The 144,179-nt window shown below is 28.1% G+C and overlaps 7 protein-coding genes and 2 long non-coding RNA genes across 26 annotated transcripts in view; 7 read left to right on the forward strand and 2 right to left on the reverse strand.

Annotated features, from left to right (window-relative positions):
- Nucleotides 1-1,667, forward strand: part of LOC136988991 (enolase-phosphatase E1-like) — a 1,950-nt gene extending 283 nt beyond the window's left edge. Inside the window, exon 1 of the mRNA XM_067287009.1 lies at nt 1-1,667. This exon is cut by the window's left edge and continues 283 nt beyond it. Within this exon, the coding sequence (XP_067143110.1) occupies nt 1-1,667 (1,667 nt within the window).
- Nucleotides 1,668-7,736: 6,069 nt separating this feature from the next.
- LOC136989115 (uncharacterized) lies at nt 7,737-8,543 on the reverse strand. Of its 2 annotated transcripts, none has more exons than XR_010882862.1 (3): nt 8,509-8,543; nt 8,327-8,365; nt 7,737-7,822 (listed from the first exon to the last, which is right to left on the reverse strand). It is a non-coding gene; the product is annotated as an uncharacterized lncRNA (long non-coding RNA). The 2 variants fall into 2 exon arrangements; XR_010882861.1 differs by lacking the exon at nt 8,509-8,543 and adding an exon at nt 8,438-8,508.
- A 40-nt stretch (nt 8,544-8,583) lies between these two features.
- LOC136989025 (uncharacterized) lies at nt 8,584-30,475 on the forward strand. 14 transcript variants are annotated; one of them, XM_067287066.1, is made up of 11 exons: nt 8,584-8,763; nt 18,260-23,331; nt 23,401-23,481; nt 23,563-24,579; nt 25,012-25,040; nt 25,118-25,244; nt 25,319-25,437; nt 26,627-26,764; nt 27,157-27,186; nt 27,864-27,938; nt 29,359-30,475. In XM_067287066.1, exons 2-11 carry the CDS (start codon nt 18,276-18,278, stop codon nt 29,455-29,457), a joined length of 6,771 nt encoding a protein of 2,256 aa, XP_067143167.1. In that variant the 5' UTR covers nt 8,584-8,763; nt 18,260-18,275; the 3' UTR covers nt 29,458-30,475. The 14 variants fall into 14 exon arrangements, with proteins under 14 accessions (XP_067143167.1, XP_067143168.1, XP_067143158.1 ...); XM_067287067.1 differs by having other exon boundaries at nt 18,260-23,184; nt 23,299-23,331; nt 23,401-24,579; XM_067287057.1 differs by having other exon boundaries at nt 18,260-23,796; nt 23,833-24,579.
- A 23,174-nt stretch (nt 30,476-53,649) lies between these two features.
- Nucleotides 53,650-69,233, reverse strand: LOC136989126 (homeobox protein rough-like). 2 transcript variants are annotated; one of them, XM_067287227.1, is made up of 3 exons: nt 68,309-69,233; nt 57,097-57,331; nt 53,650-53,922 (listed from the first exon to the last, which is right to left on the reverse strand). In XM_067287227.1, the coding sequence occupies exons 1-3, from the start codon at nt 68,796-68,798 to the stop codon at nt 53,739-53,741; spliced, it is 909 nt and encodes a 302-aa protein (XP_067143328.1). In that variant the 5' UTR covers nt 68,799-69,233; the 3' UTR covers nt 53,650-53,738. The 2 variants fall into 2 exon arrangements, with proteins under 2 accessions (XP_067143328.1, XP_067143329.1); XM_067287228.1 differs by having other exon boundaries at nt 53,829-53,922; nt 57,087-57,331.
- A 19,859-nt stretch (nt 69,234-89,092) lies between these two features.
- On the forward strand, nt 89,093-99,508 carry LOC136989125 (macrophage mannose receptor 1-like). Of its 2 annotated transcripts, XM_067287225.1 has the most exons (23): nt 89,093-89,223; nt 89,439-89,612; nt 89,688-89,779; nt 89,848-89,943; nt 90,019-90,125; nt 90,299-90,438; nt 90,527-90,708; nt 90,876-90,985; nt 91,062-91,117; nt 91,594-91,773; nt 91,864-92,024; nt 92,198-92,348; nt 92,433-92,570; nt 92,836-92,955; nt 93,034-93,182; nt 93,255-93,366; nt 93,595-93,848; nt 98,166-98,331; nt 98,423-98,569; nt 98,642-98,749; nt 98,827-98,997; nt 99,059-99,115; nt 99,186-99,508. In XM_067287225.1, the coding sequence occupies exons 1-23, from the start codon at nt 89,175-89,177 to the stop codon at nt 99,416-99,418; spliced, it is 3,153 nt and encodes a 1,050-aa protein (XP_067143326.1). In that variant the 5' UTR covers nt 89,093-89,174; the 3' UTR covers nt 99,419-99,508. The 2 variants fall into 2 exon arrangements, with proteins under 2 accessions (XP_067143326.1, XP_067143327.1); XM_067287226.1 differs by lacking the exons at nt 99,059-99,115; nt 99,186-99,508 and having other exon boundaries at nt 98,831-98,997.
- Nucleotides 99,509-99,583: 75 nt separating this feature from the next.
- LOC136989124 (fibrillin-2-like) lies at nt 99,584-111,316 on the forward strand. 2 transcript variants are annotated; one of them, XM_067287224.1, is made up of 31 exons: nt 99,584-99,817; nt 99,895-99,963; nt 100,021-100,235; nt 100,578-100,635; nt 100,728-100,760; nt 100,910-100,993; nt 101,151-101,416; nt 101,531-101,588; nt 101,675-101,710; nt 101,823-101,909; nt 101,981-102,063; nt 102,135-102,293; nt 102,616-102,676; nt 104,274-104,540; nt 104,618-104,734; nt 105,294-105,419; nt 105,497-105,613; nt 105,695-105,826; nt 105,936-106,073; nt 106,142-106,279; nt 106,365-106,496; nt 106,582-106,676; nt 106,748-106,818; nt 106,898-107,055; nt 107,139-107,321; nt 109,726-109,863; nt 109,943-110,009; nt 110,117-110,172; nt 110,263-110,350; nt 110,596-110,650; nt 110,706-111,316. In XM_067287224.1, exons 1-30 carry the CDS (start codon nt 99,742-99,744, stop codon nt 110,648-110,650), a joined length of 3,363 nt encoding a protein of 1,120 aa, XP_067143325.1. In that variant the 5' UTR covers nt 99,584-99,741; the 3' UTR covers nt 110,706-111,316. The 2 variants fall into 2 exon arrangements, with proteins under 2 accessions (XP_067143325.1, XP_067143324.1); XM_067287223.1 differs by having other exon boundaries at nt 110,596-110,641.
- Nucleotides 111,317-111,426: 110 nt separating this feature from the next.
- LOC136989018 (uncharacterized) lies at nt 111,427-123,978 on the forward strand. Its single transcript, XR_010882849.1, has 3 exons — nt 111,427-111,686; nt 123,479-123,666; nt 123,863-123,978. It is a non-coding gene; the product is annotated as an uncharacterized lncRNA (long non-coding RNA).
- A 190-nt stretch (nt 123,979-124,168) lies between these two features.
- Nucleotides 124,169-125,271, forward strand: LOC136988992 (C-type lectin BJcuL-like). The gene is made up of 5 exons (XM_067287010.1): nt 124,169-124,303; nt 124,393-124,509; nt 124,596-124,738; nt 124,810-124,912; nt 124,991-125,271. Exons 1-5 carry the CDS (start codon nt 124,213-124,215, stop codon nt 125,269-125,271), a joined length of 735 nt encoding a protein of 244 aa, XP_067143111.1. The 5' UTR covers nt 124,169-124,212.
- A 46-nt stretch (nt 125,272-125,317) lies between these two features.
- LOC136989014 (C-type lectin BpLec-like) lies at nt 125,318-132,707 on the forward strand. Its single transcript, XM_067287030.1, has 6 exons — nt 125,318-125,486; nt 125,559-125,705; nt 131,934-132,038; nt 132,139-132,297; nt 132,377-132,412; nt 132,495-132,707. Exons 1-6 carry the CDS (start codon nt 125,363-125,365, stop codon nt 132,623-132,625), a joined length of 702 nt encoding a protein of 233 aa, XP_067143131.1. The 5' UTR covers nt 125,318-125,362; the 3' UTR covers nt 132,626-132,707.
- Nucleotides 132,708-144,179: the final 11,472 nt, after the last annotated feature.

Here is a 144,179-nt window from a genome sequence, read left to right on the forward strand (position 1 = left end):
ATGGAAACGGACGACAGAGCAGATCCAGTCGCGCTTCAAGCTCTACTAGTAGAAAATCTGTTGATGGTAGAAGTAGAGAAAACCGTGTTTCTAGTTCTCATAGCCATAGAAGCGAAATAGGAGAGCGACCAGCCAGCAACACTAGCAGAAAATCTATTCAAAATGGAACGGATAGACGGACATCTATCGCTGATGATGATGGAAAAGAAAATCGCATTCCCAGTCGGGAATCTATTCATCGTGACATGCAAGAAATGACTGTGGATGAATCTAAAGAAAATAGGCCTCCGAGTTCTAGTAGTCAGAAAAATATCAGGCTATCATCGGAACAAGAAACAGCGAAAGACATTGAAGATAATAGGCCTTTAAGTTCTGCTAGCAAACATTCTGCTGAGTTAGCTTCTGAAACACAAATCAATGGCGATTCTAACGACCAACGGCCAAGTTCTGGCAGGAAGTCGACAGATTCATCTGCAAAACAAGAAATTGCTGAAAACTCCGAAGATACTACACCTTTGAGCATTGACAATAAACAACCTGATGAGACAGCTTCTGATGGACAAGTAAATGAAGATTCTAATGATCAACGCCCAACAAGTGCTAAAAGCAACAACACTATAGATTTATCTACAAAACAAGATGATTTTGAAAATGCTGAAGAAATGCAATCTCAAAGTTCTTCATGTAGAAAAACGCCTGATAATCTTGCTGAAAATCAAGATACTGAAAAGAATTCTGAAACTCGTCCAGCAAGTTCTACGAGTAGAAAATCACGAGACAATCCATCCGAAAGTAGACCTGCGAGTTCTACGAGTAGAAAATCACTAGATGAACCATCCGAAACTCGACCTGCAAGTTCTAAGAGTAGAAAATCACAAGCAGATCCATCCGAAACGCGACCTGCGAGTTCTACAAGTAAAAAGTCACTAGAAGACCAATACGAAAGTCAAACTAACGAAAATTTATCAGAAGTTCGAACTTCTAGTTCAAAAAGTAGAACTTCTGTAAAATGTGAAGCTTCAGACAATAAAGAACAATCACAAGTAGAGATTTTATCTAGTGATGATAAAGCTGATGAAAATGTCAAAGAACAATCTGATATAGAGTCTACTGAAAATGCACAAGAAACTGAAGTAGAATTAAACAAAACCGAAACAAACGCCAACGAAGATCAAACAAATTGTGATGAAATTGCTCAAGATGAGGAGCTTAATAAAAGTTCCGAAAATACTGAAGATGCACAAAAATCTGAAGAACAAGAAACAAAATTGATCGATAGTGTTAACAATGAAGTGGCTAATTCTGCTGAAGAAATAAATCAACAAGATGAAACACCGATAGTAGAAAATGATGAAGTAAATGAACAAGAAGATAAAGAAGTGAAAGAAACAGAAATAGAACAGTCAAACGAAAAGGAGATAGAACAAATGACAGAAGAGCCCACTCAACAAGATCAGGAAGATAATAAAGAACAAGATATAATTGAAACAAATGAACAAGAATCTGATCAATCGCGTGAAGAAGTAGAACAGCAAGAAATCGAGAAGAGAGATGAACAAGAGGGGGAATCAAACGAACAAGCACCAGAACAATTAAATGAAAACGAAGAGAAAATAGAAGAAAACGAAGACGACAAAAAATGCGACGAAGACGAAGGTAAGTCATAAAATTATTCATGTAATAGAATAAACTTTTTAATGTAATCATTTACATTTATAAAATACGATGTACCAAAAAGTCAATGCCTCATTCATGTACCGAAACGCATATAAAATAAACGTTAAAAGTCAACGATCTGTTATCGTTGACATTGCTGACATTGAACTCTTAAAACGTTCAAACTGGGTGTGGTTGATTGTGTAATGACTTACTTTGTTGAAGATTTTATAGTGCAGTTGATATATTATCCCCGTCCAATATATTAGATAAAAGATTATGAAACATTAATTTTTAATGTTAATTATCTTATATCTAAACTACTTTTATACGGAAGCATCTCTTGATTTGGTGAAAATTAGTATTAGATTATAAGAGGATTTCTACAAAAGATTTAATGAAAATAATGTAAAGCCATATAAAGAGAGATATTCCAAATAAATGATATCACCCATTTTTATCGATATTTGTTCACAATGGAGAAAATTTAAAAGACCATTTCCTAGAAAAGGATCGAAATATCGATACCGCGACTATTAATTATCTTAACTATAAATGCTTAAAACAGGGTGTTAAAAAGGCGAAAATAAGAACTGGAAAGAGATCGAAGTAAACACATTTTTCTATACTTTATTTATTTATTTTTTTAAATTCATTGATTACTTTTAATATTCTAAATAACGTTTCAAACGAAAATTATTATTTATAATCATTTCATTATCAATTGATTTTTTTAAATATCATTTTCATATGACCTTCTAATACATTAACATTTTATTTATAGAATGTTTTTAAAAAATTTTATATGAACACTAAGAATTTGTTTGCGTTTGAATATAAATGCGCTTTATATTAACAATGCAATATTTTGATTTTAAAAAATGTTTCGAGTATGTTTACACAAAGAAATAAATTTAAATAAATAGATCTATTTATAAGTTTGACTTTTACATTGTCGTTGTGTTTTACTGTCTCAATAAAATGCTTACATATAATTACTGTACTGTACATATATACAGTATATATAAATGTAGATACATACATTCAATGTATACGATTATTATTTATAAACGTTAATTATATAAATACATTTTAAATATTAGTCTCGTTCGTTTAGAAATATTTAGAAATATTTTAATGATTAACGAGCAATTATACGTTTCTTCATCTCAAATTTGTAGTATCTAGCTCCTGTATATCATACTTTCCCTGAAAACAACAGAGTCATGCAGGTCATCTATGTAACTCCATTAAGGGGAAATATTTGAATTGAATTCACGTGTCTTTCGATCTATACTGGAAGTTCGTATATAGTTATTGGGGCCTCCTGTTCCTAATGTTTCTCATTTTGGTCTTAACATTCATCTATCTAATAGCACTCTCGAGATTAAGGAATGACGGTCAGTCAGACGGACGACAGTGGGAATTTATCGGTCTACATTTTTTTTCAAATTGCAGCCCAATTATTAAATATTTTTCTACCAGTGATATATTCTTTTAAAAATAATAAAATAATCTAAACTGTTTTAAAATTTAATAATACTTCTCTCTTCTGATTGGTAATTAAATGTTGATACTCGAATTTGAATGCTAAATAAATTATAATTTATTAAAGAAATTTACATTAAAAAAATTATATTTAATTTATTAAAATACATTAAATGAAAACTTCTTATCGATCCTGCGTACATTTACTTCTAAAATCGATAAGAAGTTTATTTAACAAATCCAAAGAAAATGGTGTTCTTTAGATTTTCACAGAGTGAGATTAGGAATTTGCCCCGAAACTGATATAAAAGTTGAGATAAAAGCATCTGTTACGAGATTCTCAAACAAGTACAGTACATAAGCATATAAATATATTGGAATAATGAATTGATTTTGTTTAATTTAAATAACTCGTCGCATCATTTTAGCTAGATCAACGCGATGTGCTATGGTTTCTGTCACGACACATTGCGACGAATCATTTAATTTATTAGTTTATACTTGGCATAGTTAATGTTTCTCTACTTGTTTCGCTCGTTTACATTTTAATTTATATAAATAGTATATGAATCGAAAGATGTATTATGCATTATCGGGACTATCCGGTTTCAAAGAATGAAATCCAGGTAAATATATGCAGTAATAACGATACGAAGAAATATTGTGACATTGTTAAGATATATCAACCAAATTATATAAGGCTCGGATTATTTAATGGAACAAAGATCTATTTTTATTTTCTTTATTTAAAAATATAAATTATCTATTAGCATCTTGTTTCAATCTTCATTAAAGAGTTTTCTAAAGTAGTTTCTTCTGGGCTGTATAACGGGCTTCATAGATTAGGCGCTTCAGGCTTTAGCAGACTGTAGGAGTGGAAAGGGGCTATCTTAAATAAGTAGAAATAAGCTTAAAATATTAAAATAATTGTTTTTACAGTTAAGGCAATGTATAACGTGTATATATATTTTAATCATTAAATCGAAGTTTCATTAGTTTTTGATAACTTAAAATATTTACTTTCTAAAAAATTGTTTCACTTTCTACGCAAGAATCAATATATAAAATATTATATTTAATATATAAATATATTAAATTTTATTTTTATTTTAATAGTTTAATTTATATTACAAAAATAAAATTTATATATTAATATTTTCATATATTTAAAAATATAAATTTTTGTGATACATAATTGCAAAATTTTATTGATTTATTTTATGACGAAAATGTCAAAAGCAGAAAATATGTTTAATATAAATTCAGATTTGTTTCAAAAGATGGCGCCAACGGTTATTGTTTGTCTGTCTGTCTTTTGTTACCTGTACAAAAAACTTCGTTCCTTGAATATAATGTGGAAATTTTTATACATTTTTATAACAAAATGGGAATTTTCAAAAATTATTTAAAAATAGTAATTTATCGTATTATTTATATTATAAATTTCTTTATTTTTTCATCCTCAAGCATTAAATATTTCCGTGAAATATATTTTAAAAAGTTGTAATATAAATTTTTTTTATTCGTGTTATAATACTTTAATCGTTTTGATGTATTTTATTTCAAAAATTAGCCACTAGATGTCATTAAAAACGTAGGAAAGAAAATATATATATACGTATCGATTAGTAGTTATTATTATAATAATTAAATAAATTTAAGGAAACAATTGGTTATTGATCAGAAATTAAGGTTGATGACACTACAAATCTGGACCACACCTTGACTGGCGCCTTGCGTCTGGACAAAAGATGATTGAGAGAAGATAATCATTCAAATCGATAATTCAAATTTGTATCATAGTTCTTTTGGTTTAAAAATCTTAATAAGTAACTAATTACTTGTAAGTAACATGTAATTACATTATTTCGTAGATACGTATTAATAAATCTTTGACATTGTTAACAAAAATAGATTTGTTCTACTTCTATGCATTTATTACTGTTATGAAGTATCTGCTTGTATGCTTGATATAGGTCACTTGCCTTGATCATTTTGATATATACATGTAACTATATAGGTTATCCTACTTCTTATTTATTCAGAAAAGATCTTTAACTTATATAAATGTAAATCTATCTTTGTTTTTGGCAGGTTTTTTTAAATCATTTTTCTTGCATAAATTTCTAATGTGTGTGTCATTTAGCTTAATAAAAACAGCAAAATTTAATTTGTATACTGAATTAAATTTATTTGAACAATTTAACGAACGTAACATTAAATTACATGCTAGTTTAGATACTGTAGCGTGAATGTCACTTCACGACATAACATATCTGTCAAAGGAGAAGAGACATTTACAGGGGTAACGTTATCGTAATTGGTTACGAAACCGGAGGTTTTGACTTATTGCCATTGATTTATTGGTATGTTCATTGCTGCATAATTACATAATATATTATTTCACCACACCGTTTAAATTGTTTCTATAAAACAGTTTAATTAACATCCAAATCTCATAAGTGAAACCGCAAAAAATATATTACAATGAAACATTTATATTCATAGAAATTAGTAGTAAGTGAAAAATAGTTCCTTTTATAATTATTTATATGTAGAAAAGGAAAAATAAAAAATTCGTGTCAATCAATATACTTCTTCAATTACATAACAGTAATATTTGTTTACTAACAAATTTAAAATTTAATATTATCTAAATAAATATTGCATAAGTGATGTTTAAGATAAGGAATATTTTTGAAGGTGGTGATAAAAACTTCAGAAAGTTAATTATTTGTAGAAATGACGATTAACTTTTAGCCTAAATTAAAATAATTATACGTCATTTATAACTTATCTAAATTTGAAAATACATTTATTCTACATTTAAAAAATAATAATAATAAATCGAATTAAGAAAATGATTCTAGTTCTGTTTACTTACTAAAATAGAAAATAAAATGTTTTAAACTTTTCGATAAAATGAAGCTTTATTGGATATAATCCTAATTTGCTAAATGAATTAAATTAATTATCATGATTAAATGTCGCGCCGAATACGTAATATCTTAAACTAAAAGCTATTGTAGATGCTATTATTATTAAATTTATCATCATTAATTTCTAAATGTGATATTATAAGAAAGATTACTTCAGAATTAAATATATTTAAAATGACATTTATTCATTAAGAGCTATTAAATCATCTGAAAATAAAAGCTGAAATTTTTTCTGAATTTATATTCTATGCTCGAAGAAATCATAGTGAAAAAATAATCATTTCATTTCTTTATTTATGTAAAAAAAAAAATTTAAAAATCAATGTTAAATTCAACATTAAATATTCTATTAGTTAAAAATTACATTAAAATTTATTTAAATTCAATAAGTGACATTATTTATATATAATTTAACTAAAAAATTGAAGATTTTTTTAAAAAATAATTTTACTTTTGAACATATATTTGAATCATTCATCTTGCATTTAATAACAATAAATCTATTTCAGAATGTCCATAAATTTATTTCCGAGATTTTTTTAATGATTTTTTTATGATATTTTTTTTATGATAAAGTATTTAAATCAGTCTTCTTATCTCGGCAATAAACAACGCAACTACATCCAATATCACGTGATTATAATTTAAATTGCAAATATTTCAAATAGTGGTTGGCAGCAATATATATTTTTATTTGAACTTATGAAGAGACATTTCTAAAAGAAAAAAAAAAAATCTTTAAGAAAAGTGTTTGTCAAACATCCACTTGAAAAACTTTCAAAGAAAATATTTATATGTATATATATACTTAATATTCAGTAAGTCATAATAGCTACAAAAATAGCATTTACACACTATAAGTCAATAATTCATTTATAGTTTTTTAAATGTCTTGATCCCTTTTTTTCCATGCCAGATTCTATAGTCTCTACATCATGTTTCACCTTTTCACGTGGCTATTATCGATCCAGTTACTATGGTGACAAGCACCGTACTGGACGGAATGACCTGAACCACCTATTAATGTCAGACTTTGTGTCTGTGGGACGAACGTTCGTTTAAAACAGGTGGACGGGATGGTGTCTTAAAATAATTTCGTATTAATAAAACTTTTTATAATATAATAATATATTTACAAGATGATCTACTGTCTCAGGATTTAATGTTTTTATCTCATTTTTCATATTTGTAGTCATTTATTAATTATTTTTGAAATATAATACACTCCATTTGGATTAAATCTTATTAAATGTATTGTTTCCTATAGAAACCTCTTGATACATCGAAGAGTTTGCTTTACTGGATTCAATAGTGATAATATACGAATGTATTAAAAATAGTTTTAATATGTAATAATTCAATAATTTTAAAGTTAATAACGATAGAATCTATCTTAGTACAGGGTGGAAATACAGTAATAAGCAAGTTTACAACGAATTAAATGGCTCTTTTATTGTTTCCTCGTATAAATTGTTTGATATTTTATTCAGTAAAAAGCGACCACTTCAAAAATAAGAACACTTAAAAGGAAAATTGCTGCGCTGTCGATTTTTCATCTGTAATAACAAATTATTTACCTTTTCGAAAAAAATCAATTTTCATTTTTTATTGAGGACAACCTTTTTTGGTCCTAGATTTATAAAATATTCATCAAATTTGGATTGTTAAATGAATAAATTGTTTTTGATTTATTTATAATTTCATTGCTTTCAATTATGGGATTCAATTATTCGAATGATCTGAGAAAAAAAAAAATTCGCATAAATTTAATTTACAATACGTCTTGCACTCATTATAAATATATTTATAGGAAACGTAATTGATAATATAGTATTAATTTCAATTAAATAATGAAATACATTTAATCAATTTAATTAGTAAATCATTTGAATTGGATTTTAATTTAGTTCTATATATTAAAGGCATTCTTAATAGAATTTCTCTCTCTTCTTTGAAGTTGAATTTTAATTCATTTATTCGACTTCATTTTACAAAATACTTCCTTTCTACATTTAAAATGAAATTTTATTTAGGCTATTTAAAATCCAATATAAATTTATTTAAATTAGCTTGTTAGCTTATTCGTTCGTATTCTCATCAATATAAATCTTATTTAAAATAGTTAAAAATAAATCAAATAGATTAAAAGAACGAAAAAAAATAAAATTAAAACAAGACATTCAATTTTTATTTATTTTACAAGAAATTTAAAAATAACACAGACGAAATTCCTAAAGCATTACCTTTCCCTAATTAAATTTATTGACGAAAATACGTCCAAGCTATAAGAAAAAAATAAATAAAAATATATGATTATAAATTCACAGGTTAATTTACACGATTAACCGCTAAACCTTTTATCTATAAATAATCTTAAATTGTGTTTTACTACATTTAATACGTATTATAAGCTTGTAGCTTGTACCTGTTTCTCTCTTCCTTAACACGACTCCATATTGATCAATAACGACGAGTAATTCTAATCTGTGCCGCTAGATGGCGAGAGAAAGTGAAGACCACACCATCACCTGATTGGACATCCACAATTTTATCCACTGCAGTATTTCTATCAGGACGATTGTCTACTAGCTGTTCAGGATAGATTAGTTTTTGTATATGCGTGTGCATCATGTTTAAGATTGAAAATTTGATCTTAAAAGTATAAAAATCCTCTTCTCAGGTAAGACAATCGTCTTTGAATCTCTCACTAAAATCACCCTCCTACTTATTTATTCTTGTAATAAATGATTAAACATATGGTGAATAAAAGTAATAAAATTTATCTGTTATTTTGATCCTTATCTAATTAATATTTGTTAATTTTGATATTTTAAACATGTCTGTAGCCACATAAAGGGAAAGCTATATATAGTTTGTATAGGAGGTGCTGTATATGTATAGATTTAGGTGCTTTTAGTAGTTTACAGTCGCCACTAGAAGTCATTTTCATCTCTAGTTTGAAGGACTCGCCTGTGATTAGTTATTGCGTCATATGTTTGTTAACTGAATAGGCTTTTAGTAATAGTAATTAGCACGTATTGATCGCTTTAGAGCTTGGAATTGTATAATTTTAAGCTCTGATCCTATTCAGAATCGGATATTATCAAGAAAATCTTATTTGCTTATTCTTTCGTCTTAGCTAAATCAACAAAATTAATTATTGTAAATGATTAGAAGGAAAATGTTCAGGCAGTTCCATGATATATAAAGTTTTCTATTTAATTAATGTAATTACTGCAATTTCATCGTATTAATTAAATCCAAATAACTTGATGATCGTCGATATTATCCCTAAACCTATGCTAATTTAAGCAACTGATGATATATTTCGTTGTAGCTAGGAGATTGTTTGTAAACATAAATTTCTTTAAATATTAATAATATCTTACAAAAGAGAAAAAACTGCTTTGATAATTTACACATTAGATCTCAATATTAGAATGTTGCTATGGCGACTGATGATAGGTAAAAGAATCAAAACATGCCGGAATAGTTTTTAGAACACTCATCAGATCAATCAATATGGATTTATAGTTAAATAACAGCATATATATTTTAAAAAATCATAAATTTTAACTATGAAAATCTTTCTTGTTTTTTGATGTATGTCACATAAATCATTAAGATAGAATTTCCTTAAAGCTTCTTATTTTTGCTTGTTTTTAATAAAGATTTAAAAAAATAATATAAAATAAACATCTATCTGTCTTTATTCTTTGAAACTACATCAAAATTGTGGTCCGGATTTATTGTCTGCACTCAAAATAATATTTCCTTAATCTCTCCAGGCAATTTCCGAGTTGTTTAATAGCAAACAAGTATCCAACTCGTTTCTACAATCACAATTGTAACAAATTTCTCGCAACCGCAAAAGAGAATAAAAGGAGACTTTCTATATTCTACAATTCAGTAATTATTTCCTTTTAATTTTACTTTGCTTTTTACAATGATGATAAATTATTTTTTATAAAATTTCAACATACTTCTAATTATTGTAAATTTTTTTTCTAGGAAGCTCATTCCTTTAAAATACAGCAAGAAATAATTACTTAATCTTAGTTTTTATTTCTTGAAAGTGAAATTTCATTCCACATTTTTCGACTAGTTTCTTCCTTGTTGGGTACGTTAATCACTTTCTATCGATTCAATCGATTACAGTTTTACTAGTTAAATGAATAAAAGATTTTTATTTGTGCCATTAGTAAACATTCATTATTGAGTTAATTATTAATTGACAATCAAATTTTCTAGAAGAGAAAGCCAGGAATACGTCGCAATATTAACCTGATTAGTGATTTGAGCTGGCAGGTATTGACTTTATCTTTCACTTTTGGCTTTAACTAATTGTGATTCATTATTCGTTAAAGGTGACAAACATTCGAACCTGTTTGTCACCTTTAACTTTATTTAAAGCTAAAAAATGTGGGAAAATATTTAATTATTCTTATCACGCGAGTAAATTTACGAGTTAAAATATAATATTTAACACGTGGTTGGATCTTCGTCATCTCTGTTTTCGATTATACAACGTCGTCTGATTGTCACAAACGTCTGATCAGGTTACGTAACAATGTAAACTGAAGTGGGAAGGCTGTCAAAAAATTCAATTAATCGATGGACACTTTGTCAACATTGCAGATCATTTCTTTAATTTAAAATCTACATTTATTTTGAAGATTGCTTTATTTTAGAATTGATTTTAAATTTATTTTGGGGCGTTTTATTTGCTTATGGATAATAAAATTACAGAAAGGATTAGTTTAAAATCCAGAATTTCGATTGACACGAGAATCTCTTAGAGATTAAATTATAATTTTAAATAAACCCATTTATTCTTCTCTATTTGCTTAAAATTATCGTTTAAACATCATACATTAAGAGCTTAATCTATAATATTTCGAAGTCGTATTTCGTTAATTTTTATTTAAATTATCAAATACAATAAACAGTTTACACATATTTCGCTAAAAGAATTCTCGATTTTATTATTCCTTTTTATTTATGCAAGAGTCAATATTTATATTTTGTATACTGATACTTTGCTTTAAGTATAATTTAACAAGTGAGAGATTCTTTTCACAAAAAAAAGACAGAAATTCATAGTGAAAGAGAATTTTATTCCTTTTATATTGCTTTTAAATTAACATTATTCATATTCTCTAATGCCTGAAAATGAGTTTAAATTATTTAAATCTATTCAATTAAATATTTGTTATGTATATTATTTCAGTTGTATTATAAATTATTCTCTGTTGTCTATCGAATTGGAAACAGAAATACTGTATATTTTAACAAGAGAATCTATTCGCAATTCTGCAATTTTTCTTATCTCTATTCTTTTTGTCAGGAATTTCTGTCTAAATTATTTTATATATTCACAAATTACTTCGAACGGCAGAAAAATCTTTTCCAATTAATGACTAGACATAACTCGAAAATTAAACAGAAGGGAAATATTGTCGCCTAATTAGTTTTAGTTGTTTGTTTGTGAAATTTTAAATGCTGTGTGTAATCTACAAAAACTAATATTGTTTTTTTTTTTTAATTTTAAACCTGTAAAGAAAATTTTCTACCGGAATTAAATGTTAATTTTCCTTTTTTTAATTGTTTTTACCGGAATGATTTTTAATTAAATTAATTGATAATTCCAGTGGAGTTTGGTTTTTGACCGTTTCCTCGATTTAATTTTAGTTCGGCGCCGTGTATACGGTTATGTAGGACTAAAAAGATTTGGATAAATCTCACAAGTAGATGCGTGACATCGTAAACAAGAGGGTAAAGTTACGAAATTGTCATTGACTATGGATATTGATAAATCAATAAGACTTCTATGGGGAAGCCAATACATGTGGAACTTCTGAACTACCTTTCAAATAAAATGGACTGATGCTTAGATTCTCTCGTATAAAAATTCGTGTTTTCTATCATTTTAAATTCGTGCGAAATCTTTTAAGGTAAAGAATTCGAGAAAATATTCACTAAATGTTCTATTTATCAATGGATAAATGGATTCGGAAATATCCTTTTTGACCTTCTTGATCGATTTATAGAATAGGGATCGAAAATAGAATGATGGAATGTTTAAATAAATAGAAATTAATGATCTCTCTTCTATATTATGTTATAAAATATGTGCCACGATTTATTCTGATATCACGTTGTACATCCGTAAAATAATACCTTCTGTGCTCTATAAAATAATTTTTCTTAAGAATATATTGTTTATATTCGCTGTTACGAAATGTTTGAGTTTAAATAAAATAAAATACAGATTTTTGAATTACTTTTGAGTGCAAATTTTAATTTTTTCTCCCTTCTATTTCTTTTTCCTAGAATTTCGAAATGCCAAATCAATATTATATGCGTATACATTATTTTCTTTTCGAAATATTTTCAAAAATTATTATACATTTCTTTCGGATAAATATTTAAAATTTAGTCAATATTTTTAATAAAATCTACGAATATTATTTAATAACGAATTAGAAGAAAAATTTTTGCTTGTGACTAGAAACTAGGATTAGGAATAACATTGTTTTATACGTTTTTAGAAATTATATTATTGTCTAGGCTCTGATATTTTAAACATATTTTCTGAAAAAATAAAACCATTTATTGGCAATCTTTAACTCAAATCCAAATTTTTCAAGTGCAAAGGCCACAATCCTTGATGAAGACACTTTTTTTTAATCTTAAACGTCATTTTTACATTATAATAATTTAATTTGATAGACATATTTTTGGTTTTAAAAGTGGCTTCGTGCCAAATATTGCTTTTACATGCTGCTAAATCGCGTGCAAATCCAAAAGAATTTTCATTATTACGACGAAGGTTTATTTTTGTATATAAAATATTAATTTTTTAACGAAATTTTCATGAAATATGCATGGTTAAGGGCGTATAATATATAACTATGTAATGTTTTAATTTTTAGTTTTTTTCTATTTAAAAAAAAATAATAATAAATATATGGAAATTTTAAGAATTTATATTAGAAAAGTTTATAAATTTAAAGTTAGAAATGATTAAAATTAATAGAAGATTATGCACTATTACATTTCACAATTAGCATTGCTATTTATAATATGTAACGTAATTTATTTTGAAAACTTTATTTAAAATTACTTTTATATAATGAAAAATGAGTTAAATATTATAATTCATTTTAAAGATAGGAATTTACTTTTAATTTATTAAAAATACTTTTTGTTTATATTAAATATACACATTTAAAACATTTGTAGGTTGATATATTATTATAAATGAAACTTTCATATAAAATATAATAAGGGACATAAATTGTCTTTATAAATTAATGCTGTTAGTCTTGCCTAATTTGAAGTAATAATTAAATCTTTGATTAAATTGTTAGAGTTTTAATAGCATATTTAATGAAACAAGCAAATTTGTGATAAACATGGAAATTTATTTTTTTCTTGTTTTCATTTGGTGATTTTTTATTACATAAATTTGATATATTAAATCTAAGAAATGCTTAAATTTTAATAATTTTTAATAAAAAAAATATATTTAAAAAAATCTAATGAATAAAATAGAAATTTCTCAAATATTTAAACTAATTAAATAAAATATGTAAATTTTTTGCATATTAATAAACGTTAAACAAAGCATATTGCAATTAAATCTTGATGGAAATTCGTTAAACTTTTATCTCGATATTTTCTGGGTGGAGATTCTTCGTCGCTACAAAATTCTATTTTGAAAAAAATTTGGGTGTGCCTTTTTTATTGTCATCTCGATTATTAAATAAATTGCTTGCTATATTTTTAATAAATTTATTTATAAAATTATAAATAGAAAATTAATACATTCCATTGAAAATCTCGTCTAGACAACGTTCCTTTCTGATGCCGAAATTCCATTCGAAGGTCACAGAAATATTCCGGATTTCGTTAGATAATTAATTTGTTTTATAATATGTGTCCTGACAGAATTGTCAATAGTAAATCACTCCATTACTTTAGCAATTATATGACTTACAACAGCAGTAATATCAAAATGAATCATCGTATCCTGAGTAAAATTAGGGAATGCGTAGCCCAGCAGGACATTTCTATCAACGTTCGACGGGAAATGGAAAAAAAAAAAACTTCATATCACGCTATCGTTGGCTAGGTAATGCTGAATATATTTCATCAAAACTTCAGAAAATATGTTAAAGTATTGTTAAAGAAACAGGATACGATACCGTGTTAATTAACAAAAACTTAAGTACTGTATAATCAACCAGAAACTTGCCTCTAGAGATAAGAGTTAATTAGAATTGTATCGGTTCAGTTCAATTTTAGATAGAAGATAATGATGGCGTCGGGTGTATCCAGTCTGTCGGCGTCACTGTTGCATCGATTGTTTTCCTACTTCTATATTTATGTACTGTACATGTTCGCATATAAATGTATAAATTTGCAAGGATTTTTCTAATTCCATGCTTTTGTTACTCTCTTTGGGAATAATTATTTGCAGTTATCATCAAGCTTATATCTTTTAATAATAATTTCTACATGTTTTTTATAAGCATATTTACAAAATTATATTTTCATCTAAGAATTAAGAATTTTTTTTTACAAGGGAGAAATGCCATACCGAAAGACAATAATAAAATGTATTTTAATTTAAATCGTTGATGTACAGTACGTACTCTATTTCTCAATATCTTATATTATTGTATATTGCTTTCGAACTAGCAAGTTATATACATACCGATCTAACTTAAAATATTAAAATTCCTCGAAATTCTTGTTGTTTTCAGCCTTAATGGTCATAAAAATTCTTCAAATGTTAATAAGTATAGTAACGTATGATAAGAATGTTTGAAATGCACTAATACAATATGAAATTAAATGAGAGGAAAGATTTATGTCAAAGATAACTTGTGGTCTCTGTCTACTAGTCTAACAAATTTATCTGGTTTGATATAATTGTTTTTCAGAGGAGCTTTGATAAAAATATTTTAATAATAACACAGAAAATACATTTAAAAATTGAATATATTAAAGAAGTGTAGAAAATGAAATAATAAAATATTGATTTGCGAAACTCTATTCATTGATATTTCGAAGTAATTATTTATCATTTTCTCGAATTTGCTGGGAACTTCTGAAAATAAACGACAGTATTCAGGAAGTAATTACAAACGGCTCATTTATATTTAGGTCATTTCTTTTATTTTAAATGAGTTTCTTTGTATGAAGTCAGCAAAAATTGCAAAATAGGACTTGAAGATATTTCCCCGTAGGCCTTTTATAGTTTCGTTGTATCCTTTCTAAAATTGAAAGAGTTGGAATTTTCGCAAAAAGAGAGTTTCCTAATCCTAAGGGAAATATTCTTTAGCGTGAAGAAACGGAAACCGAAAAAATATCTGATTTTGTTCGGATCTTTTACTTTAATCAAATCATTTTAACCTTATTGTATAAACTTTATTTATTCTTTTGTATTTCTTTTAAAATATAATAGAAATTTGGACATTTTTCATAAGACACTTTACAGATGCTTGGAGTACTTTATCAATTTATTATTTTTATGTATATTTAACCGTAAGAGCAAGCCTATAAATATTTTACAAGACATTTTATAATTTATTATTTATGTCTATTGTAAAGAAAGATATATCCTTCTACATTATTCTTCAGAAGTATCTTTAATCTTAATATTTCTAGCATAATAAATGGCAGATATCCGTAACACTTTAATCCAACCCAAATATCATTTCAAACCTCCTTATAACTATTTAAAATAAATTTCATCTTTCTATGAAATGGCTTTTTTCTGAATTTTTCAGAAAACGAAACAAAAAATAAAAAATACATTCAAAATCGCCAAGGAATCGTTTTAATTCTTGATGATTCTTTAGTCTATTTTTTGTATGTTGAATAAAATAACTATTGTGTTGGTCGAGTGTTATTTCATATCAAAATTAGGAAGATTCGAATATATTCTATTGCAATAAATAAAATTTAACTTTCAGTTTCGTGCCTTTAAAATTCGCCTGGATATTCGTGTAAGGTATTATACGACCCCATTATTTATGAAACTTTTATGTTCTGTTTTAAATTTATGGTTTACTTTATTTATACATTTATTAACATGATGTATTTTATACGCCTTATAACAATTTCCTGAATAATAATTTATTTTTTAATACGTGAACGTACTAAAAAATCATTGAAATTCTTTGTGTTTATGTAAAAATTAATTATTTATCATTAAATACGAATAAAGATTATGCGAGAAAAGTATAAAATGTAATTTAAGAGCTTTGATTCATTAACAATATATTTTGTTAATTGATCTCTACATTATAATTATAGGTCTACTCAAAGGCAAATAATGAAATGAATTCCATCTATTAAAACACAATTGAGATTTTAATTAACGTGTGTAAAATTACTCGTCAATTACATCATTATCTTTCGTATAATTTGAAATGGCGAAATGTATATAAAAAGTAAATTGAATAGAATATTCTCTAAGGAAAATTATTTATATTTCTGAAGATTTCACATTATAATTTTCATTTAAATGAAAAAAATAATCAACAATTACATAATAAAATACATTTTAAAACGCTGCAATTAATGTCTGAAGTTGTGAAGTGTGAAATTTGCTGTGCTTGCTATTATCATTGTTGTTATCTTTATGGTATTCTTACTAGCTTTAAAGCATTATATTATAGCATTGCTAACAATATATTATACGTCGCTATTCATTGAAGTAAATTCGTATTGAAGTTTTGAAATATGTTTGTTAGAAAACCGATTGTAAAGGATGGAATTTTATTTTCCCTGAAAAAAGAAAGTTAAGATTGTTAAAATATTTATATTTTCAGTTATAATTCCTCAAAATGTAATACCTGAAAGGGATTTACCATGATATTCTATTTTCTAAACTGAACAAATTCATTTCCGAATTTGGCATTATTAATAATTTACATAGAAAAATCATTATTGGTTTATATGTAATATATTTAGTGGTTGTAATTAAATATTGATATAGGAAATACTAATATATTATATATATTTTTTACTTACGGTAAAAAATGTATATAATATATTAGTAAAGGATTCTTTCTATATGAATTAATCTGACTTCGATTTTTTCTTAAATATAAAATTTTATTTTTAAACGAGAATTTTTACCTAATTAATTTTAATTTTAAATTCTTCATTTATTGGTTTTCTGATGTTATTATTTTCTTTCATAATTGATTCGCTGCATTTTGCATTGCTTGCGCTTCTCTTATAATCAACAAAAACATAAATTTAATAAAACCAAAAGTAAAAAAATCACATTAGTGAACGATTGTTCAATCAAACTTTTTCATTCACGTCTCTTAGGACAGCAATAATGAGATTTCAAATAACAATATCATTAAATACTCAGAAACATTAATTTCATTTTTTCTAAGAATCCTGACAACTACTTGAGGAAAATTAAGAAAGGAAAGATTTTTTATTTGTAGAAGTATACGCCAAGAAAGATATATGATTCGTGTATGAATTTTAGGATATTTACTCTCTTATATACTTTCATATCCGTTTTATTTTATTGCTTTTAATATTCTTTAAATATTGTTATTATACAAAAATATTTTTTAAAAAATAAGTTAAATTGGAGTAAAATACTGTATATATTTTAATGTAAAATATGTTAAATATGTGTAAAATTATAACAACTATACATGCTTATATCGCTAAAATAATAACTGCGTGCACATTGCTGGTAATTTGAATTGTAAAGATTAAGACATTTTCATAATGTGCATTATATTATATAGGCTATTATAATATATAGGCTTGTGTGCAAGTGTTATTTTTAGTTTAATGCTGAACTTTTGACAGAGATGTATTGATTTCGATTTGTTCCTATCCAAGATGGATGCGCCTGTAGTAGCTTTTCTATTTAGATAAATTGTTACGTGGTTGTGTATTAACGTTGTCATTTTTATTTATGATAACCTGATTATGAGCAATAAAAATCGTTAACAATTTCACGTTGACTAAAGAGTTATAGATCATTTTCCTATTGAAAAATAAATTGGTTAATTATAATTTGGATATTAATTCTCAAAAACAAGAATCGTAAATTTTCCCTTTGTGTTGGCTGCAATAACAATTTGTAATAGAATTTGTAATAATTTATTTTTAAAATGTTTCAGATATTTTTGTCTAAACATGGATAAGAAACTTCCCTCAACCTCTGAAATACCGAAACAGATACCCAGTGCCGAAAAGACTTCAGATAAGATTATTTTCGTAAAAACTAAGGAAACTGAAAGTTCTTCCTCTTTAATTACGCAGCTTCAAGGTTCAACATCTTTAAGTAGAAATGGGGGTAAAAATGGGGACAGTGACATTACAGATAGTAAGGTTAAAGAAGATCAACCCAAGTTATCCAATAAAATAGTAACTGAAACAGAAATACGTTCAAAGGATTCACCTAAAGAGAAAACTGTACCTATTTTAAAAAGTTCTAATGATTTTAGTGAAGATTTAACTAAACAAAAATCTCATACAACTACGATACAGTTCGCGGAAATTCCAATGGATGCTGCTGCATCGGCTCAAAGAATTGCTAGAGAAACGAATGAAATCAAAACAGATTTACAAAGATCTAGTACTGTTCCAGAAATTAGTTTAAGAAAAGAGCCTGTAGAGGAAACGGAAACTGTTTCTACTACGTATGTAGATTTAACACAATTACCTTTAGACGAAACAAGTCAACCGTCTTCGTTATTAGACTGGAATTCGGATAAGCATTCGTTATATCGTAATAAAACCGAAGTTAGAAGTGTAGGAAATCTTTCTTTCCATACGGAAGAAAAAACAAATTCAGAAAAAGAACAATCTTCTTCCAAAACATCCTTAATTCGTGAAAGTGATCAGGATAAAGTCAATGTCTTAAGGACTGAAGACACTTTAATATCTAAAAATTTGCAGTCTTTGTTAGATAACGAAACAACAGAATTTCAAACTGATAAATTGGTTAGTGAACAAGTGCCGTCCAAGACTGTGATTTCTGATTCTTCACCTTCTCACGTTTGTATTTCGTTAAAAAAAGATTCGGATTTGGGGAAATCGAAGAATATTATTGGAGAAACTATTTGTACTTTTGATAAATCGAAACCATTGCCTTCTAAAGATATTGAAAAATTATTAACCCACAAAGAAAGTGATAAATTAAGTGATGCCAAAAAATCTATATCAGACAGTAATCAGATAAATTCATTTATTTCACAGCAAAAGCATGATTTAATAAAAGATCAAAAACAGTATGAATTAGGAGTTTCTCACATGCAAGCTAAAGAAGATACTTTTGATAAAACAGTACCAAAAGCCGATTCTGTAATTACAAAAACAGTTAAAACAGTTTCGAAAACAATTTCGAGTACGCCTATCCCTGGAAAAGATATTACTGAAAAAAAAACAAACGCTTTGGAGGAATCCATATCGGATTCTTTCGCTGTAAAAGATTTTAAAATAGAATCAAAATCGTCAATCAATTTACCCGAAACCATTCCGCAACCAAAAGAATCTGAAGTAAAATCTGAAGATAAGCCGAAAAAATCAATAGAAACAGATAAAAAAGAAGTGGTTTCAATAGAAAAAGAATGTTTTGCTTCACTCGAGACACAAAAAGAAATTCAATCAAGTTCTTTGCCTTGCAAAGAGGAAGTTATTGAAGGGTCACCGTCAATTCGTAAAGATAAACAGCCGTCGGATAAAGAAGTGGCTGCATTTCAATTACAGAAAGATAAGGATAAAGTATCAGATGTAATTAAAAAAAATGAGCTGCTTGTTACAAATGTAGAAGGCAAAAAAGAAAAATCTGCAGCCGTTAAAGAAGACAAAGAGAATTTTATACAGAAACAAATGCCATCGAAGAAAGAAATTGGAATCGCACAAGCAGAATCGTCAATCTCGAAAGAAAATGAAACTTTCTCAACAGAGGTTTCAATTTCCAAAACAAAAGAAATATTACAAAACATGAAAGATATAGGAAAAGATAGAATAAACGAAGAAAAGTCTGTTTATGACAAAGAAAATATTTATCCATCTACTGTTTCGGAGAAAGAAAAAGAAGATAAATCGAAGCAAGGATATAAAGAGCATACAAATATTTTACAGGATAAAGTGGATGCTGCCGCTACATCTTTCGAAAAAAGGATCGAATGCCCTTCGTCAGAAAAAACTGAAAAACATGATAAAAAATTAGAAATTAAATCCGAGATATGTTCTCAAAATCAAGAACAACAACAATCAGAAAAATCAAAAGTACCTCAGTTTGAATATCAAGAAATGTCGACAGATAAATATTCTAAATCCGTTACAGAAGAAACAAAAGCTCAGTCATTTTTAAAAGATGATGCCAAGGCAATAATAGAAACGGATATCAAAACGAAGCAAAATTTAGATACATGTATGGTTTCAGACTCGACATCATTACCAAAAGAAGAATTCTTAATAGGTCAAACTGCCATTCTTGGTACAGAAGAACATTTATCAGAGTTAAGCAAAGAAAATCAAAAAGTTCTATCAAAACCTTCCACCTATCAAACCACAGCAGAAAAAATTACTTCTCAAAAAGAATCAAAACAACCATTTGAAATAGTTAAAGATGAGAAAGATTTAACACTTTCAAAGATAGATCAATTTTTGAAGGATGAGAAAACTGAAAAAGAAAAAGTAATTAGTGAAAAACAGATTGAAACTAAGAAAATATTACCTGAATCAGAAACCATTATCCAAGAACAATTAGATTATATAAAAGATTTTTTCGTTTCTGAAGAACAACATGTAATTCCTAGTACAGGCGTAAAATTAGATAATGAGAAAGAAACGAAAGTTGCAGATAAAAATAACAAAAATTTATTGCAAGAAATTTATTCTGCTGAGATGGAAACAAAAGTTACTGATATACCCTTTAGTATTTCTCAAGAAAAGAAACAATATACTAAAGATGAATCGCCAAAAGAAATGTCAAAAAAACTTGAAACGTTTCCTGCTGTTTCTGACCATAAAGAAATAGAATCATTAAAACCTACAGTCGATAAAGACGATCAGACTGAAAATAAAATCGTTCCTAATAAGCTCGCAGAGACCAAAACTTTTGTCATGAATGAAATGAAAGAAAATAAATATGAATTTCCTGAAGAAAAGGGAAAATTGGTGCTGCTTTCGTCCGATTCAAAGGAGAGAGAACTACCTACATCCGATGATAAACATAGTAAATCGGAATTTACAAAAGAAGTGCCATTAATAGCGTCTGCTATGAAGACTGACGTAAACTTGACCAAAGAAACAGTTATAGTTAAAGAGAATCAAATGCCTGAATCAAAAGAAAAGCAAGTATCAAAAGAAATAGAATCTCAAAGCTTGCCTTCAAAGTCAATTCCGGAGAAAGAAATAGTCTTGCCATGTTTTCGGGAATCATCTTTATTAAAACATGATGATGGAACTGAAGAAAAACAAGTTCCTCCCACAAAAGAATATTCCGAAATATCCAAAGAACCGCCAACGGATACAAAAAGAAATGATTTAGAAACCTCCTTACAGAAAGATAGTTCAAAAGCAATACCTGTTATTGATTCCAATAAACAAAAAGAAATTAAAGATTTGTCAAAACAGAAAGATACGTTAATATCTACGTCAAATGAAAATGAAAAAATTTCTCCAAAACTAATCGATGAAAAAGAAGTTTCGAAAAAACCTGAAAAGGAATTGCCTCAAAAAACAGAATCTAAAGAAGAGAGAGAATCTCCATCCAATATTTCAAAAGAAGTGCCATTAGAAATAATTGAGAAATCGAAAGAGGTGAAACCGCTTAAAGATATGCTTTCTGAGATTTCCGAACCTACAAAACATTCAACTATATCACTAGATGTGTTGCAGACAAAGCCGGCTGAATCTAAACAAGAAATTGTAGATACTTCAAAAAAGTTAGAAACGTCTTCTGAATCTGAAAAGATAGCAGAGACTTTAATTGAAGACTCCGCCGAAAGTTTAATATCCTCACAAAAATTAGAAACTGTAGATAAATCGGGTAGTATAAAAGATACAAAAGAAACGGTAGAAAAACTAAATGAAAAAGACACGTCTAGTTTCAAAAAAGAAACAATTTCTGATGAATTAAGAACTTTAAAGCCGTTAGCAGATTCTATGAAAGATAAGTTAGATAACGAAATCGAAAGTAAAGATAAAGAAACTTTACAAACACAGCCACATATTTTAAATGAAATTAATCTTAAACAAACATCACTTAAAACCGAAAAAGAAACATTAGACTCTCAAATCTCTCTCCCCAAAGATAAACCCGCATCTCCAATTCTTTCTCCTAAAGAAATGACAGTAACAGATAAACAATCACTACCTTTTACAACAGAAGAACCACATATACATACCATTGATAAAACGAAAGCAGAATCAACAACACAAATGAAAAGTCAATCATCGAAACAGAAACAGAGGCCTCTTCCAACTGTGGGCGTGTCACCATCCCATACTATTTCCAATATAAAATCTGAAAAAATAAAAGAAACTAATAAATCCGTTACAAATGAAGATGCGCCCGCAGAAATCTCGCCAACACAGTCCATTGTAAATAAACAATCCATTTCTGAATCGATTATAATTGGACCTAAAGATGTAAAATCTGTTCCCGATTCGAAAACGGATGCCGCTTTAGATAAAATGCCTTCGGAGAAACAAAAAGACAAGGAAGTTTTTGTAAAAAGTGCTGCTTATTTAGAACAAAGTGAAGAAAAGACGGACAGTTCTAAAATGTCTTCGATTAATGGATTTGTTTCTTCTCTAGTGCCTGATGATAAAGAACTTCAAAAAGCCGTCCTTACTAAAACGGGGGATGCATTAAACCAAGCCGCGCAACACGATGTAAAACCCGATATTGCTGACGTAAAACCAGAATTGGAAAGCGATGTAAAAACAGAAGTGAAATCCAGGGTAGAAATAGATACAAAAGTTGATGTAAAATCTAAGAAAGATGACGTGAAACTTGATCTAAAACCTGAAATAAAAACTGACCTCAAATCCGAAGTGAAAATAGTAGTAAAGCCCGATGTAAAGCCTGACGCAAAGGCAGAAGTGAAAGAAGAGAAACCTGTTGTCAAAGCAGAAGCTAAGCCTGACGAGAAAACCGACCTGAAAGTAATGAAACCTGACGCTAAAGCAGAAGTGAAACCTGACGGGAAACCCGATGTGAAAGAAGTAAAACCTGATTTGAAGCTTGACGCGAAGGAGGTGAAACCTGATGTAAAACCTGATGCAAAGGAAGAAGTAAAACCTGATGTAAAACCTGACGCAAAGGAAGAAGTGCAACCTGATGTAAAATCTGACGCGAAACCCGATGTGAAAGAAGTAAAACCTGATTTGAAGCTTGACGCGAAGGAGGTGAAACCTGATGTAAAACCTGATGCAAAGGAAGAAGTAAAACCTGATGTAAAACCTGACGCAAAGGAAGAAGTGCAACCTGATGTAAAATCTGACGCGAAACCCGATGTGAAAGAAATGAAACCTGATATGAAGCCTGATGTAAAGGCAGAAATGAAACATGACACGAAACCCGATGTGAAAGAAGAGAAACCTGACGTGAAAGCAGAAGTAAAACCTGATGTGAAATCCGACGTGAAAAAAGAGGTTAAACCTGATGCGGAGCTTGACGTGAAAACAGAAGTAAAGCCTGATGTGAAACCCGACGTGGAAGCAGAAGTGAAACCCGACGTAAAAGAAATGAAACCGGATATAAAAGCAGAAGTTAAGCCCGATGTCAAACCCGAAACGAAGCAGGAACCTCTCGACGTGAAGCCAGAGATGAAATATGATATAAGTAAACCTGTTGCCAAAGCTGATGTAAAACCCGATATTGACGATGTAGAAAGTGATTTAAAAGAAGAAAAATCTGAAGCGCTAGTCATCGTACAACCCGATGTAAAAAGTGATACGAAACTCGATGAAACCGATACTATATCCGATATGAAATCTGATTTAGAAAGAAAAGTTCTTGATGAAGAAGTTCTATTAGACAGAGAGGAGGAACAAGTTCAAGAAAACGAAGTTCATCTGAAAGTTGAAGTAGAAACTAAGGAAATGGATGAAATAGTCTCAGAGAAAGAAGAAATTATAGTGACAAATATCTCAATAGAGAGCGAGAGAGAAGATAAAGATACGAGTCAAGATGAATCAGCTCCGTCGAGTAGGACAGACGAAAAATTTGAAACTACAGAAAAAGACAAAGTTCATCCTTCTAAGAAATCAAAAAAGTCCGAAATTTCAATAAACAAAGACGAGAAACGTAGAAGGAGAAGACTTAGAAAGAAAGAAGAGAAGGTGTTTAGTCCCGAAAGAACGGAGATTTCCAAAGAAATTGAGAAACCGGCAGAAGAGCAAGAAACGGTTGACAAAACTCCGAAATCGCCAGTCAAGAAACAAGTCGGAAGATCACAGAAAAGTTTAACCAGAAAAGGTGCGATAGAATTAATATTAATTAATTAATATAGCTTTATCTAAAATACGCAAAATCGTTGAATCTGAAGTATCGAGTGATGGTGATCCGAGCATAAATCATAGTAAAAATTACGTTACTATAATTATCATACATAATTTTTGAAGCTAAAAGAAATTTTCTTATATAAAATTCTGAAAAATTCATGAAAATCAACCCATTATTCATATTAAGTGTCTTCTTTTATCATTATTCACTTTATTATAACCACAAGAACGAATTTAAAGGGTGTTTCTGTAGAACTTTCATTACGTTTCGAACTCTTTCCAGTAGTTTTTAAATATATAATTATTATTATTATTAATAGTTAAGAAAATAATCATAATATGCTATATAATAATAATTTGAAATGTTTTTAAATTAATATCAAATTCTACATTTTTTTAAATGCAGAAACTGATTCTACTCCCGACACCAGTAAGGTAAAGTAGGAATTTAGTTATTGTTTAAATGTTATATATTAAAAATATTAAATATTTTTTACTAATAAAATATTTAGTCTCCACCTTCTCCGAGTAAACAACCTCTTGGTGGAAGTCAAAAGATAACTTCTTCTCCTAAAAAGACTCCTTATTCCAGAAACGGTCTACTTTCTCCTTCCAAGTCTCTCAAAGGAGATCAGAGAAGTATATTGTTAAATTCTTTAAAAAGTTATATAGTTACTAAAATAAAAATTAATGATCGAATTTTTTTTTTGAAGAAATTCCTCCTATTAAAGCGCCTGTGGGATTTGCTCCTAATCCAAATCTTAAAAACGTCAAGTCAAAAATTGGTTCCTTCGATAATATTCACTACAAACCAAAAGGAGGGGATAAAAAAGTAAGTTAATGCATATTTAAACAGATGATCGGTTCTCCAATTAATAAAACTAATTTATTGGAAAAAAAACTGATTTCTGTGTACATGAGGCACCATAAAATTAAAGCCTATATTATATCCACGAAAATATTCAGAGAACAATTTACTATATTTCGGTAATGATAATTCCTGGTATTTAATGTTTACCGTATGTGACGATTTTAAAATTACCATAGATGCAAATACAGTTGTCCCTTGATAATCCGACAGGTATAGGACCAAAGGGGTGTCGGATTACCGAAAGTGATTACATATTTGGCATTGTTTTGCTAGCAGTAGCCTATAATATTCCTACATGTTGTGAGTAAAATGCTGCCTAGGTGAATATGGAAATGAAACACCCATTTCGGTTAACTAAAACATGTTTATTAAAAGAAATATGGAAGCCAATAAATGTACTGTACATACAGTATGTATAGGCATAAATAATACAGTACGTACAATAATTTATAAACATTATAACTAAATGCTACAACGTAGGTAGATTAATTATGTACAGTACATATGTAAATATGTACAGTACATACTGTGCTCACACTTTGAAGACGGGGATACGGTGACCTTGACGGGAGGTGCGTTGGACTACTGAGCATGTCGGATTACAAAACGTCGGACTATCAAGGGACAACTGTAGTGTAATCGCCGTTTCCATTAAACAGAAAATGAAATGGCAAAATAGTATCTTTTATGGAAGGACAGGACATCGTGTAACATTTACAAACATAATGAAAAGCAGTCAACTGTGCAGGAATGTGTCAGTTGAAAGTAACGATCTGACTTTTTTTCTAATTATAACACTTATCAAAATCATTTGGCCAGCATTTTTTCTTTCGTAGCGTCATATATTCCCCTGGTGTTTATTTTCAAAACCAATTTTTTTTTCCATGTATTCTGAGAACGTAATTTTCCCCAAATAGTTATTTTTACTTTTACGTTTTTCTGTAGATAAGGATTAAATTATTTCTATTTCCCCCCCATAAACTGAAATTTAAATTAAACCTTTAATTATATATATATATATTAAATTCTTAAATTCTACGGCATTTTACTTAGTTATTGATCTAACCGTTTTTATGTAAAATCGAATTTAATAGTATGAAATTTATAAAAACATTTCGTATAAATTTACTTTTGTTTCCTTTTATTTCAGGTAATTACAGTGAAAAAGTTGGAGTGGCACGCAACTTCTAAGATAGGATCATTAGAGAATGCTAATTATAAACCAGGAGGAGGAGATAAGAAAATAATAAGCCAGAAATTGGAATTTAAGGATAAGGCACAGCCTAAGGTTGGGACTCGTACTTTAAAATATCTGGCACCTATTGGGGGTGTTAAAGTTAATTAAGATTATATGACTACTGAAGATGGTTGATTTGATGATAATTCCTGAGAAATGCACCATCAACAGTCTAAACAAATTGATATATTGTATTTATAGACACTGTAAATATGTTGCGAATCAAGAAAATAAGTCAAAATTAAGTTTACAAATTGATTTATAAATATTATATATATAATACTGTATACCTATAATATATTTTTCCGAATAATTAAGTTCTTAATGTCATATCTGATAACTTAAGCTGCGGTTAATAATAATTTAATATAAAGTTATATTATCATTATTTATTTATTGCACAAAGCACTATATTTACTGTTTATGTTTATTTTTTCACACAGCAAGGTGACAGTGAAAGTGATACAGACACAGTATGTATTTATTAATTGTTGTTTGTATTTTGTTTACTTGCACTCCATTGTTATTCCTTTGTCTATCCTATTCATTTCAAAATATCATTACTTATTACAAAAAGACTTTATAAAGTGAGAAAAAAATTAATTATATATTTATAAAAATTAAATATATATATATATTTTGAAATGAAAGAAAATCCATCCTACTTTTTTAGTTGAAAAACACGTCACCACACCTTCCCATAACACTATTCCATAGTTCTGTAAATTCGAACTACGGAAATAAGTATTAGCGCATAAAATATGATGTTTTCTATATTATTAAATAAAAATTTTGCTGTTTGGAAACATATAAAAGTATGCGGATATGCATACTTTTAATAAAGTTTCAATTTAAAAAAAAAAAAAAAAAAAAAAGTTTATTTCTGGAAAATGATAATGAATATTATAATAATAAATACTACTTGTAAATCTATTAAGTTTTTTATTTGACTTTATCATAAAAATAACACAACAGACATACAAACGTTCTCAGAACAGACATCTTTCTCTTTGTGTGTGTTTGATCCCCGATCCTGCATGATTGATTAGAAATTGTGTCAACCCGAATACAATGCGTCCTCCCGTATTGTGTTGGTCTCAATTGCCTATAATCCGCTAAATATTAAATCATAAATTGGATTTCTCTTCAGATTGAGACTCTGAAGGGAGACAAGAAGTCTTTCCTCAAGAGTTTACAATATGACGACGAGACATCCGAGGATCAGGTAAAGAAAAAAATTAAAAAAACACTACCAGAATTTTTATTAATTTAATTTTAAAAATCCTATTCTGTCTTTTAATTTATCAAAATATAATAGAAATTTCGTGAGAATTACAAATCAGCGAATCAGCGCGGTAATTAAATTCTGGCTTTAGTCATCTAAAATCGCGTGTGTTGATAATTATGTACTTAAATTGCCTTTATAGCGCCGTTTTATCGAGTATCGTTGTAACGAGGTATCAGTTTATAAGACGTAAAATTTGAATGAATAGGCCAAAAATTCATTTAAAAAATCTTTAAGAATAAATTTTTTCGTACGTAAACATAATAAATTTTCGAAATTTATTATTATTATTATTATTATTTAATTTCGAAAATAAATTATGGGGAATTTTCTGAAAATTCTCCACAAAAACACATTCAAAAAAAGTTTGAAAACAGTAAAGCAGTGCCATCTAGTGTAAAATAAAGTAACTTATCGTGTCCAACTAAACTTTGTAATCAATAAATTCTTTTTCTAACATCCACCGTTATTAAGCCGTAAATATAAATCGAATATCATTTTTAAATGTTTAAAATACATCAACACAATGGTATTGACAAATACATTCGACATTAATCTGAATTTTGCAAGTTATGATTACGTATTAAAAATGTTCAGGTCATACTTAATGAAGATATTTAATGTCGGTTAGACGAAAATGAGGAAATTTTCGGTAAAATTAGATTTTTTTTTCTAAAATTTTAAATCGCTTCCGAATAAAAATATTAAGCCAATTCATTATTTTTAATATAAAATTTTCTTAATAAATTTCTCTTATTTATTCAGTATAATAATAACCTATATTTTAAATTTTATAAAATTATATCTTACGCAATAAAAATTTGAATATCTTTTAAAACATTTAAAAATCATCACAAGTATCAATTTTCTAACGTGGCACAGAAACCACAACACAAAATCATTTCTATTTTTCATTTCTTCCTTTTAATTATTTATCATTTTTAAAAAAATATTCTCATTTTTTATTGATTTATTTCTCATCTCTGCATTATTTCGTCTCGTATTAGTTTAAAAAAATTATAATTAATTTCGTAATTTTAATTGTGTTAATTTAAAATATTTTAAAGTAATTAATAATTAGTTTATATTATTAAATTCCTCAACATTAACTTAACTTTTTTAATTACGAAGGTGATTTAAAGATTCGAAAAATAGAATAGATTTCAATGAAGTTTATTATTATTATATTATATAACATAAGTCATTTTGGGCCGTCGTTTGAAGTCATTCAACAATAACAAAGTTTATTTAATTAATAAGATAACTTGTCTCGTACATGTTAAAGCTTAAATATATATACATAAATAGTAATAAGAATGCTCTAAATTATATAATTAGTGATATTATTATTTGTTTTCAGCAACCTATAGAATCAGGTTCGACTGAGACTCCCGCCGCTCAGGAAGATACAACTACAACAACACAGGAAACTACCCAGAGTCAAGATGTTACTGCATAGAATATAGACGATCCATATCCCGAAATTAATTTATTTCCATTACAGTAACTAAAGGATACGTATTCTAGCTGTCGTCTTGCATATTTTAATCAATGCTACACATTAGAAAAACTGAAAATATAGTTCCTTCATTTAATATATGTTAATGTATTTCTTGGGGAAAGAACGAATATTTATTCACACATTAAATGGGTTTCTTTTAGAAATGCTCAAGTTGATGATTTATTAAATTTAATTTTCAATTTTTCTTGGCTTAAAGTGCCACTTTCGTCGATGAGATATGGCAGAGATTTGTAACTGACACAAATTTTACAGTATCTTAATATACAATCACCTATTCATATACATTATATATATATATATATATTTTACTGACACAATCTAAAAGAAAAGCCTTAAAACTTTATATAATACAATACGTCTTTATACGGGATTTAAAAAAAAAAATTATATGGGGGATTGGTAAATACAATCATACCGAACTTTATATTATCTTAAAAGTATTATGAAACACATATCTATTGCATCACTTTCACTTTCTGTCATATCTGCAACTAAATTTTTAATAAAAAAAATAAGAAAAAAATGAAATTTCGTTCTTTCCACAAGTGGGTTTGCTTTCATTTGTCAGATTGAAATGTATCGTGTAAACCTGCAAAAGCCCCATTTCGCTGTAATAATATCCAATTAGCAAAATATGTTCGTGTGTATGTTTCATATTCTAGAGAGGCTGAGAGTGTATGGTTTATCGAAACAGAAATTATATTCTAAGTTACTATAAAAGGGTGGGATTGGGATAAGTTTTGTATATTGCGGGCCTAAAACGGATAAAGTTAGATAATAAAAACCTTGTGAGCTAAGATATAAAAATAGATATATATATATTAATAAATTAAATATATATAAATATATATAAAAATATAAATATGGCCTTGATTCCTGGCATAGCCTTGTGATAATGATCTCAGAGGTGTGTATTTTGTAGATGGCTAATAAACTTAGCTACTGACCCGCCTTATATTTGCTTCTTCTTATTAACAGATTACTAACAACATTAAGGAAACTTCTGACTTCTAAATTTCATTTAAAAGATGCATTCTATCAATAATGTCATTAATATAATTGATGCACAAATACACAATAATATAAAATTTACAATAAATCTTAAATAACAATTTTTTTATTGTGACTAATTACAAAAATATTTAATTATCTGAAATGAATATATAAAATTTTTATGTAAATTTATTAAGAAATAATTCTGATTCTTTCCATATTTTGTAATATCATGAGTAATAGAAATTTTAAATCATAGACACGTACAGTATTTTTCACAGATTTATTAAGGAATTTTTATTGACAAAATTTATTTATAATATATATATAAATAAGTTATATATATTATAGTTTATATAACTTATATGATTATTTAAAATAAATAAATGAAATATAAATTAATTATCATAACAGTTTGCCTATAACCACTGTAGGACAAAATTTAAATTACTTATACAAACAAAATCGCAATTATTCATTCAATTAATATTGTTTCTTACAATTTTTTTCGCCTAATTGTAAAATATGCCAAGTTAATTTTAATATTGATTTAATCTTAATTTTATTTTTGTTTTTTCCCTCCAAAGTCTATAATCAAATATAATCTATTTGTGTATATCCAATGGAAAAAAAATTCTGAAACGGTTTCGATTATTTCGTGTTTTTTAAATAAGTAACATAATGCTGCCATCTGTTATCGAACATTATAACTACTGGATTGTTTTGAAAATTAAATAAACCTACCTGTTATACATTTTTATATACAATACTTAAAATCGCTCTTTAAAATTAACTCTAAATAATTAAACAAATCTTTATATTAAATAATTTAACAATTACTATTTCCAGATGCCATTTTTTAAATATAAAAAAATTAAATAATTAAAATTAAAATAAATTACTATATTAAAAAAATTCATAAAAATGTGGAGAATTAGTGAAAACATTAAAATTTAAATAAATTACTAAAAAAATAAAGCATTAGAAATAAAAATGGAAAAAAACATTATGTATTCGCTCACCAGATGTCGCGAGCACCTATAGAAAAAGTTGAGTACGTTCTTTGAATTCATAAATATTCTTTGTATTCAACACATTAATGCTTTAGAAATTTTAAACCCGAAATAATATAATTTGGAGAAAATAAATTAGCGTAATCCCGCCACAAGACCATTAACAGATGTTAGAGTAAATTCTATTATCAATTTTTCCTCAATAAATCTAATTATTACCATAAATAGTTGTATTTTATTTCTTTGTAAGAACTCAAAAATTTAAATACATTAGGGGATATTAGCTAGTAACACGAAAGAAGCGAATCTTTGTATGGTAATGGTCTAAGCCGGTATATATCTGTTAAGCCAAATAAGACTAATAAAACCATCATTTTAATTCAAGTCCAGGCAATAAGCGGGGAAAATAGCAGACATTTCTAATTAGCAGTCATGTCCGAACCTCGGTAGATACTAATGGGAAGCAGGCACGGTTCCTCTTGCTATGGTCATCAAAGGGTGATGGTAATTTGTCGTCGACTGCAATTTGCTACGAGAATCACGCAACACTTAGCAGAAATTTGACGTCCGAATAATAGCCAAAAATAACTCTACGGATGGATTAAGTAGCCTCATTTTTCTATTCCAGACAGCATCCGTATTGTTAGAAATATTTTAGCCATTTAATAAAGACGTATTAAGTAGGCAAAACGCTCAAAACTTTCCATCCATTGCTCAAAGTTCCCATTTCAATTTCACTATAAATGAAGCCATTACATGTTCTGACATGTCCTTAATGCAAATATGCGCCGGCAATTATAAGCAGATAACAAATAGTTTCGGTGTTATTGGCTACAAAAGACCGCCAAATTCATTAAAAAACTCCAATAAAAACTAATTATTTTTTCTGTAATTATCAATTTTTGATAGATTAATTTCGGAGGAATTCCTTTAACCATTAAGGGAAATTAATTACGAGAAAGTTAATAATTTTTAAATATTTTCGAAAATGATTTTTCGTTAAATAGTTTATATACGTCTTAACTGTTACTTCAATTATTTTATAAATCATGCAAAACATTACTGTAAAAAGAGAAATAAATATAAGTTAGGATATTCGGAGGAGCAACATCCCGGGGTGGAAGTAAGGGGGGAATTAGGAGAAAAAAATGAAGAGAACACACCAATTTTTCCCACAAAATATATGCCCGGAACGAAAAACTTTTTAACCACCGCCAATAAATTCCGTTAATCTTTTTTCTAAAGAGGAAAATTGAATGATGCACTTTATTATGCTTTAATTCACGCCATTAAAAGTGGAAGCAGCAAGAATTGTTACTAGCGTGAAAAACGGCCATTCTCCCATCCGAGCTTGCGTGACGCACAAGTAGTGGAGACAGATGAAGCGTCGATTCATCCCAATTACTGCAGCACCAAAAAAGCAACTTTAGCGGCCTCTTTTAATGGGTACGTCTTAACGAGCCAATCTATCGGGCGAAAGAGAAAATGAGAGGCAGAAGGCCGAAGAGAAATTATGCGCGTTTTTCCTCCGCCCTAAATTATCGCTGTTTTTCAGTTTCATAAAAGCTACTCCAGTTAAGAATAAAATACGACGCATTTGCTACAGTCTTTAAGTGGAAATAAATATTCGTTGTTTAAGAACCATTAAAAACCTTCTTAATGCGTTTACCCATTATTTCTCTGCAAACATTCCCATTTCGTGTAACAGTAGAGAAATATAAATCTGCAAATGGAAGCTGCGATCCCTTCCTCTAACCAAATTGTTTTGGAACTTCTTTCCATTGCCGAAGACAAATGCCCCCAGTCAGGGTCTCTTGGCCGATTTCAATCCTGAATTAGGTCTAATTCTCATTTCGTGTCATTGCTAATACAGAAAAGAGTAAATTATCTTCGGGCCGCCACCTGTGGTTAATCCTTTAAAACATCATCTCCGTCTTTTCCTAATGGGCCAACAAGGAAATTGAAATGAAAAAAAATAAAATAAGAGAAAATTCTTTTATTTCATTTCATTTTTTCTTGCTTTCTTATCATCATAAACGTAATTAACTGCAATAAATTTTTGTGCAACAAGTTTTCTTAATGGAGCTCAAAATATTGTTTTCAATTTTAAAGTAAATTGAAATTTTTCCAATAAACTCTGTTCAAATATTGCTCGAAAATCAATACGCACCGGTTGCGTTATTAAATATAATGAGTCCCGTTATTAAAATAGAATAAATCTTAAAATAGTATAAAGATACACTTAAAATATTTCATTAAAATTAATTCCTAAACCTTATTTTAATCGATTTTTCCGTAAAAAAAAAACAATATAGATAGGGAAGCTTTAAAAAATGGAACAGCTTATCAATTTTTTATTATCCCTGCCTTATATATTAACATTGTTCTATTAAGTACAACCTGTTATTTGGTATCCGTTCGAGCGTGCATCTCGTCCTATAATGCGCTATTGCTTTATCATAACGATAAGTTTATTTTTAAGAATGAAATGTTTGAGGATGAACGAAACAACAATTTCGTCCGGTTTTATACAACTTCATTTACTTCCATCAAGAAACCAATATGGTCCACTTGACCGTAAACTATCTCCTCAGCCACGCTGTAATGGTTTGACTGCACGATATGATCAGAGGAAGAAGAGGAAAAAAAAAGAAAAAAACATTTATTTTTAGCTATAAACGTTGTGTTTCGATTATTTTATCCGTTTTTAAAAAATACAAATGATTAATTTGTTACTTTTTCTTCTTTTAAAACATTCGTTTGACGCTCCTCGCGTTAGACTCGCGTTGATATAACACCAAAAAACTGCTATTTTGTAAAGTTTAAACGATTAAAAGATATATATTACTCTCACTTTATAAATTTAAATTAAAAAAGAATTATATTTTTATTATTAAAATAACACATTTTATCAGAAAATAATTATGGACACGCGATAAACGTATGGTATAAACATTCCTGAAGCGTGTATGCTGTTATTTAAGAGTTTTAAAGTTAGAATACTTCTGACAGTTTTTGTCGGGCATGTTTTAAGTTATATAAAATAGTTTTATTGAATAAGGTTGTCTTATGGCTTGTATATTCTACATAATCAATTGTTTCGTCCAGGAAAAAATTGAATGTTTTCGAATAGGAAAATAGATCGATCAAATTTTAAATGGGCCTAAAGAAAAGCATTTTCAATTTAATTTATATAAATTTTATTCAATTTTATCAAAATGTTGAAGATATAAAATAAGCAAAAATATAAAAAAAAAAATGTTTTGTGATAAAGAAAATTTGCCTACTTTATGCAATTGCGAAATTTCTGAGGGTCCGAAATGCTACTGATTGAAATTTCTATCATTACCGATTGGAATTTCTGTTTATCAGTAATGTGTTGTTTCTATTATTAAGCCAGTTACTTCGGCTAAGTTGTAAACAAGAATTTAAAATAAATCGATGTAAAGAAGAGCAAATCTACAAAACTTAGGTTTATATACTTACAGAGGCCTATATATTTACAATAATGATAGCAGATAAATTATGATATGATGTTAGAAGTAAAATATAAAAAATAGTAAAGCTTCTTGGACCATTATTTGCAATTCTTCTAACATGGAGACATCAGACGTGTGAAGGTGTAATCATCTACAAAACCCTCCATATTATCTGATAGAAGTTTGTGCCGTGTTATTTGCTACTTGCTGGGTGACAGGTCAGCATGCACGCTATTTCCATCCTTTTTATGTAGTGTACTGTACATCAACTATCGCATCATTCACTCTTTGGACAAGTAAATAACGTTATACCGAGAAATATTCAGCTAAAAGTAGCGATATTTTGTAAGAAATATGCAAATTCTTTTCCTCTGCCAGATTTTTTTATTTCTTTCTTCTCTTTTTATAGCTAAAGTCTCCCGTTTTGCCTTGTTAATCGATTAAAATCGATTCGTAGATCAATGCTAATTACCACTAACAGGATCTTATTAGAGCGCGTATTCGTGCAGAATGTTTGTGTATTTATTGGATTGCAGAAATGATTATTGTTCATAATGCCATCATCAGCGCCTATTCAACTCTTTTCTTCTTCTTCTCGGTAGTATAATAATTAATTTTTACAAATTCTCACCACAACTCGCTAGAAATTTAATTTAATTAACATTACACAGATCGGCGTTGATTAATGGGCGAGATGTCACGTGTTTCCAATGCACGCGCGATGATGTCAAAAGTTCCATTTTTTTTTTTTTTGTTTCTTTTTTTTCTCCTTTCGAAATATCGCTTCCGATTGGCTCTTTAATTTGTCTAATTAATTTGAATCTGACCAATGGCTTTATTGTTTTATAAATCTAACAAATTTGAGTTATAATTTGATTTTAGACTTAAGCATATTACTTTTATGATTATTTTAATCGTTTATTGGATAATTTTCTTTGATTCTTCGGTTAGTTTATGAGCTTAGATTCAAATGCCGACATTTAAATGAGTTTTCCCTCTTCGGTTATTTGTAGAATGACGATGAATATACGAATTGAATTGAATTTGACTTGCTTTGTATTAACAGTTGTTGGAATAGCGTCGTCCATAAATAACGTCAGACAAATGGATGCTATTTAAATTCAAAATCCAAACAGAAAATTTTTTATAAAATTTATCGTTTAGTAATTTGAATTTTTATGTAAATACAATTCAAATTTTTACACAAATTGTTTAAAATAATTAAGAAATCTATTTAAAAACATACATAAAGAAATAAAATAATTCTATTTTTATTTATTTAATAATTTATCTTCATTTTAATTCATTCGAAAATTTGATTAAATTGCAGCATAGAAGCCATTTGGGTTAGGTCCGTATCTAAATAAAATTTTATTTAGAAAATTTATAACAAAATTAGGAGAATCTTAAATAAATAGTAAAAGAATGTTTTGAAAATGCTTTTAAAGTAATTTTTATATGATATATGCAATGAAATATCGTTATATTCGCTTTCGAATTTAAAATTTATCGTAGAAATAAACTAAACTGATTTTTTTTTAATTAAAATATATGATAAATATGTTTTTGTTTTATATTTTACGCAAAATAACGTTTATAATTGAAGAAAATCACGTTTAATCTTTGGAATTTCGTGCGGATCGTTTACGATTAATAAAGAACAGCGCAAAACTATAATTTGTAGGGAATAAAAAATTATATTTATCTTTTTTTATTTAAAGTTTCGATAATATAATGCTTCCTTCCGATTACAGGGGGAAAAAAGTGTTTTTCAGCATATTATGCATCTTTCTCAATCCGTGATAAATTTAAAATTTAACATCTTTTTTTAACTTTTTTTCTTTCGTTCCCTTCGTTGATGGTTGAACAAAAACCAATCAAACATAAGACTACGAACGGATTTGAAAGCAAATTAAGTACAAAAAGACCACGCATACGAAGTAAAGATAGGGAAGACTCCATGGAAATTACTCGAAGACCAGATTAAAACAGATTTTTTTTTTCTAAATTCACTTTGATAGCTGGCAAAAGTGTTTTTCACGCACCTCACTAATATCTCGCTTCCGTGATCTGCTATCCAAAATCTACCTGGTGGGAATTAACAGTACAGAAACAGAGATAACAACATGAGCATTTTAACAGAATTAATCCAAAGCAAATAAAAGAAAAAAAAGGCGTTTCGAAAAGAGAAAAAAAGAACTCAGATGCTGTCTTTGGGCGGAGCATTCTGCTGGCTTCTCACCACTGGTGAATTATCTTTCGTGAATCACACTCATCTGTACGGATCTCTTCCATTATTTTAATCGTATATCTCGGCACTAAGTAATTAAGTAAAATAATTCGTTTCTTTTTCTGCTTGGTTTCTACTTTGAAAAATATTTAACTTTTTCTTCGAACATAGTCTAAAATAGGTTAAAGTTGTATGCTCCGGTCCGTATGCTCCAAAAGTTTCTGTTGAATTTTGCTTTGTTTACTCTGTTAATTGTAAGTTACACGCTGACTATATCTTTTAATTTAAAAGAGAAAAGTCATTTCGATGTAATTCGTGGCAATTGTTTTAAAACTTAATGGCTACTAGTTAATTATTCGAAAAAACTATTAAATACATGTAGAAAGTTCTTAATTATAAGCAGAATTCGTAGAGAGCGTTGTGGAATGTTTTTCCTATCATCAGCGTGTAAAGTTATTACTTAGATTTTCTGCCTTGTTAATTTTAGAAGTTAATGGAAAGTTTTTCAATCTTTTATTTCAAAATTAAAAGAACGACACCCATTGGAGGCTAAGAATTCCGAAATGAATAAGAAATTATAAATGTTAAAAGTTTATTCTCTATTTTTTAATAATTTTTAAAATATAATATTTATTTTTGAAATTTATTCTGCATTTAAATTTAAACACAAACAGCTTCTACAAATAACACAAATATCCCAAAATGCTATTTCTTGTCAATAAATTAATCATTTTCTTTCGTTATTAGTCTAATAAAAGTGTCTTATTGTTAAATCTTATAGTTTTAGTTTGCTCTATATTTAATTAGTTGTTATATTTTCTATTGATTATAATTAATAGATAATTTTGTAATTCGATTTCTTAACAAAAATTTTGACGTTCGGAAAAATCATTATTTTTTAAATTATGATTAAACTGAACCCTTTAAAATAAAGTATTAAGATGTATTTGCTTAAACAGAAGGATTTTACTTTTTTCAAGTTTTGATTATCTACAACATCCTTACTTCACGATTAATGTTTTAAATCGTATCTACTGCTTAACAATTAAATACAAATACACAGTTTTTTTCCTCTAGTTATGAGACATTGTCATATAATTTATAACATTATCCAAATATTACAAGAGATGCATTCGTTTCGTCAAAATAGTGAGTATTTTCACGTCAATTTGGCTTCATTTGTCACTTATAAAAAGGTAAAAACAATGTCACACTAACGTAAAAGTGTGCATCATTCTGAAAAAATGATTGTACCTAAGGTAATTCTTTTTTATTCTTTCAATGTTTGTTATCTATTCAACATACATTGTCATATCTTAACTCCTCGTCTGTAGTCACTTCTTGCAAGCTTATACATAAATAAATGCACCAAAATATATATAATTGTGAAAACTTTAACGTAGTTAATTCATAACATGATTATTTTTGTAATTATATTTTCACTTAATAAATTTAGCTAAATTTATCTTTAGCGAATGCAAATAATAAATTAGTTACTTAATCATTATTGGTGTTAGCTAATAAACAATATTTTGCTATTCCTATCAGTTAAACATTTATGTAAATATTATACATTTATTTGACTAATTTAAACATATGATTCAATACAGAAGACTTGTTAAATATTTATGTAATTTCTAGTATCTTATTATAATAATATCTTAATTAAATTATTTTAAAATCAATTTTATGTTACTTTTAACATCTTACTTAAATCACCTATCAATGTTTAGAAATATTATAATAAAATATTTTTATAATTTACTTATTTTTATGAAGCATAAAAGAAAGTAAACTTTGATACTTACCAAAAACTGTGAGTTTTATATAAAAATAATTAGTATAAGATAATAAAATTATATATAAAACATAAAAATACTAATATATTTTCAAAATCTTAAATATATAAAATAAGCAAAAGTAAAACATAAAATATATTTTGAGATAAAGAAAATTTGCATATTTAAGCAATTAAAGCATTCAAAATCTTTTATAAACGGAACAGATTAAAAAAAAAAAAAAAATATGTATAAAATGGCCTGTAATAAACTTTGAAACAGAAAAATTATGTTTATTTATAAATGAAAAGGGTATTTAACGGTAGACGAATCGAGAATATTGCAGTTTTTACTCTTCAATTACAACCCTTCTTGCTGTATTTCTAATAAAGTTTTATAACACTTTTAAAAAAGCCTAAATTGATTCGGATTTTTATTCAATTTTATTTCTTAACATTTCAAAACTGATTTATTGTCCGATTTTACTCTGAATATGATATTAAAGCTCTCAAATTAAGCTTAAAGTTCTCAAAGCTTTAAGATCTTTAAGCATGATATTAAAAGTGAAATAGCCTATAGTGAATCTTTTCGTATCCGTCAAAATTTCCAATATTTTGAAATAAATTCGTTTCAATTCATAAAATTCTTAACATTTTATTAAATAAAACAAATTAAAAACGGATTTCTAACTATTTTTATACTCTATAAAACATTCGAAAATATTTTGATAGTAAAAATTATTCGAATAGATAAAAGATTGTCCAATTTCATTATAAAATAATTTAATATTTCAATTAAATTATTATTTTTTTTATTTTTGCACGCTATAATTTAAAGGATATCGAGCAAATGTATAGTTGAAAAACATAGAGGCAAAGATTATGCTTGTATTTTGTTAATGAAAAATTTTTTTATTAGGTTTAAATATAATTTATTTAATAAAAATGTTTGCACTTTATAAAATGATATACAGTATTTATATATGTCATTCATTATTGTCAAATGAGAGGCGAGACAGACAGACAGACAGAGGAATAAACATTAATAAAAAGATTTGCTAAAAATTGAATATAATTAATGAATATTTGAATAATGATAAGTTAGAGCTATCTTAAAAACGATTAGTTGACGAATTTATTAGAAGTATGATTATTCTTATTTGTTAATATTTCTACAAACAATATCAGTTTAAACATGGCGTATGTTGGTTTAAAACATATTAAATATATTCAAATACTTCTAATATAATTGAATTATTAATAGAAGGAATCCGAATCTTAATTTTATGGTCTTCTTTGCTAATTATTGAACAGTTAATTAAATAGAAAAAAATCATACATAAAGCTTTGTTATCATCATTAAAGTAGCTAAATTACAATTAAAATTAGTGTAATTTTGTTAATGGATTATTTAATTTACAATCTTAAGAAAATTTTCCTAATAAACTTTTATTAATTAAATTACGATATATGTAAGATGTTAAAGAAATTTTGTCTCTAGCAATTTATTAAAGGCCCATTACTGAAATTTACATTTTGTAAATTAAATTAATTAATAATTATAAATAATACATTTTCGTATAAAATATGCTATTTCACAAAAAAATTACTATTTATAAACGCATTTATTTTCTTAACTAAATAGTTTATATACCTCGACATTCTTTCTTGTGTGTTGTTCATAAAAATTAAATTTGATTAAATTATTATTAAACTAACAAATAATTTTGATTTATATTAAAAATTTATGCTTAATTATCATTGAAATTAATCCACAGGAAAGTGATTTGATAACTTAAAAGCAAATGAAACATATATTTTCAATTTTCGGTTTTATTTTATGATAAAATCTAGTAAAATTTCAAATAATAACTGCGTTATATACATAATATATACTATATTTTAATATAAATTTGTTAAATAATTAAAAATAATAACAAAAAGTAAAGTTTTTAAATACGCAAAAATCCTATGAAAGTATTACAAACTGTAAAGCTGTGTAATAAAAATTGAAAAATAAACTAATTGTTTCTACGATTTATGTTTTATAATAATTGTCAAACCCTTCTAAATAAAAATCTATAATAGGCTTATATATTGGTATAAGTATATTATCTATACATATAACTATGTATATTGATATAAATAGATTTTAGAAGTAATATTGTTTTCATTTCTTAGAACGAAATAAAAAATTCTAAGAGCATTTACTGTATTATTGTTTAGTGACTATGTTATATAAAATATTTTATTATAATTATAATTTTTAGTTTTTAACGAAGATATATTAGCCTAAAGTGCATGTAATAATGAGCATTAGATTATTATTATAGTTTTTGTAAACAAAAAAAAAACATTATAGACAAGAAAAACTACTTTAACTTAGCCATTATTTGCTTTATAAAATTATTTAAAATCGTGTTTTAAACGTTGTGAATGCATATTATTTATTTATAAACTTTATAAACATATTCAAATAATTAACAAATTTACATTTTGTTATGACTTGTTATCTTTTAAATCTGATTTATTCAACAGCATAATTAAGCTTATGCACTAAATGTATATAAATATTTTCAAAATAAATATATCTTTTTGTATAAAATTACAATTTTAGAAGTCCTTATTTTACTAAATGTATACATTTTGTTTGCAATGTTGACATACATATCAAGGCGGAGACTGATTATGTCATCAGTTATAAACAAAATAATTAGCCTATTTTAAAATTTATTAAATAAGGACAGTAAAAAAAAATGTGTAATTTTGATTTAATAAAAAAAAAGGTAAAGATGAAAAGAGTTTTTATCCAAGATTCTTGTCTGAACATGTCATATCCTTAAAAAACATGGAGTTGATTTCGAAATCTTTAGCATTAACTGCTTTAAAGAGTTGATAATAGTAACATCAATCTATGTCTTTTAAAATTTGTAGCGCCTGACTGCCGTAACTTTTATGAATTTAACCTATAATAATATGGACGAGGAACTATAAATATCATTAATTCTTTCAGCGGAGGGAGTCAGCGTCAACAGGAATAGTCCAGTTTGGAAAGATAGCAGCAGTAGAATCTCTGGTGAGATTGCAGAGAGCAGCGGACAACGAGAAAGAGAGAAAGAAAATTTCTTATTCCATCGAGAGGTCACGCAAGTCCTGAGAAACCACAGATGTTTTTTATCCTTAATGCAGGCTCATCTGCTCTTTGATTAGGACTACGGAACACACGCATGAGACAATGCAATAATAGGTAGAGTTGAGGTAGCGTGCGGGATCCAGTAAACACGTGTAACTCTGTGATGGTTATATGTGAGTGTGGCGTTCTGCTGTGCAGCCAAGTGGGTGCTAGTGAGACGTGCTGACCAGACTCGCTACGACATGCAAAAGCCATACTCACTCTTTTCAAATCCAACATAAGATGGCCGAAAAGAAAACTGAAATTATAAGAAATTGTATGCTAAATATTTCATAATATTAAAATCATTTTTAAGTTTATAATTTATGCTTTTGTTTTTTTATAATGTATGGTCTTCTTTCATTTTTGTAAATATTAATATGTAGGAAGAGGAAAAACTAGCTTTCGAGAAATTAAAAAAAAAATTCAATTTATTCTAAAAATCAACTTAAATACAAAGAAAAATTATACTTTATTTTATATAATATAAATCAACGTGCTTCATTTATTTCATGTTAAAAAACTATCTAAAAATATATAAATAGACAATCGTAACCTAAGTTATAAGTTTATAGATTACTTGTTTTATAATTAATACTATTTAAAATATTTTTAAAATTATTATGGATAGCATAATTTTATATATAAAAATTCATTTAAAATATTTAATCAAAATAAACACTTATTACTACAGAAATTCTTCAAAAAATTGGAAAAAAAACTTATTTTGAAAGTACTTGTTCTGCACTTTAATAAAACAGATGCTGCAAATAATATATTTTCATTTGAACCTCTAATTATCTATAATTATACACGATACCTTAAAATTAGAATATAATAACTGTGTTTATTTTCTACGAGATTTCTGACAGAAAAAATTAAAATATTATCATCTGAAGATTCCTTGACACTCCGTAAGATCTTTAGGTAGCGCGCAGAAGAAAAAGGCAAGTAAAAAACTGACGAACTATTTCATTCAATGAAGAAAAAATTGCTAGTAAAACAAAATCGCTAACTTCTCCTTAATAATAATCCTAACTGTAAAATTACAATATGCAAATAACGTGAAGAAACAATTATAAAAAATAAAGTCTTTATGTTATTTTCTGTATCAGCCTATTGTTTTAATTAATATCCGAATACAGGAAAAAAACTATGATACATATTTATAAACAAGTGTAAATAAACATATAACAGGCAGTTAATTAATTTTTTTGACACAGAAGTTTATTAAAGTAAACTGTATCAGGCATGAAATAAATATATTATCATTAGAAAACGTTCTCCCGCTTCAAATTTCAGTTTACGTTTGATTAAATAACTCAACATTAAATTATTATAGAAAATCAAATGTACGATAGGCATATATTTTACTTAATTCATAGAGTAAAAATATGGTTAATATTAAAAAAAATAAAATAAAATGAGTGATAGTGAATATTAAAATATGCTAATTCTTCACGAATATGTGTAGTGATAATTTATTAATGAATAGAAAACATTTAATATTTAAATACGTCATCCAAAGAAAGGCAGAAAGACTTGATAAAAAAATTAATGCTGCAAGAAAGTAAATTTTTCTGCTGTTACAATCAGTTAACGTCATGACGTTAGATATCGTTTCAATGTGGTAAAGTTCGAATGTCATGTATAATGCGTTAACACGTTTCGTTTCCTTCGGGTTTTCTTCCGGTTAGATTTTATCTGAAGTGGATAACATTTTATATAAAAGGATATTTTACATGCGACTTTTTGAACCTATTAGAGATTGTAATAAATAGAAAAATAAATTTTAAGATATACTTAAAACGTTATATTTTTTAAAAATAGTTTTAAAAGTTAATGGTAGTAACTATTATTTTTGTATAAAGATAGCTTTATAACGATATTCTAGGTATATTTTTTAAAAAACTAGTTTAGTATTCGTTAGTAAAAAATTTAAAATAATACCTAATTAAAATTATAACCATTTAATTGCGATTAATCAAAATGAGCAATTTCAATTTGAATAAACTTAAGTTTGAGTTTATTCAACACGGTATTTCCCGATTTTTTTCTAGTCACGATTTGGTTTTAACTCACCAAGAAAGGATATTAAGATTCAAAAATGTTGTTAGCGACCCCCAAAAATCTAACGTTTTAATCATGAAATTATAACATTACATTTTAAATACTTAAAGATTTATTTTCATCGTGAAAATTTTAATTTTTTTCGTCTATATAAAGCCCAAATATGTAGATATTGTTGCCAAATATAGATTAAAGAGGATCAAGAAATGCATATTATTCAACTAACTGTTGAAATTTAATACTTATAATTGAATTCGCTGCTACAGTTTTTCTGTGTATTTAAAATGAATTTAATTTATTTGATTCAAATAAAACGTGAAATTAAGCCAGTGAATTGATAAATTATAAGTGAACGAATGTGTATAGATTTTATTTCATTATAAAAAGATTCAGAGGAGCAAATTAAAAATATATTCAAACTTTTTAATGTGTCTTGTTACTATATTAATATTTTATTTTTTATAAATAAATTACATCAGCATTATAATAGCTTATTTATATAAAAAATGTCGTATGTTTGAATAAGTTAAGATCAATAAAATATGGCGAATTTTTTGCAGTTTTTAATAAAAATATAGGGCTAATTAAAATTTTGAATCGATTACAACTTTACAACATTTTTTTATAATTAAAAAATAAAATAAAATTTAGTCGCATACTATTACCTAAATAATACGTAATCTTTTAATATATTATTTTAAATTTATTCAAGTGAAATTTAAATTGTTTTATATAAAAGTATTAACTGTAATGAAAAATTGATTGATTGAGCCGGATGATGTTTCTTGAAATTTCTGAATTTTGTATATCAATGAAGAAGATGTTTTGATTAAAAAGTTATGACAATTTAGGCCTAAGATTTTCCAATTTCAATATTTATTATCTAATCAATATTTTATTTATATATTGGTTGACTAAAATAAAGTTAAAAATTTATATAGTTCAGTGTTGATTTTTAATTAACTATCAATAGTTTAATTTAAAAATAAGAATCTAGGACGAATATTACAGTTTTTAAAAGACTATATCTAATTTTTATTTAAATCCCACTTAAAAATGAATTTTTAAAAACATTTTCTACAATTTTATATTATTTAAAAGTTAATACGGAAATATTAAAGAAAATCTTTTTACATAGAGATCAATCTAAACTACTAACAGCTTATATACATGTTTATTTACATAATAAGCATACTACTTTGAAGATTTATATAAGCTATAAAAAATGCAATTTTAGGTAATATGAATTGTTAATAATAATAGTTGAGAAAGGTAAATATCATTGTGGTATGGTAATTCTAATCATTATTATGCGATATAACTGCATTCCGTTGTGACAGACGGGGAAATTGCCCTCTTCCAGATTCCTGAAAGTTGAATATTTTTACCATTGATCGACATACTGGCTTTTATTTTATCTCTCTATGAATTTATAAATGTTTATTTCTATTTCGAAAGTTTATATTTTACTAACAAATGGTTGTAAGTTATACAACAGCTAAATATACATATTTATTCGTATTTCTAATAGATTAATCGTCGTTAGGACTAATTTTTATTTACGTTTCACGATTTAAACGCCATTTAATTAAAATAAAATTTTTAAAATAGATTTTTAAATTTATTATTATTAAAATATTTAATAAATTTTAACATTTTAACAATAATAAGCTTGATAAACGATTTAAAGCTCTCAAAAATATATTTCTAAATTAGATGAAAATCACGAAAAAATGTTTTAATTAATAACATAAAATAATTATATCTAAATTCAAGCTTTTATAATAAATTTAATAAACATTTTTGGATCAGTTTATGAGTAAATTAGACTAATTATTTTGTATATAATCAAAAGTATTATATTGATTTTGATGTTATGCAACAGGTTTATCTTCATCTGAATAAAAGTCATTTAATTATAGATTATATACCACGCAAATTTAACTTGAAACATTTCGTAAATATAATATGGCAAAATTAAATCCAAAATGTATTGAATGAATACATTAACGAGTGCGACATATGCCGAAAACTCGTTACATATTAATTTATTTGATAAGCATACAAATGATACGATCATTTGAGAATAAATTCGATTTATATCAGAATAATTTTAATCTCAAAATTTTAAAAATTGCTTTAAAAATCTATTCCTTTCCGGAAATCTTGAAAAAATACAGACTTATTAATAGCGTAAAATAAAGCTGATATTTTAGTTTTAATTAAAAAATAAAGCTTTTAAATATATTTAAATCTGATTTATATATATTTGAATTATAAGTTACAAAATAGAAATAGAAGGAAAAGCAAAACGAAAAGGAAAAATCGAGCATAAAAGTATTGTTATGGTTAAGTGAACGGTTTGAGAAACGCCCAAAATCGAATCGACCAATGTTGAAAAGATGAGAGAAAAGATCGACCAATCATCGAAAACTTATCTAGAAATATCAGCAAAATCATTTTAAGAATCAAAAGAGGTCTTTATTAAATTTTCTAAATCATCAAACGAGATCTTTATTAAAACGATTAAATATGGAGCTTTAGAGAATAAATATCTGTCCCTAACGGGTTGAGATTCAATCTAACCCCGCTTAGGCTTTTGTATCGAACGACAGAATGCACTTTAAGTAAACGAGCAATTAATTTTTAACAAAATAATCGCCAAAATTCAATATCCTCATTATTCCAGATTGTATTTTTCCTAAATTTATTCGATGAATATCTTTTTTAAAGCGAAGCGAATGCTGTATGCGGCGCTAATTACTGCGCTATATGGCGTTGTTACGTGTCCATTAAGCAGGCTACGATCGATCAGAACGCAGTGGGGGAGGGAAATATTCGAAATAAACGATAAACCGTCTGCAACATCATCCGGTAATTGCTGTGAGTTTGCAGCTGAGATGGATTGCCAGTTGTGGAAGGGTGGTGCGATCACGCTTGAGAGTGGGATTTCTCGGCTCGACTCAAATCTCTGATAGATGATGGCCATTATAGTTTTTATTGACAAAAACTGCATCTGTCGCTTTTGTCTTATTAAAGTCGAGCTTTTTTCATATAACTTCTTTTTCTAATTTCCTCGCGATTAATGTCTTCTAAACTGATTCGAAGTGTACTAACGCTTTCTTTGTCGATGAGTTTCCAATAAAATTATTCTGGATGCCATTTCGCCTTTATAATAAGTACTGTGATGTTTTGCAAAGTCATTTTACTTGCCACGTCAAAACTACTAAAAGTACAATGAATCTTCCCATGACTTAGTCGAGTTACTTCTAAACTTTTAATAGTTCAATTTAAATGCAAGCTTCTCTTTCAATATTACAATGTTTAATGTTTAAATCCTTTAAATAATCGCTATTCGATGTATAATTATCAAAAATGAACCTTTTAATTGAAATTAAAACTTCAGAAATTATCGTTTTAAAATATCAAAAGTCTGTTCAAACACACGTTAAGGATTTCGAATTGATTGAGATTCAAAGCGATGTTGAATATGGAAAACATTTAGAATTGCAAAAAGTTCATTTTCTTCGGATTTTATTTATTATATTAATCTAAATTTAAATTTATATTTAAATTTTTTTCATTAATTGACTTCATTTAGATTTTATACCGTAATCGATCTAGTTGACAGTTTATCATAAGTCAAAGCATGTTATATTTATTTATTTTCTATAGAAGCTGTATATGTTTCACGTCTTATTCAATATTTTACATTGTATTATAGTTTATACATCTCTTTCATAGATAAAAGTGTATTTGTAGCCTATAATTCATTTAGTAAATCTGAAATCACTATAGGCTTTTATACCAATAATTGTCAATCTTCTTTATACAATAGAACCTTCAATAACGGCCGCTTCTAAACAGCGGTCATTTTTTTCGGAAACTTTTTTATACAAAAATGCATATAAAATAACCTGCAAGCAACGATCACCTCCGAACAACGATCATTTTTTGTTTTCATCAGTGGCCGCTGTTCAGAAGTTTGCCTGGAAAATTTAATTACATTAAACTGTCAAAATTATAATTAATTATTTAAAAACTTTTTTCTTCGTACTTATTTTAAAAACTATTTAAATTTAAGCTAAACATTTTACATTTTATTTATTTTAAAATATTAATTAATAAAATGTTAACATTTAAATATATTGCTCATATATTATGCTTAATAGCTTTAATATAATAATTATTCTGTGATTACTTAAATAAAAAATTGAAGATCAAATAATTTATAGCAGTTATTTCAAAACAATTAAATATTAATTAATGTAAGAAAGGAGAAAATTTGATAACCTACTTCTTTCAATTTTAATAGGATTTTCTTGCCAAATTTTTTTTCCTGGTCGCAAATTAGCATTTCATTGCAGAAGAATGAAATTTGCAGAATAACTTAAATTCAATGTTAAAAAGTAATAATTATTCTTGATAAACTCATTATATAAGTATTGTACTATACAGTACATTCAATCGTAAATTATTTATAAATAATTACTTATATATTGTATAAACGAAAATGCTTATTTTAAAATTATAGACTTTACTATATATAATAATTATATAGGCCTATTTAAAGATCTAATATTACATCTAATAAAAATTTACTAAAAATAAATAAATAATTAATTAATTAATTGTTAACGATTAAATTTTGAATTATAAAAAATAAATAATATCTAAAATGTTTAAATTCTGTAATGTATTCCTTCTGTTTCAAAGTTTTACATATTTTTCTTGATATTAGGCCAAATACTTTAATTAAAAATTTAAGATTTGCTCGAGTTTACGAACAAAAAAGGAAAAGAAGAAATAAGACACAAAATTAGATCATTCCTTATTTTTGATAATATTAGTAATATCAAAAATAATACTTTTGTATAAAATAAAAATTATAAAAATATTTTTAATATGGCATGTATGCCAAATGTTTAGTAAATATATATTTAAGATGTCAAATACACTAATCATAATGTGCTATGAGCAGGATAACATCATGAGTGCCCGTTCTGTAAACTAAGTCTTTAAGATTTTAGTATTAGACCTACCTAAAAAAAAAAAAAAAAAAAAAAAAAAAGTAAATTTAAAAATAAATGCAGAACTTGTGCGTAAAACTATATTATAGGTCTACTAGGGGAAGTAAAAGTAAAAATATATCAGTTGAAAATAAAATCAATCGAATATTTCGCCCACAAAAGAGTGGCAAAAAATATTTTTTCGGCCGCGATACAAATTTCAAAAATAATAAAATATGATATACAAACGGAAAAATGTAAACTAACAAAGTCTCGTGCTAAACAACTATTGTATAATTAGAACTAAAAAGATGCTAAAATGTAATTGACGTCATAAAAAATTTCTATCTAAAACACAGGTAGGTCACCGGTAAAAACAAAAAAAGTCTGCGGAACACAACTCTACAACACACATAAGATATTGAGATGAGCATCTTTCATTTTAAAATATGTAGAATTACTGGTGAATTTATAAGTAGGCCTATAAATTTGAGTTGCTTGTTTTATCCTAGATTTGTGGATATATATCAACATCTATATCTTTCAATTCAGTTCAATAATATGATGTTATATTATAGTCAAAACATATAATTAAATTAATTTCAAACTGTATCTTTATGTTACTCCCTATCTGACTTAAAATTATAAAACTATCTCCGCGCTTTGTTCTTTCTTTGTGCTTAGGCCTACATCTAAGAATTCAATAAAGTATTCTAAACAATCAATCCGTATTCTTTTATTCTTTATACACGTTACAGATATATTTGACAATGCCATGTGGTATTGGTAGTCTCTTTCCGATACACCAATAATTTACAATCTCAAATAATATAATTTTATTTAGTTAAGATTTTAATTTTATATAAAACAATAGGCTTCTTGTGTTTAATAAATAATCATTTAGTTTTTTCATTTACTCATTGCACTTAAAAATATTAAATTAAGCAGTTTAAATTATTATCCTGTTGTAAGTTTATCATTTGAACATTCGAAAAGCTTTATCTAATGTTCTCGAAAGCCAAACAGTATTTTATAATCATATTAGATATTTTAAAAAGTCGGTAAATATCAGCTTAAATTTATCTCGAAGTGTTTCTTATTGATAATCAGTCGCCATCGATTCATTCCTCATCAGTACGCAACAGTAATTTCCTGTATACACTTTCACCTGCCTTTTTCTGATATCGACTCCCGGTCCAAACAGGAAACTGCAACTTAACTCGATGTTTTATTTCTGATATTAATAAATAAACGAAATGCTAAACTGTTAGTTGAACGAATGTCCATAAAAATTGACCTTTCTGCAATGATTTATCTCACTATCTAATCAATCAAAATAATGCAGTGATCCCATCTATCAGGCGTAATCTTAATATAATATAAAGATTAACGTAATCTTTATAGAAGTAATATAGCGCAGAAATTGTCGAAAAGATCATACATAGATTAAGTAGTTATTTAGATAAAAATAACATTTCTTTAACAATATGGAAAAATAGTTTCATCGCTACATTTTACAAAGTACGATGTTATAAATCAAAGATTTTGTTAAATTGTTTGACAAATAAAATAAAAGTTCAATCATATTGAATTCAATTAGAATTTTGCATGATTGAATTTCATTTAACATAAGCAAAAAATTATTATTATACATTTAACAGAATGAATAATAACAATTTTTTATGTCATCAATAGAAATAACAAAAATGATTGACAGAAATTACAATATTAAAAAAGAATATGTATATTGTCAATAATTTTATAGAAATTTCTAGATTTTAACAAGTAGATGTTTAATTAATTTAATTCCGTTTGATTAATAATTAAAGTTTTTCTAATCATAATCTTTTACTTAAAGAAAATGATCGAGTTAAGCACAGTAATTCCACTACGCGTAACTGTTTATTTCTGATGTAGGTTTATTGACATATTTATTTACAAATAAATAAAAGTAGAATACTTTATATTATAATTAAAAAATATTACATACACAAAAGTTTATCATTTTTCTCAAGAATGACTAATGTAAAACTATATGTATCGATCTATCGAGATCACATTAGCCGTATTAATTCAGAAAGATGATCATACGATCGTATATCATCGGGAAGATGATACGAGTGCAATATATTTTAATAAAATTACTAGCTTTAATCAATACAAAATCTTTATGCATTTAGAACTAAATGAAAAATTTTATATCAGCAATTTTTCCAATTATCTGACTTAAAAATAGTTTTATGTAGTCTATATTCAGACATTTGGTATGAAATCCTAATTTGTTCGAGCTTAAAAAAAACATACTTAAATATTTGGGTGATAATTAATTGATATTTGGAATTAGAATGATATAAATTTAAAAATACTAAATAAATAAAGATTCCAACCCCTTTTGCAGTTTATTGAAACAAAATAAAAAGTCTCATCTTGGAATATTTATGCTCTATTATTAATCATGGGACGAATGTCTCTATTTAAATCCAACTAAGACATTTATATTCGACTCTGGATAGAAGTCTGTAATATTAATGTTCTGCCATCTACACTTCTATCATTTTCTCCTAATCCAGATTGCCTTTCTCCGATCAGATAATGGCAATTCCATTATAATTGAACAATTTCCCACTCGAAAATCACCTCATACGAAATTCTAAGAATACCAATAATCAAATATTCATAACCGATCTTAAAATAGATGTCTGTGAATTTATTTTTAAACGAAGATAATACGTATTTACATTTTTATATCGAAGATTTGATCCTTTTTTTTTTAAGTAAAAGTGTCGTAAGCGAGGGATTTATTTGATGATGGATATAAAAACTATAGAATTAAATGAAATATTCATGTCTAAAATTTCTATGGGATGTAGTTTATCTTGATTATTGCCAATGGTTCGGTAACAAGAAAGACGACGAAGTAAAAAGTAGTTAATGGGCAGGGTTAAATGTTCGATTGAAGTACGAATCGATGAGGCATCAGAGAGGCTATTTGTAGAGGTTATTTGTACCGGACTAGATCACGCAGGTGTTCACACTCCCGCCTGTACGTTTTTGATGAACGGTTATCGTATTAAATCATGCAATAAATCCCCAACCTTACAGACTAGATGATTAACCGAATTGACCTTGCCATCGCGTGCTATAACACTTTCCCCCTTCGACAAAGCACGAATCCAAATTTTGATTATAGCCATTGCAGAAATGTAAGAATTGCAGACAATTGTGCCACAAATCATGATATTTTATGCTGCGATATGACTTATCGCTTATCTTATTGATAAAATTAGTATATTTGAGTCTGCCTTTATAAAATTTAAACTTATTTACTCTTTACAATAAGAATTTATATAAGGTGCTGCACAGTTTTAACTCTCGAATCACTAATCTCGGCTTTTAAAATAAAATACAGACACTGTTTTAAAAAGTTTCCATTCCTATTAAATATTTTTTATTGTTGAATTTGTCATTTGAATTAAATAATGGACAATTTTTTAATTAATTTTAATTTCAGCTAATTAAATAAAATTAAATCTACATGTACACGAAAATATTTTTACATTTTGTTAAATATTGAAATAAACACAACAGATAATGATTATATATTTTAATACCACCAGTTTTTGTCAAACAAAATGTGACTAGGCGTCGACTACAAGCAGTGCAATATTTATACAGACACAAATAAATTAATTCCAGTTTCCACTGTAGAACTTTTCGAAATTTTAATCTTTCCGGCGTTCACGTGACTATCAGAAAAAAACTATTCGTAGAAAGTTCTATGTTCACGTGACAAATTTCTGATTAAAATTCCGAAAAACTTCATAAGTGTCAACCGATTTTTTAGACATGACGCGTTAACAAAGTACTGTACGTTTTATAGTTGCCTTTGTACAAAGTATACTTTATATCCGTTTGTCGATTTAAGTGATAAGCATGACAACCTAATAAAAATGTTTTTTTAACGCTTTATATTATGTACTTAATAAATATTTACGAATTTATAAACTAAATATTTTATTGATAATTTGCGAGAGAGGTAAACATCCGACATTTTTCATAGGTTGTCATGTGAAGAACATAATTCAATTACCCGCGATTTTAGAAGGGACTTTCTCTTTCGCTTTGTTAAATAAATAAATGCTAAAGCAAAATCCCACGATAAAATAAAAATATATTAAATATAAAAATAAATAAAGTCTATGCACATAAGTATTAAAATCGCGTAACAAAGATTTTACTTTATTTATTAATATAATATTTAAGGTATAAAATAAATAAATAAATAAATAATTTAATATTTTGAAGCAAAACTTTGATTAAAAGCTTTTCTTTTTTTTATGGGAATGACACAGTTCAATATATGTATATATTATATATATATAATATACATATATAAAAATGAAATCACACAATCGTGATGCTATCAGTCGTCGATCGTCGTCATAAATGAATCACATCGAAATTGAATCACGTCTTTAATCGGGGAATGTTGAAAATCGTGACGTAAGAATAGATGGCGTAGTGGAACTAGAAGGTAAGAGGGTAGTAGCAGTTGGTTTGTAATAGCAGGTTCCACAAAAAGCTGGACAGACTGGTGAAGAAGTGCTGGCCGCTGGAGGAGAATACAAAGATCCGAGAGTCGTGGCTAGTGCCATGCACCTGCGATGAAAAATTTATGAAATTTATTAAGCTGATGTAATTATCGTGTTAACAATTCATTACACTGTTGAGGAAATGCAAACTTATAAATAACAGACAAACTAAATCACGAGCTACTTATTGTTTCATCGAGAAAAAGTGCATTTCGTTTAACCAATATAAGCTTATTTCCTAGAATAACAATATTTAATTTCTTCCGTGTTAAATTTAAACAAAATTAATTCGTTTACAAGGAAATAAAATTAGATAAACAATCTATAATTATTTTTTAATTAAAAGAATTTTATTTTAATCTATTAATTCCGTTCTACTTAATTTAATAATTTTGTTAATTAAAAAATTAAAAAAGTTAAAATTACAATTTCAAATACTATTATATTAGAACTTTTTTATAATTTATTATTTAACCAATTAATAATTATTATTTATTCAAACTGAACAATCAAAACGGATACTTGACGATTGTATTACTGTATATTATGTTATTCAATAATGCAACATTTGACTTTAACTACTTCTTTAAATATAAATATAATGAATAATAAATAATTTCTGAAAAATAAGTAGGCCTAGGATAATCAATTTTAATATTTAAAAACATTTTAAATTGCTTAAAATTTGCCGAAAAAATAAAGTAAGAAATCAGCACATCCGTGACTTTTTGTTAAGCATAATGTGATCTGATAAATTCAGATAACTTTCATTTATTACATAGACAAATAAACTTAACCATTTATTTCGGCGATATTAAAAAAACTTCAGAGCATCATTTAATCTTCATGTATTCATTATTATTGAATGTAGCATTCATTAATTACTGGATAGCGTGGGAGCTCCTGCGAGCAAATAAAAAAGATGCAAAAATGTTCATAGCCTATTTTTCTTTATCTTACAGCTGAGAGTGGGATAAGAAAATTTTCTAACCATAAAAAAAACTTTCGATATAATTTTTGCAAATTAAATACGGCAGGTTTTTGAATTATTATACCGTACAGTACGTCTAAAAGAAATATTATAAAAAAAAAAGAAAAAAATGAAAATTGTGTGAAGTCTGAATTTGGACACCTGAAGCACTACAATTTTTAATACTACCCGAAAATCCTTCATCGGACAGAAGAAATCCCCATCGATCACGTGATTGAAGGAAAGACAGAAAAAATGGTGCCGAGAATCCTCGTCGACAGTTATAATTACCTTGTCACCAGGGATCGTTTACCACGTGGCTCGACTGTAGCACTTTTGATGTAATTGGCTCGCCCACACACTCACACCTAACAGACGGGCGGGAGAAATATAGACATCAGCCGACGAGGAAAATCACCTGCCTCTTTACTAGCTATCCATGAAACTTTAATCGGGCGGTTATAGACATTAATATTAATTACAGAGTAATAGGTCCATAGCGATAAAGCACCCACTATTCTACTCCAGCAGACATCAAGATTGGGGCTACAACTAATTCCAGGTTAGTCACGTGTCATTAGTGACAATTTCCTCCTTCTAAGGCGATTTCAATTAGACGGGGTTAAGACATGTTGGAAAATATATAATTATGATTAAAATATAGATTGTCATTATATATTTAATGAATGGACAAAAGCTGCTAGTTGTTTTCGAAAAATTTTTCTCCAAAAGATTTGTTTAATGAATATTTTTAATTATGGCCTACGAAGGATAAGAGATTTTGTATTATGAATTCTAAGGAAAAAAATAATGGAAATTTAATTTTTATTTCCGTTTTTATATATCGCCCATTTGCAATATCCCATTTTCGATATTAAGTGATTGGCGACTTATTTTCATAACTTAATATTAAGCAGAATATAGCTGTTAAAGATAAAAGATGTGATTCTCATCTCCAAAATCGTTCAACCTCACACGAAGGATGAAGACTATAATTTGAGACAGAAAAAGCTTTATTCTGACTATGCAAAGTATCCCATGCACTCGATTTAATACCAGGACTTTTCAACCTCTCAATAATTGAGTAGTCCATGCGCACTGGAAATAAGATATTGGTCTATCGAGCCATAATGCTAGCTATCACGTCAAGACAAGTTACTGTAGAACAGCTGAAAAGATGGATGCAAAACCGTACGCGAGTAATACAAAGGAAGATTTCGATAGAAACATTTTGTACTTTCCTGTCGAATTTTTACTGCAGAACGTTTTTAACGCTTTATAAATTACATTAAACAAATTTTACTTCGCTGTAAGATATCAGGCAATAAGTTCTTTCTAACTTCCTCTTAGACAGAAAGGTTATGGATCAAAAAAAGGAAGAAAAAAAAGAAAAATTAATGGCTTAGTAATTAGGATAAAATTGCACCAAAATTTGCTCATTTTTTATAGAATATAATTAAGTAGTGGGTGATATTCTCGCTTAAACGCATGGTAATTTTTTAAACCCACTTCTTTTAGGAAAGGAAATTGAATCTTATACGTCGTCAAGAGTAAAAAATGGGTGAATAAAAATACCACTATTCTTATAGGAGAGGGGGAGTTAAATTTAATTAAAATCTGGATCGAGGCGGAAAAAATACAGACGTATTTTCACGCGCACACCTTGCGTAATTACAAGTCGTGCTGCGAGATGGCGCAGGTGTACCTTTCTAATGTGTAATTACGTCATCTGTGGAATCTTTTGCCTGTTTTTCCATCTTTATTTATTCTATCTTTTCCGAGTTTCATTGAAAAGCGAAGAAAAATAAAGTAGTCGTTGCTAACAATTGATTATAGTCATAGCTATCGGGGAATTTAGGTAAGCCGGATTCTATAGGAAAAAAAAGAAGCTGAAAATAATTGAAATTCTTTCTTTTCTCTTTACTTTCTACAAAATAAATGGATTTGTTATGAAATAATATAATTTCGTTGTCGCCGAAGGAAGGAATAATTCGATAGCTTCATTTGTTTTAACAAAATGGAGTCATCGTAATTCATTTTAATACATGCAAATTGTTATTTTTTTAACGAAGAAATAATCGTTGGGTATATTAACAAAGCCAGAGAACGACTTTTTTTTCATTTCAAGGAATAGTTAGTTACCGGTTCAGTAATTAAAATATAAATTTAGTTTTAAAAAAAGTAATACAATGAATTACTTAAGTCTACAACAAATTAAAAAAAATAAAAGAAACTTGAGTTTATAGAGAATTAATGCTTACTAATTAATACCTATATTGTTGGTCCATTTGTGCTTTTTCTATCCTTTTATCTTTTGCCCTCCTATTTTGGAACCAAATTTTAATTTGAGTTTCCGTTAAATCCAAGCTTTCTGCTAATTCAAATCTTCTAGGTCGACTGATATATTCATTTCTATGATATTCCATCTCCAATCTTAACGTTTGTTCACTTGTAAAAGTCGTCCTCTGTCTTCTTTGGCGACCATCTTTACGTCTTCTACGATGGACTACACGATAGGAAAATATTTAATTAGTGTTAATATCCTCTTATTAAAATCCTAAACCATGCTTTTGCATCAAGTTAAATGGATTTTTATCTTAAATAAATGTCTCAGTTTTTGAATATTTAATTAAAATTAAATGAAAAAACTAAATAAATACATTTTTTATCCCTCGTCTGTTTGTTAAGGAAAAAAAACTAGAAAATGAGATTAGTAATAAATTAATATTAAAATATTTAAAATTTTGTAATTTTGTAAAAATTCGTTGTTATTTAAATAAATAATTTTTATGATTTTTTACGGAAAGAAAAATATCGAGTATCCTTTCAATTTTTATTATAATAATTTTCATTAAAGAATAAAACAAATTGTAATTATTGTATTAAATAAACTGCCTTTTTTATCCACACAAGTTTCTTTTTTAATATTCGAAACTTACGTAAGAATGGTTAATTAAATTATTTTGTATTTTTAAAAATATTTTATTATTATTATTATTATTAAAAAGGTAAATTTAAAAATTACGATTGAACTTCAGTTTAAAAATTATAAGATTTACAGTAATAAAACAATCGTGTTCAATAAAATAGAATTATATTTATATTTTGATAATTTAATAAGGATAAAAACATTATAAAAATTATTAGATAAAAACTTATTCAAATTAAATTATGTAAATTATTTATATAAAATTATATAAAATAATTGGCAATATTTAAATCACATTTTCTAACGAAAATCGCAATTATATTAAGCTTATTTTTGAAGATTTCATCTGCATTTACTACAGAAAAAAATACTGTACGGTACGTCATATTTGTAGTTTTTATCTTCTGAAAGATATCAACTATTTAATTCAATAAGAAATCTTCCTTAAAATTGCTATTATTTTAAAGCACTGGTTACTATATGTCTACATTATATCTACTGTTAAAAATTACAAGACAATTCTGAGCAACTGTAGTCATTAATTTGTCTATTTTCTCTTTAAAAAATGCAGTTGTTTCATTCGGAAATTGTCAAAGAAACTTAGAAATTCTTAACTTATTTATATTTATCAATTATAGTTTATATATATATATATATATACTGTATTTAAATATCACTTATAATGCGCTTTATAACAAAAACGGCGATTATTTTATAAGGTTTTAATATAAAATAACTTCTCGTACACTATATTTTTGCAATAAGAAATAAATATATTATCTATTTTCTTTATTTATTCGATGCAGTTGAATTAGAGATAAAAATATATTCGACTAATAAAGCTATCCATATTCCTTTAATAAAGTTATAATAATATCAGTTTGATATAGTAATAAACGAAGTAGCCTACAATCTTTATAACAATAAAAATAGCTCTTCTTATATTTGAACACCCTATTTATAGAAGGAAGCTAGCAAATCTTCACTTGAGAAGAAAGAAAGGCCATTTCACAAACAATTCTATTATCATCTCCTGGAGCATCAACAAAAAACATTCCAGTAGCTTTCTCTCCTTTTATTACTTTCATAATAAAGAGATAATAGATTTAAAATAATTTTTAAAATAGCCTAATTTTACTTATATGATTCGTATGATATTCTCATTAAATTTATTTTTATGAAATATGTTTTTTAATTTGTTATTCCCGCTTAATTTACGTTACCTTTTATCATTTTTTATTCAATTAGTCTTATTATAACAATTATTTTTAGATGTATAAGTGCTTAAAAAATAAAAAATGGAAATGAAAATTGCATTTATTTAATTACTACTTTCATTATGAGGATACAAAAAATATATAAATTTATGCCTAAATTTTACTTATTAAGTTCGGCTATTCTTGAAAATCATAAAAAAATTTCAAACCTAAATATGTTAAGTCTATAAATGGTAATTATCTGCAGTTTCATCGCGTTTATTAAATTAATTTAATTAACAAATTTCAATTTCGAATTCTAAGCAATTTAAGTTTTGAAGGAAATTTCATTAATGCGAGAATTATTAACCTAATTAATTTATTTAAAATATCGAAAAAAACTTAATTCGACAGTTTACTTTCTTTAAACAATTCCTCGGTATCAACTTTAAAGATGATTTTAAGATTTAAAAAAAGAAGAAATTATTTAAAAAATAAATCTTTTAAGCTTATAAAAACGAATTAGCTTTAATCTTAACCTTTTTTATACTTATTTAATAAATGTTTGATATGCTATTTTATAATTCAATTAATCGGTTTAATGTAAGTTTTATTATCAATTTAAAATAATTATATAATAGTTAATTTAGTTTAACGAAATAAGGTAAAATAATAAATTACGATAATCAATTAGCCCCTATATTTTTAAAGAGTATGAATAATAAAATTAAGCACAGTTTTAAATCATGCTTTATGCTTAATGCTTATTTATTCTTTATGCTTAATTAACATTGAAATTATGTTATAATTAAATTATAACATAAAAATAAATGAAGAAGACGGTGCTTACAGAACTAAAATTGCATGTTAAACGTTGTTATTTTAACTTGATACATAAGAATTGTTATAGTAATGATAATTTGAAAATTTGTCGGATTTTATTTTCGATTAAATAAGGTAAACAAAGAAAATAAAATTGATTAACATTTTCAGGCGATTGTTTACCGATTATGTTCAAGGAAGATTTAATTATATCGCCATATGCGATTATAAATCATTCGATATCTTTAATATACATTCATACATACATCATTCTTTGTCTATTAAGCATTTTAGATTATTCTGACAGAAAGAAACTCAATCAAACGTCCACTTCTTGGTCCGTATCATCATTCAAATTTAAATTACAATATTTTAACAAATGTTGGGAAGATCATTAAAAACCATTATTATTCACGGTAAGCGAACTTTGAAAATCAGAAATTGTTACCAAAGGAACGAAATTAATCTTATAAATTGAAGCATTTTTTAATAAAATTCTGTTGACGTTTTTCCGATAATGTTAATTGCTGAATTAGGCTGATTTTGAAAGCTTGAAAAATGAACCTATTAGAATTAGAAATTAGTAGATTACATCACATATAAAACTGTTTGCTTTTTTCTCACATGCGTTTTAAATTATAAAAAATGAACTTTTAGTAACATACGAGCGATCAGATCTTATATTCGACATTACATTTATATCCTTTAAGAGAACTAAAGCAGAAAAAAATTGCCAAATTGAATAAAAGTAGACCTATTTATTTAATGATATCATTGCATTTCCACTGGGAATGAAAATACATTATTAATTTGAAGATTAAAACAAATGATGGCCTACAGTTACTGGTATAAGCCCCAGAGTGTGCCTCCTCTCCAAGAGAAACTCCCCTTCTGCAATTTTTTTCTTTTTTATATATGCCAAGTGTACAAATTACACAGCAGAGAGGCGTTGAGTATGAATTCGCGACTAATGTAGAACAATACAAACTTTAGTATTCAGCTTTTTAAATTAAAATAATTTTATAATTTGTAATTTAATAATTTTATATTTATTAAACTTACACTAATCCTCGGTTTATCAGTGCTTCTATCTTTTTCTCTATCATCATCAATCACAGCCCTAATAAACAAAAATCCCACGAGGTCTATATCAGTGTGATTTTTGCTATTTTTTTTTTTTTTTGTTCTCAATATTTAGATCCAAATTACATACTGAAACATCGATAATCTGTTTTAAAATGTTAACTTTTAACTAAATTTATCAAATTATCTCAGTACAACAGAGTAGCAAAATTTCAGCATTTTAAGACCGTATTCGTATATTTAATCCGTTATATTATATTTTTATAAAAATATTTTAAATATTTTATTAATAGAAAATCTTAAATGTCTACTCTAAATTGTAAAAAAATGCTTTAATACTATTTAATTTTAAGTATTAATAGTTTTTACATTGTACTGTACAGTACGTAAAATATTTTAATTTGCATTCTAAATATTTTTTGATCATTAAAAAAATAAATAGTTTGAAAATCTTATCTTAGGCAAGGCTTTTATCTGCAAGTTTTCTACTTGCAAGTATTGGATTTAATTCAATAAATTTATATCGGAAAAACTATGAATTTATCAATTTACTCCATGTTTTTACAAGAGTCTGTGAAATTCGAATAGAATTGAAATTTTACGTTAAGATATCATCTTATTTGGATCATGCATTTCATCTTTATTTAGTAATTGAAATAGCTTATTACATTTTTATTCGTGATAGTATTAACACATATGTTGTAGGCTTATTTTTATCATTCCAAGGCTTAGGAGAAGAAAAATGAATTGATCTATCAAACCTTTGGCAAATTGATGAGAATAAAAATCCTTTTCTAACGTGTAATAAATATAACAAATATTAGATATAAGCAAAACATAATAGCATGAAGATCGCATGATCTAATTCAAAAATTTAATACTTATCAGATTTTTGTATTTACTTTTTTAATAGCATTTATATTCGCAATATTTTGTAATATTCATGCTCATTAAAGTGTATTGTATATAAAATATAGTCTTTACCTTTTGATTCTTTGATAATTTCACACATTGGTACTGTACTTTTTCATTTAGTAAAATTTTTATTGAAAGGAAATACAGTTAAGTGTTAAAAGTTAACAATTAAAGAGCTAAATAAATACGAGTACGCTATTTTGTTACGATTTATTACAGTATTGATATAATATAAGTGTTTGAAGTATTGAATACTTCCGCGAACGTACGAGTAGTTTAGATGCAAATGTAGAGAATAAAGGTAATTTAAATATGTAGGGTCTGTTCTGTTGGCCTTTTTATTTAATATTTTACGATACGTTGACTTTTTAAAAATATAAATACTTTTGCCAGCCAGTATTTAAAATATATAGGAAATCTAATGACAGGCTTTCAAGCTAAGATGGTTTGAAAGTTTCAATTTCTAAAAATGAATGAAATAATAAAGATTTTACTAGATTTCCCAGAATTTATAAACTTTTATTGCAAAATAAATAGATAGAATAGCCTTAAGAGCATTATTACATATTATTATTTTTAATATTTTCATAATTATATAAAGTAAAAGAAGTTAACGAATATTCAAGCTTATTATTAAGTTAAATATTGTAAAATACTATATAGATTTAATTATTTAAAAAGTGGTGTAACGCTGATATCTTCTATTATCCGTCTCGAGAAAAAGTTACAAATAGCATAAATTTAAATTCTGATATTTATTTAAACTATAAAAACATTTTACGGTTATAAATTTTCTCGCTTTCGGTCGGTTGTAAAATAGAAACAAATCTATATTCAGGAAAAAATTCCAGGTGAAAACAAATCGCAAATCTATTGTCTTTTCGTATGAAGGCGAAGATTCAATTTTGAAAGGAAAATGTTAAAATTCGAAACGAACGTTGCTGACCTTCATCTATTCTTAAGTTCTAACAGCTGGATATCGTACCCCGACCTCCCGATCCACCTTGAGGGAAGCGGAAGGCATTTTTGTCGAAATGAACTTCAGTCAGACAAGCTCCGGGCTAGATTTTCTAGGTCAGAAGGCTCCCCTAAAATAGACAATCCATCATCTACACTATAATAAAGCACCGTGGTAATTTGCTAATGAAATATACCCTAGACTCATCTCGGAATAAAGAAGGCTAAATTTAACTTTCCGAAGTTAGAAATATTTATAAGACTGAAGTTATTATGTAATGCTTTTAGCACTTTACAGCTTAGAAAACTGATGATCTAATTTTACTTTTGTTGTATTGGTTAGCGTGATATTTCATCAATAAGTAGCGTTGAACTATGTAGCCTATGAAGAGAGATGCTGAAGCTTTTCCTTTTCATTTCAACTAACGAATAGATAACTCCGGCGGCTTGACATCAATACCTTCTTCTAAAAAACAGTGAAACAGTCTTTTAAAGCAATATTTTACTGTTTTTTACAAGAAGGTATTGCTGCTGTCAAGCCGCTGGTGTTGTCTATTCGTTAGCTGAAATAAAAAGAAATACCTTCATAGACATCTCCAGCGGCTTGACATCAATACTTTCCTGTAAAATATGAACATATTCTGCAAAAATATTATTTCAAAAGACTTTACGTAGATTCTATCATCACGTTGATACATATTTATCACTTAAAAATAAAATTTTCCGAAGTTACATTCAGTTGCGAAACAAATAAAAATGTAATAAAAATTGAGGCTAAATGACGTAGGCTATATCGTAAATTAGAATAAATTTGATCAATGAAGAAAAAGATTACATATTGGAGATTACACAGTACAAAATAAAGCATTGTTCGATCATAAAGACGAGCTGAATACCTTACTTTTTTCATACTTCTGCTTTTTGATAAATTTAAGTTACTTTCGCTTTGATAAAATAAACTCGTTTTTTTTCTTTTAAAACCCTATATAACTTTATAAAACATTATATTTAATAAATAAAACAGTAAAAATGTAATATGTAGGTTCTGTTACTTAATTACTAGGTCCTTAGATAAGTTATAAATGTTAAACATAGCTTTCTCGTATCAATTTTGCTAGTTTATAACAAAACATTTATATGAATTTTCTGGATATAATTTAAATAAAATACGAAAATATCTCTATCGAAACTTTTATTTTGAATTTTTAATTAAATAACGAAGATAAAATAATAATTCGATCAATGTTATTGTTGGACTAGCTCTAACTGGAGCGTGAGAAAAGTTCATTTAGACTAAGAGTTAATTACTTGAATAAATAATTAAACTGTTAATTTAATCAAGACTATTTTAAGTTTTTCATATAAACTAACATTATTAATTTTAGATCAGTTTAATTGCCAAAAATGTTTATCTATGCCACTTCGTTTTGTCAGCAAAATTCAATGGTTTAGGTAAGTTTAAAAAATTAAGTTATTCTATATTTAGTGTGTAAATCGACAGCTAAAATTTAGACTAATTTAATAAAAAGTAATTTTTAGCATCTTAATATAAGACCGGTCAAAACACCTTAATTTTCTAGGAATTGTCACATCCACAGAGGCCGTAATCACTAACCAACAAACAACTTTATTTTACCAAGATGCATTTCGGAAATTACATTTCCCTCCTCAGTGGATTATCTTATATACAAACTAAATACTTTTCCACTCAAAATATTAACTTTTAATATTAATATTTTTATAAGTTATTTTTCTTTCGTTTTGAAACTCAGTTTTATAAGACGAGATAGAATACTATAATAGGCCTTGCACTATTACAAAATGGAAGATTACTTTTATAGATTTTAATTAAACTATAAAGTTTTTAAACATTGTTTCGTGAAATTTTAATCAGGATTTGAATTTTTGATTAAAATTTAATTCTAATTCAAGTTTTTTGATGTTCAAAATATGCAGATTTTGACGATTTTAATGTTATAAATACGCGCTTATAAATAAAGCAGAAATAGGTTTATATCATATTTATTAAGAACTGTTAAGATTTTACTTAGTATAGGTAAATTAATCGGATAATTGAAGTTCTGGAAAATATAGGAGAACGAAAAGCAATACAGCACACCATAAGGATATCAATGGCTATTAAATTTTATAGGCTATATATTTTAATTCATAAAGGTTTTGCGTGTAATGAATAGTTTTAAGTTGAAAGATGTCATAAGCCTATTTTTGATAAAACTTTAAATGAATCAAATAGTATTAAAAAGGAATCGTAAGTAGGAAAAGTATACTTCGTGTCTATAACGAACTGTGTGGTACAGTACAGTACTTTCGAGTCCTAGTTAATGTGATAATAATTAAGATAGTATGTATGCTAAATTAATAACATTAGTATAATTCAAAACATAAATATAGAACTGTTCAACGCTACAAAAAACATTCTAGAGATATTTGTATCTCTATTCTTAACGCAAACAATAGTAAGTCTGAAGAAATAGAAATAAATACGACTATATTTTATTTAGTTTTAGTCAAAATAGAACAATTAAGCTTTCCATCTTTTTTTACTAGAGCCTACTCATTCTTTAGATCCGTTGACTAAAGAAAGAGGAATCAAACAGTTCAAACATTAAAAATGTCTGTCATTATTGGAATTTTGAATTGTAACATGCCATCTCGTACGAACACGATACAATGAAATAGGCAATTACAATTGTCGATGCGCGAGCGGAAAGTAGACAATAGACATTGTTCTATAGGAGCATCTGTCCGAATGTGTCCGCCTACCGACGCAACGTGAGCTTCTCATTTGTAGTTCCGCTACCGTTTGAATGATAAGGGGAGGAGATGGGGTGAAATGCCACGCGCACGATGTGCCCTTGCCCATTAGATATTTACCGCATCTCTATCTCCTCCCCGTGGGCCAGGAAATGATGCCACGGGCCAGCGACACCATGTGGACTCGCATTAATTGAGGTAATGAAAAATAAAGAGAGGGTGGGCAATTCGACCGGATGTAGAGGGACGAAAAAAAGGATGTTAGTATAAAAATAACCTCTTATAATGCCTTCCTTCCTGTAATTGCGAGCCAACGTGCTAATCTAGTTTTGACAGTTAGTTTTAACGGTAATGCTTTGCTATTCAAATATAAATGCGGTAAACTATAATTAGGATTTAAGTTATTTCAAGCGGTAAAACCTTTCAATTTTAGGGTTTATAAAAACAGCTAAATTCAGTAGAAAAAGAAGCAAATAAACTGAAATTTTTATCCGTATTTTCTGAAAGTTTAAATGAAATTCTAAAGCAGTTCAGAATTTGGTTTAAAATTTCAAAAATTGCGAGTTAAATAAGCATAATTAATTCTTTATTTTAGCTTTTATTTATCTCATTTCTTCGATTACACGTTATTCTAATATTTATCCAATTAGGATTATAGAACCTTGCACAAAATAATAAAAGCTTAAATGCTTATGTTTTATATTAAATTTCTGAATAAATTTTTATCCGCTTGCTCAATGAAAAGTATTTAATAAATATTTAACATACAATTTCAAAAAATTTAAAGTTATGCCTAAAAATAATAAATCTGAGTTAAATTTTAAAATTTCTTTTTAAAACGTTTTTGCAATTTTATTAATTTAAATGTTAACATTTCATAATCTAATATTCGATGGATTTACATCATGTATATATATAATATAAATCTATATAAATAAATATGCTCGATAGATTTATATAATTATATAGCTTATTATATATTTTTATCATTTCAAAGATAGTTTTAAACGTAAGATTTAATATAAATATTTATAATTTTGCATGATGCTGTGTGAATGTAAATAATCGACATTTCGAGATGTTGAAAAAAAATACAAGAATGTAATTTTTGCAATTTTGTTTATATTTCGGAAATATTAGGCTAAATTTGTCAACTTTGTTTAAGATATAGCTACTGTAAAGTTTACAATATTACAACATAAATCGAACGTTCAATAAGTTATAAGAACATCATTTATTTATTTTAAAGTAGGACTTAAAAAAAATAAACACGATTCAAATAAAGAATGATAAAAAAAAGTGGTATATATTTCTTTTAAATTTCGATTTAAATGACCGAAATGACTAAGAGAGAAGCCACTTTTCGTTTAGTTGTCTTACGAAGATGTATCTAAGTCTGGGTTCTCCATCTATTCCAGATCATATGTTTGCCGAAAATGATAGTTTATCTTGCAAAGATCTAGATTTGTTTTTATATAAAACACGCACTATAGATGGAAATAACTCGTAGTCTATATGCAATTCTTCTATTACATTTTTTTCATGAAGATATCTTAGAGGTGAGGAAACACGTGTTTATTCACAACAACAGAAAATGACGTCTAAAGTGCGACAAGAGCTTATATAAAAATAGTTCGCACCTAACAGTAAATATAAAATGAAACTCTTCCGTGCATTTTGTACAGGATATGTGAAAATTGCATTCTTTTATTGCATGCTGTTCAAATAAAACTAATGGAATAAAACGTAGAAAGATTTGGATTGCTACAGACCTCATCACTGATGTTCTTTTATAATTTGGTCGAATTAAACTTTAAGAAATTAATACGTGAATAGAGATTTGTATCGCTCGAGTGACAAATGAAAATGTGTGCAGAGTTATTTCCCACGGCTTCCTTCGTCCGGTCGACATATGGCAAGCGTCGGAAGACGACCAGACAAGAGAGACAGCGGTTAATTGGGATACATAATTTTCTGCATTAGCTGTTTAACCCGAACTTTCGTACTTAACCTTGTTCACACGATGACCGACTCATTCGTAATGCTGCTAACAAGCACAGACGATGCGTTACCTTAATTATATTGCATTCTTATAATGAGCTTGTTTAGTGAATGTTAAATCAAAGTTAATAATGCAGCAGTCTCGTGTAATAAATTTTATTTTCTTAGCATAATTTATCAATTTATTTTTTTCCATTTTAAATAAAATAGAACTTATTGAAAATATTTAACATATTTTACTATTCTGAACCATTAAATATAATTAATTTTTTAGGAATTTGCTAAAACAGGCAGAGTCTACTCCAATTTGTAGGCCTAGTTCAAGAGTCCCTTAAGATAGAATCATTTTTGGTCAAAAGTATTAGCCGAAAAAACGAATATTTTTAAAATACGTTATATAAAGGCTATTCCTCGATGGATATTATTTCAGGTGCGTGTCTCTAGTCATTCTGAATCTGAGTCGAAACAAAGATTTGAATTTTATTACTGGAATCTGTTGCTAGCATTTCTTTTCGGTTAACCTCTTAAAAATGTTAGGCTACATGTAGGAAGTAAAATAGGTTAGTAGCCAGGTTTGATCTCCTCTGTAGACACTCGTGAGCATATGAATAATAAATAAGCGGAAGAATGGGACACAGACAACCGCACCCACTTTATCTTAGGAGGAATTGTACTAGTTGATATGAATATTTTTTACATATTTAGCTAATCTAATTTACAACATCTTACATATCTAAGTATTAGAGCGTGTTAAGCACATCTTTAAGCAATCACCTACGTTTAAAAAGTAAATATATTTACTTACAGAAAGGTGGTAGCCCTGTCGGAGCCAGAGGAAATTCTCCAAATCCTCGATAGATGAGAGCTGGATCAGCGGTAGGAAACAATCCTGCCGCTGGAAAAAGTGGCCGAAATACTGGACTGTGAGCAGATAGGCTGGACCCTGGTGTTCCATCGCTGGTTGGGACAGTAGCTGATCCAACAGCTGAAGTCCTTCCGGTAAGAATCAGTGGCTGAGCTGCATTCACTTCTCCACTTTGGTGAGGTTTAGAGAGTTCGGTGAATTTGGCGGCGAACGGAAGTACCCTGGCTCCCAGATAGTCCGATAGTCCGAGCAAGGAGGGGTTTATAGACAAGTGATGACCACCAGTCACTGGTGTGAAGGCCGATAAGCGAGGTTTGCTAGTTTCAGTTTCGGCAGAATCCGATTTTGTTCCCGATTCGGAGTCTGTTTCTTGTTCCTTGTTCAATGCGTCACTTTTATCATTTTTCGCGTCCGAAACGGAAGTGGACATGTCGTATACTAAAAGTATGCCGATTCAACCCGATATCGCCATCTCTTTTGAAGTTGCAGCGAATGTCGCTTTTAACTCTTCACTCCGAGCCGCTTCAGTCATCAAACACGACAGCGTCCTCTATTTGTTGGTCTTCCACCAAATCACAGCCACTTCTAATTGATGAAGCGGCGGGCTTTACCAAAAGCCGCAGGTGATTTACTCGCTGATTGGCCGGCGGCGTCGGCTCGTGCGTAACCATGGAGACGAGAATCGATCACGTACCGAGTAGAAGATCGCACCGGATATCCTCCGTGACGTCACTTTTTCGTTTTATTGTCCGAATTGTCGAACTAAAGGGCTTTAACGTAACTCGCTTCATTGAATTTCTCTCTTCTGCCGTGTTTCGCGCTCAAATGTTGGATTACGATCTCCGCAAACAAGATTTTATTCTAATGTCTGCCTGATAGAAGCTACAACGCACAAATATTATCTCGTATATCGAACAAAATTTTAAATACTTGCCCAACATTAACCCAAAAAATTTAAGAAAAATATTAATTGTGGAAGTAATGCAAAATTTTTCATTATTTACCTCTTCTATAAATATAATCCTTTTACGTTGCCATTTTAGGAGTTACATAATTTAGACTTATTTAGATTTTTGTCAAAAAGTTTCATGAAAATATGAAACTGTAATACTGTAACGAAAATATAAAACTATAAAACTAAGTTTAAAAAAAGAAAAATTATAAGAAAGGATTTTAAAAGTTTTTCTTAAACTTTATTATTATGGCTGAAAAATATTCATTTTGTTAAAGTTTCTAATTTTTGCATATTCTTCATAATTATTCCAAGGGGGAAAAAATAGTTAAAATATTTAACTCTTTAAAAAATAAATGAAAATTTATTTAATTTTAAAGATGAGTATACAAACATATTTATCTGAATAAATCCGAAAAAATGTTCCATAGTTTATCAGATATTCTCTTCCTTTTAAACTCTAAAATTAATTGAAATTTTCAATTCTGTTTTCATAGTCTATTTTATATAATGAAGTTGTTTAGGCTTAAAATACGAATAAATTTGCATTGTAAACAAGTAAGCTAAACAATTTATAGCTGCATTTTCACTAATTTAGTTAGACTAAATTTTCAAATTTTTACCATTTTTCTCAAATGATTTGATAATTAAATTATTACTATTAAAAAAATTGTTATTAAGCCATTAATTAAAAGTTACATGTAAAAATGCAACTTTAATATTTTAAAAATAGAACCGATATTAAGCTTTTAATTTTAAATTTGTATATATTTTTTATATCTTTCTTTTAGTATTGTTTACATCCATGTTTAGATTTTAATTGTTTGTTTACAGAATGAAACTCTAAATGCAAATAGCACTTTCAATCTAAAATCTTTATCAATATATATTATCCATTATCCAGATCAATATTCCTTATATTTATAATGTTTATGAAATGTATAATGCAGTATATAGAAAGGAAAAACTCTTACGATTCGAAACCGGATCCTTGAATTGAGCACTTGAAACAGCATTGTTCTATGTATCACACCTATATAGGCCAACAAATATTAGGCCACCCATAATAGGAAAAATAGAGTCGGTACTATTGTAGAACAAATAAAAATCTATACAGTTTGTATAATCTAGTCTAATAGATTTAATATTAATTTTATTTTAAAATTTGAATCTAAATAAATCTCGTAAGTTCTAACGTGGATTTTCTGTTTTATGATAAAATATATTAAAATAACAATATAATGTGTTAATTCTAATAAATTATAAAATTATTCTTTTATCTGAAAACTGTTTTTAAGTTTTATTGTATTACAGTCTGGAAATAATGCATTAAGCTTACAGAAAAATGAAATTTTAGAAACTATATGAAATTGTTTGACATTTCTCTTTAAGTACTTATTTTAATTTTTATGTTTTTCTAATATTTTATTCACTGTTGTAAAATTTTATATTATAATTTTCCTAAAATATAATAATGGCAATTATTTAAAAACATTTATTCTTGTTAGCCTATAACTTTAAAAATATCTTTAAAAAATTAAAATATTCCAAAGTTTAATAAAATGTAAAAATGTAAAGCAAACGTTTTAAATGAGATTTCTAAACGAAAAAATAATATAATTTAATTATAAATAAGAAGCTGACTAACTATTAAATGATAGTTTTTTTCTTCCCCAAAAATCATTGATACAGCAAAATATTTAAAAATCCATTATTTGTTAAATTAATTTTCACTTCTCAAATCCAAGAATCACATTTACAGTAAATATAAATAGTTATTTTATTAACTAACTTTTATTAAATTAAATAAAAAATATGGACTACATTAAAAACTTTTTTTTATAAATTTTAATTAAAATTTTTTTCTTTTAGATAATGTCATAATCTTTATCAATGATTTTTTAAAGAATGAATATTAGTTTATAAACATTTTATTCAATTATATTATGTCAGTGTCAATTAATTAATTGACTACGTAATTTTAAAATGAAAAAGGTATTACTCTACAGCAGTTTGGATGAAATTTTATCTATGGAAAGTTTTTAAGAATCGTCTGCTGGCGAGGTAGTAATGACAGAGCATAATCGGAGAGGCACCCTGTTGCCGGCTTCGAACAATAGAGGTTTCTCTAGGCTACACACGTTCACACTGAGTAATCAGTTGACTGATGCTTCTGAGTTTCAAGGTGTGGCCTCCCGCAGAAAAAGCATGGCCACACTCTGTCATCAACTTAAATTAGTGTTTTTTTTTTCTGGATGTTTTTTTGGTCTGAAAGCTACATATGAATACAATCTTATTAAACCTATAAATGATAGAATTTTCAGAGAATAACTTTTAAATGACCTTAAATAAATAGAACTAAATAAACTAATATTGAAATTTTTTTCAGTTTTAACAATATGTAGGAATAAGTAAATAAAATACGCTTTGTAAAGATAATCTTACAAAAATTAAATTAAAACTATATCGATTTATCATTTGATTTATATTTCTATAACGATTGGAAAGACATTTTTAAAAAATTTAATACATAAAATGTTTATTTAAATAAAATAAGAGATTCTTTTTCCATCCCCGTGTCTACTTTTATTCGTATTTTAAATTCTTTACGGAAATGTAAGTCCAACTGGATTTATATAACAATGACTTTAAAAAAATTCAATTTTTTAGATCAATTTTAAGTTAGACCTACGTAGCTTCTGTAAAACATCATAAAATTATAGATTTATATACAGATTAATCACAAGATATAAATTATATTAGATACGTCTTATTTTATTATTTACTTAAAGCTAATCTATAACATATTTAATCGACTGATACGCACGTAAAGAAGATTATTTTCTTTTGACGTATTTATGGATTTGAGTTTCGATTTTGTCAATAATATTAAAAGAAAAACAAAAATTTGTACTGTCAAATTCTATAAGAAAAATCTTTTAGTCTTCTAGCAAACACACATCTAGAGATATGCCGTCTGATTGATCGGCTTAGGCTTATATCGAATTTTTTTGTAAAGTTACAAAGACATGTCATGGGAAATTCTCGACATATCTTTAAATTTTATTATTATTATTTCTGTTAAATCTGTCATATTTATTTACAGATGAGTGAATTTAATTTCCTTACAATCAAAATGTCTTCAAATACAATCATCATTTGATTTTGAACTAATTTCAATTTATATAATCAATAACAGTTTGTAATTAACAATTAAAAATCAATATTTTTAACTGTAAATATAAGATTATTCATCAACAACTTAAATATACTTACCTACGCATTTTTTTTAATATACTAAATAGATTTAATGTAAAGATGAAAGTAACATTTAATTTGATCTGGTTAAGATCTTAGATTTCCTTTTTATAAATCGTTTAATAAATTTACAACTATTGACTTAATCACAGGAATATTTTATTTGTGTTTTTGCATTGTATATTTTGATAATAAAAATAAAAATTGTTTCGTTTTATATTGAGATGTAAATATGTAACACGAACTTTCATCATTGTTAGATATACGTTCGTCTACTAGAGGCAATCTGAAATTGAATTAGGAATGAGTTAGGTTGATTTATCTAGAAAATGTATACAATTCTAAATAGAATTCATTAATAAATTATTTCCCCTATTGGTCTTTTATAATATGAAATTAACAGTTTTTAATTAATAATAAGTTAGCAAAATTTTATGAAATTAAATTATTTTGTACTGTACTGTACATTAGTAAATGATCTGTTTATAATTATAAGAGGTACTCTAAATTTATTCGATCTGTCTGTTAAATGGTTATCAGTCTATACCAAAGAGAATATAGATCCAACTAAATAAAATATGTGTAAATAAGAGTTAATATTCCATTAATTCTACTGTAAATATATGTTTGCATTTTAATTTTATAACAACAATAGCAATTGTTTTATTAAAATGTCATGTGTAAGAATGACAAATGTACAGTACTGTACTTATTGTTAAAAATTTTAATTAATAAATTATTTTATAGAAATTTATTTTAATTATTATAAATAAGCCTACATAATAAAAAGGCCCAATTTCACCTTAAATTATTTATATTAAGACTTATTTAAATTGTTTAAAATATAAAAATTTGTTAATAAATATTGAATCATTAATTAAATTTCTAATAAATTTTTTGAATAAACTTTATCAATCATTTACGAAAATAAAAACAATCTTTAATAAGAATAATTATTATAAATTTAGTTTCGAATATTTTGTTTTTTCAACCCAGGCCTAACGTCATTTTTCATAGCTTTTAGAAGAAAAGCACTGAAATATCAAAGTTTGTTTGATTATGTATAATATAAATACCGTATTTCTATAACTGGATTACCTTACATTGTATATAACTTTACATGTTGAAAGTATTTTTAAAACGAATTTATTTCAGATAAATAATTTATTTTAATTTATAAAATGTATTTTAAAATCTGCATATTCGATATTTATTTTTCTATATTAAAAAATAAAACGTTATATTTATAAATTAAAATCTAGTCTAAACATTTTGGCTATATAATAAGAGCGAACGAACTATCATAGACTAATATAATTATAACATTAGATATATTTACTTTTACCATTTTATTTATTTATTCATTTTTTAACGCATGAATTATTAAAATATGATATTGAATAATTTACATTCGTTTGACGTAAATCGTATTTAAAACAAAAATATAATGGGCAAATATATAAAATGTTAAATTGCGTAGGTATAAAACTAGCTCAAAAAGTATAGAATAGATTTTTAAAAATATTATACAAGTTAACTGAAGCCTCGTAATATAATAGGGAATATAATATAATATAATGTGAAGCATGTAATATAAATAAAATAGAGAATAGTTGCACTTAATACTATACAGATGGAGATCAAAATCTAAAGGCGATCGGAGGTTTAGTCAGCAGATCCTATTAGTTCAACCACACGCATAAATCTTTCCCGAAAATGAACATAAAAATAGATATCGGAGATAAGGGAAAATAGCACATGTTATAAGATTGCTGTTCTAACTAATAATAGCAAATTAATATACACTTTTTGATTGATTTTCACATAAATATAGACCCATGAATATCGAACGGAATACTCTAATGTCGCTGTTATCCAAGAGTAAATTTTGACTACGTTTACTCGCCGTCACTAGGGTCTACTGCTCTCTATGCAATATGCAAGTCACTTGTTTGTTGTTAGACTACCTGCTTCCGGAAAAAAAAAAAAAAAAAAAAAAACAGTTTTCAGAAACAGTTGTATTTATATTGGCTCTAATCGTCTTTCTGTTTAGTCTTACAACATATATACATATATTGATAATATGAATAAATTTATTTTGCTCGTAACTACGCCTTTAATACTATCGATAGTCACTAAACTCTTATTTAATAATAGGAAATAGAATTTTCCTTTCCCTATCTTACTACACATTAACTATAGCTTTTTATGGGCATGTTATTATAATAGGTATATAGCTTTACTTAACAAAACTTCACGGATTTTTTTTACAATCAGTTTTTATAATAAAAACTAAAACTAAAGTCTACTGAGATAATACAAAATAGGATTTCTTTTTAAAAAATTCAAATGTCCTATAAAAAATAAAATATTTCAAATGAGCTTTAACATATTGTTGAAATTTAAAAGTAAATTAAAAAATAAATAAAATCTATAAAATTCCGAATGATAAACAACGATATGAAATAGTTTTTGCATTAAAATTCTATACTTTTACGAAAGATAAAAACTAGGAACAATTAAAATAAAAACTGTTAAAATATTTATGTATAATTTATTTCAAATACAAATTTTAATTATCATTCAATTGGCGCCTATAATGAAACTCAATTTTATTATTATAAAACTTTCAATGAAAATTAGACCTAAATGCTTAGCCCTAGTCAGGGCCGGATCATCGCATAGACAAATGAGACAAATGTCTAGGTCCCGGTTTTTTGAAGGTCCCCGGTCAAAGTGTCTATTTTGAAAAGATTTGTAAATAAGATAGTTTACTTTTCTGCTGGACAACTGTATATAATAAACAAATAAACAAAAATGTATTGCTTTTTATATGGTTATTGTGAATTCTAAAATCTAAAGAAAATGTGTTATGTTTCTTCTTGTGGGAGAGGGAAAGGGCCCGGTAAGAAGAAAATGTCTAGAGCCCCAAAGTGGGTTAATCGGCCCTGGCCCTAGTTTTCAGATACAGATATTAAACAAAAATTCAAAAATAATTTCATAAACCTGTAAGGGCCTATAATCTCGTTATGATTTATTTATTATAAAAGATCCAATCATTATAAAATTTGTATTTGGTAGAATCTACTTGTTTCCTTTTATAAGTTGGCCTAATGGGAAAGAATATCTAAAATATATCAAAATAAATTTCGTAAAATAATAAAAAAATGGTAGATTATTAGGAAAGCATTGCTATATATTTTATTGTCTTAACCATATTAATTTAAAAAACTGAGAAATTCGTAAAGAAATTCAATATAAGTTACAGCGTAAAATAAAAATAACAAATTTTCAAACAAAAAGTAATAATAATATAACAGAAATAAAAATGAACTAATCCTTTGAATTACATTTAAATTATTTATCTTAAAAGATTCTCTTTTTACAATGTGTTGGAGTATCTCATACGATTTAATTGTACAGTACGTTCATTCGAAAAAGATTTCTGAACACTAATAATTAACTTATTGTCTGTCCAAAAACTCTTCTTAGTTATCACAAAATCTTTTGCGTACAGTAATTAAACTGTTTCTCAAATTTATAGTAAGAAATATACGAGAAAATTAACAATTATAAACAAAACACAAGTGTACCAACTGCACAATACAAAAAACATAACAGAATAATTATAGCCTGCAGAAAACTTTTCTTTTCACGAAACAATTTTAATCTGTACCGAAATAAAATGTATTATCGATAATAGTTTTATCATCTCAGCATACGTCAATCAAAAATATCCCATAAAAAATGCGAATAAATAATACGAATTTATAATTATAATTCGTTACGCATACGTAATAATTTAGTATTAGGTCTATGAAATTGTATTTGATTATGTTAAATTTAAACATTTTAAACGATTATACTAATTTAGAGTAAATATCAAAATAAGCTTACGGTGCGAAGAATTTCCATAAATCCTTTTGTAAACGGCATAAGTCAACCCTTTCTGTTTCTGAGTTTCCCTTAAAAGTAGTTGTCGAATCTCTACTTCCGTGTTGACGACACGTTATGCGTGCTCACACAAGGAGGAGAAAGAAATCGCTGATTACTTGTCGTGACAGGAAGAATGGAGAAATTCTTTGGGACAACACTACGTAGGAGGTGCTCCTTCTCTTCCTGACTTTATTTCTCATGTCGCACACGCCAAACATTTTTAGCGAAGTAACTACTCCGTACAAACGTATTTTGGGTAAAATAATTGTATTTAATGACTTTTTGTTTTATAAACTGCAAAAAATAATCGAATTTAAATGAGTCAAATTCTTCCGAGCAAAAAATATATATAGCCTTTATATAATGTTTGAAAATTAATTCAAGGTTGTTTTTAAATAAAAGGAGAAGAGATTAAAATTCGCGCCATTGATCAGTTTATACAAATAGATAATATCATAAATGTTTATCTTTAATTTTATTGAAAAATAAGAAATTTTTCTCTACATTTTGAAATGTATTCAATTCCGAATATTAAAATTTAAAAATAGTTTTTGTTTACATAAATGTTCACGTTTGTATCTTTTACGAATCTAAGCTCAACAATCATTTTTTTAGGGATAAGAGAGAGATGTTGACGGATTAAGGATATACCAAAACTTCATCTTGGGTACTTGGCCACATGGTGAAAAATCATGTTTTGATTTCCTCCATTATTGCACTGATGGTCAATAGGCAAGTGATAAATGCTATAAACCTGAAAGAGCTCGTTAGCTGTGTTTTCCTCCCCTCCGCATCCCTCTAACTTGGTCCTAGCGTGACTGAATTCCCCCAATATAACCCCCATTACCAGCACATCGATGGAGAATCGTCTACGGAGTCACGCTTCCGATTTAGGTATTTAGGTGTCATACTTCACTTCCGTCGTTTTCTTCGTCAAACCACAAACAATTAACTTCTATTTACACGAAAAATTAAATATTATCAAAAAGCAAAAATTTCAAAAAACATTCGTGACAGTTACATATTTGAATATGATTTAGTCTATCGTTATTGATTAGACCCCCGTAGAAGATTAATGAGTAGATCTATAGCAACCAATACATGCTTAGAGAAATCGAAAATTTAAACATTCATTATCTCATTTAGAAAATATGGTAATGATATAAGCAGTTTACACATAAATATTACAATAAATCACTTATCGATTTTTGCTCTTTTATTCGACTACAAAATTTTGAATAAAATTTAATGAAGCAGATGTTACGGATCGTTAGTTTCTGTTTTTCTAAACTTGATGGATTTGAGATAGGCCATCTTTCATTTTATAATAGTCCAATGATTATTCTAATAAGCCTATATATTTGTTAGAATTGACTCACTACATTTCAACAAAAAGAAAAGTAAAATGGGTTGCAATAGACAAACAATAATGGAATCGTTTGAATTACGTAAGAAGCGTCAATGATTTACATAATATAAACTATAATTAAGATATCCTTATATTTCAGAGTATAGTCTCAAACGGATCGTATTTAAAATAATGTTTTAAAAAAATATTAGTTTTATTTTTGTTAAAAAAAGCGAGCGAAATTAATGATAGGGCGTATAAGATAATCTTAATAACCGCAACAGATGAAAAAAACACACTGGAACGTTTTATAAATCTTTTTAAAACTATTAATTATATCGTGTATTTTAAAAACTGCGGCTACGGATTGACTTTATAGGCGAGAGTAGCAATCAGAAGATGGTATAGATGTGGGAACGAAACATATCCAATGCCTATACTAATGCAGTTGCTATTCCATTACCGGCTTTCTCCTCTTATTGCTTCAACCATCATTTTCACCATGTAGTCGGCAAATTCGAGTGATTTCGACCGAGTTGCAATACTCGAGGGGCGTATGAGAGGTTGTTCCCTATCGTAATTGTAGGGCAAAAGATCCTACAACCTAAATTAAATGATTATATCCGCAGATGAAATTCCAGTGGTTCTATACGATGTGGTCATTTCTCACAAGCTCGCAATAAAGTAAAATAATTATCAATGTGGAATTCAACATTCGTATATATACACATTGAGATAAACAAGCGATGTTCAAACTAACGGTCACGCAATGCTTGAGTGATGGGGCGGAGCTTGATCTCTTATTGGTTGATTCTGTCTGCGATGAGCAGTCGTCCCATTTGTCGTTGCCAAGGGGACGCACGAGCGAAATCTGACATCTGGGTATTGGAGAAGAACAAGTTGAGATGCGGCACTTTGCTTCTACAAATAAAATATGCAATGTTTGTTTATGTTTGTATTTTTTGCTGTTGAATACGAGCGATTGGCCAAGTAATGAGAGAATTTTTCGGAACCGACTTTACTTTTTACTAGACTTATGTCATTTATCATTGTTATTGAATTTTATTCTTAGTAGACTTAAATATGTGCTTTGTGAAATAAGCAAATTCTAGGATACTTTATTAGTCTTCCATAAAATTTCTAGATTTGCATATACCCGCAGACTATTTTCGAATTTCCATAATTTTTTCCATAATGATCGAATAGGAAAATATTTTTTCTTTCTTTTTGATTATTTTAAATATTATTTCTCCAATTTCTATTCGGATTTATGCAAAATAAACGTAACTTATTTTATTGACGTTCTATTAAAAATTGATTTATTGTTTTCGCATTGATTTTTTAATCTAAGGAACATGGAAATAAAATTCGTGTAGCGTAGCGCACCGTCGATTTATATTTTCTGAAAGTAGAAAAGATTATATTGTACTCGGTAAAATTTCCCTATGAGAGCAAGTATTTGATGTCTGTTATATAAAACCTATTACAGAAATATTTCCCCAACCCACATTTCTTCCAGGTTAAACAGAACGTAGCACAGCCTAATTCTTTAAATATATAAGAAAAAAGATTCAATCTTCAATCTCTGATTTATATAAATATTATAATTATACATAAACATGAAAATATAAAATGTAAATAAAAATTTTTATTTCTAATGAATAAAATAATAGAATTTATGCATATATTCAAAAATCATTCGTTTTTGATAGTCATAAGTAATTCCTATTTATAAATAAAGTTTCGCATCGGCTTATCAAAGGTCCAGATATAGGCCTAATTTAAATTAAGTATTACTTCTCGTTTAAAATTATCTGCGATTAAGATTCTATAATTATGCATTTTGAATATTAAAAGAAGTTTTCGTGTTTTAAATATCACATTTCGTCTAAATGTTTATTTTTATTTTATTTGTCAAACAATCGTTTCCTTCGATACCGCATTCAACCGATTTTTAAAGACATTATAGCATTAAATATGGTAAGATGAAATATTTCAGCAGTTGTCTATTATATAAACAATTTTTAAAACTAAGTTAATTAACAATTAAATATTTAACAATTAGTCACTTATACTAAGCGGCTTTACAATTAGTTTATACTAAATCAATTTGAATTTTAATTGTATCAGAATTAAGCTTATCATTACTTAGGTTATGAAATAATAAGTTTAAATTTAAAAAACATGGAAGATTAATTTATATTAATCCCAAACTATTGTAATAATTTAACAAGAAAATACACCAGTTAGATCAGATTTAATTTTCCTGTCTTAAAGATAATGCTTAAGGAAAATTTTAAGATATTAATATGTTTTTAAATTAAGGAAACTTAAATAAGAACGAATATCCGGTATCTATCTACTGTTCACTGTCTTTAGAATTGTTAATTAAGCCACTCAGCTTAATTAATTTATGTATTAGGGTCAACAGACTCGTTAGGCATAAATTACAGGTAATTTAATACGGTATTTAATTTTTCATAATTTTTATCTAGTCATAGACTTATTGTATTCTCTCTTGTTTATGCAGATGACAGCTTTGTGCCATATAAATTAAGAAATATTGAACCAACAAATTAAATATTATTTAGATAATCATTTTAAGCTAACAGAAATAAAGCCAATTCAAGAAAAAAGAAGACGTTCAGTTGTGTTTTATATAGCCTATAATCGAATTATCAGAATTCTATTTAATGTAAGATAAAAACAGTATTTTTCGTGATCAAGACCATCATCGAATATTCTAGCATATCGGTTTCGATAGTGCTGATACATAAAAAGCTAATAAAATACCAATAAAAGAACTCGACTAAGTATAGAAACGGATCAGAACGGAAATAGATTGGAGATGCGATGGACAAAATGCAGAAACAGATAGCGTGTTGAAATGCTGAGGAGCGAATTGCTTTCGATATTCACCTCATTTTCACATCAACACGAAACCTAAAAATTTTATAATGACATTCAACCTTAGAGATATTCCGTTTGTATGTTACATTATTTAACTTTAAAGTGTCATTTAATATTTATAAAAGAAATTCGAAGATTAAATATAATGTAAGAATAATTAAATATACGTTATAAATACATACAAAATGTTTTAAAAAGTTATATATTTCTTTGATTTATATTATTATTATTATTTTTTTAAGTTTTGTTATGGGTTCCTACAGGCCTATTTTACGAGAGGAAAGCCATACAACGATGTTCTATTAGTAGTTTTCTTATTTAAATAATGCAAAGAAAAAAGAAAAGAAATCTGATTCAATTGTTAAACTCCTTATGGACTTGAATAAGTAGATATTTTTTTACAAAGAAGTAAAGCACTGTCCAGGAAAGCACATGGAACTATCTATCTATTCAAAAAGAGAAATTTATTATCCCTTCAACAAAAACCGAAACTGACAAGATCGAGAGTAATATTAGACATATAGGTCTACAATATATTGCTATATTTATTTCTCTGTTGTCCGTCAGGTAAGCTACCCTTGGGAAGATTCCAGGTGCTGTATCCTCTCAATCCTCGCCACTAATGACGGGTCAGTCAGACCAAATGACTGGTTTGGCCCCAAGCGGAGATTTTCCTTTCACCTAGGTTAAGTGGGAAAATGTCCTGTTTAGGCTTAGCGTGCTTGGGTTATTTATTATCTCTTCACATCAGCATGACGTCACTGATGTATCACGTCGGATGTAGTGTGTGACGATCGGAGCTAGTCTATTCAATTTTAAACTACTAAGTGTTTATATAATAATTTCACAAAATGAGAATTACGAAAAGTCTGTTAAGTTTACGAGTGACGTAACAGTAAAACAATTGTTTTAGTAACTGCTTTACTATATTATTCCATTATGTAATTTATTAAAGTTATAAAAATATCAAGTTATCGTGGCTTATAGCTGTTAATATTAAAAGAAAGCTGCTTAAATAAGTCTGTAAACAAAAAGTTTAGAGCTGTGTAAATGCAGTTTATAAAAGTTTAAATAATTTATTCCCTAAAAACAATTCAGTAGGTTCGATGGTTTGAATTAAGTTGATAAAATAATTTTAATGGTTGTAAATTTTTATTAAATACGTAAGCCTAATTCATTGCAAAGTTTAATAAAATTATGATACTCACTAAAATATAGATTCTCATTTTGTAAATGACGGATACTAAAAAAGAAATTAATGACGTAGACAAATCACTTCCACATATCTGGATAATTAATCATTTGCCTCATAACAACTCAAAAATGTATTAGGAACACGTGCGTTGTTGCTGTTATATTCTGTTCAGATTGGATAACTTATATTCTAGGTCAATGGATCGCCATGTACTGTACTGTACGAGACACGTGTGCACGGATAAACAAGTTAGGGGCCAACAGACCGTAACTCACAAAGTAGTTAGACTACATCCTTCCCTCCTTATTAATATGTACCCTTTTTAACCGATTTCCCGAATGGGATTTTGGGCGCCTAAACGGACGTTATGGTTTAACGTGTCACTGCTTATGAAAATTTGGATTTCCGAAGCATCACATCCCGTTTTGTATTATGGACAAAAACATGTTTTCTGATGTTATTTCTACACGAAACGTGCACCGAGTGATCATTAGAGAAAATTATTATCGATAAACAGCATTTTAGTCAATTATTTATATAGGCCTACGTATAAGTTTCTTGGTTATAGATGTAATAAAACGGTTGACCCTATTATCATCATTCATTATGCTCTATTACTTAATAGAGATAGTCTTAAAATTATCTTCGGCACGATTGGAATTAGATTCTTAGTAGGACTGTCCAATGAAAATTATTTATAAATCACGTTTACACAATAGGCCTGGACAATAGAAACATCTCAAAATATATTTTGCAACTTTTTCAAATTCACTAACAATGCATACGTAACATTTAAATTATGTAATTTTTACATTAAATGAATTTAATATTTATATAAATTTTATATCAGTTATATCTAATTTTAACAAGATTATAAATTACATTACAGACTACAGAAAACGAATAGTCTGTACTATATAATTGAAAAGTTTAATAATTTTCAGCCTATAATATATTTCTATAGCCTAAGAATAATCTGCAGCCTATACAATCGAAGAATTTTATGGAAAAACCTATGCAAGCGCACTTACATACTGTATGTATTGTACTGTACTGTACAGTACAGCACGCTTACAGTACCTTATTCCATAGAACTCCTCAATTTTAACTCTAATCTCCATATGATTTTTAATGAAATGTTTTATGAATACTTATTAAAAATATATATTTTGATATTTTAAAATAATTTTATTTCCAAGACAAGATGAACTACTATACAAATCTTCATTACGTTTTATTCAAATTAGATTTAAAATTCAGTAGTTTTAAACTATTGAGCAGTAAGCTATTTTAACCATTCGATACTTTTAAAATATTTAAATAGATTGCATATTTAAGGCAATTGAATAGTTTCTAACATATAAAGGAATAAATTTAAATTTATAGGCTTGTACTTTTTAATAATATTTTAAAATTAAGTCAATTTTCGAAATAATTTCTTCAATTTAGATATACAGTATAAAGTTGAGCTATTAGAAAATTAGTAAATTTAATTAATAAATCTATTTACAATAGATAAATTTAAATTAAGTTATTTTCACATTAAACGCGTAAATCATTCAATTTTTATATAAATTATTCTGAAAAGTTTTTCATGAAAGTAAATAAAATATGCAGAGCGTAATTTAGAGTTGTATGAAAAAACATTATATTAAATTGTATTTTGCGATATAATACAATATTTTAATAATAAAATGTTATTGTTTTTTATCTTTATAGATATAACACAATAATGTTTTACTAAAATAGATAATAAAGACTATAAATTATCTTTCGAATATCAATTTATAAATAGATTTTATTATAAAATATTTTAAAACAGTATGCTTAAAAGAAAATCATAACTTATAGAAATAATATTTTAGATTATTTTAAAAATATAAAAAGTTAAATTTAAAATAAATTAAATTTTAATTTTACTTATTAGTCACATAATTTTTCTTGATTAAACCAGTAAATTAAAGCTATTTTAAAGGATAATTAAATTTTATATAAACCGAAAGTTAAGGGGCGTCATTATAACTTTAAAACACGACTGAGTTTTCTTCGTCTGCTATAATATGGAAGATTAGTTTTAAAATAAAACTCCTTTAAACGTGTATAAAAATAAATATCTTTAGCTGTTTTAATAACGGTAAAAAAGTATAATTTTCATCCATTTTATTTTGGTATTTCTCGGAATGTTTCGATGTAAGTAGAGTCAACTCCAAATGAAATCTTGCTAGAAATATTTCAGTAATTTATAAAAAGATAAAAAAATTACTGTACAGCACTTAAAAATTACTTTTTCTTTCCCCTTCTAAAGAAATTGTTCTTTTGTAATGAGGTGAAGTCCAACTGGTGGCTTATTTTAATGTTATTTGCTACTGGCATTGTTAATATTTTAATATGAGAATGTTTAAACACGAGAATGAATTATTTATAGTACAGTCATAGCTGGCATTTTCATAAAAAAACCATCTTTGTTACAATTTTCTTAAAAATTTATACCTTGAAGAACATTATATGGTATTCTCCTAATGAAGAACTCTAGGGGATGTTTAGGCTTTCCCTCCTATTGTATAGATAATTATTGAGACTAGGGGCTTCGTTTACCGTTTATACTTTAGCGCACATTAGTGCAGTTTAGTTTAATGATCGTTCTGTTTACATTCGAACACTTCGTACAAATTCTTTGTTGAAAAAATGTATTTAAATCTAATTTCTTTTTAAATGACATTATATTAATAATGTAGAACCATTAATTAAACTATGATAATATGAGCAATAGAACCTAATAAAATGACAGCTGCAGATCCGAACGTTTACTAAGGTCGAAGAAAAAAAAAAAAAAAACTGTCCATCACGCAGGAGACAGATGTAATTTGTCCCCAAGGCCCCCAAGGACAGTCAAACACACATATTAACCACCGATGTCCCACCTCCCGCTGCAGGCTCCAACCAACGGATTGTCACTTCGATGAGAGGCCTTCTATCCCTATGGCTGTATGCTAATCAGCTCCAGTAAAATACAGAATTGCATGTCTGAATTATAACAAGTAAATTACCTGATATAGACCGTCCGATCATTTATTTTTGTAATTTGGTCTATAAACTAAATGAAGATTTTTTTCTATATCTTAAAAGAAAATAGAGACAAAAGTGATTCGATATTGATCTCTATTTTTCTGATTCCGAGGCAATCATCATTAGTAAATTTATAAATATGACGATTTTATCCTTCTATTAAGCAGAAGTAAGATCATTAAACGTCATTTGGATAAGCAAAATTCCATTAGAAATTAAACAATGCACGAAAGTGTGGTATCAGAAACGTAACCTTAATTTACTGACGAGGCAAATACGACCGTTTATCACGCATCTGCATTTGAAGAATTTAATAATAGGCTATAGCCTATTCGTATAGGAATACTTTAATTTTTTCACATCTTTTTAAATCAATAAATTGAAAGGTGTATCAAGAAAGTTTAATTATAAACAGGATTACGCACCCGCTCTTTACTATATTTTTGATTAAGACATATTAATATAAGTCTACAGTTTGGTTGATAAAGTTTAATTTGAAAAATATCGGATATTTTGATTATAAAACGATTTTTTTTTTTTTGGATAAATTTATTATTGTTTTTCATCTAAAGTACAGCACATTCAATAAATAAAAATCGACGATTAAAATTAAAGTAATAAATTAATTTTAATTATATATTGCAGATAATTTAATAAATTTATCAATTTTCTTTTTAGAATTTGTTCTTAAAATCTTATAAATGTATAATTTATTAAGTAGAAAAACCCTAAAACAGATCTTAGAGTGTTTTGAGTCAATAAAAACTTAACAAAAGTTTTTTAAAAAATGAAAAACTTTCAATAAACATTTAAATAAACTTTTAAAAATATTCAATCACAACAAATTTGTATATCGAAAGAAAATATTTTGTACATAATTAAATAACAAATGTTTCCTGTTTATAAAGTTGAAAAATTGCAATAAGCAACTAAGCTCATCGATCATCTTCAAGAGACAGTTGATTTTTTTATAGAGAACTGATTAATTCCATCATTTGATGCGAAAGAGTAAATTAAAATTCTCTTTTAATTTATCTGTCAGCCTTTTACTGATACAAAGAACCAACAAAAATGTTTTATAAACTTTGAATTGCTTTTTAATATGTGATAATCTATAAGCGCTATCTCATACATCAGTCACACATCAAATTTAGACGTATTGCTTGATATTTTTCGGCGTAGATTGCTTTAAATAGAAAGAAATTACTTTTTATGTCAAAAATTATTTATAAATTACATTTTTGTGAGATAAAACATAAATTTATAAATTAGATTAAAAATATAAAAATTTCCTAACAAAATAATTCACTTTTATCTCCTTTTTCTATATGAATATAGCCTAAATGAATACCATAGAATTATTTATTATTAATAAATATTCGTAATAATATGAAACAGACCTTAAAGTAAAAATCAAAAATATATTTAAAAAATGGTTGTGTCGTAACTCAAAAACCAAATTTAATTTTTAATGTTTTTTCTGTTGTATTGTCAATTTTTACTGCAATTAGCACAAATTAATTAAAACAAGATTAACTTATATTCATAATAACCTATCAGTCTAAACAAAAGATAGTGTGGGCCTAGACTTATACGGAATTTATAAATAAATTCCTCTATATTTTAAGTCGAGTTCTGACGAATTTATAAATTTTTATAGAGTTCTAGGAGAATTTATAATCTATACTTTCTATAGGCCTCATTCAAATATATTTTATACAGTGTATTTAATGTGTATAATGTATATCCTCTATAACAAATTTTAATAAGGCTAGATATACAATCTACGTTTTAGGCTTTACGTAAAAATATATGTAAAAATTATTTTTATAATTCACAATTTTGGTGATGTAAACATTTTTTAAGTCTAAAATTAATAAATTTGAACATAAGCACAGACAGGTGAAAATTTAGACGTAAATAATTTTCCGAACGAAAGTTTTTTAATTTATAATGAGCGGTTTTATGGTATGTATAACACATATCACGATTTATTAAATAAATATATTAGTAAAAAAGTTTGTATGGGTTAAAAATAATTAAGCAATTACTATCCAGTTTAAAAGCAGTGGTAAAAAACCAAGATGTTTTTACAAAAATTTAAATTAACTCTATTCATCAAAATAATTCTATTAATTCATTCAAAACATGATTATTCTTTTTTAAACGAGTAAGTAAAAAATTCAATTTTCTTCCGCAGAGTCAAAGTCTAAGTTCGAAAGGAAAGTTAAAAAAATTGCAGAAACGTGGGACAGAATAAAAGGTCTGCCAACATTGTTTAGGGAAATTGATAGTCTTAGTCCTATATAGAATGACGGGTATTTTGTCAACTGATTAGGCTTTAGATCGAGCTAGAGAGAGAGAGATGGTCATAAAATATTAGATCTTTATTCCATTAACTCGACGTCAAGCGGTTTAATAGAGTCTTCTTAGAGGACGGTACGGTTCGCCGTCATCCAATCATTCACTGCCTTGATAAATGGTAGTATGGAGGGCCCTGCGCTGCAATGGGAACAAAGCAACTGCTCCATCGTATTCAACTGATTTATGTTTAACCTAATTCCTTTTCTATTGTTGATTGTTTTCTCGAGGTTGAGAGAAGAAAACCGTCGCTGTTTAAACTGCCGCAGTGGCGATCTGCTAATTAAAACTATGTCCGCACACTTGGGGGTGCCAAGTCGACAGCTACTCCTCGGACAGGTGAAAATATTCCCTCGCCTTTCCTCTTTCCAACATCTTTTCTTGCATTTATTTCTATTTTAAACAGCTTCCAACAACTATTTGCAAATAGAATTTTCAAAACGAAACGGAACAATTGTTTCTGCTCAATTTTTTTCTGCCGTATTCTGTCCCATAGACTTACTTTTAATTGCTTTAAACCGGAGACTTAGACATTAGAAACTGCGTTTTGATATAATTTCAAAAATAATAAACTTTTGAACAATATTTCTTTATTTTTCCATTAGGAATTGTTAGGCTTACTTTATTAGAAAAAAAAAATGAATATGTGTGTATAAATAAAATAACCATTAATTCATTAAAGACCCGAAATTTTCTAAATCCTAAAGTAATATAAAAATTTATTCATTTTTTATTGTTTTAGTTAATAAAATTTAAAATAAAAGTCCCGAGAATATAAAATATCGTTATTATATTCCAAAGTTTTCGTAGGTAAAATCAGTATTTTTTCAACAGAAGTAAAAAAAATTAAGTACTTAACATTAAAAATTAACAAGTAAAACTTTGGAATTCTAAAATTTTCGATGAATTTTTAACCCGTTGCAAGCTTTAAATAATAGTTAATTTACAGTTTAATCTTAATTTCCAAAAAGTAAATAAGGCCTTTAAGTCTGAACCTTGTGAACATTAACTTTTAATTAGAGATTTTCTTTAATAAAATATAAAATACGAAAGTCAGTAGTTATTAAAAGAAATTAATGAAAAATCTGAAAAAAACATAAATGATACAAATCAATGTGCTATGCTATATTCGATAATTATTACATTTGTTTTTTTTCTGTTCTTATTAATAATTTCTGCAAAACTATTTACATTCAAAGTTATTTAACAGGTAAAAACTTTCACTCTATTAATTAAGGAGAATTCAAAACTACAAAAATCGTTTATAGAGTAATTATAACGGAAATAAATTTTTGAAACACGCTTAATTGAATCAAATTAAAATCAATGCCTTTAATAATTTTCTACAGAATGACTTCCGTGGCTAATTTCAGTGTTTGTGACTTCCAAAGCGCCATTCAATCAAAAGTGTTTTCAAGAAACAAAAATCTTATAATTCATTAATTGTTGAAGTAAACGCAGAATTTCCTGTAGTAAAAATCTTTAATGTTGCATCATTAAATCCCTAACGAAAATGTGAAGACATTTACCAGAATACTTAATTACTAAAGAAAATTAAAATATCTATCATTTTCGTATCGTTCGTTAAATTACATACATAAACGAGTTGAATACTTAAAAATAATTACCACTTAAGAAAATGGCTGTCAGGAAGGAAAAGAATTTTCTTCGGCTTAATATCGATAACCGCAAAAGGAAGCAGTAAAAGTTTGATAAACAGGATGTGATGTTTCTGAGTACTTAGTCTGAGTGAATTTTTTATCTACTTATATTTAATATCATGCGTCTTTTGTGGGTTTTACTTCTACTTCATCTCTGTCTGCATTCAAGTAAGTTCCAGTTAATATAATATTCATAAAATCTATGCGATTAATACACGAAGAACATCATGAGTTTACCAAACTTTATCAGTTTTAATGGCGTAGATTTTATATTAATACTGTACTTAGAATAAAACTGTCACAGGCACTTAATACTCATCCCTTTTTCTTTTGCAGTTTAATTTCTAAAAGCTAATTGTTATTAAAACTGTATTTCTTAATAGTAACAGCTTGCGGGGACGAGTGGATATGGATAAATTCACTTAAAAAATACTACTTTATTAGTGTAATGTCCACCGACTGGGACGATGCAAAAAGTAATTGCCAGAGAAAGAATTCAAGGCTTGTTAGTTTAGACGAAAATATTACAAAATTTATGATGATTTTAATAGGAAATAGTAAGATATACAAATAAATTTGCAAAATTCACATTTCTGTTAAGTATAACTATAATATTTTTAATGTTTAATCAGATAAAAGTTCGAATTATTGGATAGGAAGTGTCAATAATACAGTTCCTGTAAAGCTGTCAAACGGGAAAACATGTTACGCAATTAATAGTAGAGTAAGTAATTAAATAATTAATAAAATTAATTTATGCAGAAATGAAAAATAATTTTATTTTGATAATAGGGAGTGGAAATCCGTGCATGCGACGAAGAAAACGGATATATTTGTCAGCGGGACGGATCTAAAATGATATATAAGTTCTATGATGCGTGTATCCAAGTAAGAATCATTTATTAAGATTAAGAAAATATAAAATAAAAATTCTTTTAAACAACGAAATGTCATGTTCATTAGAAGGAGAACCTTACCTGTTATTGGATCACACGCACAACGAAGCAGTTCATAGAAGCCAATAACCATTGCTCCGACGAAGATGGACATCTGGTTCACGTCTATGACAGGTTATATACCTTTTAATAAAATTTAATTGTTCAAAATTTCCTGACTTTATCCATTAAAATAATTGCACTTAGAATAACTAATTAAAAAACAAATTTCAATTTAAAACGTTCTTTAGCTAATTACGTATTAACGTTAAGTAGTTATTTAAGCTCTATTAACCTTTTAATTTTAGAAAAGAAGAATACTTTATTTATTCTTTGATTTCTCTTAATTATGAAAATAACGGAGGAAAGTATTGGCTTGATTGGAATAAAGAAGGAAAATGGATAAATAATACTTTTAAGTTAAGTAAGGACTCTTCCACATTATCGGGTATGTTTTGTAATTAAATCAATTTTAATAATAGCTTGCATTCTATCGATTTAAATTAATTAATTTTTTTCTCTTTGCTTTTTAACAGAAGAAACTTGTTCCGCTATATTATTTAATAAGTCAAATTTTCTGAAAATTTCGGTTAAATCTAACAGTTTTGCCTACGCCATTTGTCAAAAAACTATTAAAACTTATTTAATTCAATCATCGGATTGTATTTCGTGTCCGGTTTCATGGTTTTCTTATGGATCTACGGACAAATGCTATTGGGTATAATTAATTATTTTTCATAATTTCTGTTCAAATACTCAAAAATATAATCATTTCTCTGATATGATTTTTAAATTTTCTGTTACAAGTATTCATTCTGTTATTAAAATATAAAATATATTATATATTATATTTTAATAATTTAATTTTTAATATTCTTAAAATAGATATCCAATAATCAGACTCGAAATTGGTTCCAAGCTCAAAGCTATTGTCAAAATTTTGGAGGCGATTTAATTACTTATACAAGTAAAGAAGAAGAAAATTTTATATTGAGGTAAATTGTTTTATTACTTAAGTTTCTAAAGATTATATTTTTTTGATCAAGTTTCCATTGAATATTTTAAATATAGTATTATGTCTGAAACGTTACAAGATTATTGGATAGGTCTCAACTATTCATTTTCACGTAAGTAAATGAATAGATATATGTTATAAAATAAAAAATAAAATATATTTTAAAAATTATTTTAATAAATTCGATTATTAAGTTTTATTTCATGTAAATTTTATCAAAAACTTTCATATCAAAATTGGAAAAGTTTATTATTGAATTATCCAATATATTTATTAATAAGTTATATTGATTAGTAATGAGTTTAAACTTATTTTAAAATATTTAATTAATTTATATTATAAGAACACAATTTCCTTCCTTTGAAAAATATCAATAACTCATAAACAAAAAGATCTTTAAGATAAATTTGATTCGTGATAAGTCTTAATTCTTTTACACGTTCTAAATACAATTGCAAATTATGAATTTCTAAGGTAATTAATTAGATTTTTAAATAGACTTATGCATTAAAATACGGAAATTTTTACGTAATTTTGCTTACTTTGAAGTGTTTGTTTACACGAATTTTAATTGTCATTAGTTAACAGGTTATAAATGGACTGAAAAATTGGGTGATGCTACGATTTGGATGAGAAGAAACTTCAAAGAATTAAATGGAACGGAAGGATCAAATAAAAGTTTATGCGTTTTTTATAGTCAGAAAGCTAAAGAATGGTTGCATGAAGACTGCGAATTGTCAAAGGGATTTATATGTAAAGGTGGAAAAAGTAAGCCATTATTCATTAGTTTTTCATTATAAGAGGCACGCAAATGTATTAAATATGTATATTCGACCAACCATTACATTTCTTTATCAGAAATATGCGACAAGGAGTGGAAACTGTTCAACGGAAATTGTTACAAAATAGAGTCATCGCTAGCTTTTACTTGGCATCGCGCACTGATGTATTGCAAAGACAACAATGGAAGTCTTTCGTCCATCCATTCCACTGAAGAATTGCAATTTCTTTCCAGAATGGTAACTTAAATATATATTCTCCTCCATCACTTCCGTATCTTAAATATTTCAAATTTAACAGAGTCAAAATTTAAAAAAAAATATATTACAGTCTTCTTCGATTTATAAAGTGAATTTGACAATAAAAACAATTTTTATATTTTCGATATTTAAGTTACAAATTATTCTTGCAGATAAGCGAAACTAATTCCAATGAATTATTTTGGATTGGACTTTATCAAAACGGAAGATACTTACAATGGTCGGATTCTTCACCCATACAATTTCTTTTAGATGGTCTTCCAGAAGGTGAAGATGAGAGATGTGCCAGTTTAAATTTTACTGGTAGGCAGTTTCCATAGTTATATATAGGCCTATATATATCTTAATAAAGTTCCATAGACTGAGCTTTTTAAACATTTTATGTAGGCAAATGGTTCAGTCATGACTGCAATATAAAAAAAGGATTTATTTGTAAAAAATCTGCCAATTTTGATGCCATGTTGTCTACTACGACGACGACGTTATTACAAGAGGAAGAATGCCCAGAAGTTTGGTTACATTTTGGTAAATTATTTTTAAATCGATACAAATTATTATAAATAAAATTTAATACTTTCGTTCATTTATAAGATTTTTTCTTTATTTAAATATTTTAACTTAAATAGCTCGGTCTCATACTATTTACACACAGGTGTTATACTTGTTACTTTGAAACAAAATATCGGGGACATGCATCAATGGAGCATTAAATGATTAATAAAATTCGTGCAGATTATTTTTCTATTATAGTTATTTCTAACGTTTTCAATTTGTTAAATAATTGATAAAGGAAATAAATGCTACCTGTACGTAAAAGGCAAGAATAAAAGTCTTAGTTGGATGGAAGCTAATCGACAATGCTCTTCGTTAGGAAGTCATTTAACAACTATACAAAATTCAAAGCAACAAGGTTGTGATTTGTTACATATATTTATCATATTTTTAAAAGTTATATTTTTTATTTAATAAATATATTTTCCACTACTAGAATTCTTAACATTTCTGTTAGTTTACTTCGAGAAGAATGCTTGGATAGGATTCAATTCTCCAAAGAATGATCATACATTCGCATGGACAGATAACTCGCGTATCGACTATACAAATTGGAATAGAGACAAACTTGGTGATCTAGAAACGGTAATTAATGAAAAAGAAGTTATGATATATAGTATATGGGCACAGTATATTTTATTACAATATATTTTAAAGAAACGCTGCGTAGAAATCCTCGCTCCGAATTCAAAAGATGAATTTATTGCTGGAAAATGGAACCCTGCCTCTTGTAATTTGCATCGAAGTTACATTTGCGAGAAAAAAATAAGTAAATTTAAATTAATTTAAATAATTTTAGAAAAATTAACAATCTTTGTTTGTAAATTTATATTTATTCTTTAAGGCCTACTGTATTAATTATTATTTTTTAAAATTTTAAGACAGTTTTATTCGTATATTAATTGTATTTAATAAAGTTTTATTATAAAATATAAGGTAGAAAGATTATTCTTTACAATTCCCAATATCGTTATTTAAATATAACTGATTTTATTAGGTTCGATTCAGATGACATCATTAACGACGTTGCAAAGTTTAGAAACATGTAACAAGCCTCGCGATTGGATTAAATTTAAAAATAGATGCTACAAGATGATAAATTCGAGTAATTCGTGGCTCAAAGCGGATTTTCAGTGCAGAAAATATAATGCGCACTTAGTTACGATTTCAAATAGTTCTTTTAACGTTTTCGTTCAGTTTATGTTGTCCAGTTATAATATACCTACGATCTGGTTAGGCCTTAACAGAGGGGTAAGTATTTTAAAATATTATTTATATATATAAATTAATATAATATTTAATATTACGGTTCTTTTTATTATAAGATTTTCTATAGATTTAAATACGGTCACATATGAAAAACATAAAATTAAATTTTTAATTATATATTAAAATTAATAAAAAAATATTTTATATAAAAATTTCTCTATGTTTATAATCAAAATTTTTGAAATTATTAAAATTTTAATTCCCTTCAAATCAAATAAAATAGCAAAATAAATCGAAAATAGTTTTTCTTTTTTTATTTTAAAGAATATCAGCGTTAAAGTAATTTATTTTCAATTTTATTTGTATTAATAATTAATAAACTATTATTTTAATTTTAAACATTTATCATTTATAAAACATAAATAAAAAATATCTTTTGCTTACGTAATATATATATATATATGTTTTTAAGTTAGTTCTATAACTACATTTTGTTTTCATGTAACAATAATTAATTTAAATTCAATTAATTAGGCCTACTTATTTTCCATGCTCAATGCGGGTTCGGCCAGACCCATAATGGGGCCTGGCTAAATTATTAAAATAATTATATAATTCTTACGTAACCGTGTGAATATCTATCTTAAATTGTTATAAATATATAAAATCACAAGTTAATTACGAAAAATATTTACCAATAAGCCTATTCATTTGACTATTATTGACTACAGCACCATTATCAACTTTTTATTATTATTTTTTTACGTTTAAAATAAGCAATTTTATAAATTTAAAAAAGGTGATTTTTCTCTAAAATCAAATGAATATTAATGGATTATTTTATATTTATTAAGGCAACTAATTTAAAAACAAACTATAAAATTAAGGTTTTCCTAATATTAAAAAAGAAGAGCGATCGTCCGATAGTTGCTCGGTATTAAAACAATTTTTGAAATATTCAGGCTTATATCATTTTTGTTTTTATAAAATTAGAAGAATTGAACGTCTAATATAAGTTAAGAATTCAGTTAATTTAATTCCAAATCACACTCTTTTTATTTCTAAAAATTTATAATTTAGAATTGCGTTCGTTTATCAGTTAAAATACGTTTAAAAATTCAAAGAATTTGATAAATTCTAAATTAATTCTCTTATTATAAACACGAGTTTTCACTTTATTATAATTATTATTATCTCAAAAATCTGATCTAGTAAAGTTTTAAAAAGGAACCACCCCATAAATTTAATTAATATTGACGATATAACATTTAATTATTTTCCTTTAAATGAATTTTTGATTCGGCATTTTAAAATTTGGTAAAATTTCAATGAAATTCTCTATATTTGAAAATGCTAGAAACTTTCAGAGAATTAAATGTAATTATCATCTTGAAGGGAAATTTATTATCTTCGCGTAATTATTAATTAATTTTTATTTTAATTAAATTTAAATTAGGTTATGCTATAAAAATAGAAAGACATAACAGAAAATAAGAAGAAATTTTCCTCGACAAAATTTAAATTATATAAGCTGTTTCGCTTATGAATATAAGATGTTTGCATCTTAGTTTACGTTAATAATTATGTTATTTAAAAATATCTTGTAAAATACAACGTTTCTCAGCTCATATACTTTTATGAGAATTATTATTAAACAATATCTATTATTAATCATTTTTTTTTTATTTAGAAGAATTTAGGAAGAAAATTTAGAATTTATAAATACAAAACCATAAAATTTATAAAATATATTTATTCTAATCTTTTATTAAAATAGAGAATCTTTCCTTCAGACAAAGTAGATTAAGTCCTATCAGATTAAATTTGATTTTAAAATATTAATATTATTCATTATGCATATTCTATATAAATAAATTTACCGTATACTTGATATTAATTAATTGATTATAACGCTAAAATAATTTTTAGAAACCCGATTAGACCAACCGTTCAGTTTTGATTCGATCAGATGTTCGTGCTGTTTTTTAATATAGTCTGTAGATATATCGAAACATAAGATTATGTTCTTTGATTGTTTGGTTTGTAAGTGGAATAAATAACTTCAATATACTTGTCTATCACGAAGATTATGTTGTGTCACGTAACTTATGATACAAAACAATATGATAATGATTTACAAGTTATATTTTTATGTAAAACTAGAAAACTGTAAAGATAAGGAAATGGCTGTATCAACTTTCTGCGACGAGAGTCTTTCTTTTCTGTTTTAAATGAGGAATGACTGAGTTGAAATGTACTGTACAGTAAGGTACTTTAATTCGGTTATTAGTTCGATAGATATAAGTTTCTCACAAATTCTAAATTTATAAAACATCAAAATAATTCGCTTTGTGTTAATGTATCGAAAGCGAAGATTTAGTAAAATAACTGAAACATTTGTTAGTTATAACTTTTGTAGCTTAACATATATTATCAAAACTCAAATAAATATAACTTACATGGTGTATAATTTGATATCCTGTAGGAATTCGGAAGAAGCCTAAACGAGATAACCAGCACACATTAATTTTTGCCATTCAATTCATACTTATTATCATTTTCTCATAAGTATATGTTACATTTACACTTATTCTATTATCATTACTATTGATAATTAGTTTTCAATCATGAAAGTTTTTTGAAAATTTCTACAAACAAAAAATTTTCTAATTATCCTAAATTTAAATAACTGAATCAGTTTAAAATTTTGTTTTAATGGTAAACAATTTTTTAAAGTCATCTGAGTTTATTAATTACTTTTGTTCTTTTGGGAGCATATAGATTGTAAATTAGTTTTGAGTAAGAGTAATTAATGCATATTTTTACATATTTTAGGAAAGAAACATTTTAAAGCAACCTAATTTATTACATTTCATTAATATTTTCAAAATTTAAGCTTATTTTTCATTAATCTGCTGTTTTATTAACTCAAATACAGTATAACCTACGAGGTTTGTCAAGAATACTTCAGCAAATTCTTCCTTAACATCGACTGAATGTTGAATGTTGGTATTACTGAATTTTAATAAAATATATTATCTAAAGGAAGACCGTTACTTCCTAGACACATTTTAATTAAGAATAATAAAATATAGAAAGAATGTTTTATTAACAGAAGTAATTGGCAATATTTGGTAAATTTTTGAATATTTTGCGTAAATTTTTCAAATATAATTAATTGTAATTTTTTTCAAATTAAAATAAGTAATATGTTGCAAGTAAGGTTAGGACATTTAGGTACTAGATTTCTTAGTTTTATAACTAGCTAATTTACAGATAGTTATAAAAAAATAATTATCCAGGCAGTAAAAATCATATAAATAGTTATAAAAGTCAAATTTCTATAACTATTTACATGATTTTTAGGCTTCAATGTACTAGGTCTGGTTATAAAATTAGTCTTATTTAGTCAAGTGAATTAAAGCGGCGAGAAATAGCAAAATTATGTAAGTAAAAAGCATAAGTAATTTAGATTATTTATATCAGAAAGAAAAATTTTTCAAACGGCGTTTATAAAAGCGTTTATTTGTATTCGGATACAATCTTTTGAATTGCAAAAATGTTTTAATATCAGATCTTCAATGAGCGAAAACCATAAGATACTACCAATGTTAATAGGCTTTTTTATTTCGATATCAATTCTGAGTTAAAAACATTAACTAGCATAAGTCTAATATTTTAGAAACTTTTGTTTATTTATTTATAAATTTAATTTTAAAATATTCTGAAAATATCAAAATAAAGTAACCATTATAAAAATATAATATCTTTCAACTATTTTATACTTTTAATTATAATTATAATTTTTTTTGTAATATATTCAAACATCCATTTTGTTTAAGAATGTAAAACATTTATACCTATAATTATTTTATTAATAAAAATTTTTATTTTTTATTTACTAGCTTAATCTATAGTAAAATCTTTCTTAAAATGAAATTTTTCTGTTATATTGTTATATAGATTTATCAATACAATGTTAAGTCAATTAGAACTTATTACTGATAAGGAGATAATAAAAACGAAGCTTATCATTTGCGCTATTGTTTTAGGCCTAGTAAAAAGAGCGCACCAAGAATTTTCTGTTGAAATGTCAAAAATTTTGACTGTTTAAACATTATATTAAATGTCTGTCGGCTACATCTGTTTAGATTTGACGATTTTTCTCTTAAAACTCGATTGTTTTAATGTCAATAATCCTGGATGTTTTTTTTTTAAAATAATATTTTTTTTCAAAATTTGAAATATAAAAAAGCTATTATACACGAATAAAAATTGTTCGTTTTATTTAATTACTTTGTATTAATTTATTACTTACTTAACATTTTCGAAATAGTAAATAGTTTTTCTTAAATTTAGAAACGATTTCGATATAAATGGATATCGGGATGGCCGGTTTTATTTACTAATTGGGGTAAAGATCAACCCGGAAAAGAAGGATTATGCTCGATAATGCTCCCATCTGGACAATGGATGACTAAATCTTGTCTGGAAAAGTTCCCTTTTGTATGCGAAACAACGCCAGGTAAATCTAATCAATCGTAGTTTATTTTTCACTCGAATTAATTATAAAATACTCAAATTTATTAGTAAAATGATGCATTAAAATATTGCAGATTTATTACCGAGTGATCCTTCCGATAGACTCGGATTATGCTCTTCCAAATCTGATGAATGGATGGATCTTGGGAAAAAATGTTATTATTTCGAAGGAAAAGCTTTACTATCTTTATCGGAAGCTAAGCTAGAATGTTTGCGCAAAGGTAGAAAATAAATACAATTAAAAATAATTTTTTAATAGATTGAAGAGTTTAACAGTACTTTTTAATTTGTAGATAGCGAGTTGATAAGTTTACATTCTATAGAAGAAATTAATATCGTCTCAAAATACATTAAATATACTTCTACTTCGTATTGGATAGGATTAGTTCGTAAACAAGATGGTAATTTTTTATTACCTTTTCTTCTTTAAATATATTATAGGCTAAATAGCGTTATTAAAATGTAATCATTTCCGAAGGAAGCTTTTCCTGGACAGATTATAGTCCTGTAAATTTTGTCTATTGGGATGATAATGAACCTGCTGATAATTATAGAGATAATTGTGTGGAAATGCATAGGAAACGCAAAACGTGGAGTATGGTAGATTGCAAACTGAAAAGAGGATATATATGCACAAAGAAAAAAAATGGTAAGATTTTCTATTTCGGTTTTATCTTATCGACAAAATTGATAATGTGTATTTATTTCAGAAACAATCGGAGTAACGAAACAAATGAAATTGTACACGAAAAACAAGAAAATCAACAGTAAGAATTTGATTTATTAAATAATAAACACTTAAAAATAAGAAAAACAGCCTTAATTTTTTTATTACAGACAAAAATTTTCACCCCGGTATTATAGTGACGATTACTGTGGTTTGTATATCTGTGATGATCTGCATGATTTATCTGATCATTATTTGTATTAAAAAAATCCGAAAGAAAGAGACTCCGATAATAACTGATAGTAGTAATGAAGAAACTATGACCTATTCCAATGTTGCATTCGTAGATGAATATTCCGAAGACTCGTCCGACGTCAATAGGAATCAATTTGGAATAATATAAGCCTACGTTTATTGTGATAGTCGCTATAAAGTGTACTGTAATTTTTATAAGTAAATAATAAAAATAAATATATTTAATAATATAAACTGATTTAATCTATGTGTTTAATAATTACAAATATTAATATTTAAAATTAATGTTCAGAACAAAAGTTTTAGTAATTTATTCGCCATAATCCTATTTAAGCTTAAAGAGAAATGTAATAATTCTTAAATAAGATAAGATAACGACTGTTTTATCTAGTTTTATGGTCGTATACATCCCTTTTTAATAAAATTAGTTGATTTCCAACGCCGTGACTAGAAGAACAATACTGTGTTGAGATGAAAATACTGCTTTATGTTACGTTCTTATTGATTTTAATTCGCAGTTGTCGAGTTTGTTTTGGTCGTTCAGAAAGTAAGTAGAGTCGGAGTTAGTCGTGTCAGAACATACTAAAATAGTAATCTTATTATAGAAATTATTCATATTTTTAGCGAATGAGAGCTCGTGTTCTTGGCAAAAGCAAGTTGGATTAGTTACAACGCAACTGCCGAGTGAAAAAGGTGAGGAAAAAGTGATTATTATATTATATTTATATTATTAAATTATGTTCCCTATAGTACTTTATAGATATGCGGTAAATAATGGAAGATATTCTGTCAGTTACGTATTGGAAAAATTCGCATCATCAATACAGTTAGGTTTCAATTATTGGATAAAACACGGGAATGTAAGTGTAGTTATTGAAAGTGAGGAGTATCTGTTACACAATATTGAGCAGGAAAAATGGTCTTCGTATGATGAACAATTCAAAAATTTAACAGCATCCAGTCAGGTAGATATTTCTATTTAATTGTAATGACCGACTTTTAATATATAATAGTTCTATATTCTAAAAAAATAGTAAGTAAAGTAATTAAAAATATCTTTTAATAAGCCAGAAAATGAGATTTATATTAATTATCGCAGTATTATTTTGAAAGTTTTTCTTAACAAACCTGACTCGATTTCTTTCAGTCGAGTCACAAGCATCTCTCCACATGCCTTGATTTATGTCATTCATTTTTTTAATTTTCTAGCAAATTAACTTAATTTTTTATTTCTTTTAGTATATTAAAATAAGTTTATATTATTTAAATAATTCAATTAAAATTTTTAATTCGCATTCTTATTGCAGATTTTAATTATTGCACATTTAGATGATGAAGGTGTGTTCGCTTTGACGGAATTACAAAGTATGTAGGCATTTACTTTCTTATGAGTTTCGGTTTATTAAGACACGAAAACCAACAACTCTAACTCTTCTTCTTACATTCTTTTTTTTCAGTAAAAATCAACAGCAACGAAAATATAACCGAATGTAAGTTGATTTATTTCAATTAAAATTTTCTATAGAGCAATGCTTACATTATAGACTAAATTATGTATCATTAAATATATATATATATATATATATATATATATAAAATAGCATTAATATCACCTCAAAATGCTTTAAAATATTTTTAGTTTTATGTGCGAGCTTCAACGGTTGTAGTCTGTGGAAATATGAAGGCTTCCGGAGGAATATTTATCATCCTTATTTCGTTCTCGGTAATATCTTTCTGGTTGTAAAGAATATTTATGATAGTATTGTTAGGAGAAAAGTGGAAAACATTCAATTATTTTCTTTATCATTTAAGCTCTTTTTATCGCTTAAAACAATATAAAATGTTGTTAAAATATTTAAATTTTCACCGATTAAATTTAGGAAATGATACGAGAGTTGAAGCATTCACAAACACAAGAGGAAGACACGAAGTTCTAAATTTAAGAAACGAAAGAGAAAAAGAACAAGAATTAAATATTACTTATTATGTTAATGGACGTAGCGATAAGAAAGCTGAATTAGTTTTGTTTTATCAACTAGAAAATGGCAAAATTATTGAAATTTGGAAAGATGAAACTTTCGAACCCGTATGGAAAAATTTACTCATAAATACAGAGTCATATTTAAGGCCTTATCTCGATTATTCAGTAAATAAATAAATATATTATTATTATTATTCTTAATTGCTAATTACATGCTTAATTATAAAAATACTGCAATTACTGCAGTATTTTTTTAGAAATTTGGTTTATTTCTTTTAGATAATTATTCAAGCTAATACTGACGAAGACACGTTAATTGCTTTATCATCACTTCATTGTAATTACACAGACATATTTTAATTTTTGTTTTTAAATTCTGCATACTCAAATATTTTTTAAAATTAATAAATTCTCAATTTATAGGTAACACAAAAGAATATTTACCATCTATGAGTTACGGTATGAAATTTATTTTTTAATTTATTTCGCTTAAAAAATATACATTAAAAATGATATGTTAGAAATTTTTACAAGTTATTAATAGAAAATTAACTTCATTATTGATTTTCAGCATATAAAATTCAATCTGCTTTGAATTTTTCTAATGTCAATTGGATCCTGGAGACGGACTCGGGATGGCATCATCACGATTCAGATGGTAAACTGATGATATTCATCTGTAAAATATCGAACGGAATAATTTAAAAATGTATATAACCTTTTATACAGAAGGATGGTATCTATACTTAAGTAGCGAGGATAAACAAGCTGTGTTTAGAAGTTGGTGGATGGTGCCTAAAAAAGAAAATTTTGTGAGTTCGGATTGTTTCCTTATTCATGATAATTATTACTAATTCAATGTCTGACAAACAACAATTTTTAGGTCCGTATGAAATATAGGAAAAGAGGAAGAGGCGAAACGAAAATAGCAATTTATTTGAAGAAGGAAAATAACCAAAAACGCATATTGAAAAGACTGATTGTAGTTAATTCTGAATGGGAAATTTTGACTATCCCCTTTTCAATTGAAAAAGATTTTTACGTAAGTTGAATGCGCCCTATTTTAATACTAAAGATGATTTGTATCTAGATGAAAAGAATATATTGCGTGTTTCGCTTTGCATATTAAACAAATTAATTAAGTACTTTCATATTTAATAGGATTACTATCTGAAAATTATGAAAGAATATTTAATGATAGAGTATAACAAATTTCTTATTCTAGATACAAATATTAAATAAATTTTATTTAATAATCTTTCGGATGGAATGCATGTAAACATAAATTTTATAAAGTAATTAAAGAGCAGATAAGCATTAAAATTGCAGCTAGATTTTAATACTTTTGTTTATCTTGATCCAAGATCTCGATTAAAGGAACTGTGAATGGTGAAGATACTCAACTGCATCTTACTCAATTATCAGGTAATTTAATCGCTTCGATTTTTCTCTTTTAACCATTTTGTTGCAATTATTGAATAAGATTCTTGTAAACCAATAATTGCTGTACAGTACACGAGTTAAATAAATTGCTAATGATACTTTAATAATTTAACGGTCAAAAAACTTGCACATTATACAAAATCGTTAATTAACATATTATATAGATTAGAAGAAAACCATTCTAGTTTATAAAATGCTATTTTTACATTTGAATCTTTACTAATTCAATAAAATAATGAAATTTTATGCTAAATTTTGACACGTGATCAATGACGAAATATCGCGATACCTTTTTAAATATTCGATACAATTTTCATGCTTTTCACGGTTATTAACTAATATGCAACTAATCTTTCAAGTGTAAGGCTATAACGTGATGATTTATAGCATGTTATAAAATATATTCGTCCGAGATAAGAGGTGATCATAAAAGTTGAAAATATCTGCCCTATATTTAAAGAAACATGTATATAAGTTAGTCCTAAATAAACTGCCCCCTTAATAAAATACCTACATGATTTAAAGTGGAATATTGTGAAAGTTTACAATTTTATACGTCAGAGAAATGAAAATAAAATTTTCATATGCTGTATCTAAATTAAAACGTATTTATCTTTCGAAATTTAAATTGTTAGTAAAGTTTACGTTTCATTCGTTTAGTAAGTTTCATTATTTTAAATTAAATTACTTCATATAATTAAAAAGTTATAAATTAAAAATGACACAATCTAATTTAACAATTCTCTCTTGCTTCAATGCCATGGTAAGAAGCCAAATTTTACAAGTAAATTGCGAATCCTTTTTACAAACTTCAATGACAATAATGGTAAATATCAGTAGAAGACCTATCGTAAATGATATTTATATAATTTATTTCGGCGAATTAAAATGGAATATTTTTCCACAAGTCACAATTTTAATTCTATTTAAAAGAATTCAATGTCTTATTCAATTTTATCGCGCTTCTTTATTTATTTTTATATTAAGCCTCGTTTTCTTTTCTCATTTTCTCTTTATTCCACTGATCTGTATTAATGTTTGTATAAGAGAATTTAGAATCGATAGAAAATAAATATTTAGGCCATTAAATCGTATAAACGCCATTGAGATATGTTTAAAAAATGAGAATCCGATTGAGTATTTCGATCTACCATGAACATATGCCTACTTTAAAATGCACAATTTACAGTTATAACAGGGGAAAAAAATTTAAAAGAAGATTTAACATTACAAATAGACTGTTAACGCTCAAGCCTAACTAGGATATTACTGTATAATTGTTAATGTTTATAAGTCAAAATTTTATATTTGCCTATTTTCTATTAAAATTTTTATTGCACGTAAAGGAGTAAAGCTAAAAGCACATTATAAGCTAAATATATTAATAACTTTAAGAGCATTCATTTTTTTTATTTTTGTTTCTTAATCCTATCGAGTCAAGCGCCCTGCGAGGCTCGATGGTACTGTACTCAAATTGCATAAGATATAAAAATAAAACAAACTTAGATCTTAAAAAAACAAATTGATATAAATAATGAATAAAGTGATGAACAGTATATATTTATTTTTCACGTAATAGTAAACGATCCTTGCCATCTCGATCCCTGTCGAAACGGAAAATGCATCGTGAATAATGAAACGAACTTTGAATGCCAATGCGATTTTGGATATATCGGGGTAACGTGTGAATTAATTGATTGGTGTTCTATAAACTATCAAAATATCAGCGGTTATGACTTTTGTCGAGAAAGAAATGCGTCATGTAAGAATGTGATAGATGCGGACACCTTTACCTGCGCCTGTCATGAAAAATTACAATATTTTAACATAGATGAGGGTTGTATAGGTAGGCCTTGAGATTTATTAAATTATAAATCTTATTTATGATCGGCGCAAACGTAATAATATATTTTTTCTCTATAGATTTAGATCTATGCGAATTAAACGAATGTGGATCGCATGCAATATGTAAAAATAATTCGTGCTTCTGTAAAAAACATTACGAATCAGAAATAATAGAAAATAGGTTATTTTGTAAACGTAAGTAAGCCTAATTCAAATAATTTAATTGTTTATAAAATAATTAACTTGTAAACACAATGAACAATTAGTTTTAAATCCATTTATAAGTTTTAATATGAAACTTTAAACTACACTTCCTTCTGAATGAGAGAATTTAACTGATAGAAATTTGATAATTGATCAAGTTATGTTTATAAATATGAGAAAATTTAAGATATTAAATTAGTTTGCAAATATTAATAATATCTTAATTTAGCTTATTATAAATGATTTATAAAATTATATCATCATTTATAAACCTATGTAAATATTTTAACATTCAAGAATACAAGTGGATCGCAGTTCTACATTCTTAAATAAATTAAGAATATTTATATTCTTAAATAAATTATTATTATATATTAATATTCTTTTATGTTATATGCTCAAATAAATGAATGTTATAGTCCTAAGTTTACTAAAATGAGTTATCAACTAAAATCGGCCAAGAAAATACGCTAAATTAAAGACACTTTCATTTAGATTATTATGAAATTAGTTATTTTACGATATTCTCATTCAAAAATTATTATTCTAGCTATTAATTACTGCCTTAGAAAGGTTTGCGGTGAAGCAAAATGCCTCCCCGGAGACGAAGATCGACCAGAAGAGTACAAATGTTATTGCGATTCGGGTTTTGTTTATAGAAATAAAAAGTGTGAAAGTAAGTCGAAACAGAAATCTTAACTTTAACTAAAATAGATAATTGTAATCGCTATACAATAAATTACTTAATTTTAGATAATATGTGTAATTTTCCATCATTCAATCAATGCGAACAACAATGTTTAGTAATCAATGATCATTACCAATGTTCCTGTGGTAATGGGTTTGAATTAGTAAACAATTCAACATGTGGTGAGTACTGATAATGACGCATGAATATATTAATAGTTATTATATATTATATAGACTATACGGAATAAATGTTGCTACTAGCTATTTCAGACAGATGGATGCTGAACAACGATACTGAGTATGAAAACGGTATCTGTGTTATGAATCTTTCTACAAATATTACCTCTTGTATATGTAAAAATGGTTATGTTTATGAAGACGGAAAATGCATCGGTAGGTCGATTTTCAGCACATTTATAAAGTTTTCCGGTAGTGAGAATGATTATTTGGAAACTTTGAAGGATTGTTATTTTCCTTAAATGATTGTTTTTGCTCGGTGCAGATTACTGTTCCTTCAATAACGGTAGTGTAGCAAAGAATCTTTGCCCATCAGGGAAATGCGTTAAGGATGCGAAAAATATATACAAATGTTTATGCGAAGGAGAATACAAACTTTCCGAAGATGGGGTAACTTGCGCTTGTAAGTTTTAACTTATTAATAAATATTTTAAAATATACAAATACATAATATAATTTTATTAATTACAGTAAGAGATTGGTGCAAAGAAAATGAAGAGGGATATTTATACTGCAAAAAGAACAATGCGAAATGTGAAGTTAGAGACAAATCTTATAGATGTTTTTGCCAACCTGGCACCGAAGAAAACGAAAATGGAATTTGTACAAGTAGACCTATTTTGATAAAAATAAAGTATTTTATATTTATATCATAAATAATTTAATGAGAAGATACGTTTTTACAAATTTTTAGACATTACTCAAATAGGAAAATATATAACGAAATGTCTGGCACAAACAGCACACGTTGATTTAAATCTAGAAAATAGACCGATCTGTGTTTGTGGTCCCTATATGAGTTTCATCAATGGAAAGTGCTCCATATGTGAGGAAATATTTTTTGTTTTTTATTCATATAAAAATATATTTTCTTGAAGATTATTCAAATATTATAATTTATCTATTTTTAGCACCATTTACTTATTCTGGAATTCTTGCTGTCGCCAAAAAGTTCTTGAAAAAACATTTTTCTTTATCATATTTAGAGAATATAATTCATGAATCTGTAAGGTTTTCTTAATTTATATACATTTACTATTTATTCATTTATATAAAATGATGCATTTGAATCCAAAGATGATCCAGACTTTTGAGAAATCAGCAGTGAAAGTCGATTACCGTGCTTCGGCCATTTTGGAATGTTTAGAGTGAGAGGAAAAAAAAAATTAAAATTAAATTAAATTTTTTTGTATGTTAGATTTTTAATCTTTTTGTAATTTCTTATAGAGAAAAGGTGGATTTTATATGCAAAGTTAATTTATTTTTTAACGAAGAAGCGGAAAGGCAAATAAATTTGATAAAAAATAACGTGATATGTATAGATGATACTGAATATTGTATACTTCCACCACGACTGTTAATTAATAGATATAAACTGGAAACGAGTAAAATTTCCTTTATTTAGTTTAATACTGTGTAATTATAAGAATATTATTAATAATAATTTACAAAATGTTTATTTTTCAAGTTATTTTCAAGCCTATCGACTTCTGCAGAGACGTTTCTAATTATTATTGCTCGGAACAAACTTATTGTCGGAATAAGGTCATCCCCGAAGTAGGATTTACATGTAAATGCCAGACCGGTTATGAAGTATATAACATATATTATCCGGATAATTCGATGTCTGTTGCTGTTGAACAGTGTAAAGGTATGTGGCGCCATCTCTATTTTAAAAAAATATAATTCTGACCGATAAACAAATTTGGGTTTTATTACTAATTTAGACTTTGGAAAATAAATAATGTCAAAAACAAAAGACGATATAATTTTTTACAGAAAATTAAAATATAGAATAATATTTAATAACGGCGTATGGTGAAGGAAAATGTAATGAAACGTAATGCACGATTTTTATTTATTTCTTGTTTTGTTCGAATGATTGATTTATTAGTACTTATATAAAATGTTATTAAATGCTTACATAATAATTTTTATTAAATTCTGAAAATATTACAACTGGATTATTCATTCAGCTATAGCCTGTATATATATATACAGTATATACAGACTACAGACGAAATATATATATTGTATATATTATTTAGACATATAAGAAAAAGGTGATAGTGATTTAATCAATCAACCAAATTTATTTACACTGATTCTTACTTTATCTTGCAGAATATTGTAAAAAATGCGCTTTTCTAGTAAACTTTTTATAAATGACGAATCAGTAAAGGGCGAAAATACAACGAATCGGTTTATTCTTTTAAGTCATATTAATATATAAATAGATACAAAATTATGATTTGTTCGGATTTCTTAAACAAAGTTTAAAAATTCTTCTCCTAGGAAATATCTTCATGTTTTGTAATTGCTTTTATGCTATTATTTTTTTAATGGAAGAAATGTTCTCAGGTTCATTGTATTTTCAAAAACACTAATTTACTCTTATAGAAGACTTTTTTTTATAGAGGTGAATTAGTGTTTTTTGAATAATACTACAAATATGTTTATAATTCTCTTTAAAAAATTCATTTAAAGATAACTGCTTCATTCAAAATGTTCATTGTCTGCTAGTTCCAGAGTTTATATATGTCTATAAATAAATAACCGAAAAATAAATACAACTTTTCATAAAAGCATTTCTATAACCATGAGATAGCTAAATATAAATATGTTTTAATTTGTCTGTTACCTTAATCCTGATTCCTCTAAAATTAAAAATAAAATTTACTTATCAGTCTAATATTAAAAATCAGAGTGACAAAATCGAAAACTCATGTTTTAAAATATTACATTATTATCCATTGAGTCCATTATTAAGACTTCATTGTTTTGTAACCAATTTTCCCATAATTACAGAATTAAGATATGGAAAAATATCTTAATGTCACATAAAATTAATGGATAAATATATTTAAGCAAGTAAATTATTCCAAATTATGATAAAAAAGACTCAAAGTTAAAATTAGGTTGATTTACAGATACGCAGTGGTAATTCGGTATAACCCGGTCGTTGAGGTCCAAAAATTTCTACCTGTAATGTATTTTAAGGAAAAATACTTTCGGCCAGTGTTTATCAATCTATTCAGACAATCTTCTACTGTATATTTTGTTGTTACTTTTTTCTTTCGAGATGCCAAAGGACTAAGTTGTGTTTAAACAACGGCGAGTACACTACAGGCAAAATATAGCAATTTGAGCAATTGAGTTGAACTGTGTTGCTAACTGTCAATTTAAACTAATTAGCCTATAATAAGGCGAAACAAAAGCAGCGGAATCCGAAGAGGCTGGACGATAAATCGGGATCCACAGGCTAATCGCGTTGTATCGAAGCGCTTTATATCAAACCTCCAATGTATTTGCACGGTCAATGTTTTTATTCTTACTTTGCTAGTTATACTATTAAATCCACAATAAATCAAATAGGATATTTAACAATTGAATGATTGATTTTGATGACTTCAGGCACCTAATTTTGTTCAAAAGTTTCACTTTAAATTCGACAATTAAAAACTTATTTATGAATGATATATATGAACTAATATTTATGAAAAATTTTGCACAAATTCTATTTGTCTATATAAGAAATTATTAGTTCCATGAATTACTAGGAATATAAAATACCATAAATTACATAAATATGTATATCAAATTCAATCAAAACATCTATTTAATAAGTTAATCATACTTTTGTCATTGCGAAATTCGGTAGTGACGAACAGAATTACTGATATGTATTTCGGTTATTTATCAAATTAAAAATTATTTATTATTAATTCAAATTAATAGGTTTTTTAACTGTTTAAATTTTATATATTCCGAAAAACATAGAAGAATATAGAAATCTTTTGAATAATCAGAGAATTGCTGTTTTGTGATAATTATTCTTTTAGTTCGAAATATTCTATAAATAACGTAAGATACAGTATATATACAGTTAAATCTCCGAAAAAACGGACACATAACATAAAAATGGCCATTGTTTGGAAGCAACCATTATTGAATGATCGACTGTAGACCTATAATATATTTATGTAATGATTAATATTTATTTATTTTATATTATAATATATACATGTTTATAATTTTTAAATTTTATTCTAAAGATATAGACGAATGCAGCAATAGAAATCCATGCCCAAAAAACAGCAATTGTATAAATACTATGGGAAGTTATCAATGTCAATGTATAGAGGGATACAGAGTAAAACTTCAGCATGAACATGTGCACGAAGAATGTATTCGTAAGCAAACTTTTTCTATTTCCTATAAAATGCTGTATTTATTTTCAAATAAAAATATTTTTTATATAATATATTTCAGCTGTATGTGATCCTAATCCTTGTGAACACGGGCAATGTATAAAAATAGCCGGTGAATTTAAATGCAAGTAAGTTATAAATTTTAAAAGTAAAATGAAGAACATAATCGGTTATATTCTCTTTTATTATAAATATTTATCACAAATTAATATAATAACAAATTACATGTTTACAGATGTGATGCCGGATATACGGGAATTTTATGCGACGAGGAAGATACAAATTTTAAACGTATTTATTTTTCATGTTTTGAATATAAAAATACAAATTCTAAATATAATAAATTAACTTAGGCTATATATTTTTAAATTTTTTATATAGGTTTGAATAATAATTTAATTATAATCGTATCAACTCTCAGTGGTGCTCTAGTATTGACGTTTATAATTGCTTATGTGTTATGTACGAGGTAATTTCATAATAATTTTCTACTTTCAAGTGAATTTTGAATAACGATTTAAAATAAATAAGTAAATTAAACGTTACAATTACACTAAATGTATGATCTAAAGCTTAGAAGGAGCTCAAATGTTTGCACCTCTAACTCATTTGCAGCGTACTTTACGCTAATAAAAGTCTTTCTCTTATTTACTGCTATACTTAATTTTCATTTAAACTTACTCAATGTTGAATTTAAAACATTAAATTTTGTAGGGCAAAGAAGAAATTGGAGAAAAAGTCTGCTCAAATTATTCAAATGGTAATTTAGGTGTTACAAAATCAGAAACTATTGCGTTTTATTGATAAAGCTTATTTTGTTTCAGAGAGGAATATGCAATGAAGGATTTGCAGATTGAAATGTTAAATTCCAACATGTATCAACTTATATAGTTTATGTTGAAATTAAGAAGAGAAAATTTATAATGAACTTTTATGTAATTACGTGAAGACTATATGTAATATAATTATATTTTGAATATACTATTGATTCATAATTTAATTAATAAAATTTTATTAGGTACAATATTGATGATAACAATATAATACGAAGTTTCAACGGTTATTACGGTGAGAGGTAATCATATCGAATAGATTTCACCATGATGCTTGCTTCTGTGATGGATTTCTGTAATGGAAACCCATAATCTATAGCAATCATCCATACATATTTATTATTGAATTTCCAATAATATGTATATATTATATATTACTGGAAATTATAATATTTATATATTATTGGAAACTATAGCGATCTTCTATATATACATACGCTATGTATGGAAGATCGCTACAGATTTATTGCTAGAGGAACCTTTAAATAAGCAATAAGTACTAAAAATCTTAAAAAATTCCGACATAAAGCGTAAAATTTAAAACTATTTTAATCACGAATCGTATCTGCATGAAAAAATTTAGTCATTCTGTATTAAGTCGAACACTTCAATAAATCACCTCTATTAACTTTCGTTGAAATTTTTCGTTCAATATATTCAAATAGATAAATTATTATATAATTCTTATAATAAAATTAATGCTTTGTTTTGACGATAGATAGCATTTCAATCACATTGTTCAATTTTCATGGCGATAGGAGAGTTATCTATCAGGCAAGTTAAACATCATTGATGTGTCGTGAATACTCTATTAATGATAAAATGATATCATTCAGTTAACAGGGGTGGAACTGTTTCGATAATTCGGATAATGTGAATTAATCTACTTTGGTAAAGAATTTAATAAGGCCAATTAAAGGAAACAGATAATTGTTAAAATGAACTTTAATACAAGACTAGCATTATTAACATGTGAGTCTGTTTCTCGTATTAATATAACTATTATAAATTTGTTTATAGTTTTAATTATATAAATTAGTTAACTTAATTATCAATCGGGTAAATTTTCTGCATGGTTAACAATACTAGTTAATTAACATACTAGCAATTTAAGAGAATATCTGACATTGATTCAGTTGTGACTATAAATTATTTCGCAGTAGAGTTTTCAATATTTTGTAAATAATTTAATTAAAGTTTCACCAGAATTAATTGACTGAATAATAGGTACTGTACTGTACTGTACGAAACTCCGAGAACACAACTAAAAACGGAATATTGCTATTAAAGTTATATACACTTAAATATCATCAGAAGTATTATCAATACATATTTTTTCATTCAGAAATAAAATAAATGATATAAAAAGGTTTTCTTTACCATAATTTACACACAGGTAATTGTTAGATGATTATTTTAAATCACGCAATAAAGTAAACTTTTAAAGAAACGGGTATTTTGCTTCTTTTCATTAGATAATAAATAAAACAAAACAGATGTATTGAATCTCAAAGCACAGCTGAAAAATATTTTGGAAAGTATTTTATCACTAAATTTTAATTTCTATAAGGATTGACTCGAAGAAAACGCGACACATGGGCAATCTACCAAGAGAGAGATGCTTCCCGGGAAGAACGCACCTTTCCCTTTATATTAGGAGTCTAATTCTATTAAGTGCTAACACGTAAAGAAAACTCGGAAAACTTTACACGGCTAGTCCGTTGGTCGGGCGCAAACACACGACCAACCACCAGTTTTCGGCGGTTTAATTCATTTGACCACCGGTAGGAATTTTTATAAAAATTAATACTAAATTTTATATATCAATTTTAATTTTATAATTTTTAGAAAGTAATTTTATAACTCTTATAAAGTTGCAATTACATGATTATATTAACTAAATTTAAGCGCTATAAAGCTCTGATTGATTGACATAATTTTAGCACGAGTAGCTCATGCTAATACTACGAGCTACTGTTGATAATCGAATCACTAATCGAACACTATTTCTCGATTTACTATTCTTTAACTATTTAACTATTTAATATAGGCCTATATATATATAGCCTATGTATTAATTCTAATTATTAACAAATGACAGTTAGAAAGCAGCTGCTGACTAATGAATCTGACAAGTGAGAAAGATATAGGCCTACAGTAGTTAAAAGTTATTCATTAATATCAAAGATAAAGAAAAGTACGAAACGCTATTTTCGACATGTTGTGTTTATTCTAAAATTATTATTATAAAAATTGTTTTGTAATTATCTCAATATCCAAAATTTATATTTTTTATGGAATTTTCAGCACATTAACACGTTAGACCAACCTAAGACAAAATCGAATATAGGCCTAATATGTTTTACGAAATATTTTATCTTTGGTTCTTTTTTCAAAAGTATTATTTTTGGACAAGTGATAAATTTTCTTAAGTAGTTTTTCAGAAAAATCGAGATAACTTAATCATAAAATAAAACAATATGATTCAATTTGTGATTTATGACAATTATCAGTAAAAGATTATTGTTACTGGTAACAATTGTAATTTTTGTTTATCTCACCTTGAGTTTGTTGAGTCTTATTTTTTTATTTAATTAATGTGGGCTATATGATTGTTATACAATAGCTATGTATTTCCCAGAATATGAATAGGGCCTACGTGCTGGATTTTAAAAATGTATCACTCCACCGATCTAGTTAAGCAACAAAGCTTACAAAGCATGGGATTATATACAACCACCAAAGCCGAATTATCGGGCTAGAGTCGACTATAACAAATAAATAATTAATAAGACAATTTGGCACTAGAGCTTGGCGTTAGGCGCCATCTCTTACTAAATTTAATTAAATTATAATTACTGTATTAAATTTAGTAAGAGATAGCGCCTAACGCCAAGCTCTAGTGCTAAATTGTCTTATTAATTATTTATTTGTTATAGTCGACGCTAGCCCGATAATTCGGCTTTGGTGGTTGTATAGCTTTGTAACGGGTTAGTTGATTTATTTACATGGGATTATAACTATAATTATATTGTATTGACTTACAATTGTACGAACTTTAAAATAATATATTATTTACGTACTATTTAGTATTAGACTAACAGTATTTAATTTAAATACTATTTATAAAGACATAATAAATTAAATTTTTAATCATTTGGCAATATTAATTCAATAAAGGATTATCAAAATCTAGACAGGACTCAGTTCGGATTTCGCAAAGATCCAGGAACTAGAGAAGCAATATGTTGTACGAACATTCTTCTACAAAAGAACTACATCTACTAACAGGATACATATTTCTGTTTCGTTGATTTTAAACAGGCTTTTGACAGAGTTAATCATACAAAATTACTACAGATACTTCAAAAACAAGGTTTGCGTATAGTAAAAATACCTTTACTGGAACCAAACGGCTGTAATTGTAAATTATGAGACATCACTGAACGAAGTAGAGATAAAACGAGGAGTACGATAAGGGTGTATTTTATTACCTCTACTCTTCAATGTATATTCAGACCATATTTTCAAGAAAGCAATAAAATTAATGGAGTTATAATAAACAATATAAAATATGTTGATACGGTACTTATGACAAACACTCTAGATGACTTACAGGAGGTATTTAATTCAGTTTGTGAGACTGGTAGGGAGTTTGGAATCAAAATGAATATTGGAGAAACAAAATACATGATAATCAGCAAGGGATTAAATAACAACATCCAAGAACTAATTGATGGGATAGAACTTGAAAAGGTGGATGCATACAAAAACCTAGGAACAATAATAAGAGAAGACTTAGATTAAAACAAAGAAATTAAAATACGCATCGAAATGACAAGGAAGACGTTTACAAAAATGAAAGATCTTTGCGATAATGACCTTACTTTAAACATTAGGCAAAAAAACTGTACGATATTTTGTTTGGCCAGTTTTATTATATGGGGTAGAAGCAGGGACCCTGAAGGCTAAAATGGTAAAAGAAAAAAGTTAGAATCTAAGCCTTTAATTCTTTTTTTAAAGATATTTAATATAAATATACTTGATTTATAAATTTACTTTAATATACGTAAAATATTATTACAATGAAAGGGTTTTACACACACATAAAACTATTTATGACTTATATATTCCTAAAATGCATTTCGGCCCCTGTTAATGGCCCTCTTTAGTTAGGTGAACAACATTCATAAAATATAAAGCAAAAATTATCTTATAGAATTTATTACAAGACTCACACTTACAAAAACGTTAAAATTATAAATTATTAACAATCAAAATGTTAAAACCGTACACTTAGCATGTATGTGATAACCCTTTCATTATAATAATAGTCTATGTAAGTGTAATAAAGTATATTTGTATTAAACAATTAGAAGCGTTTGAAATGTGGATTTCGAGGATGCTAAAAATAAGTTGGACCAACCGTATTACAAATAAGATAGAATTCCAGAAAGCAGACTCACAGAGAATTGTTAAGCTATATAAAATCTCGTAAAATATCATATTTTGGACATGAAATCAGAGGAAGCAGGTATAAATTATTACAGTTTACCTAATTATGATGTTCTGTAATAATTTATACCTCTGAGGAAAAGGCAACGTGGAAGATCAAGGATGTTATGGATTGATAAAATTTGTGAATGGACGGGAATACTAGTAGATGAAGCAAGGAGGAGAGTTCTCTAGTGTTATAACAAGACAACGTTCAGGAAACTGGCCATGCTACAAAGAAGAAAATGATTAAATATTGGCTTCTAATTCTGTTCAATTGTATTCAGAATCATCGTTGTGATGTATCAGTCATATTAATGATTAATGAAACCACAACGACGATGTTTTCAGAAGAAAAGTCCAATTTCAAAAATGCTTCCTGTTTTTTTCTCAACATACTTGACAAACGAAGCCAACATTATATTTATTCCCTAAATAGCATTTATATCCTCTTCAAAAGAGTTTGTCACCATCCAGCTTGAAAGTTTATTGTTTTTCAATAAACTATCAGCAAATTCAATCGGATTAAGTTCTGCGTGATATGGCGTGGTATAAGATGATATAATATTGCTACTTTAGCCATATTATCGATACGATAACTCAAATAATTCAGCTTCTCTATTTTTACCTTCAACATTTCCTATTTCAATTGTTCTGGCTGCCACGACATTCTTTTCTCGTGTTACGAGATTTGTCCTTTCGCCACGAATTTGAAGGCAGATTCTTATACAGTAGCAAACGCTCTGATACTTGCACTGTTCATAACAATAGCATAACCATGTGGGATGAGTTTTATTGTATCGAACCATTCTTCGAAGCAGAAACCGTTCATTTTCTGATGATAATTACGACTGTTATTTGATACAAAAAGTAGGAGAGATCCATCTACAAATCCATTTTTGTTACCTTCACATATACAGTTTAAACACGATCACTTGGATTTTCGATCCAGTTAACAACCCACAAAGAAATATACTTTGATTTCACAGTACGATTTCAACGATCAAACACAAATCAAATTTTCTTTAATACAATGATGCTGACTTACTTATAGACTGTATTCAGCGATAAACTTGTCAACACATGGCGAAGCTAAAGAAATTACAGTATTAGTACTTCCGATTTCTAACTTCCTATTGTTGCTAATCGATGTTGTTGCAAATGTGAGTATACCTAGAAATATTGTTTATGATATTTTGAGATAATGAGTGCAAATTTACAATCAAACATAAACGTGGAACAGTATATTGCCTAGTAGATCTATACTGTGTTAATTTCATAAAGCAACCATCCAATAATTCCAACAATCCATAGTGGGTACTATCATTGCTTCCTCACAGAATCAAGAGAAAATAGAACGCTACAATCGTTATGACAGACGAAATCCAGATAATTCTTTTAAAAATATTAAAAAACAAAAGATAACTGAACCATCTTCTAATTAATTCACAGAGGAAAGAAGCACTGAAGAACCAGCATTTGCAAAATAATTCTGCTAAAACTTCATTTTATATTAATACCATATTAGAAGAAAATATAAAATTTAAAAAAGCTAGTTACATCCGAACAACAGGGAATCTTAAAAAATGTTTAATGTTCGAACAGAATATTACAACTAATATCTATCAAGATCAGTACCTTTTACATTTTTGTAGTGAATTATCAAATAAGGAAGTGTTTATAAAGGAAGTGTTTCATAAAGCAACCATCCAATAATTCCAACAATCCATAGTGGGTACCATCATTGCTTCCTCACAGAATCAAGAGAAAATACAAACTATTACAGTTTGTTAATACAACCGGGATAATTACAGGCAAATTTCAACCGAGGAAATATCAGTTTACCTTAATGAAAAGTGAAAGGGATTTTTTAATAAAGATCTAAGTTTCCGATTTAAAATCAGTGAACTACAGTTACAAGGATATTTTAAGGCTGGCTTAATTTACTATTATACCATTTAATTGTTTATATTGTACTAAAGAATACAATTAAAAACAACTTGCTAGATATTTTCAGTGACCCAATGTTTGAAAATGTTAGATGCATCATTGACTAATCAAACTTTTATATGCTATAAAAGCTTCTTTTATGTAGGTATACGTAGATTGAGTAAGATAAATTCCAAATGTCTCAAAATCAATGTGTGGTCCAATTTTTAATTGTTTAAAAATGTTATTTCTGACGTTTTCGTCTAACGGATCTGGAAATTCCAAATCTTTATATTTGTTTTTCTTGATACCTTAAATGTGTTTCAATATCTAACGAATAGTTCGGCCGAACTATATCATATTGAAAAATATCCTTGAAATTACCCTTTCCAAGGATATTTTTCAAACGCGATTTTTACTTTCTTTCCTATGTATGCATAACAAGGAGAGAATTGGAATCGTGCCAATTTTTATCCTTTGAATTTTTTGCAAATCTCATTGCGGTTTTTTTTTTATATTCGAGTCCAAAGCCAAACACGAAATGACTGTTATCAATAAATAATCAACGATAAATAATGTGAGTACAATTGTCGTCCTTCGTGGGTCAGAGCCAAGAATCCATAAACTTATTTCAAACAAGCAGCAACAAACTTCACAGTAATTTGTTATAATTAAACGAGTTAATTTCATATTTGTACAGAACTCAGGAATTGAAGTTTAAATTCAATAATAAATTTTCCAAGGTATACAAACAAAAAGTTTGAGTCCTTTTTTCTATTTTCTTCCTTTATTCCAATCCGGATTTTTGACTTCATGTCGCTAGCTGCAAAGTGGTTCCTGATTGGAATAAAGGAAGAAAATAGAAAAAAGGACTCAAACTTTTTGTTTGTATACCTTGGAAAATTTATTATTGAATTTAGAGTTAATTTCATATTAATGTTACAGTCAAAACCCGTTTTTAGTTAGAACGCGTTTTAACTAGTTGAAACTAGATTATACTGGATGTCTTTGTTAAAACCCGTTTTGTCTAGTTAAAACTAGTTTTAACTAGTTTTAACTAGACATGTTTTAACTAGACAGTTTTATGTCAAGTTCATTTTTGACATAAATTCAAGTTAAAACTAAAATTTACTGCTAAATTCATTTTTGACTAGCAGCAAATTCTAATTTTAACTAGACAAAACGGGTTTTAACAAAGACATCCAGTATAAACTAGTTTCAACTAGTTAAAACGCGTCCTAACTAAAAACTGGTTTTGACTGCAACATATAGAGTGATTCGGGGTAAGATGGTAAGCAGGGAAGATGCCTACTTTTTGATATTTTCAAACGGTGACGTCAGATATTGTCATGTGTTTGTATGATGAATCGTTGGGCCAATATTGAGTGCGGAAAGCTGTAGTTGGCTACCGTTACCTCATTTTCTACATCTGAGAAGAATAAAAGCAAGATAAGAATGAAGTTTTTGTTGTGAAATGTTTCTAGAATCATTTTAAAACGAAAAGTTAAAATAGAATTTATTAAAAATTGCGTAAAACAATTAATGTGTGATGTAGTTAAGGTTTTAAAGTTTCCATTGTGAGCTACCGCCGATCCCGATCAGACATGCTAGAAGACGTGACTCCACTAGACATCTTTCCCCCACAAATGGGAAAGATGCCACATTTTTCTTGGGGTAAATCTTTTGATAATTGAATTCCAATATGCCTATTTTTAATAAATTTTTGTTTTCTCGTTTTAATTGCAGGATATGCATAGAAATTATGTAAGGACTTCTCAAAAAGGTTTTTGGACTGAAAAGCTATAGAGCACGTTAGAACGGGCGGAAACTTAACAATACTTATACTGCGCTGTTATACTTACTATGAAGTACTTTGTACTACATATGCAATAAATAAAATTTGGTTAAGATATTTGAAAATTAATTTCATGCAATTATATTTGGTATCTTACCCTAATGGCATTTGGCATCTCACCCGGATACTTGGGGTGAGATGCCTAAAATGCCAGACAGTAAAAAAGTCGTCATTGCAAGCACAATATACAATTATTTGTCATATACTCCAAAGTTTTATTTGAAAAACATGTTCAAAAATATGATATTTTCGTTAAAGGCCTACAAAACCCAAATTATCGTTATAATTTCCTTCATAAGCAAAATGTTAGGCACCTTCCCCCGAATCACTATACATAACTTTATTTATTTCCCCCAAACATATTTATGTAGCTAAAATTAGTTTTAACTAATGTTAAAAGTTAAAACTAGTTTTATCTAAAATAAAAACGTACAGTACAGCAGTAAATTAACTAGACAAAACGATTTTTAACAAAGACATCCAGCATAAACTAGTTTCAACTAGTTAAAACGCGTTCTAACTAAAAACGGGTTTTGACTGTAACATTAATAAAGTAAAATGAAACTTTGGTGATCATTAGTCTATAGATGTTTGTATTGTTTAAAAAAAATTCATGACAGTGGTCCGCGGGATTCAAAATTGTGAGTTTAGTGGTCTGCCAGGTCAGAAAGGTTGGCGACCGCTGATCTATTCGTTTAATATCTTAAAATGGGATAATGATTAAGAAACGAAATTTAGCATAGTGATAGCTTCTATATAAGAGAGATTGATGCTATTAAATTTTAGTGATTAAAGGTCAAGAGGATGGGGAGATAGAGGGGGGAGTCACTTGTCATATCTCGGGAGGAATCGGACTTAATGACGATTTTATTCGTTAATTGCTTTTACATTTTTTAAAACGAAACATTTCTACCTCAACATTAAGCGTTTTACCATTTTGTAATAATTAATAATATAAAAAGATTTTTATGATGAAATCTCATAACAGTGGCATCACACATAATTTTGTTCATTATAATTAAAAATGTAAACGTTATTCAGCTGCAACTTGAAAAAATTTGTTATAAATTCCCACTGTCGTCCGTCCGTCCGTCTGTCTTTCCTTAATCTCGAGAGGAAGATGAGACCAGATATGGGCCAGAAGGCCCCGATTAACTGTATAAGAACTTCTGATGCAAACCGGAAGTCATACTATTTCAATTCAAAATTTTTCCCGAAAGGTGTTAGATAGATGACCGGCACGATTTTATTGTTAAAGGAAAAGTATGATATACAGGGGCAAGCCACTACTAATCTGAGGTGGAGAGCATATATTTTATGATAAATAAATTAAAATATGATTAAAAATTGCTGTCCGGCATTGTGACGATGTTACAATAAACAATCGCTCGTTTTTCAAACAAAATCTAATAGCCGGGAAAGTTACGCAACTCGTTGCCCCTGATTTTTTGTTTATAATATCTAATTTTTTGGCTGAGATAAGCCGTTGCTGAGATAAGCCAATTTTTGTACCGTTGTAAAAAATTGCCAAGGATGAAAAATTTCAGCTATACGACGAAATTAACATCAAAAATATCTTATGATGTATAAATGTTTTTCCCGAAATCCTACCGAAGCCGGTAATTTACGTTAAACGTTGGGTTTTGATAAGTCGTGGTTTCTGTAGGCAGCACTTTTCATCATTGTTCTGTATTTAACAAATAAAAGTAAAGATGCAAATTTACATCTACAATAAACATATAATTCTCGGTGCATTTTATTTAGGTTACAAGTAGTGTGTCGCGTCAGATAAATGAAAGAAGTTTAAAAAACATTATCTTTATTAACTGTAAAATTTATTTCCTATTGTTAATTTTAAAGCTTTTCTAATGCACGTAGAGGTGAGTAACACTTGCACAAAGCTTTCGAGTTAATCAAAAACAAGCCTGGCCAACCCAAATTGTTTCGCGGACCACTTTGATCACGCGTAACATTATGGTGGGCCACAATTTAGGCAAACATGCTTTAAAAAAGTAAAACAAATACAAAATGAATAAGATTTTACTGTTATACCAAGAGTTCGTACTCATACTTGCGCATTATAACAATGACACATGCAAATTTTCATTTATTTAATTGTTTTGGTATACACATAACGGGAAACAAAAGTTTTAACACATATATAATATCGCTTAGCGGGCCACACAATTTAACGTGACGGGCCTCATGCGGCCCGCGGCTGGCCAGGCCTGATCAAAAACTTCAATAAATAAATAAAAAGCAGAAATGCTTCGTCGAATTACAACTTTAAGCAACGAACTTACTGTTTCTCACACGCTCGAGATGGCGACTTCCGTCCTGGGCGCACATATACTGGCTTCACTTGATTTCAGGGCTGCCACTCCTTTATTATAGCTTCATGGTCTACAACAGAGAAGGCAAATCTATGGCAAGTGTGCCCAAAGTGACACGTCAGAAAAACCATCTGGCACGTAACGTTTCACGAGATTTCGGTTTATCATCATTCTTTTCCAATCATCCTTTCTGTTTATTATCCGATCATGCTTTTTTCAACCATCTTTACATCTACTCTAATTAAAGCATATTCGTTTCATTTTTTGAATATCGTTATTCGAAGTCTAATACTTCGGCGCACACAAACATTTAAAAATTCTGGTTTGTTGTTTTTTTCTTTTTAAGATCTATTTTATGCAGTTAGCGGCAAAAAATCAATTAATTATTTAATCCTTACTTATTGTTATTGACTGGTTCTTGAAAACTGCGACGTTAAGCGAAAACGACGTAAGTTATAACGAAACTAATTTCTTTGTAGGTTAATTGATAAAATTCAGTTAATATTATTCTAATTGGATAGTGTTTGCAACCTGCAGCATTTATTTTACACCTCATAGAATCAATTTTACTGTTTATAAAGAAAATTCAACAACGATAATTGTAATTGATTACAGATGTGTTTGTATGTTTTCTCAATAACTTTATAACAAAACGAGGTTAATTGGGAGTTGCTATATTCGTTAAAAATTTAAACTTACTTGTATAAGATGTCATCACTGAATGCACTTACTGTACAGTACAGTACGCCATTTTCTAGCAATAACAAAATTTTTATCTAATTACAGATCTGTGAGCAATGCCGGATAGGTTAATATTAACGTATTTTAAGACCTTAAAAAATAAATAATCTTACAGATTTAGCGAATGTTTTCAATCAGAAAAAAATTCAAAATTAAAATTTTTGATTGACAAATTGATATTTGTCACACAGCAGTAGCAGTAGCACAAAGGGGATGAAGATCCAGGACTACTCATAGGTATTGCCTGGGTGTGAAAGGGGGATAGGAAAGATGAGAAGAGTTGAGGAAGGCGGAAGGTGAAGAAAAAGTAAGATAGGATAGATGGTGAAGTAGGAAGACTCATCAGCGCCTGCATCGCATTTATTAATTAACACCTCCAGGTCCTTGTTCCACCAAGGCGCCCCCTTCTTTTTGCTAGCAGTACTAGTGGTTGTCTTGTGGTAAGCTTGGAGAATGGAGTTAGGTGTCCACTAATTTATTGATGTCCACTTTATAAGGGTTAGCCTTCAACCAGATGTCCCTGAACACATCTTGGAACTGATGCCAATCTGTGTGGTATTTAGCCTCAGTGTTAGTGTTGCTAGTCCGGATATTCTGGAGATTCCACCGGATATACCGGTGATCACTGGCAGTAATTAATGGTGTCAGAAGTTTCACAGAAGGTAATTAAATGGTGGGAAAAAGAATTGGCGAGACAAACGTCTACCCAACTTCTGCCTCTATCAGTGAAATAAGTTGGAAGGTTACTGGTGTTCCTAGAAGTAAGAAAGTTTTTGGCCATAAATTCTTCTACAAGGTGTCTTCTGGGGTCACCAAACGGACTGTGCCAAATTGTAGATTTGGCGTTTAAATCACCCCAATAAGCCATGGGTGATGACCAATAGAGTTGTTTATATTGTCAAGATCATTGATAAGGTTCTCGAGCTGATCATTAGGAGAGCAGTAGGCAGAGGAGAGGTACAAGACGCCATTATCGAAAGTTAGCAGGATGGTAGTAACCCTCTCAGTACTGCAAGTAGGGCAAAACTGAGTGTTAAGATTCTTGTTACGTACCAAAATACCGGTAGTAATACGGGTTGTATAGTCTTTTGGAGGATACTTCCTCCATTTCCCGAACCGGACAATACTGTTGTTCACCAGGTACGGTTCTTGGATTAACAGTATATCGGAATTCCAATCTTCCGCAGTTTTCAGCAATAAAGAAGAAGCAGCTTTGCATCTCTGCAGATCTATCTGAGTTATGTTGACAAGAAAACTTTAATTTGAAATAATTTTTGTAAATGAATTCATAAATACAACACATTTCTGTAGCAGAAAAGTCTATTAATTCAGTTGATAACAAACTTATTTATTGCTTTAACATATAGAAATAGATAATATTATATTTAATCAAAAGTTTAATCATTTTCCAGCATTATTTTTATTAGTTGAGTCAAAACTTAATTTAAAAAACGAGGAAGATTGGAAATGCTTGGATAAGATTTGTGTCCACATCCACAACTCTACATCAACTTGGTATAAAGCGAAAGATTTTTGTGAAAAAAATTCAGCTGTACTTGCCACTATCAGTTCACGTAAAGAAGACGACGAGATAAAAAATGTAAGTATATATTTATAATAATATTTTCAATAGTTTATTATAAAACTTGTAATTCCGTAAAATAAAAATAATACCATTTTCAAGAGAGTAAATACCAATGTTACACTATTTATCAATGCTTTTACATGCTCATTTCCTTTAGAAGTAAAGAATATTTTAATTTTCAAGTTGACTTTTGAATTTAAATTGCTAAAAGGTGATCGGTGAAGGAAAGTACTGGATAGGTTTGAATTCATTAAATCCCGACGTAAATTTTATCTGGTTAGATAAAACTGATAGGAGATTTCATAATTTAAAAGAAGATCCGGAAAATATTGATGCTACAGAAAAAAAGTGTATATACATTGATAAAAAAAGTAAGTTTACTCAGATTTTAATATAAAATATATACTGTATAAATATACAAACATAACAGTATTTTACTCTTTGTTAAATTACATAAAATTAATTCAATTTTCATAACATTTTATCTTGTGTTGTAAACTTATTTAATCGAATATTCTTATAGGCTCTTATAATTGGAACAATGCACATTGTGAAGAAAAAATGATGTTTATTTGCAAGAAACCCGTAGGTGAAATTCGCCCTTTTCCAGTTTTACCATCTGGAAACTGTCCTCCTGATTGGTATCAGCTAAGTAGGTTTAATAATAATGTCTATTTTCTAACATTTGATATATTATAAAAATTATAAAAATATAAATATATTTATAATTATTTTATACAGATCCATTCTGTTATAAACTCTTTAACGGACCATTAGATTGGAAAAATGCTAAATTAAATTGTAAATCACAGGGGAAAGCTTACGATTTAGCATCAATTCATGATTTTCGTCAGCATAGTAAATATGAAATATAATTTGTTCATTATATTTAAAATTAAGTAAATTATTTTACATTTTTGATTTATTTGTAAATTCTTCTTTAGTGCTATTGGCTAGTTTTCTACAAAATGATACATGGATCGGTGGTACATTTTTGAAAGATAGTAAACAAAAAATATGGTCGGATAATACTCCATTTGATTACGACCGATTTAAATTTGTTTCGAGCGATTTAGATCAAAATACGGTAATTTTATAAAACTAATTTAAAAACTTTAGATTTAATCATTTGTATATTAAATTTTCTTTCTATTTTAGAATAATTTATGTTTCCAAATGTTATCTGATGATTACAAATTAGGTAGTTTAATTGCTGTTAACTGTACAGAAGAAAAACCTTACATCTGCCGAACTTATGTTGGTAATTAAAAATCAATTTATTATATTCTTTAATAATTGGCAAAAACAAATTAAATATTTAAATCTTTAAAATTCCAAGATAATTTAATACCCAAGCCTCCGACTCTTGCACCGGATAAATGCGAAAATGATAATTATAAGATGATAAGTTATCAAGATAATTGCTATTATTTACATAAAGAAAAGATGGAATGGAACAAAGGAGAAAAATTTTGTGAAGCATTCGGACCACATCTAGCAATCATAGCAGATGCCAAGGAAAATGCTTTCGTTAACTTTTATTTAGGATTATCCGAAAATGACGTTTGGATTGGATTAACAGGAGATCAGGCAAGTTATATTTTCCTAAAATCAGTTTAGAAAATTGAAACTTATAAACTTTTTTAATTTTAAATAAATACAGAGTCAATATAAATGGTTCAATAATTGGCCTCTGAACTTCACTAATTGGATGGATGATCAACCTATGAACTTAAATAACATAAATCAATGCGGATTAATCGATGGTAAAACTGGAAAATGGAAGGTTACTGAATGCGAGGGAAAGAATTGGATACTTTGCAGATTGACTGATAGTATTTATATTTAAATTTGATTTTTTGCGTATGTTTTATTTTACATTTATTAATATTTCGTTTCCTTCGTAGCTGATCTTCCAGTCATTCAAGAAGATAAAAGAAGTTGTCCAGTTCATGCAAAAGATTGGAAAGAAACGAAAGAAGCTTTCTCTTGTTATAAAGTTTTTGATAAAAAACTAGATTGGAATTCTGCCGTTAAAGAATGTCAAGGACATAGTAAGTTTTGTGCTTAATTGATTAGCAACACCACCTTGGTTTAAAAATTATAGTATAATTTATCACATTTAAATTTTAGTTTTTTTAAGAGGCTTGTCTTATTTTTACAATTTTTATATAATTTTTGGTAAAATTATTTGAGTCTACAATAAATAATATTAAATTTTAGTCCTGTAAACACTGTTTTAATACAGAAGTCTTAGAACAATGCACCAACTCTCTGAGTTCCCTATTCGTGCGTTTGGAATTCGAGATTTTGAACAATTTTGAACTTTAATTTGTTGAATTCTATTTTTGATTAACCATTTTATAGATAACATTATATTACATTTCCTTATTTAAACAGAATAAATGTTAAATGTCTTAAATTTCTATCACAACCCTTAAAGAAATTAGAAAAATTCGGGGGTTTTTCTTTATGTATGAATGTTAGTGTGTGTGGAGGGACACGATTTTGTTTATCCCATTTGGAGCTTAATAACTTCTGTGGTTTTTCGAAAATTTCTGAAATTTTGCAGGTAGGTTTGTTTATTAAGGAATTGATGCTATTAAATTTTGGTGGTTAAAGGTGAAAGGGGTGGGGAGATAAAGGGGGTCGTGTGTCATATCTCTCATGATTTTACTCGTTATTAGCATTTACAATTTTTTATAAAACCATCCCTACCATCAAAAGTAAGCTTTTTGCCATTTTAAATAAAATATCATAACAGATGGCGCCACCAAACTTTTAAATGTCGCCGGGATGGTTAAGCAATTCATTGCTGGATTTTATTTATTTATATAAGAATTAATAATTCTAAAAAAGAATGTATCCACTGTGAATTAACAATCTCTGAGCCTGTTAATTTTCAGTATGATTTTGGTGGAAATGAGTCCACTGAATAACATGTAAAGACATGGAAAACTTTTGTGTATTTGAACGTCGGGAATATATGAGGATATGCAATGTAAATTTTTAAAGAAAATATTATTTTATTATACTATAAAGTAAATTATATTGCAATGCTGTTGGATTGGGCATGATTGCTGTTGAACGTGATTATTATTATTGTCGAGAACGATGATTCGTCTGAGGAGAGCCTACAGCCAAAACACAAAGAATAAGTGCAAAAAGAAATAATAAAACTACGAAAACCCTGATTGGAAATATTTGGCTGTGATAGTTTTATAGAATCCATTCCATGATAAAAAATTGTGTCTGCTAGCGTTATTATTCTATCACGTCACACTTGATGGCATCAGTACGAGCGTTCTTAATAGAAACCGCCAAATTCAAAACTCCACCACTCAACGAGATCAAAAGATAAAAATAAGAATATTACGCAAGACGAGATCTATTACCCATAGCCCTGAGTAAGAAATCGTAAGAAATGCTTGACCCCCACCCACCCCAAAATACCTTACGGAATTTATGGACGGCCCCTAATGAAACTTCCACTCTTACATTTCCGTCGATAAATATCTAAACTTGGCTTCTCTGGAACTGATCTAGTCTCCCGTTACTTGGACATAGAAATCAATTGGAGAGCAACGACAGGAAATTGGAACTAATATGTTACTTGGGAGACCCACTCTACTTAGTAAAACAAATTGGAATCTTAAACAAGTTCAACTGCAAAGGTAACACACCTCAGTTTTTTCCAAACCTAAGTTTCTCTCATCACTTTTTCCTTCTGAATTTGACCCCCCCCTTTTCGCAAACTCACTTTATTATTTACCGATTAAGTTTCGCAAGTTCAGGAACAAAACACGAAGTGTATTGGTTTGTTATTATCCAATCCAATAAATAACCCCATTAACATTGGGAAATTTTCTAGAACACGATTGTTAAAAGGTGTTAACCACATTGTCTTCTTACTTCATTGGATATTCTTGTAGGTCACACCCTGCATAAAGCGTATTGGTCGTGAATCGTTACAAACTATATCAGAATCGCGAATCAGAGATAACAAATATATCTAAACAACCAATCTTCCAGCAATGCACATTAATATCAAATAACAATTATAATAACTATTATAACGTTTAATTGTGCAACGTTTTAATGACTTGTTTGAGAAAACACACACATTAGAAATGAGTAATTAGATTTATTAACACAAACAATTAAAACAAAAAAGATAACATCTCTTAAGAAAACAGTGTAACAAAAATAAAAACCGCAGATGGAGGGAAGAGGGTCAGAACCTCGTCCACATTCTCTGTCTACGACCTCATTCAGTCGCTCGGGCATACTTGCCACAAGATTTTGGCAAAGTATGCCCTCACGAAGCTTCTCCCAACGAACTGACGATTTCCCAGAGTTCGTTGGGAGTTGCCGCCTGAATGGGGTCGCGGCAGAGCAGAGCCCAAACGTGTTCAAATGGGGTTGAAGTCTGCTCCTCTCCCCGGCCATCCCATGTCTATCAGCTGCGGCTGTTGTTCCACTCTGGCTGTGTGTACCGGGGAGAGGTTGTGGACGAAGTGGAAGTGTTCTTCACCATAGACGGCCCTCACCGTCAGCAACAATACCTGCTCGAGTATCTCGATGTATTGCATAGCGGTGAGGTGATTATCTATCCGGACCAATTCCCTGAGACCTGCAGCAGTCATCCATCCTCATACACCTGTAAACAGAAAAAGTCAATAAAGTTGTGATTTATAAAAAGAACAAGCCGATATGTTGTCATGTTCAAAGAGTTAATGACATAAATACACGAAAACACAAAATTTAAAAACTCACCTAACGAGAAGCGACCACTTCTTTGGGTGCGCCGCACGTATTCCGGGTTAAACCTGGTGGAGGGTGAGTGACGCACCCACACGGCCCCGCTGGTCGTTGAACAAAAGACTTTCATCGCTAAACAACGTTGGCCCAGTCGGTCACGCCCCAACGAGAGTAGATTTGGGCGAACCCCAGCTGGTCGAATTGGTTGCTAATGGTGAGACGCTGCTTCTTGGCCGCCCGCCTTCCATATAAGTTGAATTGTCGAAACCTAAGAATAAATATATATATTATCTTGCTTCCTACATTTCTGTATACACAAAAACACGTTAATAAAGTTGTATGTCTGGCAGTTCATTATCTCGATAGAAATGTATTTCGAAGGACGTGTGACTATTATACTACAAATGTTACATACCTTCTCTTTACAGTATCTGTAGATATGTTCAAATTCAGTTCTTGTCTGAGAACTGGGGACCTATTCTGAGCTCTTCTGATAACTGAACGAGAGCGATAGACGGGATATTCGATATTAGCGAAAGGCAGTTAACGAACCTTAGACAAATCGCTATTCTGTGCTCCACGTTAAGTGGGTTTCGCTACGGGTAGTCGGTCGAGATGCGTCTGGGTTCCATGCTATCGACAGCTATTACGCTTTAACCAATCACAGTTTAGTTAACATTGTATTTTTGTCACGTGATCTCAACCCCCCATTTTCTAAGCGAAGCATGTGGTTTTAGCATTGTCGTGTATCAGCGCTAGTGAAATAGTTTTGTTTGAAAATGTCGAAGCCAGCGAACTACAAGTCGCCAGTCCGAGATGCTCGTTAATTTTATGGAAGACAACCCGAAATTAATGTCAGGGAAGGTAGATGCTCCCTTTACCGTAAAAGATCTCCAGAAATTGTGGCAAGAAATAGCCGACCGTCTGAATTCCGATGGAGTCGGCTCAAAAAGATCCAGAAAGATGGCAAAAAGTAACTGATAGCATTGAATATAAATATATGACTATCATTTTAATTTAAACATATGCGAATGAAACCTATTTCAGAAATAATGTTCATGCTATAGCTATTTACTTTAAATTTTAACAAGAAAGCAATTACATTATTCATACAATATTCATAAACAGTTAAAGTAATTATTTTTAAGCAATACAACAACATAGTTTATTAACTCTCTCCCCAATTGCTCGTGAAGTAAAATCATTCTTACACCAAAAGACGCCATATTGTTTTCACTTTCGTTACGTTCCTAACGGCAGCTCCAGAGTGACCGATAACAAAAGCTTAGTTATCGCACGTGGCTATCGGCACCGAAAACGAAACGTACAGCTCAGAATAGCATTTTCACGATTGATTAAACGCGAATCACGTGGTTCCGATAGAAACTGGTTTTTATCGTATTCGTTAGCTTAACGATACTACTCAGAATAGGTCCCCTGATGCAGTTGAAAATGGACTCGCCTGGCTGCTGGCTGCCAGGCGAGCATCTTTCTCTAATGTCGTTAGGCGCGGTCGCCCTGAGGACTTCCGTGAAGACACGGAACCCGTGTCCCTATGTTGTTTTAGTATTCTGGAAATAGTTCTACTTGATATGTTCAGCATGTCGCTGATTTCTGCAATAGTTCGGCCCTGTTGTTGGCGATGCACGAGTAAACGTAAGCCTATATCTTTACTTACAGGTTTCTGCATTTTGCATCGATTAATCCACCACTTCAGCAAAGTCTTTATATATTGTCGCTTCCCTCGACAATTGAATTTAATTTCATGGTAACAGACAGAGGAAAATCTGTCATTTAATTACTGTCTATGTCTCCTCCTAATTATTGCAGGTTTTCACCTCGAATATTCTGATAAATGCAACATATTACGCAAATGAGCCCTTGAATTTGCATAATTCAAGATTGTCGAATTGCATCGCTATTAGGTTGTACTTTTGCATTAAACCTTTCAGTAGTGAAGTGATGAATTCGTCTTCTATTTGAGTTTCCATTTATCCTAGCTCTCTCAAGGAGTTTATCCTCTTAATAGCGAGGTTGAGGCCGAAGTTTTGAACGCGAAAACGTGTACGTCGGACATTCAGCGCCGCTTTCCTGTAAGCCTAGTTTGGCAATGGCATTTGGAAAGTCGGTGGAATCTTCTCGACATTCCAAACGCCGTTGTCATACTTCTAGGCTTACAGGAAAGCGGCGCTGAACGTCCGACGTACACGTTTTCGCGTTTAAAACTTCGGCCTCAACCTCGCTAATAGATAATCTCGCCATGATTCGTCACGGTTCATTACTAATCTTGCCTGGCCTCTATCGCTTGTCTCATTAGGTCCCCTTCATATCTTTTTCTTGTGGGTCCAAATTTGTTTTGCCGTTCTACACGTTATTCGGACGACACATAAGTGTCACTTATGTGTCGTCCATCGCGCATGTTAAAATGCCTCTGGCCTGGGAGTCCGTTTTTTTTCCATATCGCCTCTTCGGCAGGATCCGTAGATGGGTAGTCTGTTAATAATTTCCTAGATCTCTACTTTCTAGGATGGTCATATACGGTACTTCCAGCTGGTGAAATTGCTACCTGTAAACTTCGGTAGCTGTCCATGTCCTGTTTCTGCCATTCTATTCGTTATAACGTTTATGTTTCTAAGATAGCAAATTTGGACTTACCGTGGTTGGTCGTTCAATCCGGTTTCATCGACGTTAGAATTTTCTTCCTGGGCCCATAACCCTTGTTCCGGTATTAGCGCAGTATAGTTTCTACATACACAATCAATCCAAGCTTCTAACAATAAAACAACTTTATTGTAAATTATAAAAGAGCTCACGAACTATACATGGAAGACTAGCGCACCTCGTGGCAAAATGCCTAGGGCGCCATCTCACTAGAGATGTATCCACCGCCCTCCCATAGCCAAATTATAGCCACGACACTTTCTACTGACACTAAATTTTGGTGATGTGGCAGCTCAATTTTTTAAAATTCTTGACACACTTGAACGTTCAATACCAATTTCTAAAGCTGTTTTCTGAACAGATAATCCTATCTTCAGCAGGTCCGCAATACGACGTTTCTTCTCAGTCGACAGCTTCCTCTTGATGCGTATCAAGTAGCGGCTCATTTGCTTATTTATACGCTGACATTCGTTAATATGCACGAAATAGCCGCCCGGTATTGTAACAATGTCATAATACTGGACGGCAATTTTTTATTCATATTTTTAATTTATTTAACTAAAAATATGTTTTTTTTTCGATTTTAGTAGTGTCATGCTCGTGTTCATCATATTTTCCCTGATAATATCAATCATACCGGTCAACTCCATTCTGGAGAAAATTTTTGAATTAAAATCACATGACTTCCGGTTCGGACCGGACGTTCGTATATAGTTAATCAGGGCCTCCTGCACCTAAACTTTCCATATCAGGGCTCGAATTTCATCTAACTAATCAATCTTTTTAAATATTTTACAACTTTGTTTATAATGTATATTCATTCATTTCTAAATTACAGTTTCATTTTCAATTCATTTCAGAAGCCAGCTTAATAAGTTTTCATTCATTCCAAGAAATGAAGTCGATTAGTCAAGATTTAAAGAGTTTCAAAAGTGTTTGGATAGGATTGTCCCGTCGAAAAGATGGTAATTACTCCAATTTTTACTCCTTTACTCACAATATTCTTAATCTTTAAATTGTATTCGAATAGAAAAGGCGTTTAATGTATGAATAATGTATTTTTAGAGGGGTATAAATGGCAGGACGAGAGCGTTCTAGATTTCGTTAGTTGGAAAAGTAAACCCATGGAGGAAGAAGGATGCGTTGAAATGAATTTACCCGATCAAACGTGGGAAAATTCCGATTGTAATGCACAAAAACCATTTATATGTGGAGTGAAAACAAGTATGAGATTTAATTTAATAAAAATTAAATAAATAAAAATCGCGGTTTTTCTATAATGTTTTTTCTGTTTTAAATGTAGTTATCTCAACCGAGGAAAATATTGTTAATAAAAAGAGTGAGTAATTTTTTATTCCTTCACATTTTTTGTTTTTATAGCTAAAAATACATATTACAAATATAATGTTATACATTTACAGATACTTCTAATTCTGGTTTGTCTCCTGGAAGCATAGCGGCTATTTGTATAGTTGTAATAATTGTAGTTCTAATTATTATAAATTTTGTTTTATGGAGGAAAGGAGTGCTTAAAAAATTATACCAAAGATAGTAAATATCATTAACTTAATATGTGGGAAAAAACGTGTTTCTAATTGTAATGTTTTAAAAATTAAATCAGAAAATTTTCTTTATATCTTACTTTTATTTTAGCTTAATTTGTGCCAAATGATATACAGTATTTTTATGTCTAAAGATGCAATAACATAATTATAATCAATCAATCAATTTTTATTTGTAGTAAGGAGAACCTTGTTACAGGGGATTAGTGTTATAATTATCTTTAAGTTTACATATAGAATTTATACATTATTCTGTTAAACAATTCTATAAACACAACAGTAAAATTATATAATTTTTTGACAATATATATGAACATGTAAATAAATTTTTATGCCTACATATTATGCTTACATAACATGTTTACATAGTAAATTTAGTTAATAAAGTATTTAATTAACAGTAATTTTCAATTAATTCAATAGCGTTTTAGCTCATTAGTGATTTAAATAAAAAAGTAATTTATTTTATACATATCGTTTATTGCTAGGTTACCTAGCTTAGCTCTGTAGTTTAAGTGTTGGTTCGTATGAATTATTTCAATGATCTGATATTTTTCACGATATTTTTCTAATGCAACAGAGCCCTTAAACAGATGAAGTAATGAAAAGTTCCTGGATTTACACCAATAACATATAGATTTTTCTAAAGAATACTAAGTGTTATTGACAAATAAAGAGTATTTGTTAAGTTTGATTTGAATTAATAAACGTTTAATATTCATGTTTATATTAGCAGTTATGATGTTCGAATCTGTAGGTATATTTAGAGTTTCCAAGTACCAAGGATGAGAAACCAAATTCAATATTAAATTTTGGTCCTTTATTATAGACTGTGATAAGGCTGATTCCAACATTAGTGTATAGCCGTATTTCCAGTTATCCTCTGAATTATCAAATATTGCGCTTGAAACACCAAATAATTGAAATACTTTATTAAATTTATATTGCCATGTGCTAGTATTTGAACTTGAATCTTTGATTTGGGTACACATAATTTGATGTATATATTTTATATTCTCATCATTGGTATTTATTAATCTGTAATAGAATGTGATCAGTCTCTTCAGAAAAATAGGGAATAGTTGATATCTGTTCGTTTCTGCTCTTATGGCATATCCTGGGACTGTTCTTTCGACTTTAGACAGTTTACATAGGTAAGTAATGTGAAACTTTTCCAGATTATAAAATAAATCGAGCGCCCAAATCGGACTAGCGTAAAAAAATGGAGTAATTAATACATTAAATATTTTCACACGAAGTTTTAGATACGTAATTTTTAAAGCTGAACATAAATAAATAACACTGTTGAAAATAAATTACATTGTTGATAAGTAGATTAATTTTTGTAGTAAAATCTTTCAAATGTAACTGAAAATTTCCATTCCAATTAAAGGTAATACAGTATCTAGATATTTTGTTACTAACCAATTCAAGAGGTTGCCCATTTAAATAAAAAGATTTTTCTTGATTTGCTATTTTAATATTATTTCTAAAAATGATTATTTTTGATTTTGATACATTAATCGATAAATATAGAGAATTCAGATATTTGTTTACCTTGTCAATTTTACGTTGTAATGTTGTACGAGTTAGAGCTATTAGTACTAGGTCGTCTGCATAAAGTATATAGTGGAAAGTTCGACCATAGAGATACATTCCTTCCGTCTCATTTAAAAATAGATTATCTATTTCATTAATGTAAAAGATATGGAGATAGTGGCTCACCTTGGAGTACACCACGATTTATAGATATTTCCTGATAAGTTTGATTGCTATAAATAATATTAATTTTGTAATAGGAAAACAGATGCATAATAGAATCGGAAAATTTATTACCAGCAGCGAACAGTTTTAGTTTATTAACTAAAGTAGTAACATGTATGGAGTCGAAAGCTTTTGATATGTCAATAAAGGCTGAATATATTTTCCTGCTTTTTTTTGTAAGTAAATCTGAATTATTGAAGTTAAAAAGAATATAGCGGATTCAGTTCCCTTGGATTTATTAAAGGCAAATTGGAATTTCGAAGTCAATTTTTGTTCTTTTATCCAACGTTGAAAACGTGCTGCTAGAATTGAGGTAAAACATTTTCTTATAATCGGTAGAAGAGCTATTGGGCGATAATTCTCAGGTTCATTCCAGTTTCCTTTTTTGTAAATCATAAGTATTTTAGCTGAGTTCCAAGATTCTGGAAAATTTAACGAATTATAAAAATAACTAAATGAATCAAGTGATATTTGTTTAGCTGACGGTGGCAGTAATTTTATAAATTTAGCAGTAATTAGTGGTTTTCTGAATAAATTTTATTTCTCCAATATTTTTCCTTAATATCAAACTTGATCCTCCATATGGATGTTCTGGGTCGTCTGATTTTTGTGCTATTGTCGATATAATATTGTATTCTTCGTTATTTTTAATTAAAACTTCAATTGGACAGGTCATCCAGGTTTCTGTAATACCCAGTATATCAATGTTTCTTAATAAATATAAGAAATCGTTACTAGTAGTTTTCCTTATTAATCCTTGACAGTTCCAGTTTCCAGTTTGTTATTTTTAGTTGTACAGTACGTTTCCCTGATTTCCATTCTTAATTGTTTCATTATTTTGTTTTTATTATGGTCTCTGATTTATTGAATTTTCTTGTAGGGTATATTCTAAAAAGTCATCAGCATATACTAATTGATTTTGTATAAAGCTGTATGTAATTTTTTGCTGATTTATTAGCAGATAATCATCTCGTAATTTGAGTTGAACTCCTCGTTTTTTTAGATCAATATAATATGGTAATAGTGATTTTCTTCTGTTACGTGAGTTTTTAACTAAATTGACTGCCATATTTACATGTTGCCACTCTGAAACAAAATAAATTATTGGGAATCTATTAAATGTCATTAAAATATTATTTCTCAGTAGTTCCGATTTCAGAGTTAAACATTTGCCGTATTTTCCGGCGTATAAGACGACTCCCGACTTTTGAGAAGATTTTCCTGGGTTAAAAACTCGTCTTATAAGCCGGAAAATACGGTAATATTAATCTTAGAATTAGGTATACTATAGATAGATTTTATGTCTTTATTTTCATTGCATGTAATCTTTAGAGAGTGCGTCAAGAAATTCAATAATTCTTTATGATTTATATCCTTTAATTTATTTGCTCCTATCATTATGCTCTACAGCTCTGTTAAAGTCCCAACTCTTAAATTGCATTAGTTCTTTATCATTACGTAATTTCGGTTAGTTCTAATTCAATCTTTTCATTTCTTTCGTTAATAAATTGCAATTGTTTTTTAAAATTAATTATTTCACTATGAACTCCATTAATTTCCTCTCGGATGAACGAAAATTGTTTCTCTATTTTTTTCATTACTGATAAGATTAAGTTCTACAATCTTCAACCATAGGTCTGTAGTTGAAATGTCTGCTGTTTCCGTAGTTGTTAGCTCTATCGAAGGGTTTAAATTAGATTTCTCACCTGTCCGAGTTGATAATTCTGTTCTTATTTCTGTATAGTCTGTGATAAAGTTTGTCTCTAACTCCGATGATATTGCGTTGTTAGGTGAGTGCTTTAGACCAGCGTTTCTCAAAGTGGGCGGTGAGTAAATCTAGGGGGCGCTGGAGGCAGGGTACTGAACGGTGACCAAAGGCAAAAGTTGGGGTCGCTGACAGCCGTTCCCTTTCCTCTGTTAAACGGATAAGAGGAAACATTGCGTTTAATGGTTTCCAGATGTTGAGAACAACGTACGGTATGGGCACGAAGTGTGAGATTCATAGAAAAGTTTTCCTAAGAATATTTCCAATCCTTTCTCACACAAGAGAAAATGGGCTAGGGGCGTTGGGTATAACTTTATGGAACAAAGGGGGCGGTGGATCGAAAAAGTTTGGGAATCACTGCTTTAGACGATTTATCGGTGGTCTACCTCTCTTTGTTGGGGTTTTCTGCAACAGTCCTGGATTCGATTTAATTCCGGAGATTAATAATAGTAGTAGAATTAACTTAAGATTAATCATTTTAGTTGAAAAAATTACACAGTTCCCAACTATTAACAATTATAACAGACTCGAATGAAGTGAGAAAAAAAATCACCAACCACAGCGACGATCGGAGCGCCCCCAATAATAACATAATATCATTAATTTCTTTCTTGAATTACAATAATTAAGTCGTAAGCCTCCCGGAGCTTTCACTATGAGAGGATCGAACCTGGTCGAGAGATCCCAATTTTTGTGAGTAGTCTTTCCTGGATATGTGTGGCCCCGTTTCTCACCAGTGGCTGCACCATTGTCGGCTTGGCCCAACCTACGATGAACTTGATAAAAAGTTCAAAACAGGTGTTTGGTAATTTAAAACATCTGTATTGTAATGTTTAAATGAAAAACAAATGCGCAAAGAAATCAACAGGCGCGAAACGTTTTTATTTTTCACACAAAAAAACAAAAAACCTTTAGTAAGAAATCCCCAAAAACATAATTCTTCGGAACGATCTTTCTCAACTCTTTAGTTAACGACAGTTCGAAGAACAAATCAATTATGACTCCCTCTTGACGGAAACCTGTTTTGTATCGTGTTTATTTAAAAGATTCAGTACAAATCTTATGGGAAATGAGTCCCGGTGGATTTGGCTGAATCTTTGATGTTTTGTAATTCTAATGGGCTTGATCAGCCTCCATAGAAACAAAGTAAAAAAAAAAAAAAAAAAAAGTTTTTGAGTTATTGAGGATACAAGATGCAAAAACAGCGTAATTCACGCACGTGTTGTAAAACCCTAAATCTTTTTCGTTTCAAAATATAAAATATGTTTTCTAACGTTATTGATGTTCGGGATGAAAATTTACATAGGAATATTTTTATGATGATAAACCGTCCCACCAATTCATGATCTACCTTGCAGCTAAAAGCTGCAAGGTAGATCATGAATTAGAAGAATTTAGACTGTAGAAATCAAACTAGTTTTTCATAAAGAAAGCATGTTTCACCTTCGTCATAGTCATTTAATCAGTATTCGTTTTCTTGGGAATGAGATCCTCAAATTTTTGTTTCACATTTTTTTTAAGTGGACTTTTTCGATTAAATCTTAAAAGTACAGTACGCATTGTATGTTTATTGCATTTCACCCCCGTTCTATTCCAAAACGAAATAAATAACTTAAGTTATTCATAAAATTGGCAGCAAGCCCCGTAAAATGATAAGTTTGATTTCGACATTGCATTGGAAACGAACAGCAATTTAGATCCAGTATGCAAGCGCAAAATGTTACTAGATGTGACAGCAAAATTCCTGCATGATTCAGCATTTTAATAACAAATAAAGACAAAGTTTTGTAACATATTATGCAAATGACAACTTACAAAATAAAATTTTGTAATTTTGTAAATTTTTTATATTTCCATCTATAATTTCCCATTTAATCACATTAGCTACTATTATATTCACACCTGTAGTAGGTTTTCTTCTGTCATAATTTAGTATCTGCTTACAAAAAAAATATTATTTGAAAATCACTTTCAGTACCAGAGAATTCGCGAAAATTTCCGAAATTTTTATTTTCTTTACTTTAAATTCGCAATTCCTTTTAAATAATAAGTTTTGTTTTTATTCTAGTCTTAAAAAGTTGATACCAAATGAAAAACTCTGACCTGCACAGTAAAATAGACTGTACAGTAGGCTTTTATTTTTGGCAATGCTAATGATAATGCGACAGAGTAGCATTTACCGCCTTAACCACATTGCCAATTGGACGTCATAAGAGTATAGAAATATTAATTATGATGGCCAAAGAAGCTAAACGTTTGCCTGTTTCTATGGGAGATCTGGATTTAGATCCGAATCAGCACTTCAGAAATTTTTCATGTTGCTCAAGTCCGGATGCGTCAGATCCTGCTATCCTTTCTACTTGTAAATACAAGTAGAAAGGATAGCAGGATCTGACGCATGCGGAATTGCGTTTGAATGTTTTGTAAACATGTACGCAATATCCTCGACTAGAATTCCAGAAAAATAAAACAATTACGTGGAAACTCGGTGTCGTGGACAAGATATAATTCTTGTTTAATCTCAAACTATAAAACATACGGTTGGCAGCTCCGTGTTACATTGGTACAGCATACAGACAAATGACATTATAATTTGATGATAAACATTGAATTCGACCAGATGGGCGAAGTAGTTAATGTGTCAGCTTTTATTAGTTAGTTTACAGATCCAGGATCGAATACGAGTGAGCAACCTCCGGCATTTTTCTGAGGTTAATCTGTCCTGAATATGTTGGGCCTCGTCCCTCACTACCCGTGGATTTGACCTGGCCGACAACAGAGGCGGCCAGGCAAAATCCACGATATGATCGAAAATAAAATAAACATTAAATTTAACATAAAAACAAATTGGTGAGGTATTATTTCTTGTATAATATGTGTTAAACTTTATATGATTATTGTTATAAAATTTTTATATGAATTTTTCACGGACAATTGGTCAGTCTCGTTGACGATTAAGACACGTGACTGCGTAATTCGTTGACGATTAAGACACGTGACTGCGTAATTGTCACGTTAATAACGTGGCTATAAAATAATTATATTCGTTTAAAACGCTTTCCCTACCTCGACAGTGCAATGTTTCGCCTCGTTTACACACAACAGCATTACTTTCCGCCATTTTTCTAATTAAGCGAAACTAAAGATGACGTCATTACCACTTGATTTATACGTTTTATTTTTTAAAGTTTACAATAAAGAAATACGTCACATATCAATTAAATTAACAGTAGTATAAAATTTGATATAATATATAAATTAATAATATAAATATTATTTACATAAAATATTTAATAATTTTCGAATTGGAAGACAGTATGAATTTTTTTATGGAATCTCACAAATTTTATATATTTGCTATATTTGAAATATATATATATATATTTGCTAAGCAAGTAATTTATAATCAATATACAATAAAAAAATAATAAAACAAGTATGTAGTATTAAAAATAATATTCTTAAATTTGAGATATCTTATTCAGATGTTTAGAAAGTGCCTCGAATAGTTAGGCCCCATCTTTCTAATCTGGTCGTCCGATTGTGGGCCTTGACCATAATGGAAATGACATACGATGAACATTAAGAAAGGCCTTTTTGATGCCATGGGAAGAAAAGCGACAAATAAAGAAAAAGAATATTTGGGCAAGAAAGGCAAAAAACAATTTAAAACAAATTAGCTATCATAGAAAGGTGAAAAAGCCTTCCAAAATAAAACTTTCTATTTTAATTTCAAGTAATCAAAAGAAAAAAAAGCTAGTTAACAAAGCAACTAAAATCAAGTAATTTTTAATCTATCATGGAGTTAGAAAAAACTCGAAGACACTAAAGTAACCAATCCCTTCTGTAGTGTACCACAATACAAGAGCAAACTATGACTCTTTTGGGAGAAGATATAAATAGCCAGGAGGTCCTCTACTTTCGTACCTAATTGGTTCCTGAAATGTGTATAAAAGTTAAAATATACGAAAGTAGAACAGTGTAAAAAAAATCAAAAAGAATTTTCAAAATATTTAGATTTTATTGATTAGCATCTGGTGTTTCTTTATAAATTTTCCAAGAGATAATTCAATTGTACTCATATTTTTCTTTTCTTGATAAAGAGTTGTGTAACATGCTGTGTCTTTTTCTATTTCTTTTCGTACATAAGATATACGCTCTCGATCACATGAAAGTTATGAGACCTTGATTTCTTTTTGTCCGTATCAACACTGATGTTTTTTCGTTTTTCACTCATGTTTATGAATTAATAAGGGCGAATTTTTTCACCAAAACAGAAATTTACATAAAGTGATAGCACATGTCCTAACATAAACTGACAAGACACAACTTATCAACACAGGCATATTATAATTATAATTATAGGAATCGATTTGCTATTAAATATTATTAAAGGATTAAATATTAAAGCAGTTTATATACTGGATTTTTGTTTTCACCTAACAACATAAAATATTTACAAGAAATCTCTATTAGTAACTTGATACTGTATTTTCCAATTTCACTAAAACTGTTACTTCAGAAAATGCAACATGTTCACACTGAATGACAGTATATGCAGCAAATAGCATTATTTGTATCAAAATATGAATTTATAAAAGCAATAATAATTATAAAATATGCACTAAATTTTAGTTGATTTTTTTCTTATTGAATATATTCGAGCAATCCCGTATGGCTGTTGTTCCGGATAAAAACATCAACTAGTTCCTTGAGCCTTTTTCCGCAATCCCTAATGGCAAAAAAATCTTCTAAAAATTTTATTTTTTATATTAATTATTTCCACGGGGATACTATAGATTACCACCTATGGAATTTCGTGTGTTTGGGTATATATCTGAACTCAGGGGACCGAGACGAGTTCAACGATACTCTACTTTTGGACCGGAGACGAAAAATAAAAAAGTTATCATACTTTTTTCGGCGATCGCGCGATGATAGGGAGTCGCGTCGCTCTCTCCGCTAAGTCGGCCTCGCTATCGCGATCGGGAGTCGCGTCGCTTGCCTTTAGTAGACGTTTCCCCCATTTTTTTTATTTTGTTCAAGAACTACTTTGAATCGATCACTAGTTTAGCACATGGCGGCGTGTGCTGGCTCCCATACGAGAGGTCAGTCGGAAGCACAAACAGTGGGAACGGCCGCGATGTTCGCTGCCATAAGTAACATTAACCGAAATGGCGATCGCGCGATGATCGGAAGTCGCGTCACTCTCTCCGCTCTCGTATCGCGTGTTTAACCCTCCGGGAGATGACCGTAGTCCGACGTCATGGTTTGCAGACTTTACCGCAAGATGGCAATACTAGCAACTACGGTGTCGTCTGCATGAGAGCATTAAAAAAGTATGGTAACTTAAAAAATGTGATAAATTTTTTATTTTTCGTCTCCGGTCCAAAAATAGGGTACCGTTGAACTCGTCTCGGTCCCGAGTTCAAATATATAATCAAAGTTCTGAAATTCCATAGGTGGTAATCTATAGTACACCCATTTCCACTTAAATACGAATTTAACATTAAAAAAAATTGCCGGGAAATAATTTCCGCGAAAAAAAAAACACCGCCCAAAAAGTGTTTTTCCAGAAAAACTATATAAAAAGTTAAAAAATAACTTTTCAAAAATGCTTTAATTTGATAAATATAGCTGCAGGAAGTGTTATTCATTTATTTAACAAGGCGTGAAATTTCACAGGTGCAGTCTACATTGTAAACAAACTGGTTGACCTTGGAAACAGCTGGAGGCAGCTTTCCTGGGTAGTTCTCAAGTACGTTTCAGGGGATTATCGGTTTAAAGTTGGAGGGGAGCTAACTTACCGCATCTGTTCAAATATAACACAATATTTCCGATTTTTATGCTATTAAAATATGAGGGGACCGAAAAAAGGTATGGGAAATAAATTTTACTGAATAACAAAAAAAATAACCTGCTGATATCATAAAAAACATCCAATAGCGTTTTTAATTAAAAAATTGTACAGAAGTCAAAAAGGTCAAATACAAGTTTAGAACGATTTAATTAATTTTATAAAAACTCCCATAAAAAACAATAGCGCGATTAATTATGTAATTTTAATAAATCGTCATAAAATATTTTTCGCGGTCAAAAACATTCATAAAATTTGCATAGGTGATAGATAACGATGTATATACGCCGATCCATACATTTTTGGAAAAGTTGTCAGGGTCCTTTTTGAGGACCCTTAAGGCCTATGCCCGAGTTATCTCGGGTTAAGGCTGTGTACACATTAGGCGTTTTGAAGCGCGCGCTTTGGTAACGCGCGTTTTAAAGAACCAAGAGTTCCGCATAGGTATACAAACTCAAACGCGCTTTGATAGATTTTGGTTAGAACGCGCGTTTGAGTGTGTATACCTATGCAGTGGCGTAGCTAGCACGGGTGATACCCGGTGTGGATATCGTGGTGTCACTCTTTTTAACTCTTTTATAAAACACTGTTGAATTGTAATATCTTCGCACTGGAGCAACTTGAACACTATATTGAATATGCGATGTCGCGACGTATGAGTTTAGATTTGTAGAATAAATCATAGTAAGATTTTCAGCTGGTGCGAGCTCCCGTAGTGTCTCCTCATAGCGAAGAAACTGTCATGGGAAGTGAGCCGTTGACCTTTTTTTAGGTACAGACCTACCGGGTGTCACCCCTACACGGGTGACACCCGAGGCGGGCCGCCCCCACCGCCCCCCCTAGCGACGCCTCTGTACCTACGCGGAACTCTTGGTTCTTTAAAACGCGCGTTACCAAAGAGCGCGCTTCAAAACGCCTAATGTGTACACAGCCTTTTTTGTTTTTTTTTTTTAACTCTTTCCGCCCAGTGGGCACTAAGAGGGCCTCTTTTAGTAGGCCCATTATGGGTTCGGCCAGGCCCACAATGGGGCGACCGGGTGGTGAGGGACGGGGCCCGACATATCCGAACGGACCACCCCCCGAAAAATTCCTGGGGATTATTCGACCCGTTCGGATTCGATCCCGGGTCCCCCAGAGCGGTAGGCTGCCACCTTTACCGCTCGGCCATCCGGCCGTCTGTGTACACAGCCTAAGGGCTTAATTAAGGGGCTAGGAAGAGGAAAATAATTTTCTGTAGTCTTCTAAGCAAATAATCATTTATTATATGTATTATTACGTACAAATCTCACACAGCAGGAATCTTTACAATAATTAATAAATATTGATCATAATTTAATTGATATAAATAAGATGGTGGTAAATAAGATGGTGAATAAATAAAATAAAGGTGTTATTTATAAATAAATAATAATCTAAGATGTTTTTGAAAAATAAATGATTAGTGAATATTTATTATGATAATATGTGGTTTTTGTAATAAGTATATTTTTTTAAATCTGAAAAAGCAATGTTTAATGTCCTAAAAACATTTGTTAAACCAAAGCCGCACTTATTTGGAGGTAATTCTATTTCTCTTGGTGTTTTTCTTTTTAATTGCAGACGGGGTGGAGGATTTGCAACATCAAATAGGGTTGGACATGCATTCCAGTTCAATAATGTTTTTCCATCCGCTCTTTTCAGTTCAAATTGCGACTCTCAAAATGTATTTAAAAAATTTAGTTACATTACAAAAGTTATTTTAAACACTTTGTAAATTTATATTTTCAACATAATTTTATCCACTAACCTCAAACAACCTCGAATTCTCATTTGGTTTCCATTTATCTCTTCTGCAATATTGATGCCATTTAGCTCTCCTGAATTTGTCAGCGGCATACCAAACCATTTAAAATATATATATATACACTGTATACAGATACCAGTATATACATATACATATACTGTATACATATACCAGTATATACAGAGTGGGCCAATGAAAACGAAACGGCAGAGTGTTCGTGTTCGTTCAAGCAAATCGCTCGGACAGGTCGATTTTATTCTCGAGGGGACATCTTATGCAATACAGTTTTTGCGAATCTGAATATTAACTAAACAAACATTTTTTTTCGAAATAAATGTTTGTTTAGTTAATACAAAATAAATGAGTTTTTAAATT

This window comes from Centruroides vittatus, unplaced genomic scaffold (genome assembly GCF_030686945.1).
Source record: "Centruroides vittatus isolate TY-2023 unplaced genomic scaffold, ASM3068694v2 scaffold_435, whole genome shotgun sequence".
NCBI lineage: Eukaryota > Metazoa > Arthropoda > Arachnida > Scorpiones > Buthidae > Centruroides > Centruroides vittatus.

Excerpts from the sequence above, each read along its gene's own strand:
- LOC136989025 (XM_067287054.1), top strand. The coding sequence starts at position 18,276 with ATGGATAAGAAACTTCCCTCAACCTCTGAAATACCGAAACAGATACCC. Across the intron at positions 25,438-26,626 it reads CAAAAGGAGGGGATAAAAAA|GTAATTACAGTGAAAAAGTT; the intron begins GTAAGTTAATGC and ends CTTTTATTTCAG. Across the intron at positions 27,939-29,358 it reads ACGAGACATCCGAGGATCAG|CAACCTATAGAATCAGGTTC; the intron begins GTAAAGAAAAAA and ends ATTTGTTTTCAG.
- LOC136989126 (XM_067287227.1), bottom strand. The coding sequence starts at position 68,798 with ATGTCCACTTCCGTTTCGGACGCGAAAAATGATAAAAGTGACGCATTG. Across the intron at positions 57,332-68,308 it reads GACAGGGCTACCACCTTTCT|TCCATCGTAGAAGACGTAAA; the intron begins GTAAGTAAATAT and ends CCTATCGTGTAG. Across the intron at positions 53,923-57,096 it reads CAAATGGACCAACAATATAG|GTGCATGGCACTAGCCACGA; the intron begins GTATTAATTAGT and ends TTTTCATCGCAG.
- LOC136989125 (XM_067287225.1), top strand. The coding sequence starts at position 89,175 with ATGCGTCTTTTGTGGGTTTTACTTCTACTTCATCTCTGTCTGCATTCA. Across the intron at positions 90,126-90,298 it reads CTGGTTCACGTCTATGACAG|AAAAGAAGAATACTTTATTT; the intron begins GTTATATACCTT and ends TTTTAATTTTAG. Across the intron at positions 98,998-99,058 it reads ATGCACAAAGAAAAAAAATG|AAACAATCGGAGTAACGAAA; the intron begins GTAAGATTTTCT and ends TATTTATTTCAG.
- LOC136989124 (XM_067287223.1), top strand. The coding sequence starts at position 99,742 with ATGAAAATACTGCTTTATGTTACGTTCTTATTGATTTTAATTCGCAGT. Across the intron at positions 99,818-99,894 it reads TTGTTTTGGTCGTTCAGAAA|CGAATGAGAGCTCGTGTTCT; the intron begins GTAAGTAGAGTC and ends TCATATTTTTAG. Across the intron at positions 100,761-100,909 it reads CAACGAAAATATAACCGAAT|TTTTATGTGCGAGCTTCAAC; the intron begins GTAAGTTGATTT and ends AAATATTTTTAG.
- LOC136988992 (XM_067287010.1), top strand. The coding sequence starts at position 124,213 with ATGATGTTTATTTGCAAGAAACCCGTAGGTGAAATTCGCCCTTTTCCA. Across the intron at positions 124,510-124,595 it reads TCATGATTTTCGTCAGCATA|TGCTATTGGCTAGTTTTCTA; the intron begins GTAAATATGAAA and ends ATTCTTCTTTAG. Across the intron at positions 124,739-124,809 it reads GCGATTTAGATCAAAATACG|AATAATTTATGTTTCCAAAT; the intron begins GTAATTTTATAA and ends TTTCTATTTTAG.
- LOC136989014 (XM_067287030.1), top strand. The coding sequence starts at position 125,363 with ATGGATGATCAACCTATGAACTTAAATAACATAAATCAATGCGGATTA. Across the intron at positions 125,706-131,933 it reads TAAAGAATGTCAAGGACATA|AAGCCAGCTTAATAAGTTTT; the intron begins GTAAGTTTTGTG and ends AATTCATTTCAG. Across the intron at positions 132,413-132,494 it reads AAATATTGTTAATAAAAAGA|ATACTTCTAATTCTGGTTTG; the intron begins GTGAGTAATTTT and ends ATACATTTACAG.